General features: G+C 37.8%; 1 non-coding gene and 3 pseudogenes across 1 annotated transcript; 3 read left to right on the forward strand and 1 right to left on the reverse strand.

Annotated features, from left to right (window-relative positions):
- Positions 1–11,698: 11,698 nt before the first annotated feature.
- On the forward strand, positions 11,699–12,082 carry LOC125157832 (uncharacterized protein C12orf31 homolog; annotated as a pseudogene).
- Positions 12,083–15,641: 3,559 nt separating this feature from the next.
- Positions 15,642–89,812, reverse strand: LOC125156979 (nascent polypeptide-associated complex subunit alpha-like; annotated as a pseudogene).
- On the forward strand, positions 67,560–67,710 carry LOC125158063 (U12 minor spliceosomal RNA). Its single transcript, XR_007149175.1, has one exon. It is a non-coding gene; the product is annotated as a U12 minor spliceosomal RNA (small nuclear RNA).
- Positions 89,813–93,050: 3,238 nt separating the features above from the next.
- On the forward strand, positions 93,051–118,192 carry LOC125156980 (T-complex protein 1 subunit zeta-like; annotated as a pseudogene).
- The last annotated feature ends 25,987 nt before the right edge of the window (positions 118,193–144,179 follow it).

Raw genomic sequence — 144,179 nt, forward strand, 5'->3', positions numbered from 1 at the left:
ATCAAAGCTGGAGTAAAGTGTTAGAAGTTTTAAAAGCTAAGCAGAGGCCTTAACCAGACGAGGGTACAATAGTGAGCCAGTGATAAGAGCAGTTTTGTGCAAAGTGTTCATTAAGGGAGAATAAAGATGTGGAAGTGAGAATGATCCTGAAGTATAAGTGTCTGCCTGTGTGCTGAAAGGGTGGAGGAAATAGTGAGAACCCAGACCTGACTTTTTGTGGCCCACACTAAACTACGGGCATTTCATGATCTATTTTATGTTAGATGGACCCAAGTAAAGTCCTCTAAACCATGACAAGTGGTTTTTAAAAGGTGTCTAAAGCAGCTTCAAATGGGAGCGTGAAGACAGGCTGGGCAAGGGAATTGGGGACAGGGATAGGACTACTATCAGGTGGCAGTAGGGTCAATATCCCATTTTGCTTTGGACCACTTAAGAGGTAAGAAGGAATGAGAATAGCTGGATCCAAGCCTCTACCCACAATGCACTGTGGTACCTCAGGAGTCAGCTCAGGGATTGCCCTTATACACACATACCCCTGGGAACCCTTAGGGCTTTCACACACAAGGGAAAACCAATCTTCCCAGTAACCTGTGAAAATGTCAGGCAGCTGAGAAACCCCTAAAGAGAAGATTCAGAAAGTATAAGAGGGTTCATGGAATGGCTGGGCACAGTGACCAGCAAAACTTTTGGACTCCTACTTCAAGTGGGCTTGACCTGGTACTGCCAAACAAGACAGAAAAGGGCTTAGTTTGGTTTTGGCCTGACTTCAGAGTGGGCAATAAGTGCCCACAAACAGTCTTCTATGGAGAAAGAAAAAGTTTTCCTCTGGAAAATAGTGGCCTTTAGCACATTCCCTAAAATGACATCAACCAGGGAACAGTGCCAAAAATGTGACTTTCATGTTTCTGCAGCAACAATTTCCTCTCCCTACTTGCTTTTTTTCTTATATGTATAAATAAGAGAACCATTCAATCGTTCAAAAAATAAGAACATCTTAAATAAACACTTCCAGGCTTTGAAAGTAGTAATTATTATTAGAAGCAGGTGACTATGCCTCTTTAAAATGTTATTTCATGTATCTTTTTTCTGGTTCCTTAAAGGAGATTTATATATGCAGCCATGCTGAACTGAAATAATAAAAGCTGACAAAATGACCACACCAAAATGGATTTTTTTCCTACTTGATTTATTTCACCAACTTTGCACATGAATATTCCATTTGGTCTGCCCAAAGACTCTTAAGCCAAAGGGCAAGGGACTGGAGGTCATCCAGCCCATGGTGACTGAGAATAGAATCAACCAGGGCAAAGAAGGAGTACAGAAACATCAGGGAAGCCCAGTTTTCTGACTGGCCCACTTTTGTTCAGACTTACCCAGAGGTCACCCTAAAGTCTAACAATGAGGGAAAAGTAATATTCATTGTTCAGTATTTGCCCATAACCTCTATTTCCTCACTCTCATTTCCTTACTTAATCTACCTTTCTTCTTGAGCCATAGCATTAACCTAAACTTTGGAAAGTTTGACTTACTCCATAACTACCTGGACTGCTCTTTGTTTCCTCTCCACCAATCACTTGCCTCATCAGCTTTCCCAGTATGACAGAACCTTAAAAAGTGAACCCAGCTACACAGCTCAGGTCTAGTTGCATCATAGGCAACAGGCTTTCACTGTGAGCTTTATAGCTGGGGCTATAAAGAGAACTAAAGTTCAAAAATGTTTCTATCTACTCAGGTGGGAGGGGAGGGTTCTGATTTACCTAGAATAGAATGGGCTACTTACAGGTTCATACTTTATGTAAATAGCCTTCTATGCTGCTAAAAGACTTTTGCCCTGTGGCTATTATGTTTAAGCAGTTATCTAGCTGAGGGAGAGCTTCCTCACTCCAGGAGGTGGCAATAGAGATGCTAAAATAGAAGTCTCTGTAGTATAAGTCTGGAGTGAAATTTTACTTCAGAAAACATGTATCTTCAGTCAGGAGTCAGAGAGCCAAGAAATACCAGCTAAGTGTTTATATCAGTGATTTATTGAAAGTCAAAAACAGGTGAAATTAAGCTGGGGCCAGTTTTTCAGAGTCCTGAGATTCAAGAGCCAACCTAAAAGACCATATATTTTCTTACAGAACTCTGATGACGATATTATCCATGTTCTTTAACATAAGGAGATCCTTCCAAAATCATATGAGAATCAAAAGAAATGTTGGAAGTCCTTGGGCCTTGCCAGCATACCAGCTCTAATATGTATTGACTTTGTCTGGAGCCCATCAAAACAACCCATAGGGAAATAGCAGGTACAAAAACCTCAAATATGGCCTGATTCAATTTGTATTTTACAGATTTAGTTAAAGGTTTGAATTGTCATTAGTTCTCTGGACTTAGCCCCTTAGAATAAATGCTCCAATCAAAAGACATAAGGTATTATAATGGATAAAAAAAAGCAAGACCCATCTATTTGCTGTCTAGAGGAGACCCACTTTAGACCTGAGGACATCTTCAGATTGAAAGTGAGGGGATGGAGAAACATCTATCATGCTACTGGAAGTCAAAAGAAAGTGAGAGTAGCCATACTTAGACAAACAAGATTTTAAACTAAAGGCAGTAGTAAGAGATGAAGAAGGACATTATATAATAATTACAGGGTCCACCCATCAAGAAGAGCTAACAATTATAAATGTTTATGCACCCAGTTAAAAGCACACAAATGCATAAAACAATTAAACACAAAGATAAACCGTCTTATTGGTAAGAATGTGGTAATCACAGGGGACTTTAATACTCCACTTACAACAATGGACAGATCATCTAGACAGAAAATCAATAAAGAAAGAGTGGCCCTGAATGATACACTGGACCAGATGGACTTGACAGATATATGGAGAACTTTTCATCCTAAGGCAGCAGAATAAACATTCTTCTCAAGTGCACATGGAACATTCTCCAAGACATATCACATACTGGGTCACAAAACAGCCCTCAATACATATGAAAGAATTGAGATCATACCATGCACATTTTCAGATCACAATGCTGTGAAACTTGAAATCAACCACAGGAAAAAGTGTGGAAAACTTCCAAATGCATGGAGGTTAAAGAACATCCTACTAAAGAATGAATGGGTCAACCAGGCAATTAAAGAAGAAATTTAAAAATATATGGAAAGAAAACAAGACAAAAATATGGAAACAAATGAAAATGAAAACACAACAGTCCAAACCCTTTGGGATGCAAAAAAAAGGCAGTCTTAAGAGGAAAATACATTGCAATACAGGCCTATCTCAAGAAACAAGAAAAATTCCAAATACAAAATCTAACAGCACACCTAAAGGAACTAGAAGCAGAACAACAAAGAAATGCTAAGGCCTGCAGAAGAACAGAAATAATAAATATCAGAGCAGAAATAAACAATATAGAATCAAAACTTAACAGAAACCCATGGAGGAGGGGAAGGAAAAAAAAAAACAAAGAGGTTAGAGTGGGAGAGAGCCAAAGCATAAGAGACTCTTAAAAACTGAGAACAAACTGAGGGTTTATGGGGGGTGGGAGGGAGGGGAGGATGGGTGATGGGTATTGAGGAGGGCACCTTTTGGGATGAGCACTGGGTGTTGTATAGAAACCAATTTGACAATAAATTTCATATATTGAAAAAAAAAGTAAACATTCCTACCTAAAAAACAAACAAACAAACAAAACAGTAGAACAGATCAATGAAACTAAAAGCTAGTTTTTGAAAAAATAAACAAAGTTGATAAACCCTTAGCCAGACTTGTCAAAAAAAAGAAGAGAGGACCCAAATAGATAAAATCACGAATGAAATTGGACGTATCACCACCAACCCCTCGGAAATACAATTATCAGAGAATACTATGAAAAGTTTTTGCCAACAAACTGTACAACCTGGAAGAAATGGGCAAATTCCTGGACACCCACACACTACCAAGACTCGAAGGGGAAGAAATAGAACATTTGAAAAGACCCATAACTAGTGAAGAAATTGAATCAGTTATCAAAAACTCCCAAGAAATAAGAGTCCTGGACCACATGGCTTCCCAGGGGAATTCTACCAGACATTTAAAGCAGAGGTAATACCTATGCTCCTCAGGCTGTTCCAAAAAATAGAAATGGAAGGAAAATTTCTGGACTCATTCAATGAAGCTAGCATTACCTTGATTCCAAAACCAGACAGAGAACCCACAAAAAAAGGGGAATTACAGACCGATATCTCTGATGCAAATGGATGCAAAAATTCTCAACAAGATACTAGCAAATCAAATTCAACAGCATATAAAAAGAATTATTCACCATGATCAAGTAGGATTCACTCCTGGGCTGCAGGGTTGGTTCGATATTCACAAATCAATCAATGTGATACATCACATTAATAAAAGAAAGGATAAGAACCATATGATTCTGTCAGTAGATGCAGAAAAAGCAATTGACAAAATACAGCATCGTTTCTTAATAAACCCTCGAGAAAGTCAGGATAGAAGGAACATACCTAAACACCATAAAAGCCATTTATAAAAATCCAACAGCTAATATCATCCTCAGTGGGGAAAAAATAAGAACTTTCCCCCTGAGATCAGGAACATGACAGGGATGTCCACTCTCACCACTGTTGTTCAACAGTGTTGGAAGTCCTAGCCTCAGAATCAGACAACAAAATGAAATAAAAGGCATCAAAATTGACAAGAGAATTCAAACTTTCACTTTTAGCGACATGATACTCGACATGGAAAACCCAAAAGACTCCGCTAAAAGTCTGTTGGAACTGATACATGAATTCAGCAAAGTCGCAGGATACATACTCAATGTAAAGAAATCGTTTGTATTTCTATACACCAATAAATTAAGCAACAGAAAGAGAAATAAAGAAACTGATCCCATTCACAATTGCACCAAGAACCATGACATACCTAGGAATAAATCTAACCAAAGATGTAAAAGATCTGTATGCTGAAAACTATAGAAAGCTGTTGAACGAAATTGAAGAAGACACAAAGAAATGGAAAAACATTCCATGCTCATGGATTGGAAGAATAAATATTATTAAACTGTCAATACTACCCAAAGCAAGCTACACATTCAATGCAATCCCAATCAAAATTGCACTGGCATTCTTCTCAAAGCTAGAAAAAAAATCCTAATATTTGTATGGAACCACAAAAGACCCCAAATAGCCAAAGTAATATTGAAAAAGAAAACCCAAGTGGGAGGCATCACAATCCCAGACTTCAGCCTCTACTACAAAGCTGTAATCATCAAGACAGTATGGTACTGGCACAAAAACAGACATATAGACCAATGGGATAAAATAGGGAACCCAGAATTGGATCCACAAATGTATGGCCAACTAATCTTTGACAAAGCAGGAAAGAGTATCCAAAAGAAAAAAGACAGTCTCGAGTTGCGGCAAGATGGCGGCTTAGGAGGACGCTGGGCTCACCGCACGTCCTGCTGATCACTTAGATTCCATCTACACCTGCCTAAATAACCCAGAAAACCGCCAGAGGATTAGCAGAACGGAGTCGCCGGAGCCAAACGCAGACGAGAGGCCCACGGAAGAGGGGCCCCTCCTGAAGTGGATCACCTAAGGAGAAGCGATCTAAGCCTGCCCCTCCTGCCCCCGAGCACCTTGCCTACCCACCCCAGCTAATACGCCAGATCCCCAGCATCACAAGCCTGGCAGGGTGCAAGTAGCCCAGACGAGCCACACCACCCCACAGTGAATCCCGCCCCTAGCAGAAGGGAAGAGAAGGCACACACCAGTCTGACTGTGGCCCCAGCGGTGGGCTGGGGGCAGACATCAGGTCTGACTGCGGCCCCGCCCACCAACTCGAGGTATACACCACAGCACAGGGGAAGTGCCCTGCAGGTCCTCACCACGCCAGGGACTATCCAAAATGACCAAGCGGAAGAACTCCCCTCAGAAGAATCTCCAGGAAATAACAACAGCGAATGAGCTGATCAAAAAGGACTTAAATAACATAACAGAAAGTGAATTTAGAATAATAGTCATAAAATTAATCGCTGGGCTTGAAAACAGTATACAGGACAGCAGAGAATCTCTTGCTACAGAGATCAAGGGACTAAGGAACAGTCACGAGGAGCTGAAAAACGCTTTAAACGAAATGCATAACAAAATGGAAACCACCACAGCTCGGCTTGAAGAGGCAGAGGAGAGAATAGGTGAACTAGAAGATAAAGTTTTGGAAAAAGAGGAAGCTGAGAAAAAGAGAGATAAAAAAATCCAGGAGTATGAGGGGAAAATTAGAGAATTAAGTGATACACTAAAAGGAAATAATATACGCATAATTGGTATCCCAGAGGAGGAAGAGAGAGGGAAAGGTGCTGAAGGGGTACTTGAAGAAATAATAGCTGAGAACTTCCCTGAACTGGGGAAGGAAAAAGGCATTGAAATCCAAGAGGCACAGAGAACTCCCTTCAGACGTAACTTGAATCGATCTTCTGCACGACATATCATAGTGAAACTGGCAAAATACAAGGATAAAGAGAAAATTCTGAAAGCAGCAAGGGGTAAACGTGCCCTCACATATAAAGGGAGACCTATAAGACTCGTGACTGATCTCTCTTTTGAAACTTGGCAGGCCAGAAAGAATTGGCACGAGATTTTCAGGGTGCTAGACAGAAAAAATATGCAGCCAAGAATCCTTTACCCAGCAAGTCTGTCATTTAGAATAGAAGGAGAGATAAAGGTCTTCCCAAACAAACAAAAACTGAAGGAATTTGTCACCACTAAACCAGCCCTACAAGAGATCCTAAGGGGGACCCTGTGAGACAAAGTCCCAGAGACATCACTAGAAGCATAAAACATACAGACATCACAATGACTCTAAACCCGTATCTTTCTATAATAACACTGAATGTAAATGGATTAAATGCGCCAACCAAAAGACATAGGGTATCAGAATGGATAAAAAAACAAGACCCATCTATTTGCTGTCTACAAGAGACTCATTTTAGACCTGAGGACACCTTTAGATTGAGAGTGAGGGGATGGAGAACTATTTATCATGCAACTGGAAGCCAAAAGAAAGCTGGAGTAGTCATACTTATATCAGACAAACTAGACTTTAAATTAAAGGCTGTAACAAGAGATGAAGAAGGACATTATATAATAGTTACAGGGTCTATCCATCAGGAAGAGCTAACAATTATAAATGTCTATGCGCCGAATACCGGAGCCCCCAAATATATAAAACAATTACTCATAAACATAAGCCACCTTATTGATAAGAATGTGGTAATTGCAGGGGACTTTAATACACCACTTACAGAAATGGATAGATCATCTAGACACACGGTCAATAAAGAAACAAGGGCCCTGAATGAGACATTGGATCAGATGGACTTGACAGATATATTTAGAACTCTGCATCCCAAAGCAACAAAATATACTTTCTTCTCGAGTGCACATGGAACATTCTCCAAGATAGATCATATACTGGGTCACAAAACAGCCCTTCATAAGTTTACAAGAATTGAAATTATACCATGCTTACTTTCAGACCACAATGCTATGAAACTTGAAATCAACCACAGGAAAAAGTCTGGAAAACCTCCAAAAGCATGGAGGTTAAAGAACACCCTACTAACGAATGAGTGGGTCAACCAGGCAATTAGAGAAGAAATTAAAAAATATATGGAAACAAACGAAAATGAAAATACAACAATCCAAACGCTTTGGGACGCAGCAAAGGCAGTCCTGAGAGGAAAATACATTGCAATCCAGGCCTATCTCAAGAAACAAGAAAAATCCCAAATACAAAATCTAACAGCACACCTAAAGGAACTAGAAGCAGAACAGCAAAGGCAGCCTAAGCCCAGCAGAAGAAGAGAAATAATAAAGATCAGAGCAGAAATAAACAATATAGAAACTAAAAAAACTGTAGAGCAGATCAACGAAACCAAGAGTTGGTTTTTTGAAAAAATAAACAAAATTGACAAACCTCTAGCCAGGCTTCTCAAAAAGGAAAGGGAGATGACCCAAATAGATAAAATCATGAATGAAAATGGAATTATTACAACCAATCCCTCAGAGATACAAACAATTATCAGGGAATACTATGAAAACTTATATGCCAACAAATTGGACAACCTGGAAGAAATGGACAAATTCCTGAACACCCACACTCTTCCAAAACTCAATCAGGAGGAAATAGAAAGCTTGAACAGACCCATAACCAGCGAAGAAATTGAATCGGTTATCAAAAATCTCCCAACAAATAAGAGTCCAGGACCAGATGGCTTCCCAGGGGAGTTCTACCAGACGTTTAAAGCAGAGATAATACCTATCCTTCTCAAGCTATTCCAAGAAATAGAAAGGGAAGGAAAACTTCCAGACTCATTCTATGAAGCCAGTATTACTTTGATTCCTAAACCAGACAGAGACCCAGTAAAAAAAGAGAACTACAGGCCAATATCCCTGATGAATATGGATGCAAAAATTCTCAGTAAGATACTAGCAAATCGAATTCAACGGCATATAAAAAGAATTATTCACCATGATCAAGTGGGATTCATTCCTGGGATGCAGGGCTGGTTCAACATTCGCAAATCAATCAACGTGATACATCACATTAACAAAAAAAGAGAGAAGAACCATATGATCCTGTCAATCGATGCAGAAAAGGCCTTCGACAAAATCCAGCACCCTTTCTTAATAAAAACCCTTGAGAAAGTCGGGATAGAAGGAACATACTTAAAGATCATAAAAGCCATTTATGAAAAGCCCACAGCTAACATCATCCTCAACGGGGAAAAACTGAAAGCTTTTTCCCTGAGATCAGGAACACGACAAGGATGCCCACTCTCACCGCTGCTGTTTAACATAGTGCTGGAAGTTCTAGCATCAGCAATCAGACAACAAAAGGAAATCAAAGGCATCCAAATTGGCAAAGATGAAGTCAAGCTTTCGCTTTTTGCAGATGACATGATATTATACATGGAAAATCCGATAGACTCCACCAAAAGTCTGCTAGAACTGATACAGGAATTCAGCAAAGTTGCAGGATACAAAATCAATGTACAGAAATCAGTTGCATTCTTATACACTAACAATGAAGCAACAGAAAGACAAATAAAGAAACGGATCCCATTCACAATTGCACCAAGAAGCATAAAATACCTAGGAATAAATCTAACCAAAGATGTAAAGGATCTGTATGCTGAAAACTATAGAAAGCTTCTGAAGGAAATTGAAGAAGATTTAAAGAAATGGAAAGACATTCCCTGCTCATGGATTGGAAAAATAAATATTGTCAAAATGTCAATACTACCCAAAGCTATCTACACATTCAATGCAATCCCAATCAAAATTGCACCAGCATTCTTCTCGAAACTAGAACAAGCAATCCTAAAATTCATATGGAACCACAAAAGGCCCCGAATAGCCAAAGGAATTTTGAAGAAGAAGACCAAAGCAGGAGGCATCACAATCCCTGACTTTAGCCTCTACTACAAAGCTGTCATCATCAAGACAGCATGGTATTGGCACCAAAACAGACACATAGACCAATGGAATAGAATAGAAACCCCAGAACTGGACCCACAAATGTATGGCCAACTCATCTTTGACAAAGCAGGAAAGAACATCCAATGGAAAAAAGACAGTCTCTTTAACAAATGGTGCTGGGAGAACTGGACAGCAACATGCAGAAGGTTGAAACTAGACCACTTTCTCACACCATTCACAAAAATAAACTCAAAATGGATAAAGGACCTAAATGTGAGACAGGAAACCATCAAAACCTTAGAGGAGAAAGCAGGAAAAGACCTCTCTGACCTCAGCCGTAGCAATCTCTTACTCGACACATCCCCAAAGGCAAGGGAATTAAAAGCAAAAGTGAATTACTGGGACTTTATGAAGATAAAAAGCTTCTGCACAGCCAAGGAAACAACCAACAAAACTAAAAGGCAACCAACGGAATGGGAAAAGATATTCGCAAATGACATATCGGACAAAGGGCTAGTATCCAAAATCTATAAAGAGCTCACCAAACTCCACACCCGAAAAACAAATAACCCAGTGAAGAAATGGGCAGAAAACATGAATAGACACTTCTCTAAAGAAGACATCCAGATGGCCAACAGGCACATGAAAAGATGTTCAGCGTCGCTCCTTATCAGGGAAATACAAATCAAAACCACACTCAGGTATCACCTCACGCCAGTCAGAGTGGCCAAAATGAACAATTCAGGAGACTATAGATGCTGGCGAGGATGTGGAGAAACGGGAACCCTCTTGCACTGTTGGTGGGAATGCAAAGTGGTGCAGCCGCTCTGGAAAGCAGTGTGGAGGTTCCTCAGAAAATTAAAAATAAACCTCCCCTATGACCCAGCAATAGCACTGCTAGGAATTTATCCAAGGGATACAGGAGCACTGATGCATAGGGCCACTTGTACCCCAATGTTCATAGCAGCACTCTCAACAATAGCCAAATTATGGAAAGAGCCTAAATGTCCATCAACTGATGAATGGATAAAGAAATTGTGGTTTATATACACAATGGAATATTACATGGCAATGAGAAAAAATGAAATATGGCCTTTTGTAGCAACGTGGATGGAACTGGAGAGTGTGATGCTAAGTGAAATAAGCCATACAGAGAAAGACAGATACCATATGGTTTCACTCTTATGTGGATCCTGAGAAACTTAACGGGAACCCATGGGGGAGGGGAAGGAAAAAAAAAAAAAAGAGGTTAGAATGGGAGAGAGCCAAAGCATAAGAGACTGTTAAAAACTGAGAACAAACTGAGGGTTGATGGGGGGTGGGAGGGAGGAGAGGGTGGGTGATGGGTATTGAGGAGGGCACCTTTTGGGATGAGCACTGGGTGTTGTATGGAAACCAATTTGTCAATAAATTTCAGAAAAAAAAAAAGAAATTAAAGCATATTTAAAGATGAAAAAAAAAAGACAGTCTCTTTAGCAAATGGTGCTGAGAGAACTGGACAGCAACATGCAGAACAATGAAACTAGGCCACTTTCTTACACTATCCACAAAAGTAAACTCAAAATGGATGAAGGACCTGAATGTAAGACAGGAAACCATCAAAACCCTAGAGGAGAAAAGAGGCAACAACCTCTCTGACCTCAGCCACAGCAATTTCTTACTTGACACATCTCCAAAGGCAAGGGAATTAAAAGCAAAAATGAACTATTGGGACCTCATGAAGATAAAAAGCTTCTGCACTGCAAAGGAAACACCAAAAGGAAAAGGCAACTAACGGAATGGGAAAAGATATTTGCAAATGACATATCGGATAAAGGGTTAGTATCCAAAATCTATAAAGAACTTACCAAACCCAACACCTGAAAAACAACCCAGTGAAAAAATGGGAAGAAAACATGAATAGGCACTTTTCCAAAGAAGACATCCAGATTACCAGCAGACACATGAAAAGATGTTCAACATCAATCATCATCAGGGAAATACAAATCAAAATCCCATCTCACATGGGTCAGTGTGGCTAAAATTAACAACGTAGGAAACAACAGATGCTGGTGAGGATGTGGAGAAACGAGAACCCTCTTGCACTGCTGGTGGGAATGCAAACTCGTGCAGCCACTCTGGAAAACAGTGTGGAGGTTCATCAAAAAATTAAAAATAGAGAAGACTTCCGGTCAGCGTGGTCTGCATGCCATCTGCGAGTTTCTGACTTTCCTGCTTTCCAGGTAACATATGGCTAAAACCTTATGGAGTAAGTGGAAAAGGAAGATGCATTCTGAAAAGAGATAAAAGGGTACCCCACAGGAACTCAGCAGACTTAAAAGTATTCTTAAATTAGATAATGATGTTTTAATGAAAGATGTTCGAGAGATAGCAACTGTGGTGGTACCTAAACATTGTCAAGAGAAAACTGAATGTGTGGTACAAGATGAAAAAGATGACATGAAGATGGAGACTGATATTAAGAGAACCAAAAAGAGTCCTCTAGACCAGCATGGACAATACCCCATATGGATGAACCAGAGACAAAGGAAAAGGCTGAAGGCATAGTGAGAAAAAGGGAAGGGGGAAAGCAAAGCAAAAGCAGTAAAGGCAGAAAAGGGTTTGGCCTGGTAGACTCTTTAAAAACTTGAAAAATCCTACATGGGACAGGTCTTCGATTAGAATGTATATGTGGATTTCAACTTTCATCAGATGAAAACTGTGTTCCCAGATTTACCTTGGCCTTTCTCTTCAAACCCAACTTAACTCCTCAAATTTGTTTTGGGAGCTTGATAAGATATTTTCTTTGATAAATGAAAGCGACACTGACATTTTAATTGGATGCTGTCCAATGTCCAGGGGTTCTCAGACATCAAAATTCTGTCAAGTGTTACTGTGGTTGTAGTTGTTTTGGTCTCCATACAGATAAAAAAAGATATTATACTGACACATTTGAGCTAATTCAGGTTTAAAGAAAACTTACACAACTAAAAATATTTCAGGGTATCTTATAAGCACTACTTCTTTAGAATTTTGATTTTGTTTAATTCAGAATAAAAGATATTTTGTCTAAAAAATTTTTTTAAAAAGAACTACCCTACGACCCAGCAATAGCACTACTAGGAATTTACCCAAGGGATACAGGAGTGCTGATGCAGAGGGGCACTTGTACCCCAATGTTTATAGCAGCTCTCTCAACAATAGCCAAATTATGGAAACAGCCTAAATGTCCATCAACTGATGAATGGATAAAGATGTGGTTTATATATACAATGGAATACTACTTGGCAATGAGAAAGAATGAAATCATGCCATTTGCAGCAACGTGGATGGAACTGGAAGGTATTATGCTAAGTGAAATAAGTCGAAGAAAGACAGATGTCATATGTTTTCATTCATATGTGGATATTGAGTAACTTAACAGAAGACCATGGGGGAAGGGAAGGGGAAAAAATAGTTACAAACAGAGAGGGAGGGAGGCAAACAATAAGAGACTCTTAAATATAGAGAAAAAACTGAGGATTGATGGGGGTGGGGGAGAGGTGAAAAGGGTGATGTGCATTGAGGAGGGCACTTGTTGGGATAAGCACTGGGTGTTGTATGTAAGCAATGAACCACAGGAATCTACCCCAAAAACCAAGAGCACACTTTACACACTGTATGTTAGCCAATTTGACAATAAATTATATTTTTTTAAATAAAGAATAATTTAAGCAATATATATCAGTGATTAAGTGCATGACTTTCATAATCACAAACCTAGGCATAAGCTTCCTTGATGTATGATACAGTGTAAGGTACTCAACCTCCCTATACCCCAGTTTCCTAATTTATATTATGATAATAATGATAGTACCAATTTAATAAATTTGTGGCAAGGATTGGGCTCCTGGGTAGCTCAGTTGGTTGAGCGTCTGACTTTGGCTCAGGTCATGACCTCATGGTTTGTGGGTTCGAGCCCCGCATTGGGTTCTGTGCTGACAGCTCGGAATCTGGAGCCTGCTTCAGATTCTGTGTCTCCCCCCCTCTCTTCCCTCCCCTGCCTGCACTGTGTCTCTGTCCCTCAAAAATAAATAAATATTTTAAAAATGTAAAAAAAATTGTGGCAAGAATTAACAAAACTATATACATGTACACACATATACCTGTACATACACACACACACACACACACACACACTCACACACACACCCCAATTCATGAAGTGCTTGGAACATAGTAAGCAACCAATAAATGGTAACTATAATAATCATCTAGATGATTATCTCTTTATTAGGTCACAAAATATATAAAGCTTAACTCACAGACACAATGTAGAACATTATAGATATCAAATGTGATGAATCTATGTCCACAAGGCCTGTATCTCATTTAGCATGCCATCCTACAAGTCCAGCGATAACACTGTTAGCCCCAAAAGAACCAGGTTTGTAAAACTAGAGGTAGTAAAAAGTAGGTTAGGCAAGTCAGGGACACAGATTACATTGCACATCTTACAGATCAGGACTTCCCTATTCTTTATGATGAAAATTACAGTTGTCTAAGTAAGGGAAGTAGAAGAATAAAAGGAATATTTGCAAAGGTTAAATGCAAGAAAGTGCTAACAGGCTTGACCATCGTCTCTTTTTCCCCGTATGCTGTGCCTTTTATTCCTGTGACTTATTCATTCCACATCTGACAGCCAGTATCTCCCTCTTCTCTTCACCAATTTTTCCCAGCCCTCCACTGCCATCCCCTCTGGAAACTATCAGTTTGTTCTCTATATTCAGAGGCCTGCTTCTTCTTTTTAGATTCCACTTATGAGTAGAATCATATGGCATTTGTCTTTCTCAGTCTGACTAACTCCACTTAGCATAATACCTTCTAGGACCATCCATGTGTGTCAAATAGCATTATTTCAACCTTTTTTATGGCATATATATATATACATATATATATATCACATCTTTCTTATCCATTCATCTATTGATGGACACTTACATTGCTTCATATCTTGGCTATTATAAATAATGCTGCAATAAACATAAGGGTGCATATATCTTTTTGAATTAGTGCTTTCATTTTCCTTGAAAATGTCCAATAGTGGAATTATTGGATCATAATGGTATTTCTATTTTAATTTTTTGAGGAACCTCCATATTGTTCACATTGGTTGCACAAATTGACATTTCCACCAATACTATGTGAAGGTTCCTTTTTCTCCACTTCCTCACCAACACTTGTTATTTCTTCTATTTTATTTTGCCATTCTAACAGGTGTAAGGTAACATCTCCTTGTGGTTTTGATTTGCATTTCCCTGATGCTTAATGATTTTGAGCATCTTTTCATGTGTCTGTTGGCCATCCATATGTCTTCTTAAGAAAAGTGTCTATTCAGGTACTCTGCCCATTTTTTAATCAGTTTTTTTTTTGTTTTGGTGCTGAGTTGTATAAGTTCTTTATGTATTTTGGATATTAACTCTTTTTAGATATATCATTTGCAAAAATCTTCACCCACTTAATAGGTTTCCTTTTTGTTTTGTTGATGGTTTCCTTTGCTGCACAGAAGCTTTTTATTTTGGTATATTCCCAATCATTTATTATTGCCTTCATTTCCCTTGCCAGAGAAGATATAGCTAGAAAAATTTTGCTACTGCTGATGTCAAAGAAATCATTGCTTATGTTTCCTCCTAGGAGTTTTATGATTTCAGGTCTTTAATACATTTGAGTTTATATTTGTGTGTGGTGTTAGAAAGTGGCCCAGTTTCATTCTTTTGCATGTAGCTGACCAGTTTTCCAACACCATTTGTTATAGAGACTGTCTTTTTCCCATTGTATATGCTTGCCTTATTTTTGGAAGATTAATAATTAATCATATAATCATGGGTTTATTTCTAGGCTTTCTGCTCTGTTCCATTGAACTATATGTCTATTTTTTGGGCCAGTACCATACTGTCTTGATGACTACAGATTTGTAGTATATCTTGAAATCTGGGATTGTGATACCTCTAGATTTGTTTTTTTGTTGTTCAAAATTGATCTGGATATTTGAGGTCTTTTGTGGTTCCAAACAAATTTTAATATTTGTTCTAGTTTTGTTTAAAATGCTGTTGGTATTTTGATAGGGATTTCTTTTTTTATCCAACAAGAAGCCATAACTTTATTAGTGATAGAAACAGTACAAATTTCAAACCAAGCTTCAGTTATTCTTTTGAAACACCAACAAATGATCCTCATTTTCAGATGGTTATGTTGTTAATTCCATAATAGCATTTACAATGTCATTACTGTTGTTCCACAGGGCTTTGCTCTTGACACATTTGCTAGTGACGTGACAAATTCTATGTCCTTAATCTTTACACCTGTTCTAAAAACCTCATCCTTTTCACTTTCCTCTTGTACAGTTGGAGTCTGTGTGTTTTCCTGAATGTTGAATTCAGCTTCACCTTGAACTTTGAATTTCTCAGCAGCTACTAGTTGTGCCTCCTGACATAAATCCAATTACTTGGCTTCCCCTAAAACTATGTAGATATCAGAAGCTGGGTGTTTGTAGACATCTGGTTTTGTGATGACAAAGAGAATATTCTTAGGTTTCTGGACAGTGACTCGTAACCTGTTGAAGACTCAGTTTGGACATAGCCTTCCATGCCTTCTTTTCTTTCTGGCTCTGTTGTGCTTTTTCTGACTGGTTCTTCATTGATTTCAGCTGCTGCTGCCAGTTGAGCTTATTGCATATTTGCCAGTGTGGAATCCTGTTCCTCTAGCTATGGTAATGATTCATCACTATCAGATTCTTTTTTTTAATTTTTAAAAAATCTTATTTACTTTTGAGAGAGAGAGAGAATGTGAGCAGGGCAGGAGCAGCGAGAGAGACACAGAATTGGAAGCAGGCTCCAGGCTCTGAGCTGTCAGCACAGAGCCCGACGCAGGGCTTGAACTCACAGTGAGATCATGAGCCAAAGTTGGCCGCCCAACCGACTGAGCCACCCAGGTGCCCCATCACTGTCAGATCCTGTTCCAGACCCTGTCTCACAGCCTGGAGCTGTGGAAACTCCTACTCTGTAGAGAGGTTTTAGGGACTTCACCAGGCATTTTGTGCAGGGAATGCAAAACCAAGATTGCGGCAGAGAGTGAGCTAATAAGGACTTCATTGAATATGTAGATTGCTTTGGGTAATGTGGACATTTTAACAATATTAATTCCTCTAATCCATAAAAATGGAATATCTTTCCATTTTTTTGTGTCACTTTAATTTCTTTCATCAAATGTTTTATAGATTTCAGAGTACAGGTGTTTCACATTTTTTGTTATTTCAAGGTATTTATTCTTTGGAGGGCAATTGTAAATAAAGTTGTTTTCTTCATTTTCCTTTCTGCTACTTTGTTATTAATGTATAGTAATACTACAGATTATGGGTATTTATTTCGTATCTTGCAACTTTACTGAATTAATTTATTACTTCTAGTAATGCTGGTGGAGTCCAGGATTTTCTATGTATAATATAATGTCATCTGCAAATAGTGACAGTTTAAATTATTCTTTAACAATATAAACACTTCTGAGGAGCCTGGATGGCTCAGTCAGTTGAGTGTCTGACTCTTGATCTCAGCTCAGGTCTTGATCTCAGGGTCATGAGTTCAAGCTCCATGCTGGGCATGAAGCTTACTTTAAAAAACAATATAGATGCCTCTTATTTCTTTCTCTTGTCTGATTGCTGTGGCTAGGTCTTCCAGTACTATGTCAAATAAAAGCTGTTAGAGTGGACATATTTGTCTCATTCCTGATCTTGGAGGAAAATCTCTCAGGTTTTCACCACTGTGTATGAAGTTAGCTGTGGGTTTTTCATATGTCCGTGGTCTCTCTTTAAGTCTTTAAGTTTTTTCTAGTTCAGGATCTTCTGAAACCTGGACTTACTCTCTTCTACATTATTATCTTATTCTGGTCTAGTGATCATTCCTATCAGCATGCAAATGAGGAAAAAAGAACCCTCTCATTACTCCATGCTCCCTTTCTGCTACTGCCCAAATCCTCTGCTCTTTACGACAGAAAAACATCTTTAAACTATCACCTAGAGTCACTGTATCCACTACTTTACCTAAGTTTCTAAACTCAAACCCACTCCAATTGGAATTAAAAATTAAAATTCCACTGAAATTATTCTTTTCAAGGTCACTAATGGCATCTATATTACTAATCGGTAGAAACTTCTTTGTCCTTATTCAAGCACTGGGAAGCAATCACTCTCTCTTATTCTCGAAATACTTTTTTCTTTTATCTTATTGTCACAATATTCACCTGGGTCTCTTTTTACCTAACTGGCCTCTCCTCATTTCCCTTACTTATTTCTCTTCCTCTGTTCAATCTCTAAATGTTGGTATGTCTCAGTGTTTGAAACCCCTCTTTCCCATCCACACTTTCTCTCTAGAAAATTTTATGCAGCTGCACAACCATATACAAACCATCTATATGGGGATGGAACTCTTTTAACTATATTCCTGAACTCCAGACTTGTATATCCAACTACTTAATTTATCTCACCACTTGTATATTCAATAGGCATCTCAAACTTAACATACCCAAGCAGAAACCTTGATGTCACAAACACACAAAACCTGATCTTCCTCCAGCCTTTCCCACCGCATGAAATGGTACTACTATCCATCAGGTCACTCAAACAAACAAACAAAAAAGGGAATAAACCTTGATTCTCTTCTTTTACTATAGTCCTAAACCAAATTTGCCAGACTTTCCTATGAATTTTTCCTTGAAAGAATATCTCAAATCCATCTACATTCCTCCATATCTATGGCTAATACCTTATCCAATAATTTCTCTTGCCTAGATTGCCACAATAGCCCCCTGACAGGTCTGCATACTTACATTGTTACCTCAGTATGGTCCATTCTACAAGAGCAGTGAAGGTCATCTTTTTCAAATATAAGTTAGATTATTTAATTACCTTCCCTAAAGACCTCCAAAAGCTATCTATTACTGTCATTTAAAAATCAAAATATTTTAACACAAACAACTAGATCCTATTTGATTTGCTTCTACCCCGTTTCATGTCATACCACTACATCTTTATCACTATGCTTCAGCCATACTAGCCTTTCTGTCCCACTGACATGTAACACTCTTAGTTCTTCTTCTGTCTATAAAGATTTTTCCCCAGACTTCACATGGATGGGTTCTTCTAATCATCCAAATTTCAGTTCAATGTCACCTAGTTACTCTATATCATATCACCTTGTTTTCTTTTACCTTAAAACTAATCATTATCCAACATTATCTTCCTTTTTTTATTACCAGTCTACTCCCATATAAAACCATAATATAAGCTACACAAGAATAGGGACTTTGCTATCATGTTCAACATTATACTCTCTACCTCTAGAACAGTGTTTGGCAGTTAATAAGCGCCATGAAGTCAGAATTGTGGCATGTTTATCACTATATCTTCATGGCCTGGAAGAGTTCCTGATGTATAGTAAGTACTCAGTAAATATTTGTTGAGTAAATAAATAAATAGTGGGAATGAAATAAATATTTGCACAATTAATCTCAGTCTAAGGTTAGCCAAGTTTTGATTTAGACCAATTATTTGTCTTAGGCTTGATACTGTACACAGTGTGAGCCTTGAAAATATTCATAAGATACAAAGAGAAAGTAATCCTGTAGATATCACTCATTCCTTGCTTTAATCATCAATCCTCTTCCGTTTAGAGACACAGGTTCCTGTCTCTCTCTAACACCTCTCTTTTCCATCCATTTTCCTAAAAATTTTTACCCACCCACAAAACTCTTACAGACCACTTTTTGAGAATAAGTCCCACATTTTAATTATAATACCAGTTAGCCTTCACATTCAGCTATTACACCTTAGGTGCACAAAATTTCCTAACACCACCCTTGGAGATGAACATTGACCATTTCAGAAGAATCAGTTTAGGATTTTCCTGGGAGTGTCAATGCTTTCAGAATATGCTTGATGCTAAGGAAGATAATACCATTGATGGTTGGATAGAACCAAGGAAATTTTCCACATGCCAAAGAAAGAAAGAAAAAGAAAACACAGAAAAGACAAGAAAATTAGAGGACTGTCATGGAAGCCCAATAACTACATAATATGACTCACAGAAAAATAAAAGAGAAAAAAATGGGGATTAAATAATCAATGAATTTTTTAAATTTTTCCAGAACTGAACAATATGAGTTACTGGAATGCAAGGGTCCACAAATTCCTGGTACAATGGGTAAAAATATACCCGCATTGGTGTATAATCATAAAATTGCATACCACTGGGTACAAAAAGACCACAAACTTCTGCAGACAAAAAAAGGTTTTATCTAGAATCAGTATGGTAATGAACTCATCAATAACAACACTGAGGCTGAAAAACAGTTAAGCAATGCTTTAAAAATTCTAAGGGACATTTATTTCCAACGTGAAACTCTATCTCCTAAAGGACCAATTAAGTGTGAATGCAGAATTTAAAACTTTTTCAGACATTAAAGAATGAAAGTAATTAATAAATGCTTTTCATGTACCTTTTATCAAGAAGCTAATAACAGATAAACCCACTAAAATAAGAGAGGAAACCAAAAACAAAAAAAAGAGGACCCTAAGTTCACTTTGTCCCATCAGGATAACTAACACAGAAAATGACCCCAAAACTGGCAGAACACAATCACCACAGTTAACTGTAGAGGGGTAGAACAAAAAGGGTAGAATGGGCAGAGACACAGTTTGGAACCAAACTCCTGGTAAGACTAACCACAAACAGGAGGGACACTATAAGCTTTGAGAAGGTAGAGGAACAAACCCTACGTCAGGCACCCCAGACCTGGGGTACCTGAAATAAGAAGATGAATCCCCATAACACTTGGCTTCAAAAACCAGTGAGGCTTAACTTTACAGGTTTGAACAGCCAGCAGGGCTTCACTCTGAGTATTTTAAAAATAAGCAGACTTAGGTCTGGGACAGCCAGAGGGTGATAGGGAACTGAGTACATACCCTTAAAGAGACAGTATAATAAACAACCCCTCCAAAATACAGCATGGAATCAGTAGTTTGAAAAGCGCTTGAAATATATGAGGAGATTTATTTACTAAACTCAGGGTGTGCACAGGAAGGGCAGTGATCTTTAGGAGACTTTTCCCAAACGAAAGAGCTGGTGGGCACTATTTCTCTCCCCACCCAGCCTAGATGGCTGGACACCTGTGGGAACTAGCATGACACTCTCCACCTAGCTTGCCAACACCATGTACTCTGCACACTTCATTCTCTTGTGGATCTACCCATATAAACCACCCCATTTGGCAGTAGTCCATCCAAAGTGGTTCCTGATACATCTTATTTTGCAAGTAACCATAACAATGACCAGCACCACTCCAAAGTGACTCCTGCCCAAGAAAGGGAGAAATAACCATACACATGAATTCAACTTCAGCCCCAGCAGTGGGTTGGAGGCAAACATTTGATCTGACTGCTACCCCACCCACCAACAGGGGGAAGCACAAAGATAAAGACCTATAGTTGCAGTCATTGCAACCCCAACAGACAGACATCTGATCTAACTGCAGACCATCCTCTCAGGGAACAATACAGGAGAGCACCCTGTACTTTAGTGGCACCACAGCCCCAGAAAATGAGTTGAAGGCAGGCATCAGCTTTGACCCAAGTACAGGCCCAATGTAGCCCAAGACTGGTCCTTAACAACAAAGGGAACAAACTCTGCCAACAGCAAGCAAAGTGGTCCATTGCAGCTGAATGAAGGGAAATATGGTTCAGCCACAATAGTAGAATGCAGACAACTCACATATAAGACACCCCTGAAGCACCCGGTTCTGGTGAACAGGGGACATAATTCTACAGGGAATTTCAGGAACTTTTCTTGGTAAGGTTACCACTTTCAAAATCAGGAGATATAGCTCACTTTCTTAATACACAGAAACAAACACAGAGAGTTAAACAAATGAGGAAACAGAGGAATATGTCATAAATGAGGGAATAGGATGAAATCCCAGCACTATAGCCAAATGAAACAGATAAGTAATATGACCAATAGAAAATTCAACCTGCTGCTCTTAATATACTTACTGGACTTGAGAAAAGAGTGGAAAATCTCGGTGAGACCTTCAGCAAAGAGATACATCATGTTAAAAAGAACCAATCAGAGATGATGAACTCAATAGATGAAATTAAGAATATTCTGCAGGGAATCAATAGTGGATTAGAGGAAGCATAAGAACAAATCAGTGAGCTGGAAGAAAAAGTGCTAAAAAAGCAACCAAGCTGAAAAACAAAAACAAAAAAAGAATAAAAAGTAAGTATAGGTTAAGGGAAGGGTGCCTAGGTAGCTCAGTCAGTTAAGAGTCCAACTCTTGATTTTGGCTCAGGTCATGGTCTCGTGGTTCATGAGTTCAATCCTTGCATCAGATTCTGTGTTGGCTGTGCAGAGCCTGTTTGGAATTCTCTCTCCCTCTCTCTGTGTCCGTCCCTGCCCCTCTCTTTCTCTCTCTCCCTCTCTCAAAATAAATAAATAAACTTAAAAAATTGGTTAAGGGAACTCAACAACATCATAGAGCATAATAACCTTGCCATTATAGTGACCCCAAAAGAAGAAGAGAGAAAAAAGGTGAAGAAAATTTATTTGAAGAAATAATAGCTGAAAATGTCCCTAATCTGGACAAAGAAACAGACATCCAGATCCAGGAGATACAGAGATTTGCCAACAAGATCAACCCAAATAGGTTCACACAAACATAATTAAAATGGAAAAATAGTAGTGATAAAAAAATAATTTTTAAATCAGGAAGAGAAAAGAAAACAGTTACATACAAGGGAAATCACATAAGGTGATCCACTGATTTTTTATCACAAACTTTGCAGGCCATAAGGGAGTGGCATGATGTATTCAAAGTGCTGAAAGAAAAAAAAATCAACCAAGAATACTGTATCCAGCAAGACTGTCATTCAGAATTTAAGGATAGGTAAACAGTTCCCCACACAAATAAAAGTTACAAGTGTTGATCACCACTAAACCAGCCTTACAAGAAATGTTAAAGGAAATTCTTTGAGTGGAAAAACGCCAAAATCAGAAGTAAGAAAATTAAGAAAGGGGAAAACTTCAGTTAAATCGAAACACAATAAAAGTAGTAGATTAATTACTTATAAAATCAATATGGAGGTTAAAGCACAAAAGTAGTAAAAGCAATTATATCTATAAAACTCACTCAAGGGATTCATGAAATAAAAGGATGTAAATATGACATCATATACATAAAATGTTGGGGGAAAATAAAATTTAATGCTTTCAGAATGGGTTCAAACTTAAGCTACCAACAATTTAATACAGACTGCTATATGCATAGGATGTTGTCCGTCAACCTAATGGCAACCACAAATCTAAACCCTATAATATGTATGCAAAAAAACAAAAAGAAACGAATCCAAGCATATCACTAGAGAATATAATCAAAGCACACGGAAGGAGCAAGAGAAGAAACAGAGAACTACAAAAACAACAAAAGAAAACAAATAACAAAATGTCAATAAATACGTATCTAACAAGAATTACTTTGAATGAAAACGGACTAAACGCTCCAATAAAAAGACATAGGGTGACTGATTGCACAAAAAGAACACACACTATATGATTACATTCATACGTGGAATTTAAGAAAAAAAACAAATCAGCATAGGGGAAAAGAGAGAGAGAGAGAGAAAACAAGAAAAAGACTCTTAACTAAAGAGAACAAATTGATAGTTACCAGAGCGGAGGAGGGTGGGACCATGGGTTAATAGGTTATAGGGATTAAAAGGTTCACTTGCTGTGACGAACACAGTGATGTATGAAATTGTTGAATCACTATATAGCACACCCAAAACTAATATTACACTGTATTCTAACAAACTGGAACTTAAATAGAAATGTTTTTAATAAATAAATAAGACACAATCATATGTTGCCTACAAGAGACTCACTTCAAACCTAAAGAAACATGCAGATTGAAAGTAAAGGGATGGACTTATATTCCACCCACATCTGCCTAAATAACCCAGAAAACAGCCAGAAGACTAGCAGAATGAACTGTCTGGAGCCAAGCGTAGACAAGAGGTGCAAGGAAGAGGGTAGGAAGGGTGCAGAGATTGTGCACACCACATGGACTGGTGGTAGGGAGCCAGGCGGTGGAGGGGAAGCCCAACCAGCAAGGCAGAGCCCCCAAGTCTGACTTGCAAAAGCAGAGGGGCCAGACCCCATGAGTTCTGACAGCCAGCGGCACTTAACATCTGGAATGTTAGAAGTCAACAGCTCTGGTCCAAGAGTGGGAGGAGAGAGGACAACAGGAGAAAGAGTTGTTGAGCTTTGGAAGACAGAGCTTGGCTCCACGGGGAATAAAGGTGCTGGCCAGTACAATCTCCCTCTCTCATTCCCCAGCCAAAATCCCAAAGGGAACCAGTTCCCATCACCAAACTTGCTTGCACCACACAAACACCCGATGCTGTACTTCTGAGGATACATCCCTCTGAAGGCTCTGCCTCCCTCCTGGTGGTGCAGGACCCCTCCCGCAGGGGACCACTGATGGCAAAGCAAGCTAAGCCTGCCCCTCCCACCCCTGTGCACCTTGCAGATACACCCCGGCTAATATGCCAGATCCCATAGAAGCAGCACCACAAGCCTGGCAATGTGCAAGTAGCCCAGACAGGGGCCACACCAGTCCACAGTGAGTCCTTCCCCTGGGAGAGGGGAAGATAAGGTACACACCAGTCTGACTGTGGCCCCAGTGGTGGGCTGGGGACACACATTGGATCTGACTGCGGCCCCGCCCACCAACACAAGTTACTCCATACAGCTCAGGGGAAGTGCCCCACAATTCCTCGCCACTCCAGGGACTATCCAAAATGATGTAACAGAATTCTCCTCAAAAGAAACTCCAGGAGGTAGTGACAGCTAACGAATTGATCAAAAATTATTTCAGCAGTATAACGAACCATGAATTTAGAATAATAGTAATAAAATTAATCACTGGGCTTGAAAAAAGCATAGAGGACAGCAGAGAATCTATTACTACAGAGATCAAGGGACTAAGAAACAGTCATAAGGAGCTAAAATTGCTATACATGAGGTACAAAATAAAATGGAGGCGACCACAGCTCAGATTGAAGAAGCATAGGAGAGAATAGGGGAATTAGAAGATAAAATTATGCAAAAAGAGGAAGCTGAGAAAAACAGAGATTAAAAAAATCCAGAAGTATGAGGGGAGAATTAGAGAACTAAGTGATACACTCAAACGGAACAATATCCGTATAATAGGGATTCCAGTAGAGGAAGAGAGAGAAAGGTGCTGAAGGTGTATTGAACAAACCATAGTTGAGAACTTCACTTATCTGGGGAAGAAAACAGGCATTGAAATCAAAGAGGCACAGAGAACTCCCTTCAGATGTAACTTGAATTGATCTTCTGTGTGACATATCATAGTGAAACTGGCAAAATACAAGGAAAAAGAGAAAATTCTGAAAGCAGCTAGGGATAAACATGCTCTAACATATAAAGGGAGACCTATAAGACTAGTGACGAATCTATCTACTGAAACTTGGCAGGCCAGAAATGAATGGCAGGAAACTTCAATGTGATGAAGAGAAAAAATATGCAGCCGAGAATCCTTTACCCAGCAAGTCTGTCATTCAGAATAGAATGAGAGAGAAAGGTCTTCCCAAACAAACAAAACCTGAAGTAATTCATCACCACTAAACCAACCCTACAAGAAATCCTAAAGGGGATTCTGTGAGTGAAACATTGCAAGGACCACAAAGTAACAGAGACATCACTACAAGCATGAAACCTACAGATATCACAATGATTCTAAACCCATATCTTTCTATAATAACACTGAATGTAAATGGACTACATGCTCCAATCAAAAGACATAGGGTATCAGAATGGATAAAAAAAAACCAAGACCCATCTATTTGCTGTCTACAAGAGACTCATTTTAGACCTGAGGAAACCTTCAGATTGAAAGTGAGGGGATGGAGAACTATCTATCATGCTACTGGAAGTCAAAAGAAAGCTGGAGTAGCCATACTTATATCAAACTAGACTTTAAATTGAAGGCTGTAACAAGAGATGAAGAAGGGCATTATATAATAATTGCAGGGTCTCTCCATGAGGAAGAGCTAACAATTATAAATGCCTATGCACCGAATACGGCAGCCCCCAAATACATAAAACAATTAATCACAAACATAAACAACCTTGTTGATAAGAATGTGGTAATTGCAAGGGACTTTAATACTCCACTTACAGAAATGGATAGATCATCTAGACACAGGATCAATGAAGAAACAAGGGCCCTGGATGATACATTGGACCAGACGGACTTGACAGATATATTTAGCACTCTGCATCCGAAAGCAACAGAATATACTTTCTTCTCGAGTGCACATGGAACATTCTCCAAGATAGATCACATACTGGGTCACAAAACAGCCCTTCATAAGTATGCAAGAATTGAAATCATACCATGCATACTTTCAGACCACAATGCTATGAAACTTGAAATCAACCACAGGAAAAAGTCTGGAATGCAAACTGGTGTAGCCGCTCTGCAAAACAGTGTGGAGGTTCCTCAAAGAACTAAAAATAGATCTACCCTATGACCCAGCAATAGCACTGCTAGGAATTTACCCAAGGGATACAGGAATGCTGATGCATATAGGCACTTGTACCACAATGTTTATAGCAGCACTTTCAACAATAGCCAAATTAGAGAAAGAGCCTAAATATCCATCAACTGATGAATGGATACAGAAATTGTGGTTTATATACACAATGGAATACTACGTGGTAATGAGAAAGAATGAAATCTGGCCTTTTGTAGCAACATGGATGGAACTGGAGACTGTTATGCTAAGTGAAATAAGTCATAGAGAGAAAGACAGATACCATATGTTTTCACTCTTATGTGGATACTGAGAAACTTAACAGAAGACCATGGGGAAGGGAAGGAAAAAAAAAGAGGTTAGAGAGGGAGGGAGCCAAAACATAAGAGACTCTTAAAAACTGAGAACAAACTGAGGGTTGATGGGGGTGGGAGGGAGAGAAGGGTGGGTGATGGGTATTGAGGAGGGCACCTTTTGGAATGAGCACTGGGTGTTGTATGGAAACCAATTTGACAATAAATTTCATATTTAAGAACAAAAAAATTAAAGGGATGGAAAAACATTTATTATACAAATGGAAGTGAAAAGAAACCTAAAGATAACAATACTTATATTAAACAAAACAAACTTTCAAACAAAGATTATAATAAGGGACAAAAAAGGATAACATATAACCATAAAGGGTACAATCCAAGAAGAAAATATACCAATTACAAATACTTATGAACCCAACATGGAAGTATCCAAATATATAAAACAATTAATAACAAGCATAAAGGAACTCACTGATAATAATACAATAATAGGGGACTTTAACACCCCACTTACATTAATGGACAGATCATCTAAACAAAATCATCAAGGAAACCAAACAATTGGCTTTGAATGACACACTGCAACTGATAGGTTTAACAGATGTATTCAGAACATTCCAATCCAAAAGAGCAGAGTACACATTGTTCTCAAGTGCACATGGAACATTCTCCACAATAGATCACATGTTAGGTTACAAAACAAATATCAACAAATTTGAAAAGATTGAAATAACATGCATCTTTTCAAACCACAACACTGTGAAACTAGAAATCAACCACAAGAAAAAAATCTGAAAGGCCACAACTACCTAAGCTAAATAACATATGACTAAACAATAAATGGGTCAATGAATAAATCAAAGAGGAAATTTAAAAATGCATGTATTGTGGTTTTGACTTGTATTTCCCTGATGATGAGTGATATTGAGCATTTTTTCATGTGTTGGTTGGCCATCTGGATGTCTTGTTTGGAGAAGTGTTTATTCATGTCTTTTGCCCATTTATTCACTGGATTATTTTTTGGATGTTGAGTTTGATAATTTCTTTATAGATTTTGGATACTAACCCTTTATCTGATATGTCATTTGCAAATATCTTCTCCCATTCTGTCAGTTGCCTTTTAGTTTTGGGTGTAAATTAAAAAAAAATAGAAAATAAAACAAGTTAAAATTAAAAAATAAAAAATAAATAAAATAAATAAAAAATGCATGCAGACAAGTGAAAATGAAACACAACAGACCAAAATCTTTAGAATGCAGCCAAAACTGTTCTAAGAGGGAAGATTATAGCAATACATACCTACATAAATGAGCAAGAAAAAAGAACAAGCAAAGTCCTAAGCCAGTGAAAGGAAGAAAATAATAAAGATTAGAGCAGAAATAAATAAAATAGAGACTAAAAACACCCAATGTAACAGGTCAATGAAACCAGGACCTGATACTTTTGAAAGGTCAGAAAAATTATAAAACTTTAGACAGACTCATCACAGAAAAAAAGACATAAAGGGGGACTCAAATAAATAAAATTAGGAGGAGAAATAAAATAAATAAAATAAAATGAAGGAGGAAAAATAAAAACCAACACCACCAATATACAAGGGAATATAGGAGAATATTATGAAACAGTATATGCCAACAAATTGAATAACCTATAAGTAATGGATAAATTCTAGAAAGATATAATCTTTCAAAACCAAATCAGGAAATAATAGAAAATTGAAGAGACTGATTACTAGCAATAAAACTGAACCAGTAAGTGAAAAACTGCCAACAAATAGAAGTCCAGGATCAGATGGCTTCACAGGTAAATTCTACCAAACATTCAAAGAGAAGTTAATACCTATTTTCTTGAATTATTCCAAAAAAAAATGGAAGATGGAGGACAGATTTCAAATTCAATCTACAAGGACAGCATTACCCTGATACTAAAAAGAGATAAAGACACCCCCAAAAAAGAAAACTACAGTCCAATACCTCTGATAAACATAGATGCTAAAATTTTTAACAAAATATTACCAAACCAAATCCAAAAATGCATCAAAAAATCATTTAACATGACCAAGTGGGGTTGATTCCCAGGATGCAAGGGTAGATCAGTATTATAAAATCAATGTGATACATGACACTAACAAGAGAAAGACAAAAGCCACATAATCATTTCAGTAGATGCAGAAAAAGCATTTGACAAACTACAACATCCATTCATGATAAAAATTCTCAACAAACTAGAGTTATAGGGAATATACCTCAACATAATAAAAGCCATATATGAAAAACCCACAGCTAACATCATGCTCAATTTTCATCTAAGATCAGGAACAAGGTAAGGGTCTCCACCCTCACCAATTTTAGAAACCCTAGCCACAGCTATCAGACAACAAAAGTATAATAAAATAAAATAAAATAAAATAAAATAAAATAAAATAAAACAATACAATACAATACAATACAGTAAAGAAAAGGCATCCAAACTGGTAAGGAAATTTTAAAACTGTCACTATCTGCAGATGACCTGATACTGTATAGAAAAAAAAAAAAACTAAAAATTCCACCAAAAACTACTAGAACTGAAAAATGAACTCAGTAAAGTCTCAGGATACCAAATTAATATACTGAAATATGTTGCATTTCTATACACTAATGATAAAATAGCAGAAAGAGAAATTAAGAAAGCCATCCCATTTAAAATTGCACCAAAAAGAATAAAATACCTAGAAATAAACTTAAACAAGGAGGTGAAAGACTTGTACTTTAAAAGCTATAGCACACTGATAAAAGAAGTTGAAGATAACAAACAAATGGAAAAAAAAATATTCCATGCTTACGGATGGGGAGAACAACTATTGCTAAAATGTCTATACTACCCAAAGCAATCTACAGGTGTAATGCAATCCCGATCAAAATACCAACAGTATTTTTCACATTACTAAAACAAACACTCCTAAAATGTGTATGGAAACATAAAATACCTTGAATAGCCAAAGCAATCTTGAAAAAGAAAACAAAACTGGAGGCAACACAATTCCAGATTTCCAGATTACACAGTTAGAGTTATCAAAACAGTATGGTACTGACACAAAAATAGACACATAGATCAATGGAAGATAATAGAAAAAAAAACAGAAATAAACCCATAATACTAGAGCCAATTATTCTTTGATAAAGAAGACAAGAATATCCAATGGGAAAAACACAGTCTCTTCAATAAATGATGTTAGGTAAAGTGCACAATTACATTCAAAAGAATGAAACTATAACATCTTCTTACACCATTCACAAAAATAAATTCAAAATGGATTAAGGACCTAAATGTGAGATATGAAACAGTAAAAATCCTAGAAGAGAGCAAGGATGTAGTTTATCTGATATCCCCTGTGGCAACATCTGTAATAATAAAAAAAAAAGATCTATAGATCTGTCTCCTGGGGCAAGGGAAACAAAAGTAAAAATACACTATTGGGATTCCATAAAAATACAGAAGATTTGAACAGCTAAGTAAGCAATCATCAAAACTAAAAAACAACCTACTGGATGGGAGAAAACATTTGCAAATGGCATATCCCATAAAGGGTTAGTATCCAAAATATATAAATAACTGATACAACTCAACACACAAAGAACAAAACAATCCAATTAAAAAATGGACAGTACACATGAGCAGACATTTCTCCAAAGAAGACATACACATGGCTAACAGACACATGAAAAGATGCTCAACGTCACTTTTCATCAGGGAAATGCAAATCAAAACTACAATGTGGTACTACCTTGCACCTGTCAGAATGGCTAAAATCAACAACAGGATAAACAAGAAGTTTTGGCAAAGATGTGGAGAAATAGGAACTCTTTGCACTGTTGATGGGAATGCAAACTGGTGCATCCACTCTTGAAAACAGTATGAGGCCTCCTCAAAAAGTGAAAAATAGAACTATCTTATGATCCAGTAATCACAAGACTAGATATTCACCCAAAGAATACAAAAACACTAATTTTAAGGAACATATGCACCCCTATATTTATAGCAACATCATTTGCAATAGCCAAATTATGGTAGCTCAAGTGTCCATCAATAGATTAATGTATAAAGAAGAGGTTATATATATATATATATATACACACACACACACAATGTATATATATGTGTGTGTGTAATGTATATATACATATAATATATACATATAATATACATAATAATATAATATATAATGTATATATATGTGTGTGTGTAATGTATATATACACAATGTATGTATACATATATATAGTATATAATATATGTGTGTGTGTATATATATATATATATACATACAATGGAGTATTACTCAACCATAAAAAAAAGAACAAAATCAGGATACCTGGGTGGCTCAGTCACTTAGGTATCTGACTCGATTTCGGCTTGGGTCATGATCTCATGGTTCATGAGATCAAGCCCAACTTTGGGGTCTGCGCACTGACAACATGGAGCCTGCTTAAGATTCTCTTTCTCCCCCCCTTCCACTCTCCCCCTACTTTCTCTCTCGCTCTCTCAAAATAAACAAGTAAACTTAAGAAAAAGAATGAAATCTTGCCATTTACTATTACATACATGGAACTAGAGAGTACAATGACAAATAAGTCAGAGAAAGACAAATACCATATGATTTCACTCATATGTGGAATTTAAGAAACAAATGAACAAAGTAAAAGAAAGAAAGCATGGAGAGAGAGAAACAAACCAAGAAACAGACTTAATTATAGAGATCAAACTGATATTTATCAGGAGAGAGGTGGGTGAGGACATAGGTGACATAGGTGAAATAGGTGACGGGAATTAAAATGTACACTTATCATCATGAAGACTGAGTAATGTGTAGAATTGTAGAATCACTGTATTGTACACCTGAAACTAATACAATGTATGTTAACTTTACTGGAGTTAAAATTAAAAGCTTTAAAAAAAGAAATGCATATGTTTTTCCTCATCCTTTGATTGGCACACAAAGCAATAGATTAGTTTCTTCCAGATGAAGATATTCAGCAGATCAGATAGGTGTCTACAGAAGATAACTGGAATCTGGCCTGAGAAATCACACTCTGGGAAGAAGTGGAGTCTAAGGAACTCTACCTAGAGGCAAAGCATGATGAAAATGTACCCCCAACAGGTCTATTTTAAGCCCTCCCAGAAGGCCTTACATGTATGTGTGTGTGTGTGTGTGTGTGTGCTTATTGGCATTGGAGGTAGGAACAGGAAGATCTGAGAATGAAAACACAATCCTTTTGACTGTCAGCAATCCATCTTACCATAAAGAAAAGGCATTTTTTCATCACACACTATCCAATATCAGTCTTCTTTTCCTCACACTTACACAATCCATTTCACTTTTCAGTGCAATGGAATCAAAGAAGAGGAGGTCAGAATAGATAAGAATAACAACAACAAAATATTGCTTCAGGGAGGATTCAGAAAAAAAACTACCTGCTAAGAATATCAGGCAGCATTTTTCCTATTGTTCCTACAGTGGAGAACCTCTGGCTAACTAACATGACCCAGAACTCTAAATGTCATATGGTCCATAGCTTCTTGATACTGAATGCCTAAGCCATAAAAATACAACACAACGCTAAACATAAATCATACTACCATGAAGAACACAAGACATAAGATATCAGGGAAATATATAGTCCTTTTTTGGTAAAGAAAATAAGACCCCTTCATTGCAACCCAAGATTCATAGGAAGAAATAAGGGTTATTTTACCAAAAATTAAAAACAGAAAGGATTTCAATGTTGCATGTGGTTCCGATCCTCAAGTTGGAAATATAACATTGCTTTTTTAATCTAAACATGTTTAGCCTTTACTAAAAATTCAGAGGCGTGCCTGGGTGGCTCAGTTGGTTAAGCATCCAACTTTCGCTCAGATGATGATCTTATAGTTTTTGAGCTTGAGCTCCGCATCAGGCTCTGTGATGACAGCTCGGAGCGTGGAGCCTACTTCAGATTCTGTGTCTCCCTCTCTCTCTGCCACTCCCCCCTCTCTCTAAAAAATAAATAAACATTAAAAAATTCAGAAATGTTTGCCTCCTTTAAAAACTAGAGTTGCTTTTGTCTTGGATGATGGCAGAGGAGTAGGAAGACCCTAGGCCCAGCCCATTCCATGAACACAGCTAGATAACTATCAAATCATTCTAAATACACCAGAAATTGACCTAAAGAGTGGCAGAACAAACTTTACAACTAAAGGCAGAGAAAAGGCCACATCAAAGAAGGGAGGAAGTGTAGAGATACAGTTTAGAAGAGAAACAGATTGTGGCCACTGACACGGAAAGGGAGCTGCAGTCATGTACAAGGAAGAGAGACAAACTAACACACAGGGGAGTGCACAGGAACACTGAATCCCCATAGCAATTGGCTTGGAAAATAAGAGGGGCTGAATTACATGACTTCTGGAAATGAGTGGGGTTTAATGCCTGGAGTCTTAAAGGTCAGTGGGTTTGCCTGGGATAAAGCCCAGAAAGCATTACATTACTTTTGGAAAAGAGGCAGACAAACAACCCATGGACATACAGTATGGAAACATCAATCTGAAGAGCAACTGGGGCTCATGGTGGGTAGGTTACTTGCTGTTTTTGGAGTGCATCCTGGAGAGGCAGCAGTCATAAAGAGAACCCTCCAGAACTGAGGAAATGGCTGTAACCATTTTGCTCCCCCATATCTCAGCATAACCACAGGGCTACCTGTGGGAAACACCACAGTGCCAACACTCACTACCTACCTTTCTTACCCCAATCCCTGCCCCCCATGCTACAGTGCATCTGCCCTTCCCAGTCACTCTTACCCCAGTTCCAGTATGGTGGGCCTTCTCCCCCAGAACACTGGCCCAAACCACTCCCAACACCATATCTCCAAACCTGAGAGTTTTGCAAGGCCTCAGTACTGGTGGCAGTGGTGACAAGCCTCATTTCACAAGTAGACCAGAGCACACCTAGTACCGCATGCAGACCAGGATCTAAACACTGCCCACAACAAATAAAGAGAGCCTCTGCAGACAAATGGCCTGAGAGATAGAGTGGACAGAACAAAAGAAAAAACACATGCAGCAAACATTGGAGACACTCTTAGAATCACCAGGACCAGGGGAACAGGGGACACTACATGGCAGAGCATTACAGGATTTCTTCATAAGACCATTACCCTCAAGAACAGGAGATGTAAATGATTTTCCTAACACACAGTAACAGGCACAGAGACTTACACAAAATGACAAGACAGAGAAATTTATCTCAAATGAAAGAACAGGACAAGGCCAGATATAAGTAACATGTCTGAGTAAATATTTAAAACACTGATCATAAGGATACTCAATGGATTTAAGAAAACACTGAAAGACATGAGTGAGTCCTTTAACACAGAAATAAGGAATAACATAGCAGAGATAAAGGGCTCAATAAATAAAATGGGAAACACGTGATGGAATGAACAGAAGGCTGTAAGAAAAAGGAATGAATTAATGACCTAGAAGACAGAGTAATGGAAAGTAATCAATCTGAACAAAAGAGAGAGAAAAAATTATACAAAATTAGAATAGGTTTAAGGAACTCAGTGACTCTATCAAATGTAATAACATTGGCAATATAGGAGTCCCAAAAGAAGAAGAGAGAGAAAAGGGGGAAGAAAATTTATATGAAGAAATAATAGCAAAAAACTTACCTAATCTGGGGAAGGAAGCATATATCCAAATATAAGAGGCACAGAGACACCCAACAAGATAAACATAAGTGGAGTTACACTAAGATATATTATAATTAAATTGGTAAAATACAGTGATAAAGAAAAAAGTTTTAAAGAAGCAAGTCAAAAGAAAACAGTAACATATAAGGGAAATCCCATAAAGCTAGCAGGCTTCAGCAAAAATTTCCAAGACAGAGGGACTGGCATGACATAATCAAAGTGCAGAATGGAAAACATCTGCAGCCAAGAATATTATAACCAGCAATGTTATTATTCAGAATAGGAGAGATAAAGAATTTTCCAAACAAAATCTAAAGAAGTTCATGTAATTAAACCATCCATACAAGAAATATTAAAAGAGATTCTTTGAGTAGAAAGGAGAGACCAAAACTGACAATATTAAGTTATGAAACACAAAAGCAGTAAAAGTAAATATTTCTGTAACAAAGGAACTCACAAAATAAAATGAGGTAAAGAATGACAACATATACCTAAAACATGAGAAGGAGAGGACGAAATGGGTCCAAACTTAAGGGACCATCAACTTAATATAGACTGCTATATGAAGATGATATATACAAACATAATGGCAACCACAAATCAAAAACCACTAATAGATATTTAAAAAAGGAGAAAGAAATTCAAATATATCAACTAAAGAAAATCAACAAACCATGCCAAAGAAAGAAAGACAAGAAAGGATAAGAGAAAATCATCAGAAACAACCACAAGATGAATACTAAAATGACAATAAATACAAATATATCAATAATTACTTTGAATGTAAATGGACTAAACACTCCAATCAAAAGAAAAAGAGGAGACAAAAAAAGAGGGGCAGCTAGGTGTATCAGTTGATTAATCATCAAACTCTTGATTTTGACTCAGGTCATGATCTCACTGTTCATGAAATCGAGCCCCACAAAGGGCTCTGTGCTGACAGCACAGAGCTTGCTTGGTATTCTCTCTTTTCCTCTCTCTCTGCCCCTACCCCACTTGCTCACGTGCTCCTTCTCTCAAAAGAAATAAACATTAAAAAAAAACAAGACACATCTATATGCTGCCTACAGGAGACTCATTTTAGACCTAAAGACATCTGCAGATTGAAGGTAAAGGGATGGAGAAATATCTATCATACAAAAGTCAAAAGAAAACCATAGTAACAAAACTTCTATAAGACAAACTAGGTGTTAAAGACTGTAACAAGAGACAAAGAAGGACATCACACAACAATAAAGGGGATAATCCAACATGAAGATATAATAATAGTCAATATTTATGTACCCATCATAGAAGACCAATATATATAACATAGTTAATAACAAACATAAAGTAATTGATAATTATACAATAATTGTAGCAGACATTTTTTAAATATGAAATTTATTGTCAAATTGGTTTCCATACAACACCCAGTGCTCATCTGAACAGGTGCCTTCCTCAATACCCATCACCCACCCTCTCTTCCCTCCCACCCCCCATCAACCCTCAGTTTGTTCTCATTTTTCAGAGTTAATTGTAGCAGACTTTAACATGATACTTAATGGACAAATTATCTAAACAGAAAATCAGTAAGGAAACAATGGCTTTGAATGACACACTGGAACAGAGGGAATTAACAGATTCCAAACACACCATCCTAAAGCAGTAGAATACACATTCTTTTCAAGTACACAAGGAACATGTTCCAAAATAGATCACATATTATACCACAAAACAATTCTAAACAAAGTAAAAAGGTCAAAGTCATACCATGTATGCATCTTGTCTTTTTTCAAATATTTTTAATGTTTACTCATTTTTGAGAGAGAGAGAGACAGAACGTGAGTGGGGAGGGTCAGAGAGACAGGGAGACACAGAATTTGAAGCAGGCTCCAGGATCTGAGCAGTCAGCATAGAGCCTGATGTGGGGCTCAAACCCATGGATGCAAGATCATGACCTGAACCAAAGTCGGAGGCTTAACCGACTGAGCCACCCAGGTGCCCCTGTATGCACCTTTTCTGATGACAACACCATGAAACTAGAAGTCAACCAGAAAAACAACCTGGAAAGACCACAAATACATAGACGTTACATAACACGTTACTAAACAATGACTGTGTCGAGCAGAAAATAAATGAAGAGATCCTGGGAAGATGGCGGCATACGAGGATGCTGGGCTCAGCACGCATCCTGCTGATCACTTAGATTGCACCTACACCTGCCTAAATAACCCAGAAAACCACCAGAAGACTAGCAGAACGGAGTCTCCGGAACCAAGCACAGATGAGAAGCCCATGGAAGAGGGTAGGAAGGGCAGGGAGGCGGTGTGCGCTCCACGGACTGTCGGGAGGGAGCCTGGGCAAAGGGGAAGCCCGCCGGCCAAGCAGAGCCCTGGAGTCTGGTTTGCAAAAGTGGAGGGCCTGGACTGAGTGTGTTCTGACAGCAAGCGGGAATTGACATCTGGAAGGTTATAAGCTAACAGCTCTGCTCCGAGAACAGGAGGGTTGGAGGAAACAGGAGGGAGAATTATTGAGCCCCGGATGACAGAGCTCAGTTTGGCGGGGAACAAAGGCCCTCGCCAGCGCCATCTCCCTCGCCCATCCCCCAGCCAAATATCCCAAGGGAACCAGTTCCTGCCAGGGAACTTGCTTGCTCCCGCAAACACCCAACGCTGTGCTTCTGTGCATCCATCACTCCAGCGGCAGGTCTGACTCACTCCCGTTGCTGCAGGGCCCGTCCCGAAGCAGATCTCTGAAGGAAAAGCAAGCTGACCCTGCCCCTCCCGCCCACGTGCATCTTGCCAATCCACCCCAGCTAATATGCCAGATCCCCAGCACCACAAGCCTGGCAGTATGCAAGTAGCCCAGATGGGCCACACCACCCCACACTGAATCCCTCCCCTAGTAGAGGGGAAGAGAAGGCACACACCAGTCTGACTGTGGCCCCGCCAACCAACGCAAGTTATTCAACACAGCACAGGGGAAGTGCCCCGCAGTCCCGCACCACTCCAGGGACTATCCAAAATGATGAAACAGAAGAATTCCCCTCATAAAAACATCCAGGAAATAACAACAGCTAACGAACTCATCAAAAACGATTTAAACAATATAACAGAAAATGAATTTAGAATAATAGTCATAAAATTAATCGCTGGGCTTGAAAACACTGTAAAGGACAGCAGAGAATCTCTTGCTACAGAGATCAAGGGACTAAGAAACATCCAGGAGGAGCTAAAAAATGCTATCAATGAGCTGCAAAATAAAATGGAGACAACCATGGCTCGGATTGAAGAGGCAGAGGAGAGAATAGGTGAACTAGAAGATAAAGTTATGGAAAAAGAGGAAGCTGAGAGAAAGAGAGATAAAAACATCCAGGAGTATGACGGGAAAATGAGAGAACTAAGTAATGCACTAAAGAGAAATAATATACGTATAATTGGTATTCCAGAGGAGGAAGAGACAGGGAAAGGTGCTGAAGGTGTACTTGAAGAAATCATAGCTGAGAACTTCCCTGATCTGGGGAAGGAAAAAGGTATTGAAATCCAAGAGGCATAGAGAACTCCCTTCAGAGGTAACTTGAATCGATCTTCTGCACGACATAGCAGAGTGAAACTGGCAAAATACAAGGATAAAGAGAAAATTCTGAAAGCAGCTACAAATAAACGTGCTCTAACATATAAAGGGAGACCTGTAAGACTCGTGACTGATCTCTCTACTGAATCTTGACAGGCCAGAAAGGAATGGCAGGAAATCTTCAATGTGATGAACAGAAAAAAATATGCAGCCGAGAATCCTTTATCCAGCAAGTCTGTCATTTAGAATAGAAGGAGAGATAAAGGTCTTCCCAAAGAAACAAAAACTGAAGGAATTCATCACCACTACACCAGCCCTACAAGAGATAATAAGGGAGATCCTGTGAGACAAAGTACCAGAGACATGGCTACAAGCATGAAACCTATGGACATCACAATGACTCTAAACCCATATCTTTCTATAATAACACTGAATGTAAATGGATTAAATGTGCCAACCAAAAGACATAGGGTATCAGAATGGAACAAAAACAAGACCCATCTATTTGCTGTCTACAAGAGACTCATTTTAGATCTGAGGACACCTTCAGATTGAAAGTGAGGGGTGGAGAACTATTTATCATGCCACGGGAAGGCAAAAGAAAGCTGGAGTAGCCATACTTATATCAAACTAGACTTTAAATTAAAGGCTGTAACAAGGGATGAAGAAGGGCACTATATAATAATCACAGGGTCTATCCATCAGGAAGAGCTAACAATTATAAATGTCTATGCGTCGAATACAGGAACCCCCAAATATATAAAACAATTACTCACAAACAGAAGCAACCTTATTGATAAGAATGTGGTAATTGCAGGGGACTTTAACACTCCACTTACAGAAATGGATAGATCATCTAGACACACGGTCAGTAAAGAAACAAGGGCCCTGAAAGATACATTGGATCAGATGGACTTGACAGACATATTTAGAACTCTGCATCCCAAAGCAACAGAATATACTTTCTTCTCAAGTGCACATGGAACATTCTCCAAAATAGATCACATACTGGGTCACAAAACAGCATTCAAAAGTATACAAGAATTGAAATCATACCATGCATACTTTCAGACCACAATGCTATGAAACTTGAAATCAACCACAGGAAAAAGTCTGGAAAACCTCCAAAAGAATGGATGTTAAAGAACATCCTACTAAAGAATGAATGAGTCAACCAGGCAATTAGAGAAGAAATTAAAAAGTATATGGAAACAAACGAAAATGAAAATACAACAATCCAAACGCTTTGGGATGCAGCGAAGGCAGTCCTGAGAGGAAAATACATTGCAATCCAGGCCTATCTCAAGAAACAAGAAAAATCCCAAATACAAAATCTAACAGCACACCTAAAGGAACTATAAGCAGAACATCAAAGGCACCCCAAACCCAGCAGAAGAAGAGAAATAATGAAGATCAGAGCATAAATAAACAATATAGAATCTAAAAAAACTGTAGATCAGATCAACGAAACCAAGAGTTGGTTTTTTGAAAAAATAAACAAAATTGACAAACCTCTAGCCAGGCTTCTCCAAAAGAAAAGGGAGAGGACCCAAACAGATAAAATCATGAATGAAAATGGAATTATTACAACCAATCCCTCAGAGATACAAGGAATTATCAGGGAATACTAGGAAAAATTATATGCCAATAAACTGGACAACCTGAAAGCAATGGACAAATTCCTAAACACGCACACGCTTGCAAAACTCAATCAGGAGGAAATAGAAAGCTTGAACAGACCCATAACCATCAAAGAAATTGAATCAGTCATCAAAAATCTCCCAACAAATAAGAGTCCAGGACCAGATGGCTTCCCAGGGGAGTTCTACCAGACGTTTAAAGCAGAGATAATACCTGTCCTTCTCAAGCTATTCCAAGAAATAGAAAGGGAAGGAAAACTTCCAGACTCATTCTGTGAAGGCAGTATTCCTTTGATTCCTAAACCAGACAGAGACCCAGTAAAAAAAGAGAATTACAGGCCAATATCCCAGATGAATATGGATGCAAAAATTCTCAATAAGATACTAGCAAATCAAATTCAACAGCATATAAAAAGAATTATTCACCATGGTCAAGTGGGATTCATTTTGGGATTCAGGGCTGCTTCAACATTCGCAAATTAATCAACGTGACAGATCCCATTAATAAAAGAAAATATAAGAACCATATGATCCTGTCAATCGCATAAAAGGCCTTTGACAAAATTCAGCAACGTTTCTTAATAAAAACCTTCGAGAAAGTTGGGATAGAAGGAACATACTTAAAGATCATCAAAGCCATTTATGAAAAGCCCACAGCGAATATCATCATGGGGAAAAATTGAGAGCTTTTCCCCTGACATCAGAAACACGACAGGGATGCCCACTCTCACCGCTGTTGTTTAACACAGTGTTGGAAGTTCCAGCATCAGCAATCAGACAACAAAAGGAAATTAAAGGCATCAAAATTGGCAAAGATTAAGTTAAGCTTTCACTTTTTGCAGACGACATGATATTATACATGAAAAATCTGATAGACTCCACCAGAAGCCTGCTAGAACTGATACATGAATTTGGCAAAGTCGCAGGATACAAAATCAATATACACAAATCAGTTGCATTCTTATACACTAATAATGAAGCAACAGAAAGACAAATAAAGAAACTGATCCCATTCACAATTGCACCAAGAAGCATAAAATACCTAGGAATAAATCTAACCAAAGATGTACAAGATCTGTATGATGAAAACTATAGAAAGCTTATGAAGGTAATTGAAGAAGATATAAAGAAATGGAAAAAAATTCCGTGCTCATGGATTGGAAGAATAAATATTGTCAAAATGTCAATACTACCCAAAGCTATCTACACATTCAATGCAATCCCAAGCAAAATTGCACCAGCATTCTTCTTAAAGCTAGAACAAGCATTCCCAAAATTCATATGGAACCACAAAAGGCCCCGAATAGCCAAAGTAATTTTGAAGAAGAAGACCAAAGCAGGAGGCATCACAATCCCTGACTTTAGCCTCTACTACAAAAGCTATAATCATCAAGACAGCATGGTATTGGCACAAAAACAGACACATAGACCAATGGAATATAATAGAAACCCCAGAACTAGACCCACAAATGTATGGCCAACTAATCTTTGACAAAGCAAGAAAGACTATCCAATAGAAAAAAGACAGTCTCTTTAACAAATGGTGCTGGGAGACCTGGACAGCAACATGCAGAAGATTGAAACTAAATCACTTTCTCACATCATTCACAAAAATAAATGGATATTTATCAAAAAATTAAATGGATATTACAAAAAATGGATATTTACAAAAAATAAATGGATATTTATCAAAATGGATAAAGGACCTGAATGTGAGACAGGAAACCATCAAAACCCTAGAGGAGAAAGCAGGAAAAGACCTCTCTGACCTCAGCCACAGGAATTTCTTATTTGACACATCCAGAAAGGCAAGGGAATTAAAAGGAAAAATGAACTATTGGGAACTTATGAAGATAAAAAGCTTCTGCACAGCAAAGGAAACAACCAACAAAACTAAAAGGCAACCAACAGAATAGGAAAGATATTTGCAAATGACATATCAAAGGGCTAGTATCCAAAATCTATAAAGAGCTCACCAAACTCCACACCCGAAAAACAAATAACCCAGTGAAGAAATGGGCAGAAAACATGAATAGACACTCCTCTAAAGAAGACATCCGGATGGCCAACAGGCACATGAAGAGATGCTCAACGTCGCTCCTCATCAGGGAAATACAAATCAAAACCACACTCAGATATCACCTCACGCCAGTCAGAGTGGCCAAAATGAACAAATCAGGAGACTATAGATGCTGGAGAGGATGTGGAGAAACGGGAACCCTCTTGCACTGTTGGTGGGAATGCAAATTGGTGCAGCCACTCTGGAAAACAGTGTGGAGGTTCCTCAAAAAATTAAAAATAGACCTACCCTATAACCCAGCAATAGCACTGCTAGGAATTTACCCAAGGGATACAGGAGTACTGATGCATAGGGGCACTTGGACCCCAATGTTTATAGCAGCACTCTCAACAATAGCCAAATTATGGAAACAGCCTAAATGTCCATCAACTGATGAATGGATGAAAAAAATTGTGGTTTATATACACAATGGAGTACTACGTGGCAATGAGAAAGAATGAAATATGGCCTTTTGTAGCAACATGGATGGAACTGGAATGTGTTTTGCTAAGTGAAATAAGCCATACAGAGAAAGACAGATACCATATGGTTTCACTCTTATGTGGATCCTGAGAAAGTTAATAGAAACCCATGTGGGAGGGGAAGGTCAAAAAAGGAGGTTAGAGTGGGAGAGAGCCAAAGCATAAGAGACTGTTAAAAACTGAGAACAAACTGAGGGTTGATGGGGGGTGGGAGGAAGGGGAGGGTGGGTGATGGGTATTGAGGAGGGCAGATTTTGGGATGAGCACTGGGTGTTGTATGGAAACCATTTTGACAATAAAGTTCATATACTGGAAAAAAAAAGAAAATAAATGAAGAAATAAAAAAGGACATGGAAACCAATGAAAATGAAAACAAAATGATCCAAAACCTTTGCGATGTAGCACAAACGGATTTAAGAGGAAAGTTTATAGTAATACAGGCCTACTTCAAAGGAGCAAGAACTATATTAAATAAACAACCTAACCTTGCATCTAAAAGAGTTAAAAGAACAACAAACAAAACCTAAAAACAGCAGAATGAAGTAAATAATAAAGACTGGAACAGATATAAATCACATTGAAGTAAAAAAAAAAACAAACAAAAAAAATAGAAGAGATCAAGGAAACCAGGAATGGGTTGTTTGAAAAAATCAATAAAATTGATAAACCTCTAGCCAGATTTATTGAGAGAGAGAGAGAGAGAGAGAGAGAGAGAGAGAATGACTCAAAAAATAAAATCACAAAGAGGAGAAATGACAACCAACACTACAGAAATACACAAATTTATAAGAGAATATAATAAAAAACTGTATGCCAACAAATGGGACAACCTACAAGAAATGGATAAATTCCTAGAAACATATAAACTAACAAAACTGAATCAGGAAGAAATAGGAAATTTGAAAAGACCAATAAGCAGCAAATACATTTAAGCAGTAATCAAAACACTCCCAAGATAATTCCTGGACCAGATGGCTTCACAGACAAATTCTACCAAACATTTAAGGAAGACCGGCATGAGGTGGTATCTAACTGGTTTTGATTTGTATTTTCCTGATGAGGAGTGACGTTGAGCATCTTTTCATGTGCCTGTTGGCCATCGGGATATCTTCTTTAGAGAAGTGTCTATTCACGTTTTCTGCCCATTTCTTCACTCGATTATTTGTTTTTCAGGTGTGGAGTTGGGTGAGTTCTTTATAGATTTTGGACACTAGCCCTTTGTCTGATATGTCATTTACAAATATCTTTTCCCATTCCATTGGTTGCCTTTTAGTTTGTTTCCTTTTCAGTGCATAAGCTTTTTATCTTCATGAGGTCACAATAGTTCATTTTTGCTTTTAATTCCCTTGCCTTTGGGGATGTGTCAAGTAAGAAATTGCTACGGCTTAGGTAAGAGAGGTTTTTTCCTGCTTTCTCCCCTAGGGTTTTGATGGTTTCCTGTCTCACATTCAGGTACTTCATCCATTTTGAGTTTATTTTTGTAAATGGTGTAAGAAAGTGGTCTAGTTTCATCCTTCTGCATGTTTCTGTCCAGTTCTCCCAGCACCATTTGTGAAAGAGACTGTCTTTTTTCCATTGGATATTCTTTCCTGCTTTGTCAAAGATTATTTGGCCATACCTTTGTGGGTCCAATTCTGGAGTCTCTATTCTCTTCCATTGGTCTATGTGTCTGTTTTTGTGCCAATGCCATGTTGTGTCTTGATGATTACAGCTCTGTAGTAGGGGCTAAAATCTAGGATTGTGATGCCTCCTGCTTGGGTTTTCTTCTTCAATATTGCTTTGGCTATTCAGGTTCTTTTGTGGTTCCATACAAATTTTAGGATTGCTTGTTTTAGCTTTGAGAAGAATGTTGGTGCAATTTTGACTGGGAGAGAAAGGAAAGAAAACATTCCAAGCAGTCTCCCTGCTCTCAGTGCAAGCCTGATGCAGGGGTAGTTCTCACAAATAGTTCATGGTCTGAGCTGAAATCACAAGTTGGAGGTTTAACCGACTGAGCCACCCAAGCACACTGAAACTGGACCACTTTAATTCATTATAAACAAAAATAAATTCAAAATCTATGAAAGACCTAAATGTGAGAACTAAAACCATAAAAATCCTTGAAGAGAGCACAGACAGTGACTTCTCTGACACTGCACAGCAACTTATTTCTAGATACATCCACTGAGGCAAGGGAAACAAAAGCAAAAATAAATGAATGGGAATAAATTAATATAAAAAGTTTCTGCGCAGCAAAGGAAACAGCCAACAAAACTAAAAGGCAACACATGGAATAAGAGATGATGTTTGCAAATGACATATCTGATAAAAGGTTAGCATCAAAACTATATGAAAAAACTGATACAACTCAACAACACCCCCAAAAAACAAATAATCCAATTAAAAATGGGAAGAAAACATGAACAGACATTTCTCCAAAGAAGAAATAACAGATAGTCAACAGACGCATGAAGAGATACTCATCATCAATTATCATCAAATCAAAACTGCAAAGAGATATGTCACACCTGTCAGGAAACAAATAAACAGTAGATATTGGTGAAGATGTGGAAAAGGGAAACCCTCTTGCACTGTTGCACATGTTAATTTTCTATTTCCAAACCAGACAAAGTCAAATACAAGCTGGAAGTTCAAAACAGAATGAGTTTGTGAACAATGAAATGGGGTGAGTGAGCCTCCATTTCCCAAGATGCGTGTATAAGTAGATGTCAAATATTCCCATGGATATGATACCCTGTTTGATACCTGAAAATTTTCCATTTTTCTCCCATCTCTGCAGCCTAATTTCTCAAATATTGCTGAATAATCAGGTGAAAATTAGGCCCTCTGTTGGCTATTCACTGAGCCAGCTGATGGGGCCCTACGCATACAGTCCATCTACAAGGCAATTGGCTTCCCAAGAGGTTTCTTTCCTTTATTAATATCTCACACATTGCCTGGATCAATTTGTGCTGATTGAATTCTAGTTCATTGGATGGAACTAAGGCATACACATGTAAATAACTAGTAAACAAGCTCAATATATGTTGCATTAACTCATTCAACAGGTATTTATGAGCACCTAGAATGTGATCAAATGTGAACAAGAAAATCATAGTTCCCATTGTGTAGTTTACTTCAGTGACTAACCAAGAGAATAATATGGGAGCTACATTAGAGTGTAACCAGAGAAAGACTCTGAGGGAGGTGATAATTGTACTGAGACTCAAAGTATAAGGAAGATTCATGGGCTCCTGGGTGGCCCAGTCGGTTAAGTGTCCGACTTCAGCTCAGGTCATGATCTCACAGTTGGTGGGTTCAAGCCCTCTGTCTGGCTGTGTGCTGACAGCTCGGAGCCTGGACTCTGCTTTGGATGCTGTGTGTCTCCCTCTCTCGCTCTGCCCCTCCGCCATTCACACTCTGCTTCTGTCTGTCTCTCAATTATAAACATTTTTTAAAAAGTAAAAAAGAAGATAAAAAGAAAGAAAGAAAGAAAGAAAGAAAGAAAGATTGATTGATTCAGGCATGGGTAAGGTGGAATGTTGACTAGTCCAGGCAGAGAGAAACTCATGTGCTAAGGCTTTGTGGTAGAAAGTAGCCTGATGGTTTGAGATAAGGCCAATGTGGCTGGAGCATAGTGGGTCCCAAGGAGAGTGGTAAGGCATGAAGCTAGTGAGATAGGCAGGGGCCAGATTACATAGGGGATCTTTTGACTTTATTCCAAGAGGATGGGAAAACACTGGAGGATTTTAAGAAAAAAATAACATGACCTGGCTTACATTTTAAAAAGATAACTGTGGATACTATGTATAAGATGGATACTAGATACAATGGATAGTAGCTACAATGTATATGGATTTCTGTATGCAAATATAAGTAGTAAAGTAAGTGTAGAAGCAAGGATACAGTTTATGAAGCTGTTGCAATAGTTCAGGAGATGAAATAATGGTATCTTGGACCAGAGTACTGGCAGTGAAGGCCAAAAAAAGTCAATGGGTTCAGCATTTTACAGGTAAAATCCAAAAAACTTAAAGAAGGATTAGACATAGAGATTAAGGGAAGAGGAAGGGATCAAGGATGACTCCCAGGTTTCTGGTTTGGGTAACTTTAGCCCAGAATCCCCACCCCCTGAAGCAACATATCTGACCAAGAGAAAGAGCAAGCATTCTCCATAGTCCTCAATAAGAGCCCACAATATTTCTTATTTGTTTTATTTTGCTTTTTCACTATCTGGGTTCTTTTTGAGCTGCTTAGTAACTGCCTACACATAGGACAATCCATTGTCACAATTTTTAGGTCTATAACTTTTCTGTAAGTGTCACCTGTTTACAGGCACTGACAGGGGTCATCTGAAACTAATAACCGATGTTTCATTAGCTCTGGTTCATACCTGCATAATGGAAGACTTCAAGCCCTTGAAAACTTCTCACAAGCATTTCTGGGAGTCCTTGGGGGTATCTCACATGTGTTCACCACCAGTGCTCACATAGTTTAGTATCAAATTCCATAATTAGAGTCATTTTATCCTTTCTGGCTCCAAAATACGAAAAAAAAACCCTGCAATGTGGAAATAAATGCTTAATGTATATGTAAACTTCAATCACCGTTACTTTCAATGTTCATAAAAAGTTGCACTACATTTGAAAACAATTTGTGGGTTTTATTTTCTCACTTCACAAGAATTCCCAAGTATGCATGATGATTACTTACAAATCATAGCCAATTGTAAATTAAAGGAGTTTGTTGTAGCCAAATAATTCCAAAAGCAACATTTAAAAAATTTTTCTAATTTTTATTGCAAAAAATTGTATTTCATGTGTACTATGGATGCATTTTATTATGTTTGATATGATAATTAGTGGAAACTTCAAACTCTAGAGTCCCTAAAGATTTGTAAATGTCCCTACCCACAAGCAATGCCCACAGCTCTTAAAGCTATTTGCAAGTAGCACCTCCCCACTGTCACTGTGGGGAGGTGAGGTTTCTTGCAGGTACTCCAAAGCTGTAAACTTTCTTTTTCCCAAAGCATTTCTGGATTCTCTAGAGTTCTTAGGGCACCAAAATCACACTTTATTGCATACAGGTATAGGGAGAACATCTCTACTTATTGCCACACAGTATTTCTTCTCAGAAACATCTGTACGTTGTGACACAGTGCCTCGCAGACTCCCATGATTAATCTTCCCCTTCTACATATATATTAGAGTCCATAGAGCTATCTGGTTTTCTTCCCAATCCTTCTTCTCATTCTTCTCATTCTTCTCTAAACAGCAAAAATAAAATAAATTTTCTGAAGGCGAGGCCCAGCAGTGAAGACCAGCCTTCATGAATAATGGCTTAGGCTCAAGATGGCTACCACCAAAGATATTTCAAAGGACAAATCATTGCTTTCAACCCACACCAGTATTTCTTTTTCTGCTGCTTCCACAGCAACTAGATTTTTTCCAGATTTCTGAAGAGGTGTTAGAGACTTTAAGAAGTGGTATGAGCCACTCTTATTCTATAAAAGCAAGGTCACTCTGGGTTGAGATTAATTTCATAGAGGTACTAGGCCTAAAGTTGAGAAAAATAAACTATTTGTATAGTCTACTATGTAATCTACATACAGCATTCACATACATTGTCTCATCTAATCATCACAATAGCCCTATGAGGTAGTAATAACATTAGTCCCTTTTTTAAATTTTTTAAAATGTTTATTTATTTTTTGAGAGATGCAAAGTCCAAGCAGGGGAGGGGCAGAGAGAGGAAAACACAGAATCCAAAGTAGGATCCAGGCTCTGAGCTGTCAGAACAGAACCCGACTTAGGGCTCGAACCCACAAACCGTGAGATCATGACCTGAGCCAAAGTTGCATGCTTAACTGACTGAGCTACCCAGGCACTCCCCATTAGTCCCTTTTAACAGATGAAGAAATGGAGACTCAAAAGGTAACCTGTTTCTCAGCTGAGATCAGAAGAAGCTGTAATTTGAGTATACGTCCTCTGACTCTTTTTAGCTGTTTCTATAATATGCTTTGAGCTGGTATAAATGCATTATTAGTGGGTTTAATCCTCTAGTAAGCCCAGTGATTCCCAAATCTGAGTATACATCAGAATCATGTGAAGGACTTTAATGAATATTTAATAAACACAGATTTCTGGGCACCATCCCCAGAGTTATTGATTCAGTATGTCTGGTGTGGGCCTGAGAATCTGCATTGCCAACATTTCCCAGGTGATGCTGATGCTGCTTATCTGGGGACCACACTTTGAGAACCACAAGTCTAAGGCCAGGTGCTCTGGATATAAAACCTATTGCTCTCGGGCGCCTGGGTGGCGCAGTCGGTTGAGCGTCCGACTTCAGCCAGGTCACGATCTCGCGGTCTGTGAGTTCGAGCCCCGCGTCGGGCTCTGGGCTGATGGCTCAGAGCCTGGAACCTGCTTCCGATTCTGTGTCTCCCTCTCTCTCTGCCCCTCCCCCGTTCATGCTCTGTCTCTCTCTGTCCCAAAAAATAAATAAATGTTGAAAAAAAAAAAAACAAAAAAAACAAAAAAAAAAACAAAACCTATTGCTCTCTACACTGCAAGAATGGATACTAATCCATAACCTTACAAAGAAAATATAAGCAGTACTGAAAGCTCAGTGAGTTATTATGCAACCATTAGAAAGGATAATTATGAACACTGTGTAGCAACACAGAAGATGCTTTAAATATGATGTTAAGAGCTGACAATAAAGAGGATAATAGAAGATTGTTAGACTAAGGTAGTGCCTTCTTACAGCATTACCACAATTCCTAAACCATACAAAGACCCTACTAAAAAGGAGAGCTACAGGACAATATCCCTGATGAACATGGAGGCAAAAATTCTCAACAAAATACTACCAAATCAAATCCAATAGTACACTAAAACAATTATTAACCACAATAAAACAGGATTTATTTCTGGGTTGCAATGGTGGTTCAATATTCACAAATCAATCAACATGACACACCACATTAACAAAAGAAAGGATAAGAAACATGATCCTCTCAAGAATTCAGAAAAAGTCTTTAAGACAAAATATAGTATCCATTCTTGATAAAAAAAAAATCCCTCAACAAAGTAGGAACAGAGGCAACATACCTCAACATCACAAACGCCATATGTGAAAGACCCACATATAGTATTATCCTAAATTGGGAAAAACTGAGAGCTTTTCCTCTATGGCCAGGAACAAGACAGGGATGTCCACTCTTACCATTGTTATTTAGCAGAGTATTGGAAATACTAGCCTCAGCAATCACACAACAAAAAGAAATAAAGGTATCCAAATTAGCAAAGAAGTCAAACTTTCATCATTTGCAGATGAAATGATACTGTCTACAGAAAACTCAAAAGACTCAAAACCCTGCTAGAACTCATACATGAATTCAGCAAGGTCACCGTGTATAAAATCAATGTACAGAAATCTGTTGCATTTTTATATATTAATAATAAAGCAACAGAAAATAAATTAAAGAGTCGATCCCATTTACAATTGCACCAAAACCAGTAAGATATCTAGGAATAAACCTAACCAAAGAGGTAAAAGATTTGTACTCTAAAAACTATAGAACACTTATGAAAGAAATTGAAGAGAACACAAAGAAATGGAAAAACATTCCATACTCATGGACTGGAAGAACAAACATTGTTGATATGTCTATATGACCCAAAGTAATCACACAGTTAATGCAATCCCCATAAAAATACCACTAGCATTTTTCACAGAGCTAGAACAATCCTAAAATTTGTATGGAATACAAAAGAACATGAATAGCCAAAGCAATCCTGAAAAAGAAAAGGAGGCATGACGATTCCTGACTTCAAGCCATAATACAAAGCTGTAGTCATCAAGGCAGTATAGTACTGGCATAAAAACAGACACATAGATCAATTGAACTTAATAGAAAAAAAAAAGAAATTGACCCGCTATATAGCAAACTAATCTTTGACAAAGCAGTAAAGAATAGCCAATGGAAAAAAAAGTCTCTAACAAATGGTGTTGGGAAAACTGGACAGGATCATACAGAAGAATAAAATTGGACCATTTTCTTCCACTATACACAAAAATAAATTCAAAATGGTTGAAAGACCTAAATATGAGAAAAGAACCCATGAAAATCCTATAAGAGAACACAGGCACCAACCTCTTTGACCTCGGCCAGAGTAACTTCTCACTAGACATGTCTCTGGTGGAAAGGGAAACAAAATAAAAAATGAACTATTGGGACTTCATCAAAATAAAAATTTCAGCACAGTGAAGGAAACAATCAACAAAACTGAAAGGCACTTATGGAATGAAAGAAGATATTTGCAAATGACCTATCTGATAAAGGGTCAGTATTCAAAATCTATAAAGAACTCTCAAACTCAACACCCAAAAATTGAATAATCCAGTTAAGAAAGGGCAGAAGACATGAATAGATAGTTTTCCAGAGAAGACATCCAGATGGCTAACAGACACATGAACAGATGCTCAATGTCACTCATTATCAGTAAAATACAAATCAAAACCATGATGAGATACCACCTCACACCTGTCAGAAAGACTAATATTAACAACACAGGAAACAACAGATGTTGGTGAGGATGCAGAGAAAGGGGAACCCTCTTACACTGTTGGTGAGAATGCAAACTGGTGCAGCCACTCTGGAGAACAGTATGGAGGTTCCTGAGAAGGTTAAAAATAGAACTACCCTAAAATCCAGTAATTGCCACACTAGGTATTTACCCAAAGGACACAAAGTACTGATTCAAAGAGGGCACATGTACCCCAGTGTTTGGCATTATCAACAATAGCCAAACTAGGGAAAGAGCCCAAATGTCCACTGACTGATGAATGGATAAAGAAGAGTCAGGGAAAGAAAAATACTATGTGAATTCATTAATATGTGGGATTTAAGAAACAAAACAGATGAACATACGTGAAGGGAAAAAAAGAGAGAGAGAGAGGAAAGCAAACCATAAGAGACTCTTAAATACAAAGAAGAAACTGAGGGTTGAAGGAAGGAGGTTGGTGGGAGAAGGGCTAAATAGGTGATGGGCATCAAAGATGACACTTGTTATAATGAGCACTGGGAGTTCCATGTAAGTGATGAATCACTAAATTCTACTCCTGAATCCAATATTACACTGTATGTTAACTAACTAGTATTTAAATAAAAATTTGGAACAAACAAAAATAAATAAATAAGAATAGTGCCTCCTTGGGGCGCCTGGGTGGCGCAGTCGGTTAAGGGTCCGACTTCAGCCAGGTCACGATCTCGCGGTCCGTGAGTTCGAGCCCCGCGTCAGGCTCTGGGCTGATGGCTCAGAGCCTGGAGCCTGTTTCCGATTCTGTGTCTCCCTCTCTCTCTGCCCCTCCCCCGTTCATGCTCTGTCTCTCTCTGTCCCAAAAAAAATAAATAAACATTGAAAAAAAAATTTTTTTTAAAGAATTGACATTTATTGTGCATCTACTATTGGCCAAGAAGAATATGGTGCTTAACATATCTTATCATATTTAATTTAATCCTCAAAACACCACCATGGGATAGATGTTATTGTCACTTCTTTTTTTTTTACGAGTAAAGCTTAAGAGAGGTCAGTGCATTGCCCAAGGCCACAAAACTATCAAGTGATAAAAGTAAGATACAAACTCATATATGTCCAACTCCAAAACTCTTTCTTCTAAAAAATGTATTCATAACTATAATACACAATGGAAAAAGAAAAGTACCTTAAGAGTTTAGAAATAAAGTGAGTCTTGAGAATTAAACCAAAAAAAATTATTTAAAAACAAGTGAGGGGTATCACAAAGGAAGTAACATTTAAGCTGGACCCTAAAGAATGGGTAAGGTTTGTTTATTTAAAAGGGGAAAATAGGGCAGAAGAATAGCCTGAGCCACTAATTATTACCTCTTGTTGTTATTTTAGTCACATTCCTTTGAGAATCTAAAGACCTTCTCCTCGAGAAAAAAAAATCACATATTTCCAGGCTCACAAAGTTTTCCATATAATTTGTATATGTTCGTGGACTGCTTGACCTTCTTCCATTGATGCATAGACTCCATTGACTATAGATTCTAAACAGAAGAAACAACATGAAGCAAGTCACTAAGAAATGAAAGCATACAAAGCATATGGATAAAGCAGTAAATACAGTTTGGCTGAAGTATAGGCTGCTTAAATATAAGTGGTGGAAATGAGGTTATAAAAATAAATAATAGTATTTGAGGGCCTTGAATGCCCTCTTAGTAAAAATGCACCAGAAGTGATGACATCAGTGAAAATGTCAGAGTAAGGAGTTCCAAATGTCCATCCCTCCATAGAAACAAAAAAAAATGAGCAGAAACTCTTAGTATCAATTTTTTCAGAACTCTGAAAAATAATCAAAGGCTTATAGAAAACAAGTAAATGCTGAATCAAGGAAAATGTGATTGGAAAAAGGTAGGAGAGCTTTGAGGCATGTTAACTAAATTTGCCCAACCAGTATTGCCAGTGAAGTAGTTGTATTGAAGATACCAGTCTGCATTCAGGTGTAGACACCTGGTTTCTGGAAGGACAGAGTGGAACATGTTCATAAAAAAATTGAAGCAGCAGAAAGAAATTAATAAAACAATCCCATTTACAACTGCACCAAAAATAGTAAAATACCCAGGAAGAAGCTTAAATAAGGAGGTGAAAGACCCGTACTCTGAAAACTATAAAACACTGGTGAAAGAAATTAAAGACAACAAACAAATAGAAGGACATTCTGTGCTCATGGATTGGAGGAATAAATACTGTTAAAATGGTCACACTACAACCAAAGCAATCTAGAGTTTAATGAAATCCCTATCAACATACCAGTAACACTTTTAACATAAATGGAAAAAAACAATCCTAAAACTTGAATGGGAAGACAAAAGACCCTGAATAGCCAAAGCAATTATGAAAAAGAAATACAAAGCTGAGAGTATCACAGTTCCAGACTTCAAGTTATATTACAGAGTTATAGTAATCAAAATAATATGGCACTGGCACAAAGTAGACACACAGATGAATAGAGAGCCCAGAAATAAACCCACAATTATATGATCAATCTTCAGCAAAGCAAGAAAGAATATCCAATGGGAAAAAGACAGTCTCCAATGACTTATGTTGAGAAAATCGGACAGCAACATGCAAAATAATGGAATTGTTCCACTATCTTACACGATACATAAAAATAAACTCAAACTGGATTAAGGGTCTAACTGTGAGACCTGAAACCAGAAAAATCCTAGAAGGGAGTACAAGCAATAATTTTTCTGACATCTGCCCTTGCAACATCTTTCTAGATATGTCTCCTGAGGCAAGGAAAACAAAAGCAAAACTACACTAGTGGGACTACATCAAAATTAAAACCTTCTGCATGGCAAAGGAAACAACCAACAAAACTGAAAGACAACATACTAAATGAGAGAAGATTTTTGCAAATGACTTATCTGATAGTATACAAAACATATAAAGAACTTATAAAACTCAATACACACACAAATAATCCAGTTTAAATATGTGAAGAAGACATGAACAAATATTTCTCCAAAGAAGACATACAGATGGCCAACAAACACATGAAAAGATGTTCAACATCACTCATCATCAGAGAAATGCAAATCAAAAGCACAATGAGATACCTCACACCTGATCAGAATGGCCAAAATAAAAAACACAAGAAACAAGTGTTAGTAAGGATGTGGAGAAAAAGGAGCCCTCATGTTCTGTTGGTGGGAATGCAAACAAGTGCAGTCACACTGGAAAATGGTATGGAGGTTTCTTTAAAAATTAAAAATACAATTACCAGAGCAGAGGGAAGATGGCGGCATACGAGGACGCTGGGCTCACCGCGCATCCTGCGGATCACTAAGATTCCACCTATACCTGCCTAAATAACCCAGAAAACTGCCAGAAGACAAGCATAACGGAGTCTCCGGAGCCAAGGGCCGACGAGAGGCCCGCAGAAGAGGATAGGAAGGGTGGAGAGGCAGTGCACGCTCCACGGACTGGCGGGAGGGAGCCAGGGCGGAGGGGCGGTGCGCGGCCAAGCAGAGCCCCCGAGTCTGGATTGCAAAAGTGGAGGGGCCAGATGGAGTATGTTCCAACAGCAAGCGGGAATTGACATCTGGAAGGTTATAAGCTAACAGCTCTGCTCCGAGAACGAGAGGGCTGGAGGAAACGGGAGAGAGAGTTGTTGAGCCCTGGACGACAGAGCTCAGTTTGGCGGGGAACAAAGGCGCTCACCAGCCATCTCCCTCGCCCATCCCCCAGCCAAAATCCCAAAGGGAACCAGTTCCTGCCAGGGAACTTGCTTGCACTATGCAAACACTCAACGCTGTGCTTCTGCGGATCCATCCCTCCAGCAGCGGGTGTGACTCCCTCCCGAGACTGCAGGGCCCCTCCCAAAGGGGATCTCCAAAGGAAAAGTGAGGTGAGCCTGACCCTCCTGCCCCCATGCACCTTGCCGATCCACCCCAGCTAATAAGCCAGATCCCCAGCACCACAAGCCTGGCAGTGTGCAAGTAGCCCAGATGGGCAACGCCACCCCAAAGTGAATCCCGCACCTAGGAGAGGGGAAGAAAAGGCACACACCAGTCTGACTGTGGCCCCAGCAGTGGGCTGAGGGCAGACATCAGGTCTGACTGTGGCCCTGCCCACCAGTGCAAGTTATTCAAGACAGCACAGGGGAAGTGCCCCGAAGTCCCACACCACTCCAGGGACTATCCAAAATGACGAAACGGAAGAATTCCCCTCAGAAAAATGTCCAGGAAATAACAACAGCTAACGAACTCATCAAAAACGATTTAAACAATATAACAGAAAGTGAATTTAGAATAATAGTCATAAAATTAATCGCTGGGCTTGAAAACACTGTAAAGGACAGCAGAGAATCTCTTGCTACAGAGATCAAGGGACTAAGAAACATCCAGGAGGAGCTAAAAAATGCTATCAATGAGCTGCAAAATAAAAGGGAGACAACCATGGCTCGGATTGAAGAGGCAGAGGAGAGAATAGGTGAACTAGAAGATAAAGTTATGGAAAAAGAGGAAGCTGAGAGAAAGAGAGATAAAAACATCCAGGAGTATGATGGGAAAATGAGAGAACTAAGTGATGCACTAAAGAGAAATAATATACGTATAATTGGTATTCCAGAGGAGGAAGAGACAGGGAAAGGTGCTGAAGGTGTACTTGAAGAAATCATAGCTGAGAACTTCCCTGATCTGGGGAAGGAAAAAGGTATTGAAATCCAAGAGGCATAGAGAACTCCCTTCAGAGGTAACTTGAATCGATCTTCTGCACGACATAGCAGAGTGAAACTGGCAAAATACAAGGATAAAGAGAAAATTCTGAAAGCAGCTACAAATAAACGTGCTCTAACATATAAAGGGAGACCTGTAAGACTCGTGACTGATCTCTCTACTGAATCTTGACAGGCCAGAAAGGAATGGCAGGAAATCTTCAATGTGATGAACAGAAAAAAATATGCAGCCGAGAATCCTTTATCCAGCAAGTCTGTCATTTAGAATAGAAGGAGAGATAAAGGTCTTCCCAAACAAACAAAACCTGAAGGAATTCGTCACCGCTAAACCAGCCTTACAAGAGATAATAAGGGAGATCCTGTGAGACAAAGTATCAGAGACATGGCTACAAGCATGAAACCTACAGACATCACAATGACTCTAAACCCATATCTTTCTATAATAACACTGAATGTAAATGGACTAAATGTGCCAACCAAAAGACATAGGGTATCAGAATGGAACAAAAACAAGACCCATCTATTTGCTGTCTACAAGAGACTCATTTTAGATCTGAGGACACCTTCAGGTTGAGAGTGAGGGGATGGAGAACTATTTGTCATGCCATGGGAAGGCAAAAGAAAGCTGGAGTAGCCATACTTATATCAGACAAACTAGACTTTAAATTAAAGGCTGTAACAAGGGATGAAGAAGGGCACTATATAATAATCACAGGGTCTATCCATCAGGAAGAGCTAACAATTATAAATGTCTATGCGTCGAATACAGGAACCCCCAAATATATAAAACAATTACTCACAAACAGAAGCAACCTTATTGATAAGAATGTGGTAATTGCAGGGGACGTTAACACTCAACTTACAGAAATGGATAGATCATCTAGACACAGGATCAATGTAGAAACAAGGGCCCTGAATGAGACATTGGATCAGATGGACTTGACAGATATATTTAGAACTCTGCATCCCAAAGCAACAGAATATACTTTCGTCTTGAGTGCACATGGAACATTCTCCAAGATAGATCACATACTGGGTCACAAAACAGCCCTTCCTAAGTGTACAAGAATTGAAATCATACCATGCATACTTTCAGACCACAATTCTATGAAACTTGAAATCAACCACAGGAAAAAGTCTGGAAAACCTCCAAAAGAATGGATGTTAAAGAACACCTTACTAAAGAATGAATGAGTCAACCAGGCAATTAGAGAAGAAATTAAAAAGTATATGGAAACAAACAAAAATGAAAATACAACAACCCAAACGCTTTGGAATGAAGCAAAGGCAGTCCTGAGAGGAAAATACATTGCAATCCAGGCCTATCTCAAGAAACAAGAAAAATCCCAAATATAAAATCTAACAGAACACCTAAAGGAAATAGAAGCAGAACAGCAAAGACACCCCAAACCCAGCAGAAGAAGAGAAATAATAAAGAGCAGTGCAGAAATAGACAATATACAATGGAAAAAAACTGTAGAGCAGATCAACGAAACCAAGAGTTGGTTTTTTGGAAAAATAAACAAAATTGACAAACCTCTAGCCAGGCTTCTCAAAAAGAAAAGGGAGATGACCCAAACAGATAAAATCATGAATGAAAATGGAATTATTACAACCAATCCCTCAGAGATACAAGGAATTATCAGGGAATACTATGAAAAATTATATGCCAATAAACTGGACAAACTGAAAGCAATGGCACAAATTCCTAAACACACACACGCTTGCAAAACTCAATCAGAAGGAAATAGAAAGCTTGAACAGACCCATAACCATCAAAGAAATTGAATCAGTCATCAAAAATCTCCCAACAAATAAGAGTCCAGGACCAGATGGCTTCCCAGGGGAGTTCTACCAGACGTTTAAAGCAGAGATAATACCTATCCTTCTCAAGCTATTCCAAGAAATAGAAAGGGAAGGAAAATTTCCAGACTCATTCTATGAAGCCAGTATTCCTTTGATTCCTAAACCAGACAGAGAGCCAGTAAAAAAAGAGAACTACAGGCCAATATCCCTGATGAATATGGATGCAAAACTTCTCAATAGGATACTAGCAAATCGAATTCAACAGCATATAAAAAGAATTATTCACATGGTCAAGTGGGATTCATTCCTGGGCTACAGGGCTGGTTCAACATTCGCAAATCAATCAACGTGACAGATCCCATTAATAAAAGAAAATATAAGAACCATATGATCCTGTCAATCGATGCATAAAAGGCCTTTGACAAAATTCAGCAACGTTTCTTAATAAAAACCCTCGAGAAAGTTGGGATAGAATGAACATACTTAAAGATCATAAAAGGCATTTATGAAAAGCCCACAGCTAACATCATCCTCAATGGGGAAAAACTGAGAGCTTTCTCCCTGAGATCAGGAACACGACAGGGATATCCACTCTTACCGCTGTTGTTTAACATAGTGTTGGAAGTGCTAGCAACAGCAATCAGGCAACAAAAGGAAATCAAAGGCATCAAAATTGGCAAAGATGAAGTCAAGCTTTCACTTTTTGCAGATGACATGATATTATACATGAAAAATCTGATAGACTCCACCAGCAGTCTGCTAGAACTGATACATGAATTTGGCAAAGTCGCAGGATACAAAATCAATATACACAAATCAGTTGCATTCTTATACACTAATAATGAAGCAACAGAAAGACAAATAAAGAAACTGATCCCATTCACAATTGCACCAAGAAGCATAAAATATCTAGGTATAAATCTAACCAAAGATGTACAAGATCTGTATGCTGAAAACTATAGAAAGCTTATGAAGGTAATTGAAGAAGATATAAAGAAATGGAAAGACGTTCCCTGCTCATGGATTGGAAGAATAAATATTGTCAAAATGTCAATACTACCCAAAGCTATCTACACATTCAATGCAATCCCAATCAAAATTGCACCAGCATTCTTCTCGAAACTAGAACAAGCAATTCTAAAATTCATATGGAACCACAAAAGGCCCCGAATAGCCAAAGTAATTTTGAAGAAGAAGACCAAAGCAGGAGGCATCACAATCCCTGACTTTAGCCTCTACTACAAAAGCTATAATCATCAAGACAGCATGGTATTGGCACAAAAACAGACACATAGACCAATGGAATAGAATAGAAACCCGAGAATCAGACCCACAAAAGTATGGCCAACTAATCTTTGACAAAGTAGGAAAGAATATCCAATGGAAAAAAGACAGTCTCTTTAACAAATGGTGCTGGGAGAACTGGACAGCAACATGCAGAAGATTGAAAATAGACCACTTTCTCACACTATTCACGAAAATAAACTCAAAATGGATAAAGGACCTGAATGTGAGATGGGAAACCATCAAAACCCAGAGGATAAAGCAGGAAAAGACCTCTCTGACCTCAGCCGTAGCAATTTCTTACTTGACACATCCCCAAAGGTAAGGGAACTAAAAGCAAAAATGAATTACTGGGACCTTATGAAGATAAAAAGTTTCTGCACAGCAAAGGAAACAACCAACAAAACTAAAAGGCAACCAACGGAATGGGAAAAGATATTTGCAAATGACATATCGGACAAAGGGCTAGTCTCCAAAATCTATAAAGAGCTCACCAAACTCCACACCCAAAAAACAAATAATCCAGTGAAGAAATGGGCAGAAAACATGAGTAGACACTTCTCTAAAGAAGACATCCGGATGGCCAACAGGCACATGAAAAGATGCTCAACGTCACTCCTTATCAGGGAAATACAAATCAAAACCACACTCGGGTATCACCTCACACCAGTCAGAGTGGCCAAAATGAACAAATCAGGAGACTATAGATGCTGGAGAGGATTTGGAAAAACGCGAACCCTCTTGCACTGTTGGTGGGAAAATTAAAAAATAGAAAATTAAAAATAGACCTACCCTATGACCCAGCAATAGCACTGCTAGGAATTTACCCAAGGGATACAGGAGTACTGATGCATAGGGGCACTTGTACCCCAAGGTTTATAGCAGCACTCTCAACAATAGCCAAATTATGGAAAGAGCCTAAATGTCCGTCAACTGATGAATGGATAAAAAATTGTGGTTTATATACACAATGGAGTACTACGTGACAATGAGAAAGAATGAAATATGGCCCTTTGTAGCAACATGGATGGAACTGGAGAGTGTGATGCTAAGTGAAATAAGCCATACAGAGAAAGACAGCTACCATATGGTTTCACTCTTATGTGGATCCTGAGAAACTTCACAGAAAGCCATGGGGGAGGGGAAGGAAAAAAAAAAGCTAGAGTGGAAGGGAGCCAAAGCATAAGAGACTCTTAAAAGCTGAGAACAAACTGAGGGTTGATGGGGGGTGGGAGGGAGGGGAGGGTGGGTGATGGGTATTGAGGAGGGCACCTTTTGGGATGAGCACTGGGTGTTGTATGGAAACCAATTTGACAATAAACTTCATCTATTGAAAAAATAAATAAATAAATAAATAATAAATAAACAAAATCCTTGGTTCCCAGGATTTCAAAAAAAAAAAAATAGAATATCCATATGATGCAGTAATTGCAGTACCTGTTATTTATTCAAAAAGTATGAAAACACTAATTCAAAAAGATATATGCACCCTTATGCTTATACAGCATTATTACAAGAGTAAATGCAATATATATGTGTATATATATATATGTATATATATATACATATATATGTATCTATATAACAATAATAAACATCCATAAATAATATGAAATCCTGCCATTTGGAACAACATGGATCGAATACAATGCTAAGCAAAATAAGTTACAGAAAGAAAAATAGCATATGATTTCACTCATATGTGGATTTTAAGAAACAAAACACATGAACAAAAGGGGAAATAGAGACAAAACAAAACTACAACAAACCAGACTCTTAAGTATAGAGAACAAACTGATGGTTACCAGAGGGGAAGTGGGTGGGGATATGGGTGAAATAGGTGAAGGGGATTAATAGTACATTTATCTTGATGAGCACTAGTAATTTATGTAATCAATGAATCACTATATTGAATACCTGAAACTAATATAACACTGTGTGTTAACTCCACTGGAAGTAAAATAACAACAACAACAAAAAGAATTATGTTTGTTGATTTTGACTTCTCTAGGGGCTCCTTGAAGGAATCATGCAAGGACACTTTTTTTTTTTCATAATCACTCTTTCAGGCATTAAAGTGGCCATGTGAAGGGCATTCCTTGAAAAGACAGGCAAATGAACAAGCTGCTACCACTGGAGGCAAAAAAGTACAGCTATGCAAATATTAATATTATGAAATCTTGGCAGGAAAAGCTGAAGTTACTTTGGGAAATAAAGATTGTGAAAAAGCTCTTGTGTTCTATAAACCTAAATTTTCTCTAAAAATTAAATTCTATTAATTAAAAATAATAATAAAGGATTAACTAAATGGACTTACCAGCAGATTGAGCATAGTAGAAAAATATGTTACTGAAGTTGAAGATAAATTACTAGCAATTATCTAAACTGAAAGACAAATAAAAATAAAAGCAAAAAACAACAAAACTTCTTCATATTAACAATGAATCTAAGTGCTTTCCCAGTCTAGCACAAGTGTTCAAAAAAGACCCGAGAAAACCCTTAGCTTTCACTCCGGCTGATCTTTATTTAGCCTCAGTGCAAGCAGGAGATGAAAGCTCAAGTAGACTAGTAAGCAGATTGGCTTAGTCTTAAAAGGGTGCCCCAATGGGCATCTGGGTGGCTCAGTTGTTTAAGTGTCCAACTTCAATCAGGTCATGATCTCACAGTTCATGAGTTTAACCCCCACGTCAGGCTCTCTGCTGACAGCTTGGAGCCTGGATCCTGCTTCAGATTCTGTGTCCCCCTCTCTGTCTCTGCCCCTCCCCCATTCATGCTCTGTCTTTCTCAAAAATAAAATAAACATTAAAAAATAATTTAAAGGGTGCCCCAAGACAAAGCCAATATACAAAGACTGAAACAGGGGTTTTTTTTGTTTTTTTAACTTAGGTGTCTGCAAAAATCACACTCAAATCATTATCTAACCACTATCAAAAGGAACAGAGACATCAGAGACCATCCAAAACAAAGAATATTATTTTTTTAAATTAGTTTAAAAAATTGTCAGTCATTAAACAAACAAAACTCATGGTAAACAACAATTGCAGATGGAGAAGAATCTAATTTGCACAGTTATAACATTATAATATTCAAAATGTCCAGTTTTATCCCAAAAAAATGAGGCATGCAAAGGAACAAGAAAGTATGTCCTATTAATAAGAAAATAAATAAATAAACTGACAGAAACTATCCCTGAGGAAGCCCACAGATTGTACTTACTACTGGAGGACTTTAACCCAAGTCTTAAGTATGCTAAAGGAGCTATAAGAAACCAAAGAAAAAGAACTAAAGGAAACCAGGAGAATGATATCCTAAAAATAGAGAATATCAATAAAGAGAAATAATAAAAAGGAACTCAAATAGAAATTCTGGAGCTGAAAACTATAACTGAAATGAAAAATTCACTAGAGGATTTCAACAACAGATTTGAGAAAGCAGAAAAGAATCAGCAGACAGGAAGACAGGGCAATTGAAAATATTCAGTATGAGAAGCTGTAATTAAAAAAAATTAAAAAAAAATGAACAGAGCCTAAGATATCTGTGGGACACCATATAGTGTACCAACATATAATATGATAATGGGAGTCCCAAAAGGAGAGGAAAGGGGAGGAGAGAATACTTGAAGAAATAATGTTTAAAAACTTCCCAAAGCTGTTAGACGTCATGATCTACACATATAAAAAGCTCAATGAACTCTGAATAATATAAAAAAGAAAAAAAGGTCCACACTGAAACACACTATAATCAAAGTGTTTAAAGCAAAAGACAATCTTGAAAGCAGTAGAAGTAATTCATCATGTAAAAGGCATAGTCAACAATATTAGCAGCCGATTTCTTAACAGAAACCAGAGACAACTGAAGGAAGTGGGATGACATATTCAAGAGTGCTGAAAGAAAAAAAAACTGTCAACAAAATATTTGAAATCCAGCAAAGCTATCCTATAAAAAACAATGAGAAATTAAGGCATTCTGAGGCAAAGCTGAGAAAGTTCATTGCCAGCAAACCTACCCTACAAGAATGCTAAAGGGAATCATTCAGGCTGAAATGAAATGTCACTAGACACTAAATTGAAGCCATTTGAAGATACAGTTGACCCTTGAACACCACAAATTTCATTTGTGCAGGTCCACTTATACACATAATTTATTAAAGAGTTGACAGAAAAAGCCACAAGGCATTTATTTACAAGTACCCACCCCAGACTCCATGAAACCAAATTGAAAATGACTGGGGCAGAAGTCACACCTGCTGCCCTCCGAGTACCCAGGGAGGCCTGCTGAGGCCATCAGCGGTGCCGAGGGGCCCTAGACCTGTGAAGGGCTACAGGTAACACCATTTGCCTACGAGGTGGTCACGTTCAACACTCAGTAGTGCCAAATAGGAGGTTGGGCTGAAGTAGAGGAACAGGCCTGGAGGGCAGGAACAGTATTGCACAGGGAGCCCTGTGCCATGGTTGCCCCACCCAACAAGTCCTGTCGAGTGCCTGTAGCCTTCAAGCTCCTCCCAGACCAAGCATACATCCCTTCCTCTGGAAGTATCCTGGGCCAATGGCCTCCCAGAGGCTGGCATATTTATGTGTGCCCACAGCTGCCAATGATCACAGGCTGGTGTTACACCTCCAGGCATATGGGGTAGCTGTACTGCACCTCCAGGCTCTGTCACTTCTCATGGGTATTTTAGGCAGCTACTGATGCTGATCCAAGGCCACCAGGCTATGGAACATCGCCATCCTGGAGCCAGTCCTGATGTTTGCCACACTTGTCTCAGCTGGCTACACATGGATTTTTTCAATAAATTACATACAGTATAATAAATGTATTTTCTCACCCTTATGATTCTCTTAATAACATTTTCTTTTTGTTAGCTTACTTCATCATAATAATGCATTACATAATAAAAATAACATACAAAATATATGTTAATTGACTTGTTTATGTTATTGGTAAAGTTTCCTGTCTCTAGTAGGCTATTGTTAAGCTTTAGGGGAGTCAAAAGATACAGCAGATTTTCAACTGCACAGCAGTTGGTGGCCCAATTCCTATGTTGCTCAAAAGTCAACTGTATAAAGAATCCTGGTAAAAATAAATACTCAGGTCAATATAAATGCTAGTATTACTGCATTTATATTGACCTGAGTATTTATTTACTGTATTTGTCATTTTTGTTTCTATATCATTTAGAAGACAAAAGCATAAAACAATGATTATAAATCAATATTAAGCAGTATAAAGTTGTAATTAGTGACATTGACAACAAAAAGGGTAACAAACCTATATAAAACAGAGATTTTATACAATAATGTAGCAAAGTTTATACTGTTTCAAACTAGATAGTTATAACTTTCAGTTGTTTCTTTTTTATAATGTTTATTTTAATTCCAGTTAGTTAACATGCAGTGTAATATTAGTTTCAGGTGTGCAATTACGTGAATCAAAGCTTCCATACAACACCCAGTGCTCATTATAGCAAGTGTACTCCCTGATCCCTGTAACCTATTTAATCCATGCCCTAACCCACTTCCCCTCTGGCAACTCTAAGCTTGTTCTCTATAGTTTAGTCTGTTTCTTGGTTTGATTCTTTTTTCCCTTTGCTCCTTGGTTTTGTTTCTTAAATGCCACATGTGAATGAAATCATATGTGACTGGCTTTATGTCACTTAGCATAATATTCTCTAGCTCCATCCACGTAATTTTAAATGGCATGATTTCATTCTTCTTATGTCTGAGTAATATTCCATTGAATATATATACCACTTCTTTATCTTGTTGATGGACATTTAGGTTGTTCCCATAATTTGTATATTGTTGATAATGTTGCTATAAACATCAGAGTGCATGTATACCTTTGAATTAGTGTTTTTGCATTCTTTGGATAAATACCTACTACTGCAATTGCTGGACTGTAGGGTAGTTCTATTTTTAACTTTTTGAGGAACCTCCATAGGGTTTTTCAGAGTGGCTGCAACAGTTTTCATTCCCACCAAGAGTGAAAGAGGGTTCCCTTTCTCCACATCCATGCCAATACCTGTTGTTTCCTGTGTTGTTGATTTTAGCCATTCTGACAGGTGTGAGGTGATACCTCATTGTAGTTTTGATTTGTATTTCCCTGGTGATGAGTGATTTTAAGCATCTTTTCATGTTTCTCTCAGCCATCTGTTTGTCTTCTTTGGAAAAATATCTATTCATATCTTCTGCCTATTTTTAATTGGATTATTTGCTTTTTGGGTGTGGATTTGATAAATTCTTTATATGTTTTGGATACAAACCTTTTATCAGATATATTACTTGCAACTATCTTCTCCCATTCCATAGATTGCCTTCTAGTTTTGTTTATTGTTTCTTTTTTTGTGCAGAATCTTTTTAAAAATATTTTTTGCTATTTATTTGTTTTTGCAAGAAAGACAGACAGACACAGTGTGAGCAGGGGAGGGGTAGAGAGAGAGGGAGACACAGAATCTGAAGCAGGCTCCAGGCTCTGAGCTGTCAGCACAGAGCCCAATGCGGCACTTGAGCCCACCAGCTGCAAGATCATGACCTGAGCCAAAGTTGGACACTTAATCAACTGAGCCACTCAGGCACCCCCAGAAGCTTTTTATTTTGATGTAGTCCCAGTAGTTTATTTTTACTTCTGTTTCCCTTGCCTCAAGAGACATATCTAGAAAGAAGTTGCTACAGCCAATATAAAAGAGATTACTGCCACTGTTCTCTAGAGTTTTTATGATTTCAAGTCTCACATTTAGGTCTTTAATCCATTAGCAAATTGAATTTAACAATACAAGAAAAGAATCGTGATTAAGTGGATTTATTCCAGTGATGCAAGGATGGTTCAACACCTGCAAATCAATCAACATGCTGCACCATATTAACAAAATGAAAGGAAACTAATCATACAATCATCTCAATATATGTAGAAAAAGCATTTGGCAAATTCAACATCCATTTATCATAACTCTCAACAAAGTGGGTATAGAGGGAACATACTTCAACATAATAAAGATCAAATATGAAAAACCCACAGCCAAAATCATACTCAATGGTGAAAAAAATGAAAGGTTTTCCTTTAAGATCAGGAACAAGGCAAGGATGTCTGCTATCCACAGTTAACATTTTTATTCAACAATATATTGAAAATCTGAGCCATAGCAATTAGCCAAGAAAAAAATTAAATGCATCCAAAATTGGAAAGGAAGAAATGAAACTTTTAGTATTAGCAGATGACCTGATAGTATATATATAAAGCCCTAGGAACCCCATCAAAAAATGATAGAATGAATAAAAACATTCAGTAAAAATACCAATTAATATAAAGATCTCTTGAATTTTTATACACTTGTAATGGACTATCAGAAAGATTAGTCAAGAAAAAAATACCATTTATGATTGTATCACAAAGAATAAAACATCTAGGAATAAATTTAACCAAGGAGGTGAAAGACATGTTCACTGAAAACTATAAGGCATGGATGAAAAAAAATGAAGAAGATACAAATAAATTAAAAGATTTTTGTGCTCAAGGATGGGAAGAATTAATATCATTAAAATGTCCATATTACCCAAAGATATCTGCAGATATAATGCACCCTTGATGAAAGGTCCAATGCTATTTTTTACATGAATATAATAAACAACCCTAAAATTTGTATGAAAATGTAAGAGACCATGTATAACCAAAGCAATCTTGGGAAAGAAAAAATCAGCTGTCAGCATAGAGCCCAATGTGAGCTCGAACCCACGAACCACAAGATCATGACCTGAGCTGAAGTCAAAAGTTCAACACACTAAGCCACCCAGGCGCCCCTCATGCTCTCTGATTTCTAAGTGCACTATGAAGCTATTGTAATCAAAACAGTATGTTATGGGCAAAAAACAGGCACTGAGTTTATTTTTTTTATATCATTCTTTCTTTTTTTTTTATGAAATTTATTGACAAATTGGTTTCCATACAACACCCAGTGCTCATCCCAAAAGGTGCCCTCCTCAATATCCATCACCCACCCTCTCCTCCCTCCCACCCCCCCATCAACCCTCAGTTTGTTCTCAGTTTTTAAGAGTCTCTTATGCTTTGGCTCTCTCCCATTCTAACCTCTTTTTTTTTCCTTCCCCTCCCCCATGGGTTCCTGTTAAGTTTCTCAGGATCCACATAAGAGTGAAACCATATGGTATCTGTCTTTCTCTATATGGCTTATTTCACTTAGCATCACACTCTCCAGTTCCATCCACGTTGCTACAAAGGGCCATATTTCATTTTTTCTCATTGCCACGTAATATTCCATTGTGTATATAAACCACAATTTCTTTATCCATTCATCAGTTGATGGACATTTAGGCTCTTTCCATAATTTGGCTATTGTTGAGAGTGCTGCTATGAACATTGGGGTACAAGTGGCCCTATGCATCAGTACTCCTGTATCCCTTGGATAAATTCCTAGTAGTGCTATTGCTGGGTCATAGGGTAGGTCTATTTTTAATTTTCTGAGGAACCTCAACACTGCTTTCCAGAGCGGCTGCACCAATTTGCATTCCCACCAACAGTGCAAGAGGGTTCCCGTTTCTCCACATCCTCGCCAGCATCTATAGTCTCCTGATTTGTTCATTTTGGCCACTCTGACTGGCGTGAGGTGGTACCTGAGTGTGGTTTTGATTTGTATTTCCCTGATAAGGAGCGACGCTGAACATCTTTTCATGAAACAGGCACTGAGTTTAATGAAACAGAATAAAAAGCCAAGAAGTAAACCCACACTTATATGGCCAATTAAATTTTGGCAAAGTTAACAAGAATATACAATGGAAAAGAAACAGTCTTTTCAATAAATACTGTTGGGGAACTGGAAAGCTACATATAAAAAAATGAAACTGGAGCACTATCATACACCATATACAAAAATCAGCTCAAATGGATTACAGTCTTTTAATGTAAGACCTGAAACCATACAACTGATATGGGATGCCTGGGTGGCTAAGTTGCTTAAATGTCCAGCTTTGCTCATGTCATGATTTCAAGGTTTATGAGTTTAAGCCCCACATGGGATCTCAGCACAGAGCCTGCTTCACATCCTCTATCCCCCTCTCTCTTTCCCTCCCCCACCTCTCTAAAATAAATAAAAACATTAAAAAAACATACCTGGTAATCTCCTTTACATTTGTCTTAGTGATTTTTTAAAATACGATTTCAAAAGCAAGGAAAACAAAAGCAAAAATAAATGAATAGGACACATCAAAATAAAAAGTATTTGGAGAGCAAATGAAACCATCAGCAAAATGAAAACACAACCCACTGAATGGGAGAATATATCATACATCTGATAAAAGGTTAATCCAAAATATATGAAGAAATACAACTTAGTAACAATAAAATAATAGCTTTAAAAAAGGGGAGAGGATGACATAAACCTATGAGTAAGGAAAATAATAATTCAAGGTGGTGCCCAAATTCTCACTGCTAATGTGAGATTAATTTTTGAGCGGATAATAGCTGCCCCCAAAGGTGACCTGCCTACTTTGCAGGACGCCTGGGAGTCACGATCTGCCCATCTCCCTTTAACACTGAAAGAGTAGAGTGGTACAACAGTAATGAACAAGATTTAGCAGGTGCTTATAATAAAGAGGATTAACCCTCGAGGTTTTACACGCCCAAGGTCGACAACTCCCACAGCAGCCTTGCACTTGCCTTCACTACTCCCTGTGTTACCTGAAACTTCTAAAGAAAAACATGGGCAGAGGATTGAATAGACATTTTTCCAAAGAAGATATACAGATAGCCAAAAGGGACATGAAAAGATGCTCAACATCATTAATCATCAGGGAAATTCAAATTAGAACCATAATGACATATCTTACACAAGTCATAATGGCTATTTACTTTTTTAAATATGAAATTTATTGTCAAATTGGTTTCCATACAACACCCAGTGCTCATCCCAAAAGCTGCCCTCCTCAATACCCATCACCCACCTTCCCCTCCCTCCCACCCCCCATCAACCCTCAGTTTGTTCTCAGTTTTTAAGAGTCTCTTAGGCTTTGGTTCCCTCCCTCTCTAACCTCTTTTTTTTTCCTTCCCCTCCCCCATGGACTTCTGTTAAGTTTCTCAGGATCCACATAAGAGTGAAACATATGGTATCTGTCTTTCTCTGTATGGCTTATTTCACTTAGCATAACACTCTCCAGTTCCATCCATGTTGCTACAAATGGCCAGATTTCATTCTTTTTCATTGCCACATAGTATACTATTGTGTACATAAACCATGATTTCTTTACCCATTCATCAGTTGATGGGCATTTAGGCTCTTTCCATAATTTGGCTATTGTTGAAAGTGCTGCTATAAACATTGGGGTACAAGTGCCCCTATGCATCAGCACTCCTGTATCCCTTGGGTAAATTCCTAGAAGGCTACTGCTGGGTCATAGGGTAGATCTATTTTTAATTTTTTGAGGAACCTCCACACTGTTTTCCAAAGTGGCTGCACCAGTTTGCCTTCCCCCAAATAGTGCAAGAAGGTTCCCGTTTCTCCACATCCATCCTCGCTGGCATCTATAGTCTCCTGATTTGTTCATTTTAGACACTCTGACTGGTGTTAGGTGATATATGAGTGTGGTTTTGATTTGTATTGCCCTGATGAGGAGCAACGTTGAGCATCTTTCCATGTGCCTGTTGGCCATGAAGCAGCATTACTTTGATTCCTAAACCAGACAGAGACCCAGCAAAATAAGAGAACTACAGGCCAATATCCCTGATGAATATGGATGCAAAAATTCTCAATAAGATACTAGCAAATCAAATTCAACAGCATATAAAAAGAATTATACACCATGACCAAGTGGGATTCATTCCCAGGCTGCAGGCCTGATTCAACATTCGCAAATCAATCAATGTGATACATCACATTAATAAAAGAAAAGATAAGTACCATATGATCCTGTAAACCGACGCAGAAAAAGCATTTGACAAAATTCAGCATCCTTTCTTAATAAAAACCCTCGAGACAGTCGGGATAGAAGGAACATACTTAAACATCTTAAAAGCCATTTATGAAAAGCCCACAGCGAATATCATCTTCAATGGGGAAAAACTGAGAGCTTTCCCCCTGAGAACAGGAACACGACAGGGATGTCCACTCTCACAGCTGTTGTTTAACATGGTGTTGGAAGTGCTAGAATCAGCAATCAGACATCAAAAACAAATCAAAGTCATCAAAATTGGCAAATATGAAGTTAAGCTTTCACTTTTTGCAGATGACATGATATTATACATGTGAAACCTGATAGACTCCACCAAAAGTCTGCTAGAACTGATACATGAATTCAGCAAAGTCGCAGGATACAAAATCAATGTACAGAAATCAGTTGCATTCTTATACACTAACAATGAAGCAACAGAAAGACAAAGAAACTGATCCCATTCACAATTGCACCAAGAAGCATAAAATACCTAGGAATAAACCTAACCAAAGATGTAAAAGATCTGTATGCTGAAAAGTATAGAAAGATTATTAAGGCAATGGAAGAAGATATAAAGAAATGGAAAAACATTCCGTGCTCATGGATTGGAAGAATAAATATTGTTAAAATGTCAATACTACCCAAAGCTATCTACACATTCAATGCAATCCCAATCAAAATTGCATCAGCATTCTTCTCGAAGCTAGAACAAGCAATCCTATAATTTGTATGGAACCACAAAAGGCCCCGAATAGCCAAAGGAATTTTGAAGAAGAAGACCAAAGCAGGAGGCATCACAATCCCAGACTTTAGCCTCTACTACAAAGCTGTCATCATCAAGACAGCATGGTATTGGCACAAAAACAGACACAGAGACCAATGGAATAGAATAGAAACCCGAGAATCAGACCCACAAACGTATGGCCAACTCATCTTCGACAAAGCAGGAAAGAACATCCAATGGAAAAAAGACAGTCTCTTTCACAAATGGTGCTGGGAGAACTGGACAGCAACATGCAGAAGGACGAAACTAGACCACTTTCTGACACCATTCACAAAAACAAACTCAAAATGACAAAGGACCTGAATGTGAGACAGGAAACCATAAAAACCCTAGAGGAGAAAGCAGGAAAAAACCTCTCTGATCTCAGCTGCAGCAATTTCTTACTTGACACATCCCCAAAGGCAAGAGAATTATAAGGAAAAATGAACTATTGGGACCTCATGAAGATAAAAAGCTTCTGCACAGCAAAGGAAACAATCAACAAAACTAAAAGGCAACCAATGGAATGAGAAAAGATATTTGCAAGTGACATATCGGACAAAGGGCCAGTATCCAAAATCTATAAAGAGCTCACCAAACTCCACACCCGAAAAACAAATATTCCAGTGAAGAAATGGGCAGAAAACATGAATAGACACTTCTCTAAAGAAGACATAATGGCTACTTAAAAGACAAGATAAAACGAGTGATGGCAATGATGTGGTTAAAAGGCAACACTTATGCGCTGTTGGTGGCAATGGAAATTGACGCAGCTACTATGAAAGCAGGTTTTTCAAGAAATTAACAATAAAGATAGTACTTACGATTGAGCTCTTCCACTACTGGGTATCTATTTAAATAAAACAAAAATATTAATTTGAAAAGATATGTGAAATATATATATATGTATATATATATATAGGATATATATCACAAAAAATGATATCTTGCCATCTGTGATAACATGGATAGACATTGAGGGTTTTATTCTAAGTGAAATAAGTCAGAACAGGACAAATACCACATGATTTCTCTTACATGTTTAATCTAACAAGCAAAACAAAACACAATCCCATTTCATAAAAACAGAGAACAGATTGGTGGTCGCCAGAGGGGAGGGGCATTAGGGACATGAAATGGGTGAAAGGGTTTAAGAAGTACAAATTTCCAGTTATAAAATAAATATAGTTGACCCCTAAATACTGCCAATTTGAACTGCATGGGCCCACTTATATACACATTTTTACAGTAAAATACTGGAAATGTATTTTCTCTCCTTTGTGGTATTTTTAATAACATTTCTTTTCTCTAGCTTACTTTATTATAAGAATACAGTATATAATACTAAGAATAGTACATAATACATGTACAAAATATGTGTTAATCAAAAGTTAATAAACTGTTGATCAACTACCAGTAAGACTTCTTGTCAACAGTAGACTATTAGTAAAGTTTTGGGGGAGTCAAAACCTACATGCAGATTCTTGACTCTGTGGATGTCAGGACCCTTAACCCCAAGTTGTTTAACAGTCATGTACATGTAAGTTGTGGAGATGTAACGTATAGCATGAGGAACATAGTCAATAATACTGTATGAACTTTCTGAGGTGACAGGTAGTAATTGGAAATAGTAGTGACCATTTAGCAAAATATACATATGTACACCTGAGACTAATATAACATTGTATTTCAATTATACCTCAAACAAAAATGTTTGGTAAAACAATCTATAGCTGATGTTTCAGGAGAAAGGAGGCCTTTGATTAACTTATCAATTTCTTTAATACTTATCAGTCTATTAAAATTCTTTAGTTTTACTTAAGTCAGTTTTGGCATTTTATATTTTCCTAGGAATTTATCCATTTCACCTAGGTTTTCAAATTATGGCCATTGCTTTTTCATGATACTCTATTAGTTTTACGTTTCTGTTATGTCAAGATTCATTTCCTATTTTTCATTGTATATGTTTTATGTGCACATTATATTGTAAGTTTCACCAGAGATCCATCTATCGTGTTACTATTTTTAAACAACCATAATTTGGTATTATTTATCTCCATTTTGATTCTCTAATTTATTGTCTCTTGATCATTATAATTTCTTCTTTTCTTTTTTAGACTTGTCCTATTCCTCTTCTTCAACTTCCTAAATTGAATGTTTATATAATTTAGGTACTATATATGATTTATTTATTTAAAGCTGCATACTTTTCTCTAAATACTGCTTGATCTATCTGACGACTATTTTAAGATTTTATTTTTAAGTAATCTCTACACCCAATGTGGGGCTTGAACTCACAACCGTGAAGTCACGAGTTGTGAGCTCCACTGACTGAGCCAGTCAGGCACCCCTGTCTGATAAATTTTTGACATGTACTATTTTAATTATCATACTGTTTTAAATATCTATTTATATCCTTTATGATTTTCTTTAACTTAAGCATTAAAAGTATCAAAGGTATATTTAGTAATATATAATTTAATAAACCAACACATGTGATTTTGTTGCTATTTTTTGTTACAAAATTCTTATTAAATTATTGTCAAAAAGTAATCTGGACGATAGTGACCCTTTGGAGTTTTCTGGGGTTTTATTTATGGCTTAGTACATTATTGCTTTTTATGGATATTCCCTATGTGCAGAAAAAAAGTCTTTACTGGTCGTGTGTGGAACTTTCTAGAAAGATAATCGTTTAAGTGTATTCTATTTATTATTCAAGTCGTCAGTATCTCTACTTTTTATGTTTGTTTTAAATTTTTTTCTATTTGAAACAATTCTAGATTTACAGAAAAGTTCCAAAGGTGATATTACAGAGATTACCCATATACTTTTCACTCAGTTTTTGTTAAGGGTAGCATTTTATAAACAAAACACATTTATCAAAACTAGTAATTGGTATAATGCTACTAACTAAACCACAAACTTTATTCTGTTTTTTTCCACTAAAATCTTTATTGGCCTCATGACCCAATCAGAAACACCATATTGCATTCAGTCGGCATATCTCCTTAATCTTCTCAAATCAGTAACACTTTCTTAGTCTTTCCTTGTCTGTCGAGACCTTGACAATTTTTTAAAAGTACCGTCCAGGTATATTACAGATTGCATGCCAGTTTGGATTTTTCTGATATTTTCTCATTTCTTTGATGTTCCTTTCTCAATACTTCCTATCAGAGGGTAAATGCTAATCTTGGGGCGCCTGGGTGGCTCAGTCAGTGGAGTGTCCGACTTCAGCTCAGGTCATGATCTCATGCTTCGTGAGTTCAAGCCCTGCATTGGGCTCTGTGCTGCCAGCTCAGAGTCTGGAGCTTCCTTCGGATTCTGTGTCTCCTTCTCTCTCTGCCCCTCCCCTACTAATGCTGTGTGTCTCTCTCTAAAAAAAACATAGGTAAACTTTTAAAAAATTATGAAAAGTAATGTTAGTCTTGATGACTTGGTTAAGGTGGAAAAAAATGTTAATCTTGATGACTTGGTTAAGATGATTTCTGCCAGATTTCTCCACTATAAATGTTCTGTTTTTCCCTTGACATTTACTTTTCTTTAAAAGTGTCTAAGTTCAGCTAAGTCTAGCCTACAGTTGAGTAATATGGAATTAAGCTCCATTGTCTGAAGAAAAAAGTATAATAGAGTTTTGAGGAATATGTTAAAACTACCAGAGTAATTAATAGACTTCAGTAAGATATACTTTGAGGCTATGCCGATATATCCAGTTTCTTCCACTAATTTAAGCTTTCATGAGTGAATTTTGCCCTTAGCAATTATTACTGTGATATTATGCTGCTGGTTTTCTATTTGTCTTTTTTCTACATGTATTTATTAGAATTATTTGCTAAGAAACTATTATATATTATTTATTGATGAATTCAATCATTTTTCATATCAGCAAGATATATGGGCATTTTCCATTAGAATATAGCATAATACTCATATTTGTTTATAGCTCAAGTATTTCCAGATTTGGCCATGGCAAGCTTTCATGTTGGATCCTGTGTCCTTTGGACATGTCCCTATCTCTGCTTAGTATTTATCTGCTTGGCCATTAATTTTCTCCCAGTTTTATTGAGACATAATTGACATACAACACTGTATAAGTTCAATTTGTACAGCATAATGACTTGATTTATATTTATTATGAAATGACTACCTCAATAAGTTTAGTTAACATCTATCTTCTCCTAGACATACAAAAAAAGAAGAAAAAGAAAACAATAGTTTTTCCTTTTAATGAAAATTCTCAGATTCTATTCTCTTAACCAATTTCACATATGTCACACAGCAATGTTAACCATAGTAACATACATTACATTCCTAGTACTTATTTCTTTTATAACTGAAATTTGTACTTTTTGACTACCTTCATCCCATTCCCCGTCCCACCACTCCTTGCTTCTGGTAACCATAAATCTTTATTTTTTAATTTGTATTTAAATTCCAGTTAGTTAGCATACAGTATAATGTTAGCTTCAGGTGTACAAATCAGTAATTCAACAGCTACATCAAACACCTTGGACTCATCACAACAAGGGCAATCCTTAAACTCCTCGCCTATTAACCCATCCTTCCAGCCCACTGCCCTTCCCTCTGTTAACCATCAGTTTCTCCTCTATAGTTAAGAGTCTGTTTCTTGGTTTTCCTCTCTTTTTTCCCCTATGATCACTGTATATTTTTCTTAAATTCCACATATGAGTGAAATCATATGGTATTTCTCTGTCTCTGACTGACTTATTTTGCTTAGCATAATAATCTCTAGCTCTATGCACATCATTGCAAATGGCAAGATTTCATTCTTTTTCATGGCTAAATAATAGTCCATTGTAAATATATACTACATCTTTGTCCATTCATCAGTCAATGGACATTTGGGCTGTTTCCATAATTTGGCTATTATAGATAATGCTGCTATAAACATCGGGGTGCATGTTATCCTTTTGAATTAGTATTTTCATGCCCTTTGGATAAATACCTAGTAGTGCAATTTCTAGATAGTAAGGTAGTTTTGTTTTTAACTGAGCTACCTCCACGCTGCTTTCCAGAGAAGCTGCAGGAGTTTGCATAATCACCAGAAGTGTAAGAGGTATTCCCTATTTCCACATTCTCACCAAGAGCTGCTAAAGTGTTGTTAACTTTAGCAATTCTGACAGGTGTGAAGTGATAAATCATTGTAGATTTTATTAGCATTTCCCTGATGATCACTGATATTGAGCATCTTTTCACATGTCCCACTAACAGTGTAATAGAGTTCCCTTTTCTTCACGTCCTTGCCAAACTTTTGTTTCTTTTGTTGTTGATTTTAGCCATTCTGACAGGTGTGAGGTGATATTGTAGTTTTCATTTGTATTTCCCTAATAACGAGTGATGTTGAGCATCTTTTCATGTGTCTGTTGGCCATCTTGTCTTATCTTCTTTGGAAAAATGTCTATTCATGCCTTCTGCCTATTTTTAATTGGATTATTTGTTTTTGAGTGTTGAATTTTATGTGTTTAATATATTTTAGGTACTAACCCTTTATCAAATATTTTAGTTGCAAACATCTTCTCCCATTCTGAATATTGACTTTCAGTTTTGTTGATTGTTTCCTTTGCTGTGTAAAACCTTTTTTTTTATGTAGTCCCAGGGATTTATTTTTGCCTTTGCTTCCTTTGCCTCAGGAGACATATCTAGAAAAAGTTGCCACAGGAGCTCTCAAAAAGTTACTGCCTATCTCCTCCAGGATATTTATGGTTTCAGGTCTCACATTTAGGTCTCTAATCCATTCTAAATTTATTTTTGTATGAGATATTGTATAAAGGGCTAGAATACAAAATATATAAAGAACTCACCAAACTCCACACCCCAAAAAACAAATAATCCAGTGAAGAAATGGAAAGAAGACATGAATAGACACTTTTCTAAAGAAGACATCCAGATGACCAACAGACACATGAAAAGATGTTCAACTTCACTCCTCATCAGGGAAATACAAATCAAAACCACACTCAGATACCACCTCATGACATTCAGAGTGGCTAAAATGAACAAATCAAGAGACTACAGATGCTGGAGAGGATGTGGAGAAGCAGGAACCCTCTTGCATTTTTGGTAGGAATGCAAACTGATGCAGCCGCTCTGGAAAACAGTGTGGATGTTCCTCAAAAAATTAAAAATAGATCTACCTTATGACCCAGCAATAGCACTGCTAGGAATTTGCCCAATTGATACAGGAGTGCTGATGCATAGGGGCACTTGTACCCTAATGTTTATGGCAGCACTTTCAACAATAGCCAAATTATGGAAAGACCCTAAATGTCCATCAACTGACCAATGGATAAAAAATATGTGGTTTATATATACAATGGAATACTACTTGGCAATGAGAAAGAATGAAATCTGGCCATTTGTAGCAACGTGAATGGAACTGGAGAGTATTATGCTAAGTGAAATAAGTCATACAGAAAAAAAATTCCATATGTTTTCACTCTTGTGTGCATCCTGAGAAACTCAGCAGAAGACCATGGGGGAGGGGGAGGGGGAAAAAGTTACAGAGAGGGAGAGATGCAAACCATAAGAGACTCTTAAAAACTGAGAACAAACTGAGGGTTGATGCAGGGTGTGGGAGAGGGGAAAGTGGGTGATGGGCATTGAGGAGGGCACGTGGTGTCTTGAGCACTGGGTGTTGCATGGAAACCAATTTGACAATAAATTATATTTAATATAAAAATAAATGAATAAAAATTACATGGAAAAAAATGAATTTATTTTTGTATATGGTGTGAGAAACTGGTACATTTTCATTATTTTGCACATAGCTATCCAGTTTACCCAAAACCATTTGTTGAAGAGATATTGTTTTTCACATTGGATATTCTTTCCTGCTTTGCCAAAAATTAATTGACTCTAATTGTAGGTTTATTTCTGGATTTTCTATTCTGTTCTATTGATATTTTTGTTTATTTTTGTGCCAGCACCATACTATTTTGATTACTTCAGCTTTGTAATATAACTTGAATTCAGGAATTATGATGCTTACAGACTTTTTTTTTCCTTTGCAAGGTGACTTTGGCTATTCTGGATCTTTTGTGATCCTATAAAATTGGAAGATAGTTTCCACTAACTTTGAAATATGTTGGTATTTCAATGGGGATTGCATTAAATGTGTAGATTGCTCTGGGTAGTATAAACATTTTAACAATATTTATTCTTCTAACCCAGGAGCATGGAATGTTTTTTCCATTTCTTTCTATCATCTTCAATTGCCTTCATCAGTTTTTTACAGTTTTCAGAGTACAGGTCTTTCACCTCTTTGATTAGGTTGATTCTTAGTGTCTTATTGTTTTTGGTGCAGTTGTAAATGGGATTGTTTTCTTAATTTCTCTTTCTTCTGCTTTATTATTGCTCTATAGAAATGCAACAGATTTTTCTATGTTGATTTTGTATCCTGTGACTTTACTAAATTCGTTCATCAGTCTAACAGCTTCTTGGTGCAGTCTTTCAGGTTTTCTACATATAGTATCATGTCATTTGCAAATAGTGAAAGTTTGACTTCTTCCTTGCCGATTTGGATGCTTTTTTTTAATTTTTATTGTCTGATTGCTGTGGCTAGGACTTCAAGTACTATCTTGAATGCAAGTGGTGAGAGTGGACATCCCTGTCTTATTCCTGGCCATAGAGGAAAAGCTCTCAGTCTTTCTGCATTTAGGATGATATAAGCTGTGGGTTTTTAATTTATAGCATGTATTATGTTGAAGTATGTTTCCTCTAAATTGACTTTGTTAAGAGTTTTTATCATGAATGGATGTTGCATTTTGTCAAATGCTTTTTCTGCATCAACTGAAATAATCATATGGTTCTTATCATTTATTTTATTAATGTGATGCATCAAATTGATTTGTGACTTTTGAACTACATTTGCAACCCAGAAATAAATCCCACTTGATACTAACTAATGAATTCTTAAAAACATTTTTTACATTTATTTATTTTTGAGAGACAATGAGAGACAGAGCACAAGTTGTGGAGGGGCAGAGAGAGAATGAGACACAGAATCTGAATCAGGCTCCAGGCTCCGAGCTGTCAGCACAGAGCCCAACGCGGGGCTCAAACTCATAAACCTGAGATCATGACCTGAGCCGAAGTTGGACGCCCAACTGACTGAGCCACCCAGGTACCCCTAGCCAATGATTTCTTTAATGTTTTTTTGGATTTGGTTTGTTAGTACTTTATTGAGAATTTTTTCATCCATGTCCATCAGGGATATTGGCCTGCAGTTCGTTTTTCGTGGTGTCCTTATCTGTTTTTTTTATTTATATATTTAAATTCAAGTTAGTTAACATAGAGTGTAGTATTGGTTTCAGGAGTAGAACCCAGTGATTTATCACTTACATGTAACACCTCATCCTAACAAGGCCCTCCTTAATACCCATCGCCCATTTAACCCATCCCTCCATCCACCTCCCCTCTAGCAACCCTCAGTTTGTTCTATTTAAGAGTCTCTAATGGTTTGCCTCCCTCTCTGTTTTTATCTTATTTTATCTTCCCTTCCCCTATGTTCATCTGTTTTATTTCTTAAATTCCACTGATGAGTGAAATCCTATATTTATATTTCTCTGACTGACTTATTTTGCTTAGCATATTACACTCTAGTTCCATCCACTTGTTGCAAATGGTGAGATTTTATTCATTTTGGTTGCTGAATAATATTCATATATATATATATATATATATATATGCCACTTCTTTATCCATTCATCAGTCGATAAACATTTGGGCTCTTTCCATAATTTGGCTATTGTTGGTAGTGTTGCTATAAACATTGGGGTGCATGTGCCCCTTCAAATCAACATTTTTGTAGCCTTTGGATAAATACCTAGTAATGAAATTGCTGGATCATAGGGTAATTCTTTTTAATTTTTTGATGAACCCCCATACTGTTTTCCAGAGTGTCTGCACAATTTGCATTCCCACCAAAAGTGCAAAAGTGTTCCCCTTTTTCTGCACCCTCACCAACACCTGTTGGTGTTTCCTGAGTTGTTCATTTTCGCCTTTATGATAAGATGTGAGGTGGTATCTCATTGTGGTTTTGACTTGTATTTCTCTGATGATGAGTGATGTTGAGCACCTTTTCATTATCTGGTTTTGGTCTCAGGGTAATGCTGGCATCGCGGACTGAAAGTGGAAGTTTTCTTTCCTTTTACATTTTTTGTAATAGTTTGAGAAGAGTAGGTATTAACTCTTCTTTAAATTTTTCATAGAATTCACTTGTGAAACCATCTGGTCTTGGGCTTTTTCTTTCCTTCTTTCTTTCTTTCTTTCTTTTTTTCTTTCTCTTTTAAATTTTTTAGTGTTTATTTTTCAGAGACAGAGAGCAAATGGGGGAGGGGCAGAGAAATAGAGAGAGAGAGACAGACAGAATCAGAAGCAGGCTCCAGGCTCCAAGCTATCAGCACAGAGCCCAATGCGGAGCTCAAACCCATGAGCTGTGAGATCATGACCTAGGCCAAAGTTGGATGCTCAATGGACTGAGCCACCCAGGCATCCCCCTTTTTTTTATTACTGATTAAGTTTCTCTGCAGGCTATCCATATGTTCAAGTTTTCTATTTCTTCATGTTTCGGTTTGGGGAGGTTACATATTTTTAAGAATTTATTCATTTCTTCCAGGTTGTCCAATTGGTTGGCATATTGGTTTTATTAATAATTGTCTTATAATTATTTGTATTTCTGAGGTGTTAGTATTTCTCCTCTCTCAGTTGTGATTTTATTTATTGGAGTCCTTTGTGTTGTCTTTTTGATAAGTCTGGCTATAGGCTTATCAATTTTAATAATTTTTCCAAGAACCAGCTCTTCGTTTCATTGATCTGTTCTATTGGTTTTTTTTTAGTTTATGTATAATTCATTTCCATTCTAATCTTTATTATTTCCCTTTTCTTCTTCTGGCTTCAGGCTTCATTTGTTGTTCTTTTTCCAACCCCTTTAGGTGTAAGGTTAGGTTGTTTATTTGAGATTTTTCTTGCTTCCTCAGGTTGGCCTGTATTGCTCTATACTTCCTTCTTAGGACCTCTTTTGCTAAAACCCAAAGGATTTGGACTGTTGTTTTCATTTTTGTTTGTTTCCATTTCTTTATTATTTCTTCTTTTATTTTTTGGTTGACCCATTCATTGTTTAGTAGCATGTTGTTTGGCCTTCATGTATTTGTGGTCTTTCCAGAATATTTCTTGTCGTTGCCTTCTAGTTTCATAGTGTTGTTGTCAGAAAAACTGAATTGTATGTCTGCAATCTTTTTTTACTTGTTGATACCTGCCTTTTGACCTAATATGTGATCTATTCTGGAGAATGATCCATGTACACTTGAAAGAATGTGCATTCTGCTGTTTTAGTATGGACCATTCTGAATATAACTATTAAATCCATCTGGTGCAGTGTGTCATTCAAGGCCATTGTTTCCTTCTTCTGTTTAGATGATCTGTCCATTGGTGTAAGTGGGGTGTTAAATTCCCTTATTATTGTATTATCAATTAGTTCTTTTATGCTTGTTCTTAATTATTTTATATATTTGGGTGATTTCATGTTATGTGCAGAAATACTTACAATTGTTTTATCTTCTTGTTGGATTGTCACTCATTATTATATAGTACCCTTTTTTGTCTCTTGTTATGGTCTTCTTTCAAAGTCTAGTGTGTCTGATATAAGTATTGCTACTTTGGCTTTCTTTAACATCCATTTACATGATAAAAGTTTCTGCATCCCCTCACTTTCAATATACAGGTGTCTTTAAAACTAAAATGAGTCTTTTGTAGGCAGCACTTAGATGGGTCTTGTTTTTATACTTTCTGACACACTATGTCTTTTGAGTGGAACGTTTAGTCCATTACATTCAAAGTAATTATTGACAGATATGTATTTATTCCCATTTTATTCGTTTTGTGATGGTTTCTGAAGATTTCTCTGATCCTTTCTTCCTTTTTTCTTTCATGTTTTACTGATTTTATTTAGTGATATATTTGGATTTTGTTCTCTTTATTCTTTGCATGTTTATTAGTGGTTTTAGATATATGGTTAACATTATGTTGGCATATAATCTCTTCTGCAAATAGTCTATATTAAGTTGATGATTATTCACGTTTGAACCCATTGTTTTCTCCTCTCCTCTCCTTGATTTAGGTATATATTATTATATTTTATATCCTTTTTTGTATGAGTTTCTGACTGCATTTTACAGAAATATTTGTTTTTACCACTTTTGTGTTTCCTGTCTTTACACTATCACTTTTGGTCTCCCCTTTTCACTCAGTGATACTCCTTTAATATTTCTTTCAGGCCTGTTCTGGTGGTCATGAACTCCATTAGTTTTTGTTTGCTTTGTTTGGAAAACTCTATCTCTCCTTCTGTTCTGTAGAGTATTCTTGGCTGCATATTTTCCCCTTTCAGCACACTGAATATACCATGCCACTCCCTTTGCCCTGGAAAGTTTTTGCTGAAAAATCCTCTGGTAAATTTATGAGGTTTCCCTCATATGTAACTGTCTTCTTTTGCCTTGCTCTTTTTAAGATTTGTTCTTTGTCACTATATTTTTCCATTTTCATTGTAATATGTCTTGGTGTGGATTTTCTTTTGTAGATTTTGTTGGAGGTTCTATGTGCCTCCTGGAACTAGATATTTGTTTCCTTTGCCAGATTAGGGAAGTTTTCAGTTATTATCTTATCAAATAAATTTTCTTCCCTCTTTCTCTCTTCTTCTTGGACTTTTATAATGCAAATGTTATTATTCTTGATGGAGTTACTGAGTTCCCTAAGCTTATTCCCATGTTCATAATTCTTTTTTCTCTTTTGTTCAGCTAGATTACACTCCATTATTCTGTCTTCTAGGTCACTGATTCGTTCTTCTTCTTCTAGCCTGGTTTTTGTCCCATCAACCATGTTTCTGACATCATTTATTGAGCGCTTTATCTCTGATATGTTATTCCTTACCTCTGTGTTAATGGTCTCACTGCTGCCTTCCATACTTTTCTCAAAACCAGTGAGTAAGTATCTTTATGATCATTACCTTAAATTATCTATTAGGCATGTTACTTATATCTGTTTCACTTAGGTCTCTGACTGTGGCCTTGTTCTATTCTTTCAAATGGGATAAATTTCTGTCTTCTCATTTTGTGTAAGTCCCTTTGCCCACTTCTGTCTGTTAGAAAAGTCAGCTACATCTGCTGCTCTTGAAAGGATGACGTTATGAAGAAGAGAACCTGTAGTGCCCTGCAGTGTAGTGTTCCCTGATCCCCAGCATTTGGTGTTTCATGGAATGTCTCAAATATATGTTGCATTGCATGTGCTCTGCACTTGTGTCCTGGCCACTTTGTCTCTCAGTCCAGTCATTTGCAGTGGCTTTTTCAATGTTGTGGACAGTGTTTTTTCCCTTACCTGAATATGATGAGTTTTAACTACCTGTCTTCTTGTCTGCTTGTGAAATGAGAACTGTTGCCACATCCGCTGGACACTAAGGCCCTGCAAAAGTCCCAGGTTGGGAGATGCAGTTTAGGCTGGGGTTTGGGCCATTATTCAGGGGGAGGGGGCCAGACATGCTAGCTCTGAGGCAAGTATGACTTGGAGAGGTGTTTCCACTGGAGTGCAAGTGGTGTGGCTTGGCGTAATCAAGTTAAGTATCAAGTGTGAACACTCTCCTGGTTCCTGCAGGCAGTCCTGTGCTGCTTATGCTTATGTTTATGCTTATGGACAGGGAGTAAAATAGCCCGTGCCTGTTCCTTTGTTCCTGGAGAGGTCTCTCTAAGATTGTTGCCTTTCTGGGACACTCTCTGAGAAGAGCAAATAACTTCTCCACTGTGTAATCCAGGCACTCTTCATATTCCTTTTTCCATACTGTGTGTCCATGGGCTGTTTCCCTGCATCTCTCCAAGAGTAGTGAAATGCCCTCCAGGCTCTCCCTGAGTCAAGTTTACTGACCATTAAAATTCTACACTTTAAATTTTTCAGTTGGGGCGCCTGGGTGGCGCAGTCGGTTAAGCGTCCGCCTTCAGCCAGGTCACGATCTCGCGGTCCGGGAGTTCGAGCCCCGCGTCAGGCTCTGGGCTGATGGCTCAGAGCCTGGAGCCTGTTTCCGATTCTGTGTCTCCCTCTCTCTCTGCCCCTCTCCCGTTCATGCTCTGTCTCTCTCTGTCCCAAAAATAAATAAACGTTGAAAAAAATTTTTTTAATTTTTCAGAAGATGATGAAGCAGCATGGAGACTCTAGCTTGACTCATCCCTGAAATGCAGCTAGATCACCACCAAACCATTTTGCATGCCTATGAAATTGATCTGAGTATTAACACAACAATTTGCATACCTTGAGCCATAGAACTTGGCATATACATGGTGTGCAGAGGTGAACTGGGGGAGAGAAAAGCTGTGGAGGGTAGGAAGTTGTTTTTGCAGAGAGAGGGCAGAGAAAATCAAGGAGGAGAGTGTGGCAAATCAGGATTGTGAAAGAAAAGCACTCCCCCTGAAAGTAGCTGGAGAGAAAGACCATGAATACTTGGAGATTAAACAACATCCTACTAAATAATGAAAGTGTTAACCAATAAATTAAAAAGTAAATTAAAAAGTACATGGAAGCCAATGAAAATGAAAACTTGATAACCCAAAACCTCTGAGATGCAGCAATGGCAACTATAAGAGTAAAATATATAACAATCCAGGCCTTCCTAAAGAAGGAAGAAAGGTCTCATATACACAACCTAACCATACACCTAAAGGATCTGGGGAAAGAACATTAAATAAAACCCAAAACCAGCAGAAAAAGGAAAATGATAAGGATTGGAGCAGAAATTAATGATATCAAAATTTAAAAAGAACAAATCAATGAAACCAGGAAATTGTTCTTTAAAAGAATTAACAGAATTGATAAACCCCTAAGCAGACTGATCAAAAAGAAAAATGAAAGGACCCAAATAAACAAAATCACGAGGAGGAGAGATCACCACCAACACTGAAGAAATACAAGCATTAATAAGAGAATATTATGAGCAATTATATGCCAACAAATTGGGCAATCTGGAAGAAATGGAAAAATTCTTAGAAACATATAAACTACCAAAACTGAAACAGGAAGAAATAGAAAATTTGAGCACACCCATAACCATTAAGAAAATTGATAATGGTTATGTAATCAAAAATCTCCCAACAAGAGTCCAGGGCTGCATGGACTGAAGCTGTTCCAAAAAAGAGAAGTGGAATGAAAACTTCCAAATTCATTCTAGAGGCCAGCATTACCTTGATGTCAAACCAGACAAAAACCATGCTAAAAAGGAGAATTACAAACCAATATCCCTGATGAAACTCAATGCCAAAATTCTCAACAAGTCACTAGCCAACCGGATCCAATAATACATTAAAAGAATTATTCACCAAGATCAAGTGGGATTTATTCCTGGGATGGAGGACTGGTTCATTATCTGCAAATCAATCAATGTGATGCATCACATTTTAAAAAAACAAATGATAAGAACCACATGGTCCTCTCAATAGATGCAGAGAAAGTATTTGACAAAATACAGCATCCTTTCTTGATAAAAGCCCTCAAGAAAGTAGGGATAGAAGTATCATACCTCGAGATCATAAAAGCCATATATATAAGACCCACCACTAATATCCTCAATGGTGAAAAGCTGAGAGCATTCCCCCTAAGGTCAGGGACAGAACAAGGATATATACTCTCACCACTGCTATTCATCATAGTGTTGGAAGTGCTAGCTTCAGCAATCAGACAACACAAAGAAATAAAAGACATCAAAATCAGCAAGGAGGAAGTCAAACTTTCACTCTTTGCAGACAACATGACATTTTACATGGAAAACCCAAAAGACTCCACCAAAAAGCTTCTAGAACTGATACATGAATTCAGCAAAGTCACAGGATATAAAATCAATGTAAAAAAAATGGTTGCATTTCTATACACCAATAATGAAGCAACAGAAAGAGAAATCAAAGAGTTGATCCCATATATGATTGCACCAAAACCCATAAAATACCTAGTAATAAACCCAACCAAAGAGGTGAAAAATATATACACTGAAAACTATAGAGAGCTTATGAAAGAAATTGAAGAAGACACACACAAAAATGGAAACATTCCATGCTCATGGATTGAAAGAACAAATATTGTTAACATGTTGATACTACCCAAATCAATCTACATATTCAATGCAATACCTATCAAAATAACACCAGCATTCTTCACAGAGATAGAACAAACAATCCTAAAATTTGTATGGAACCAGAAAAGACCCTGAGTAGCCAAAGCAATCCTAAGAAAGAAAATCAAAGCCGGAGGCATCACAAGTCAGACTTCATCTGTATTACAAAGCTGTAATCATCAATACTGTATGGTACTGGCAAAAAATAGACACATAGATAAATAGAACAGCATAGAGAACCCAGAAATGGACCCACAAATGTATGACCAACTCATTTTCAACAAAGAAGGAAAGAATATTCAATGGAAAAATATAGTCTCTTCAGTAAATGGTGTTCAGAAAACGGGAGAGTGACATGCAGAAGAATGAACCTGGACCACTTTCTTACACCATACACAAAAGTGAACCCAAAATGGATTAAAGACCTAAAGGTAAGACAGGAAGCCATCAAAATCTAGAGGAGAAAACAGGCAACAACCTCTTTGACCTCGGCTGCAGCAACTTCTTATTTGACATGTCTCCATAAGCAAGGGAAACAAAAGCAAAAATGAACTACTGGGACCTCATCAAGATAAAAAACTTCTGCCCAGAGAAGGAAACAATCAACAAAACTAAAAGGCAACTGATGGAATGGGAGAAGATATTTGCAAGTGACATATCAGATAAAGGGGTTAGTATCCAAAATCTATAAAGAACTTATCAATATCAACAATGAAAGCACAAATAATCCAGTGAATAAATGGGCAAAATATATGAATAGACACTTGTCCAAAGAAGACATCCAGATGACTAACAGACACATGAAAACATGCTCAACAGCACTAATCATCAGGGAAATACAACCACAATGAAATATCAGCTCACACCTGTCAGAATGGCTAAAATTAACAACGCAGGCAACAACATATGTTGGCAAGGATGTGGAAAAAGAGGAACCCTTTTCCACAGCTGGTGGGAACCCTTTTTGCACAAACTGGTGCAGCCACTCTGGAAAACAATACAGAGGTTCCTCAAAAAATTAAAAATAGAACTACCCTAGGACTCTAGGTATTTATCCAAAGGATACAGGAGTACTGTTTTGAAGAGGCACATGCACCCCAATGTTGTTTTTTAATTTTTTTTAATCTTTATTTTTGAGAGAGAGAGAGACAGAGTGCGAGTGGGGAAGGGGCAGAGACAGAGGGAAATACAGAATCTGAAACAGGCTCCCAGCTCTGAGCTGTCAGCACAAAGCCCGACGTGGGGCTGGAACTCACGAACTGCGAGATCATGACCTGAGCCAAAGTCAGACACTTAACCAACTGAGCCACCCAGGTGCTCCTACACCCCAATGTTTATAGCAGCACATTGACAGTAGCCAATGTGTGGAAAGAGCCCAAATGTTCATCGACTGATGAATGCATAAAGAAAATGTGATATATATATATATATATATATATATATATATATATATAAAATCAACAACGTGGATGGAACTAGAGTGTATTATGCTAAGGTAAATAAGTCAGTCAGAGAATGACAAATATATGACTTCACTCATATGTGGAGTTTAAGATACAAACCAGATGAAAATAAGGGAAGGGAAGCAAATCTAATATAAAAACAAATTGGGAGATAAACCTTAAGAGACTCTTAAACACAGAGAACAGTCACCAGAGGGTTTTGGGTGGGGGAATAGGCTAAATAGGGTATGGGCATTACGGAAGGCACTTGTTGGAATGAGCACTGGGTGTTATACATAAGTGATGAATCACTGAATTCTATTCCTGAAATCATTATTACACTGTATGTTAACTAGGATTTAAATTTTAAAAATATATTAAAAATTATTTACATGATGGCTGGCATACTATAAGTCTGTTAAAATTTTCTATTTCTTCCTGTTTTAGTTTCTAGAAATTAATCCTTTCTTCCAGATTGCCCATTTTGTTGGCATACAATTTTTCATAATATCCTCTTATGATGGTTTGCATTTCTAAGGTGTTGGTTGTGATCTCTTCTCTTTTATTAGTGATTTTATTTATTTGGATCATGTGTCTTTTCTTTTTGATAAGTTTGAGTAGGGGGTTATCAATATTATTAATTCTTTCAACAAACCAGCTCCTAGTTTCATTTATTTGTTCTATTGTTTTTTTCTTTCTATGTCATTTATTTCTGCTCTAATCTTTATTATTTCCTTTCTCCTGCTGAATTTTATTTGCTGTTCCTTTTATAGCTCCTTAAGATGTAAGGTTAGTTTGTGTATTTGAGACTTTTCTTGCTCCTTGGGGTAGACCTGTATTGAAGTACACTTCCCTCTTAAGACTTCCTTTGCTTCATCCCAAAGTTTTTTGTCTGTCATGTTTTCATTTTCAGTTGCTTCCATGTATTTTTTATTTCTTCTTTAGTTTCCTCATTACCCCCATTCATTCTTTAGTCTCTATGTATTTGTGGTCTTTCCAAAATGTTTTTTCTTGTGGTTGACTTCAGGTTTTATAGCATTGTGATCAGAAAATATGCATGGCATGATTTCAGTCTTTTTGTACTGATTGAAGCCTGGTTTGTGACCTATTATGTGATTTGTTCTGGAAAATGTTCCATGTGCACTCAAAAGGAGTGTGTATTCTGCTGCTTTCAGATGAAACGTCTGAATATATGTTTAGTCCATCTGGTCCCGGGTGTCACTCAAAGCCACTGTTTCCTTTTTGATTTTCTGCTTAGATGATTGCCCCATTACTGTAAGTGGGGTGTTAAAGTTCTCTACTATTATTTTATTATTATCTATGAGTTTCTTTTGTTTGTTATTAACCAATTTATATGTGTGGTTTTCCAAGTTGGGGGCATAAACATTTACAACTGTTAGATCCTTTTGATGGATAGACACCTTAGTTATGATATAATGCCTTCTTCATTTCTTGTCAGTCTTTCTTTTAAAATTTAGATTGTCTGATATAAGTATGGCTACTCCAGCTTTCTTTTGGTGTCTGTTAGCATGATAAATTGTTCTCCATGCCCTCACTTTCAATCTGCAGATATCTTTAGGTCTCAAGTGAATCTCTTATAGGAGGCATATAGATGGTTCTTGGTTTTTTTTTTACCCATTCTGATAGTACGTATGTGTTTTGATCTGACCATTTAGTCCATTTACTTTCACAGTTATTATTGAAAGATAAGAAGTTAGTGCCATTGTGTTACCTGTAAAGTTGGTATTTCTGGTGATGTTCTCTTCCTTTCTAGTCTTTATTGCTTTTGGTATTTTTTCCCTCACTCAAAGCGTCTGCTTTAATATTTCTTGCAGGGCTCATTTAGTGGTCATGAACTCCTTTAATTTTTGTTTGTCTGGGAAACTTTGTCTCTTCTTCTATAACAGAAAACCACAAACAAAATGGCAATATTAAATCATTCCCTATGAACAATTACTTTAAATACAAGTGGATTAAACCCCCCAATCCCTGGAAGAAAGGATTAAAAAAGAAGATCCAGGGGCGCCTGGGTGGCGCAGTTGGTTAAGCGTCCGACTTCAGCCAGGTCACGATCTCGCGGTCTGTGAGTTCGAGCCCCGCGTCGGGCTCTGGGCTGATGGCTCAGAGCCTGGAGCTGTTTCCGATTCTGTGTCTCCCTCTCTCTCTGCCCCTCCCCCGTTCATGCTCTGTCTCTCTCTGTCCCAAAAATAAATAAACGTTGAAAAAAAAATTAAAAAAAAAAGAAGATCCAAAAATAGGCTGTTTATAAGAAATTCACTTTAAATTTCAAGATATAGGAGAAGATAATGGTGGCCAAGTAGGATCCTAGGCTTATCTCAGCCCACAAACGCAACTAGATAACTATCAAGTCACACTAAATACCTCATAAATTGACCTGAAGACTGACAGAACAAACCCCAACAAACTAAAGAGAGACAAGAAGCCACATTCAAGAAAGTAAGAAATGTGAACACATATGGTTTAGGGAAGAAATGGATCATGGGTGCTCGGGAGGGGAGGTAGCTGTGGTCATGGAGAAGGGTGTAATAGAAAGGAGCATACAGAGGAGTGCACAAGGAGAATATTTCCCCAAAGCCATTGGTTTGGAAAATGAGAAGGGCTGAATTTCATGAGTTCTTTCAAACAGCAGGGCTTAAAGCCTGGAGACTTAATGGTCAGCAGGCTTGTCTGGGATAAAGCCTGGAAAGCACAGCCTTATTCCTGGAGAGAAGGCAAGAAAACGACTTGGGGGCATAGAGTGTGGAAACAGTGATCTGAAGAATTCCCGGGGACCACAGGAGGGAAATCATTCACTATTCTAGGAGAATTTCAGTTAGCAACAACACTTACAGAGATGCCTTACTGGATACAAGGTGATGGCTGGTGCCATTTCCCTCCCCTGACCTTCAGCATAAGCACAGGGCCACCAGAGGAAAACAGTTCAGCATGGACACTGGCTGCCTAAATTGTTTACACCAATTCTCACCTCGTTGTGCTCTGACGGGACTGTTTTTCTCAGTCAAACTCAGTCTCAGCACAGTGAGCCCCTCCCCTGGAAGACTAGCACAAACTTCATCTCCCATCATGTATCATAACCAGAGAGTTCTGCATGGCCTCAGTTCTAGTGGAAGTAGTTTCAGGTCTCATTTCACAAGCATACCAGAGCACACCTTATCAAAACTTGCCACGTTTGGACCAGGGACAAACTTCCCACAGCAGGCAAAGAGAACTTCTGCAGATGACTGGCCAAAAAGATAGAGCAGCCTGAACACAACAGCAGACCACAAACGGTGCACACCAGAGACACTCTCTGAAGCTCCAGGCCCTGGGCAGTACATGACTTCTTCTTCAAAAGGCCATTACTTTCAGGAGAAAGAGGCATAACTGGCTTTTCTAACACAGAAAAGAAGGGAGAGACTTAGATAAAATGGAAAGCCAGAAGAATTTATCCCAAATGAAAGAACAAGGTAAGACCACGATGAGAAAACTAAGAAAAACAGATGGAAGTAACATGCCTGATGGAGAATTTAAAGGAACAATTATAAGAATATTCACTGGGTTTGAGAAAAGAATAGAAGACATCAGTGAGACACCACAGTGATAAAAGAGTTTAAAAAGAATCAGCCTGATGGAGAATTTAAAGCAACAATTATAGGAATATTCACTGGGTTTGAGAAAAGAATAGAAGACATCAGTGAGACACCAGAGTGATAAAAGACTTTAAAAAGAATCAGTCAGGGGGAGGAGTTAAGATGTCAGAGCATTAGGGGGCCCCTATGCTTGCCCCATTCCTTAAAACAGCTAGATAAATATCAAATCATTCTTAACACCCAAGTAATCTATATGAATGCTGAGAGAAAACATTGCAGTTTGTTCATGGAAGGTAGGAGGTGTAGAGACATGATTCTGGGAAAAAAAGAACCACAGGTTCTGTAGAGTGGTGGGAGCCTTGATCACAGAGAGAGGAAAGAGAAACAGAGAGAAGGCATTGTGCAGGGATTGCACAAGAGAAACACTTCCCCAAAGCCACTGGCTGGGAAAACTATAGCGGTTGATTATTTCAAGATTTTACAACCAATGGAGCTCAAATATGGAAGCTTTAGAAGTCTGAGCCACAGGTGTGTGGAGCCTGGTTGGCATACTGGTGCTCCTCTAGGGAAGGAGGACAGAGACCCTGGGGTGGACAGAGTGATTTGAGGACCCCATTGGTTGCACTGGGAGAGACAGCTCCCCTTCTTAGAGTGCATTTGGGAGATGTGGCATGGCCTCTCGGAAATAAAGAGCTAGTGGGTACCAATGTGCTGCTCCAATCATTGCCATAGGAACAAAAACCCCTGCTGATGGCAGCAAGCTAGGTGCCAGCTTTTTGCTGGGCTTTACCATAAACTCCAAGCCCCTGTGTGATTCTACAACTTTTTGTGGAAAAAACCATCACCAGCTACAGCGTGATGAGACCCTCCCCCAGAGGATCAGTGCATGTTTGTGCCACACAGCGTCCCTAAAATTTGGAATTTTGAAACCCAGCCATTATGCCTGAGATAAAACACAGGAGTACTGTGCCATGTGACAGGCAAACAGCTTGGATACAGACAGGGTAAAGGTAGAGATCTGACAGAAGCTGTGGATACAAGAAGAGACATTGTTCAGAAGGAATAGAAAATATGAACAGATCCATAAACAGAAAAGAAATTCAATAAGTAATCAATAATCTCCCAACAAATAAAACTCCAGTTGGGAAAATTGGACAGACACGTAGAAGAATTAACCTGGGCCACTTTCTTACACCATACACAAAAATAAACTCAAAATGGATGAAAGACCTAAATGTAACAGGAAACCATCAAAATCCTAGAGGAGAAAACGATCAACAACCTCTTTCACCTCAATCACAACAACTCATTAGTGGACATGTCTCCAGAGACAAGGTAAACAAAAGCAAAAATAAACTATGGGGACCTCATCAAGATAAAAAGCTTCTGCACAGTGAAGGAAACAATCAACAAAACTAAAAGGCAACCGATGGAATGGGAGAAGATATTTGCAAATGACATATCTGATAAAGGGTTAGTATCCATGATGAGCAATGATTCAAGAATTCTTAATAAGATACTAGCAAATTGAATCCAACAGTACTTTAAAAGAACTATTCCAGTCGGTTGGGCTTCGACTTCAGCTCAGGTCATGATCTCGCAGTTCGTGGGTTCAAGCCCCACGTCGGGCTCTGTGCTGGCAGCTTGGAGCCTGGAACCTGCTTTGGATTCTGTGTCTCCCTCTCTCTCTCTGTCCCTCCCCCACTTGCGTTCTGCCTCTCTCTCTCAAAAATAAACATTAAAATTTTTTTTTTTAATTATTCCACACAATCTAATGGGATTTATTCCTGGGCTGCAGGGGTGCTTCAATATTCATGAGTCAGTCAAAACGATGCACCATATTAATAAAAGAAAGGGAAAAAAACATATCTTCTCAATAGATGCAGAAAAAGCATTTGACAAAGTACAGCCTCCATTCTTCACAAAAACCTTCAGCAATGTGAGGATAGATGGAACATACCTCATCATCATAAAGGCAATATATGAAAGACCCACAGCTAATATCATCCTCAATGGGGAAAAACTGAGAACTTTTCCCCTAAGGTCAGGAACAAGACAGGGATGTCCACCCTCAGCATTGTTATTTAATACAGTACTGGAAACCCTAACCTCAGCAATCAGACAACAAAAAGAAATAAAAGGCATCCCAATTGTCAAGGAAGAAGTCACATTCCCATCACTCCCACATGACATGAGTGACATGACATGTTGAAAACCCAAAAGACTCCACCAAAAAATTACTAGAACTGATAAACAAATTGAGAAAAATCAGTGTACCAAAACCTGTTGCCTTTTCTAGACACCAATAATGAAGCAGCAGAAAAAGAAATCAAGGAATAGATCCCATTTGTAATTGCACCAAAAACAATGATACCTAAGAATAAACCTAACCAATGTGGTAAAAGATCTATATTCTGAAAACTACAGAACACTAATGAAAGAATGGCACAATGGCACTAATTGATGATGGCACAATGAAATGTAAAAACATTCCATACTCAATGATTGGAAGACAAATATTGTTAAAATGTCAATATTACCTAGAGCAAGCTACACATTTAATCAAATCCCTATCAAATTACCACCAGCATTTTTCCCAGAGCTAGAACAAACCATCCTAAACTTTTTATGGAACCACAAAAGACACTTAATAGACAAATAAATCTGAAAAAGAAAACTAAAGCTGGAAGCATCATGATTTGGGACTTCAAACTATATTACAAAGTTACAGTCATCAAGACAGTATGGTACTGGCACAAAAACAAACATAGATCAATGAAACAGAATAGAAAACCCAGAAATGGGCCAACAACTATATGGTCAACTAATTTTTGACAAAGCAGGAAAGAATATCCAATGGGGAAAAAAAGACAGTCTCTTCAACAAATGGTTCTGGGAAAATTGGACAGCAACATGCAGAAAAAATGGGCTGAGCCAGCTTGCACGCCACACACTGGGTATTCTCTTCTTCCTGTGCTGGTTAGCTATGGCGGCGGTGAAGACTCTGAACCCCAAGGCCGAGGTGGCCAGAGCTCAGGCGGCACTGGCAGTCAACAGTAGCACAACCCCGGGGGCTGCACTACATGCTGAGGACCAACTTGAGGACAAGGACACCATGAAGATGCTTGTTTCTGGTGCTGGAGACATCAAGCTTACTAAAGATGGCGATGTGCTGCTTTATGAAATGCAAATTCGACACACAGCAGCCTCCTTAATAGCCAAAGTAGCAATAGCCCAGGAGGACATAACTGGTGACATAACATTCAATGTCCTAATCATTGGAGAACTACTGAAACAAGCAGATCTCTACATTTCTGAAGGTCTTCATCTTAGAATAATAACAGAAGAATTTGAAGATGCACTGTAAAGGGCACTTCAGTTTTTGGAACTAGTCAAAGTAAGCAAAGAAATGGACATAGAACACTTCTAAATGTGGCCAGAACATCTCTATGTACTAAAATGCATGCTGAACTTGCTGGTATCTTAACAGAGGCTGTGATGTGTTCCATTTTGTCCATTAAAAAACAAGATGAATCGGGGCGCCTGGGTGGCGCAGTCGGTTAAGCGTCCGACTTCAGCCAGGTCACGATCTCGCGGTCCGTGAGTTCAAGCCCCGTGTCAGGCTCTGGGCTGATGGCTCAGAGCCTGGAGCCTGTTTCCGATTCTGTGTCTCCCTCTCTCTCTCTGCCCCTCCCCCGTTCATGCTCTGTCTCTCTCTGTCCCAAAAATAAATAAACGTTAAAAAAAATTTTTTTTAAATAAAAATAAAAATAAAAATAAATAATAAAAATTAAAAAAAACCAAGATGAATCTATTGACCTCTTCATGGTTGAGATCATGGAGATGAAACATAAATCTGAAACTAATACAAGCTTAATCAGAGGTCTTGTTTTGGACCACACGGCACGGCAATCTGATATGAAAAAAAAAGAGCAGAAGATGCATACATCCTCATGCATGCATACATCCTCATGCAATGTGCCATTAAAATATGAAAAACAGAAGTGAATTGTGGGTTTTTTACAAGAGTACAGAAGAGAGAGAAAAACTCGTAAAAGCAGAAAGAAAACTCATTGAAGATAGAGTTTAAAAAATGCTAGAACTGAAAAATAAAGTTTGTGGTGATTCAGATAAGGAATTTGTTGTTAATAGTCAAAAAGGAATTGACCCCTTATCCTTAGATGCTCTTGCAAAACAAGGCATAGTAGCTCTGTGTAGAGCTAAAACAAGAAATACGGAAAGGCTGATTTTTGCTTGTGGTGGAGTAGCTCTAAAAATTCTTTTGTTGACCTAAATCCTGATTGTTTGGGACATTCAAGCTTGTCTATGAGTTTACATTGTGAAAAGAGAAATTCACCTTTATTGAGAAATGTAACAATCCTTGCTCTGTCACATTATTAGTCAAAGGACCAAAAAAGCATACATCATTCAAATCAAAGATGCAAAAGAGATGGCTTGAGGGCTGTTAAAAATGTTACTCATGATGGCTGTGTAGTTCCAGATGCTGGTGCAACGGAAGTAGCAGTGGCAGAATCCTTGATTAAATATAATCCCAGTGTAAAGGGCAGGGTCAAACTTGGAGTGCAAGCACTTGCTGATGTATTGCTCATTATTCCCAAGGTTCTTGCTCAGAACTCTGGTTTTGACCTTCAGGAAACACTAGTTAAAGTTCAAGCAGAACAATAAGAATCAGGTCAACTTGTGGATGTGGACTTGAACACAAGTAAGCCAATGGTAGCAGCTGAAATAGACATATGGGATAACTATTGTGTAAAGAAACAGATTCTTCATTCCTGCACTGTGATTGCCACCAACATTCTCCTGGTTGATGAGATCATGCAGCTGGAATGTCTTCTCTAAATGGTTGGATTGAAGCTTTCCTTGTGTCATCGGTATCATTAAGACTACAGGGTGATCCTAAGAATATAGCTATGGAATTTTCGTCCAAGCTTCAAATGATTTTCAAAAGCATTTTCTTTTTCCATATGAAAAAGAAAACATTGGCACTCAAGTTCTGAAATTCTGAAATTATAATTACAGTATTTTTTAAAATTTCACTGCAGTGCACACACATTAAGCAGGCTGTTTTCACCCAATGAACAGGATGTTTTGCTTTAGCTTCAGTGATCTAAAAGTATTACGTTAGACAAGTGTACATTATCTACCTTGTTATTAAATGTTCCTTGAAAAAAAACTTTAGTGGTTTAATAATTTCTTCTAATGGATGATTTTAAATTTATCCAATAGCTCCCTACTGTCACACTAGTAAGTTTTTATGCAAATATAAATAATACTTAAAGTAACTTAAGATTTTGAAAGCATCCATGTTTCTTTAGTATAAATTCCTATGAGTAAAACTATTGGATCATTTGTTTGGACTTTTAATGCTTTTGAAGTACCTTTGCTAAAATGCTCCCCAGAAAAGTTGTACTGGGCAGAAAAATGGGTGAAGTATAGGCAAGGGTGTTGAATAAACTGAAAGTATGAAGACAGAAAACTATAAATAGAGGAGACAGAGGTAAAAACACCATTAAAGGCATGGGGGTTAGAGGATAGGAGATTTTCACGTAGAATGTGTTTTCACACTCCTGCACCCGTGCTTATCCTGAAATACCCATCCATCCCAAACTCTCCAGTGCCATCTTTCTGTCACCCAAGTTATTGATCTTTCCCATCTGTTTCCATAAAATTGTTTTTATAGTTGCCATAGCCCTTGACAGTGAAGTTGTGTGCTGCAAAGCTTTGTATTTTTGAGGCTTGGCAGTTGCCTACAATGAATGTGCAATAAATGTTAAAACGAAACCTTTAAAAAAATGCAGAAAAATGAAACTGAACCACTTTCTTCCACCATACACCAAAATAAATTCAAAATGGATGAAATACCTAAATGTGAGACAGGAAACCATCCAAATCCTAGAGAACATAGGCACCAACATCTCTGACCTTGACTGTAGCAACTTCTTACTAGATATGTTGCCAGAGTCAAGGGAAACAAAAGCAAAAATGAACTATTTGGATTTCATCAAGATAAAAATATTCTGTACAGCAAAAGAAACTATCAACACGACTAAAAGACAGCCTATGAAATGACATATATGATAAATGGTTAGTGTCCAAAATCTATAAAGAACTTATAAAACTCAACACCCCAAAAAACAAATAATCCAGTGAATAAATGGGCAAGAGACATGAATGGACACTTTTCCAAAGAAGTCACCCAGATGGCTAACATACACATGAAAAGATGCTCAACATCACTCATCATCAGAGAAATACAAATCAAAACCACAATGAGATACCACCTCATGTCTGTCAGAATAGCTAAAATTAACAACTCAGGAAACACCAGATGTTGGCAAGGATGTGGAGAAAGAGGAACTCTTTTGCACTGTTGGTGGGAATGCAAACTGCTACAACCTCTTTGGAAAACAGTATGGTGGTTCCTCAAAAATTTAAAATAGAGCCTCCCTACAACCCAGCAATTGCATAACTAGTTATTTATCCATAGGATAAAAAATGCTGATTTGAAAGAGTGTGTGCACCCCAATGTTTATAGCAGCACTACAAACAATAACAAAAGTATGGAAAGAGCCCAAATGTCCATCAACTGATGAATGGAGAAAGAATATATATATATATAATCACTCAGCCATCAAAAAGAAATCTTGCCATTTGCAATGACATGGAGGGAGCTAGAGTGTACTATGCTCAGCAAAGTAAGCCAAAGACAAATACCATATGACTTCACTCATGTGTGGAACTTAAGTACCAAAACATATGAACATAGGGGAAGGGAAAAAAGAGACAGAAGGAAGCAACCATGAGACTCTTAACTATAGAGAACAAACTGAGAGTTGATGGATGGAGGCGGGAGGGATATGGGCTAAATGGGCAATGGGCACTAAGGAGGGCACCTTAATTGTTGTGATGAGCCCTGGTGTACTCATCCCAATGAGTGTCCTCCTTAATACCCATTACCCATTTACCCCATTCCCCCACCCAAGACCCCTCCAGGAATCCTGAGTTTGTTCTCTATATTTAAGAGTCTCCTGTGTTTTGTCCTCCTCCCTGTATTTATGTTGTTTTTGCTTCCATTCCTTTATGTTCATGTTTTGTACCTTAAATTCCATATATTCATGAATTCATATGATATTTGTCTTTCTCTGACTAATTTCACTTAGCATAATAAACTTTAGTTCCATCCATGTTGTTCCAAATGGCAGGATTTCATTCTTTTTGATTACCCAGTAATATTCCATTATATATATATATATATATATATATATCTCACATCTTCTTATATGTATAATATATAATATATATTTATAATATATATAATTTATAATATTAATATAATTATAATAAATTATAATTTTATATAATATATAATACATTATATATAATGTATAATACATTATAATTATATAATACATTATAATTATAATATAATTAATATAATTATAATGTATAATTTATATAATATATATAATTATATAATATATAATCATATGTATATGTATATATCACATCTTCTTTATCCAGTCATCTGTCAATGGACACTTGGGTTCTTTCCATGCTTTGGCCATTGCTGATAGTGCTGCTATAAATATTGGGGTACATGTGCTGCTTCAAAACAGCACACCTGTATCCTTTGGATAAATACTTAGTAGTGCAATTTCTGGGTTGTAGGGTAGTTCTCCTTTCAATTTTTTGAGGAACCTCCATACTGTTTTCCAGAGTGGCTACATCAGTTTGCATTCCCACCAGCAAGGCAAAAGGGTTCCTCTTTCTCTGCATCCTCGTCAACATCTGTCATTGCCTGAGTTGTTAATTTTAACCATTCTTACAGGTGTAAGGTGGTATCTCATTGTGGTTTTGATTTGTATTTCCCTGATGATGACTGATGTTGAGCCTCTCTTCATATGTATGTTAGCCATCTGGATGACTTCTTTGGAAAAGTGTCTATTCATGTATATTTGCCCATTTCTTCACTGGATGATTTGTTTTTTGGGTGTTGAGTTTGATAACTTCTTTATAGATTTTGGATACTAACTCTTTATCTGATATGTCATTTGCAAATATCTTCTTCCATTCCGTCAGTTGCATTTTAGTTTTATTGATTGTTTCCTTCACCGTGCAGATTTTTATCTTCATGAGGTCCCAATAGTTCATTTTTGCTTTTGTTTTCCTTGCCTCCAGAGACGTGTTGAATAAATAATTGCTGCTGCCAAAGTCAAAGAGGTGTTTTCCTACTTTCTCTTCTAGGACGTTAATGGCTTCCTGTCTTACTTTTAGGTCTTTAATCCATTTTGAGTTTATTTTTGTGTATGGTATAAGAACGTGGTTCAGGTTCATTTTTCTGCATGTCCAGTTTTTTCAACACCGTTTGCTGAAGAGACTGTCTTTATTCCATTGGATATTCTTTCCTGCTTTGTCTAAGATTAGTTGGCCTTATGTTTGTGGGTTTATTTCTGGGTTTTCTATTCTGTTCTATTGATATGCGTGTCTGTTTTTGTGCCAATAACATACTGTCATAATGATTACACTTTCATAATACAGCTTGAAGTCTGGAATTGTGAGGCCTCCAGCATTGGTTTTCTTTTTCAACATTATATTAGCTATGCAGTCTTTTTTCTGGTTCCATACAAATTTTAGGATTGTTTATTCTACCTCTGTGAAGAATGCTGGTGTTATTTTGATAGGGATTGCATTGAATATGTAGATTGCTTTGGGTACTATTGACATTTTAACAATATTTGTTATTCCAATCCATGAGAATGGAATATTTTTCCATTTTTTGTGTCTTCTACAATTTCTTTCATGAGGTTTCTATAGTTTTCAGTGTATAGATTTTTCACCACTTTGGTTAGGTTTATTCCTAGGTATTTTACGGTTTTGGCACAATTGTGAATGGGATCAATTGCTTGTTTTTTCTTTCTGTTGCTTCATTATTGGTGTATAGAAATGCAACTGTTTTCTGTGCACTGATTTTATACTCTGTGACTTTGCTGAATAGGTCAGTTCTAGCCATTTTTGGTTGAGTCTTTGAGTTTCCCATGTAGAGTAGCCTGTCATCTTAGAAAAGTAAAAGTTTGACTTCTTTGACTATTTGGATGTCTTTTATTTCACTTTGTTGTCCAATTGCTGAGGCTAGGACTATGTTGAATAACGATAGTGAGAGTGGACATCTCTGTGGTGTTACCCTTAGGGGGAAGCTCTCAGTTTTTCCCATTTGAGGATGACATTAGTGGTGGGTCTTTCACATATGGCTTTTATGATCTTGTGGTATGATCCTTCCATCCCTACTTTCTTGAGGGTTTTTATCAAGAAAGGTATACTTTGTCAAATGATTTCTCTGCATCTATTGAGAGAATCGTGTAGTTCTTATTCTTTCTTTTATTAATGTGATGTATCACATTGATTTGGAGATATTGAACCAGCCGTGCATCCAAGGTATAAATCCCACTTGGTCATGGTGAATAATTTTTTTAATGTATTATTGAATCCAGTTGGCTAATATCTTGTTGAGGATTTTTGCATCCATGTTCATCAGGGAAATTGGTCTATAGTTCTCCTTTTTAGTGGGGTCTTTGGTTTTGGAATCAAGGTAATGCTGGCTTCATAGAAAGAGTTTGGAAGTTTTCCTTCCATTTCTATTTTTTTGGAACAGCTTCAAGAGAATAGGTGTTAACTCTTCCTTAAATGCTTGGTAGAATTCCCCTGGAAAGCCATCTAGCCCTGGACTCTTGCTTTCTGGCAGATTTTTGATTACTAATTAAATTTCCTTACTGGTTATGGGTCTGTTCAAATTTTCTATTTCTTCCTGTTTCAGATTTGGTACTGTATATGTTTCTAGGAATTTGTCCATTTCTTCCAGATTACTCATTTTATTGGCATATAATTACTCATAATATTCTCTTATTAATGTTTTTATTTATGTTGTGTTGGTTGTGATCTCTCCTCTTTTATTCTTGATTTTATTTATTTGGGTCCTTTCCTTTTCCTTTTTGATCAAACTGGCTATTGGTTTATCAATTTTGTTAATTCTTTCAAAGAACCAGATTCTGGTTTCATTGATCTGTTTTACTGCCTTTTTGGTTTTGATAGCATTAATTTCTGCTCTAGTCTTTATTATTTCCTGTCTTCTGCTGGTTTTGAGTTTTATTTGCTGTTCTTTTTCCAATTCCTTAAGGCATAAGGTTAGAATGTATATCTGAGATCTTTCTTCCTTCTTTAGGAAGGCCTGGATTGTTATATACTTTCCTCTTATGACCATCTTTGCTTCATCCCAGAGGTTTTGGGTTATGCTGTTATCATTTTCATTGACTTCCATATACTTTTTAATTTCTTCTTAAACTGCTTTGTTAGCCCATTCATTCTTTAGTAGGATGTTCTTCAGTCTCCAAGTGCTTGTTACCTTTCCAAATTTTTTCTTATGGTTGATTTCGAGTTTCATAGCATTGTGGTCTGAATCTGCATGGTATGATCTCAATCTTATTTTACTTATTTAGGTGTGACGATTTGTGTCCCAGTATATGGTCTATTCTGGAGAACGTTCCATGTGGATCAGAATGTACTGGAGAAGAATGTATATTCTGCTGCTTTAGGATGAAATGTTCTGAACGTATCTAAGTCCATCAGGTCCAGTGTGTCATTCAAAGCCATTGTTTCCTTGTTGGTTTTTTTTATTAGATTGTCTGTCCATTGCTGTGAGTGGGGTGTTGAAGTCTCCTACTATTATGGTATTTCTATCGATGAGTTTCTTGATGTTTGTGATTAATTGATTTATATATTTGGGTTCTTCCACATTTGGCACATAAATGTTTACAATTGTTAGGTCTTTTTGGTGGATAGACACTTTGATTATGATATAATGCCCTTCTGCATCTCTTGATACAGTCTTTATTTTAAAGCGTGGATTGTGTGATATGAGTATGGCTACTCCGGCTTTCTTTTGCTGACCATTAACACAATAGATTGTTCTCCATCCCCTTATTTTCAATCTGAAGGTATCCTGGGTCTAAAGTGGGTCTCTTGTAAACAGCATATAGATGGATCTTGTTTTCTTATCCATTCTGTTTACCTTATGTCTTTTGATTGGAGCATTGAGTCCATTGACATTTAGAGTGAGTACTGAAAGATATGAATTTATTGCCATTATGATGGTTGTAGAGATGGAGTTTCTGGTGGTGTTCTCTGGTCCTTTCTAATCTTTGTGGCTTTTGATATATATAATATATATATATAATATATATATTATATATATTGATCTGTATATATATATATATATATATATGATCTGTGTATGTGTGTGTATATATATATATATATATATATATATATCTTTTCTCCCCTCAGAGAGTCCCCCTTAAATTCTTGCAGGGCTGGTTTAGTGGTCACAAACTTCTTTAATTTTTGTTTGTCTGGGAAACTTTTAATCTCTCCTTCTATTTTGAATGACAGCCTTGCTGGATAAAGAATTTTTGGCTTCATATTTTTCTGATTCAGCACACTGAATATATCCTGCCACTCCTTTCTGGCCTGCCAAGTTTCTGTGGATAGGTCTGCTGCAAACCTGATCTGTCTTCCCTTGTAGGTTAGTGACTTTTTTCCCTTGCTGCTTTCATGATTCTCTCCTTGCCTGAGAATTTTGTGAATTTGACTATGATATGCCTTGTTGATGGTTGGTTTTTGTTGAATCTAATGGGGGTCTTCTGTACTTCCTGGATTTGGATGTTTGTGTATTTCCCCAGGTTAGGAAAGTTTTCTGCTTTGATTTGCTCACATAACTCTTCTACCCTTATTTCTCTCTCTTCCTCTTTTGGGACCACTATGATTCTGATGTTGTTCCTTATTAATGAGCCACTGATTTCTCTAATTCTTAAATCGTGCTCTTTTGCCTTAATCTACCTCTTTTTTTCTGCTTCATTATTCTCCATAAGTTTGTCCTCTATATAGCTGATTCTCTGTTCTGCCTCATCTATCCTTGCTGCCGTGGCATCCATCCATGATTGCAGCTCAGTTATAGCATTTTTTATTTCATCTTGACTAGTTTTAACTTCTTTTATCTCTGCAGAAAGGGATTCTAATCTATTTTTGACTCCAGCTAGTATTCTTATTATCCTGATTCTAAATTCCAGTTCAGACATCTTGCTTGTCTCTGTGTTGGTTAAATCCCTGGCTGTCATTTCTTCATGCTCTTTCTTTTGGGGTGAATTCCTTCATTTTGTCATTTTGAAGGGAGAAAATGAATTAATGAGGTAGAAAAATTGAAATTTATAAAATTAAAATTACAAAATATTAAAATTAAAAATTAAACACACACCAAAATCGAATAGATGATGCTAGATCTTGGGTGTGTTTTGGTCTGGGTGTCGAAAATCGTTTGACAGATTAGAGAAAAAAAGGAAAGGGGAGAAAAGAAAAAAAGAGAAAATCGTTTGAGAATTTGAAAAAATGAATACCCTGAAGTAAACTAAATGAGATGATGGGGGTAAATTAGAATTTGAAAGAATATACACAAAAGTAAAGAATATAGTAGAAAAAAATTAAAGAAAAATATTTTTAATAAAAATTAAAAATAAATATGAATGCTTTCTTTTTCTGTATTCAAGAAAAAAGAAAAGAAATGAAAAAGAGAGAAAAGATTTAAAAAAAAAGAAAAAACAAGGAAATCGTTTGAAAATTTGAGAAAGTGAATACACTGTAGTAGATTAAAATAAAATGATGAAAGTAAAATATAATTTGAAAAAAATTACATAAAAGCCAAAATACAGTAAAAAATTAAATTAAAATATTTTAATAGAAGTTTAATGTAAAAAATGAATTTTTTCTCTTTCTGCATTCAAGAAAAAGAAAAGAAACAAAAAAAGAAAAAAGAAAAAGAAAGAAAAAAGAAAAAGGAAATTGAAAATTTTAAAAGGTGAATACACTGAAGTAGACTAAAATAAAATGATGGAAGTAAAATAGAATTTTAAAAAGTTTACACAGAAGTAAGAAAATAATAATAAATATTAAAGAAAATATTTTTAATAAAAATTGAAAATAAAAATGAATTTTTTCCCTTTCTGTATTCAAGAAAAAGAAGTGTAAAAGAGAAAAAGAAAGAAAGAAAGAAAGAAAGAAAATAGAATAGATGAACCTTCTAACAGATTGAAGTAGGATTGAAATTACTTCATTTTCCTCTAGAAGTCAGTTTCTGTAGTGCTTTATAGTCCATAAACTAAGCCAGCGGTGAGACTTGTGTTCTTGAGAGTGAAGTTGGTCCATTTGGGCAGGACTCAGTGTAACAGCTCCGTTCTCCACTAGATGGCACTGCTAACCTACTGGGGTGGATTGTTGTGGCACTCGTAGGTGCGTATTCGCATGCACAGGAGTGGTTAAAATGGCACCACCCAGCTACCCAGTCTGTTGTCCCAAATCATCAATCGCACACCCATCCTCTGTCTTCAGCTCTCATCCACTCCCTGCTTTTTCACTCTCCATGACCAGGCCCCAGGCAGTACCTCTGTCCCAAGTTTTGTCTCAGATGTGGCTATTTTCCCCGGCCCCTTACTTCTGAAGGACTGCGGCTTTGAACCATTCCACCCCTCTGTGGGAGGGTCTCACCAAGCAATGGCCCAATGAGCAATGGCCAAATGTCAGCTGCACCCAGGGTCTTGCTGGACCCTGTTGCTGCCGGTGCCCCGAGACTACGGCCAGGTGCTGGCCCGCCCAAGAAAAAGTTCGTGAGATAGTGTAGCAGCAGTGTTTCAAGGATTATGGAAGATCACAACACACATCTGGCACCAGGCTTCACCCTTAATGACCTTGCTCCAGCACCAGCGAATGTGGCCATTTTCTGGGGTCTGCTGGGATCAGTTGGCTTCAACTGTCTCTACCAAATGTCCTCCCAGCAGTGGAACCACTTTCCCCGTGTGGCCCGAGACCCCCTCCCCCCCAGACCCCACTCAGCTCCTGAGGATTCACCCTTCCCACCAGAGCACCACCAGGTATCAATCTGTGGAGTTGCAGCCTTTGCACTCCCCTTGTTTACAGTCTTAATGGAATTTAAACCCTCTCGTTTATCCTTTCTCCCTTTTTATTTTAGTCCCTGCAGCTGTTTCCAATTTTCCACTTTCTTTCCAGCTGCTCTTGGGGAGGGGTGCTTTTCCCATATTCTACCCCCCCTCACCAGTCTCCATCCTCTCTCCACCCGCAAAAGCGTTCCTTATCCTCAGCGGCATCTCGCTCCCCAAATTCACCTCTCCATGTTGTGTACCTGCTGAATTCTGTGGTTCAGGTTGTACAGATTGTTGTGTTAATCTTCAAATCAGTTTTCTAGGTGTGTAGGATGGTTTAGTGTTGGTCTAGCTGTATTTCATGGACACAAGACAGACAAAAAACTTCCATGCTGTTCCACCATCTTGGCTCCTCCCTCTGTTTAGATGTTCTATCCATTGCTGTAGGTGGAGTGTTGAAGTCCCCTACCACTATGGTATTATCATCAATGAGTTTCTTTATATTTGTGATTAATTTATTTGTATATTTGCAACCTTACACATTGGGGTCATAAATATTTATAATTGTTAGGTCCTTATGGTGGAAAGACCCCTTAATTACGATATAATGCCCTTCTTCATCTCTTTTCACAGTCTTTATTTTAATTTTTTTAATGTTTATTTATTTTTAATAGATGGAGAGACAGAGTGCAAGTGGGGAAGGGGCAGAGAGAGAAAGAGAGAGATACAGAATCCAAAGCAGGATCCAGGCTCTGAGCTGTCAGCACAAACCCTGATGCAGGGCTTGAACCCACCAACTGTGAGATCATGACCTGGGCCAAAGTCAGACGCTTAACCACCTGAGTCACCCAGTCTTTATATTAAAATCTATATTGTCTGATATAAGTATGACTACTCTGGCTTTCTTTTGGTGACCATTACTAGCATGATAAATGGTTCTCCTTCCCCTTATTTTCAATCTGCACGTGTCTTTAGGTCTAAAATGGGTCTCTTACAAACAGCATATAGATGAATCTTGTTTTCTTATCCATTGTTACCTTATGCCTTTTGATTGGAGCCTTTAGTCCATTGAAATTTAGAATGAGTACTGAAAGATATGAATTTATTACCATTGTGTTGCCTGTAGAGTTGGAGTTTCTGGTGGTGTTCTCTGGTCCTTTCCAGTCTTTGTTGCTTTTGGTCTTTTTTTTCTTTTGTTCCATCTTTTCTCCCTTCAGAGTCCTCCTTAAAATTTCATGCAGGGCTGGTTTAGTGGTCATGAAATCCTTTAGTTTTTGTTTGTCTGGGAAACTCTTTATCTCTCCTTCTATTTTGAATGACAGCCTTGCTGGATAAGGAATTTTTGGTTACATATTTTTCCAATTCAGCACGTTGAATCTACCCTGCCACTTTCTGTCCTGCCAAGTTTCTGTGGATAGGCCTGATTCAAACCTGATCTGTCTTCCCTTATAGGTTAAGGACTTTCCCCCCTTGCTGCTTTCATAGTTCTTTCCTTGTGTATTTTGTGAATTAGACTATTTTATGCCTTGTTGGTGGTCAGTTTTTGTTTAATCTAATGGGAGTTGTCTGTGCTTCTTGGATTTTGATGTCTGTGTCTATCCCCAGGTTAGGAAAGTTTTCTGCTATGATTTGTTCACATAAACCTTCTACCCCCTTTTCTCTCTCTTCATTTTCTGGGACTCCTATGATTCAAATGTTATTCCTTTTTAATGAGTCACTGAGATCTCCAATTCTTATATTGTGCTCTTTTGCTTAGCTTCTCTCTTTTTTTTCTGTTTCATTATTCTCCCTAATTTTGTCTTCTGTATAACTGATTCGCTGCTCTGCTTCATCCATCCTTGCCTCCATGGCATCTCAGTTATAGCATTAATTTCATCTGGATTAGATTTTACTTCTTTTATCTTCACAGAAAGGGATTCTATGCTTTTTTTCAACCCCAGCTGGTATTCTTACTATCGTGGTTATAAATTCTAGTTCAGACATCTTGCTCTTATCCGTGTTGATTAAGTCCCTGACTGTCATTTCTTCCTGTTCTTTCTTTTGGGGTAAATTCCTTCATTTTGTCATTTTGGAGGAAGAAAAAGAATTAATAAAACAGAAAATAAAAATTAAAAATTAAAAACAACATGAAAACATTAAATAAAGGAAGCTAGATCCTAGGTGTGTTTTGGTCTGATTGTTGGAAGAAGTTTTATAGAATAGAGGAAAAAGGAAAAGAAAGGAAAAAGAAAAAAAGTAAGAAGTTTAAAAATTTAAAAAGATGTATATAATAAAATAGAAGAAAATTAAATGATGGAAGTAAAATAAAATTTTAAAATTTACAAAAAGTAAAAATATTGCAAAATAATTTTTAATTACAAAAAATAATTTTTTCTTTCTGTATCCAAGAATAAGAAAAGAAAAAGAAATGGGAAAAAAATGGACCAGCAAGCAGAATGAAATCTGAATGAAATTACATACAATTTCCCTTAGAAGTCTATCTAGGAAGCACACTATAGTCTGTACTAAGTACTAAGTACTAAGTACTAGTACTAGTACTAAGTACTAAATAGTACTAAGAAATAGTCTGTACTAAGCCTGTACTAAGCAGGAGAGACTTGTGGTGGTCCTCTAAGTCTTGAGCTTGGTTGGTGCATTTGGGCAGGGCTTGGTGTAATGGCTCCATTCTCCACTAAGTGGCGCTGCTTAGCTTACTAGTGTGTATTGGTGTAGCACACATGTGCATGTAGTGTTTGTGCATGTGCAGGAGAGGTGAAAATGGTATTACCAAGCTTACCAGTCTCCGATATCAGAACTCTGCACTCTCACCGACCAGCAACCAAGCAACCAAAGACAGAGAGGGAGATACAGAATCCAAAGTAGGCTCCAGGCTCTGAGTTGTCAGCACAGAGCCTGATGCGGGGCTTGAACCCACCAGCCATGAGATCATGATCTGAGCAGAAGTCAGACACTTACCCAACTGAGCCATCCAGTCTTTATTTTAAAATCTAGATTTTCCCCACTTCTACTCTGTTCACGTCCAAGCTGTCAGCCCACCAGCCGACACTTCCTTCCTGAATTATATCTCAGGTGGGGCTGTGTTTCCAAACCATTCACCTCTGAGAGCCCTGTGGCTTGGACCCGCTCTGACTCTCTGGGGGAGGGTCTCATTGAGCAATGACCAGCTGCCTTCTTGCCCCACAGAAAGTTTGTGGTATGGCAATGCAGCAGAGGTTTAGAGATGATAAAACACAACACACATCTGGTACCAAGAATCACCGCCCCCTGGCATTTTTGTTACAATACCAGCAAACATGGCTGTTCTCTGGGCTCTGCTGGGACCTTTGCCTGTGGGGAGGCCATATGGCCTCTACCAAATGCCCTCCTTGCAGAGAAATTGCCTCTCCCTGTGTGGCCCATGGACCCCTCAGACCTCACTGCCTGTTCCTGATGAGTCGTTCTTCCCACCAGAGCACTGTGAAGTACTGAGCTCCAGAATTTCTGACACTGTCTTCCCCTGTTTATAGAGTCCTAATGGTATTGAAACCCTCTTCTTTCTCCTTTCCTGTTCAGTCACTTGTGGGTTTTCCCACTCTTTCTCTTTCTCTACAGCTACTTTCAGGGAGAATGCTTTTCCTGGATGCTCCTCCTTTTCTCTGTCATGTGTCCAAAAATACAGCCCCCTCTCCTCCTCTCTCACCCAGTTTGCCTATCTGTGCCACATACCTGCCAAGGTCTGTGGCTCAAGTTATGAAGATTGTTGGGTTAATCCTCAGGTCAATTTTCTAAGTGTGCAAAATGGTTTGGTGCCAATTTACCTGCATTTCAGCGACGAGAGAAGCTAAGAACTTCCATGCTGCTCTGCCATCTTGGCCCCTCCCTTACCTGTTGTTCTCTTTTTTAAGGAAGTCTTTATCTGGTTTTGGTATCAGGATAATGCTGGCCTCTTTGAATTAATTTGGAAGTTTTCCTTCCTTATTTATATTTTGGAATAGTTTGAGAAGAATAAGGATTAATTCTTCTTTAAAGAATTAATTCAACTGTAGAATTCAACTGTAAAAGCATCTTGCCCTGGACTTGTGTTGGTATATATGTTTCCTGGGGCAAGGGCAACAAAGGTACAAATAAAGTATTGGGACTACGTCAAAAGAAAAAGCCTCTGCACAGTGAAGGGAACAGTCAACAAAACTAAAAGGCAACCTACAGAATGGGAAAATATATTTGCAAATGACATATCGAATAAAAGGTTAGTATCCAAAATACATAAAGAATTTTTAAAACTCAACACCCCCCCAAAAATGAATAATCCAGTTAAAAATGGGCAGAAAATATGAATAGACATTTTTCCAAGGAAGACATACAGATGGCCAACAGACACATGAAAAGATGCTCAATATCACTCATCGTGAGGGAAAAATAAATCAAAACTACAACAAGATATCATTTCACACCTGTCAGAATAGCTAAAATCAACAACACAAGAAGCAACAAGTGTTGGAGAGGGTGTGGAGAAACAGGAAACATGGTGCACTGTTGGTGGGAATGTAAACTGGTGCAGCCACTGTGAAAAACAGTGTGGGAATTCTTCAAAATTTAAAAATAGAATTACTCCATGATCCAATAATTTCAAAAACACTAATTTGAAGTGATACATGCACCCTTATGTTTATTGTAACATTATTTACAACAGCCAAATTATGGAAGCAGCCCAAATGTGTACTGATAGATGAATGGATAGAGAAGATGTGAGATATATATACATATGTGTGTGTGTGTGTGTGTGTGTGTGTAATTCAGCCATAAAAAATGAAATCTGTCCATTTGCAACAACATGGGTGAAGGTAGAGAGTATAATGCTAAGTGAAAGACACCAGTCAAAGACAAATACCACATGATTTCACTCATATGTAGAATTTATAGAGTAAAACAAAGGAACAAAGGAAAAAAGAGAGAGAGAGACAGAGAGAGTGAAACCAAGAAACAAGTTATTAACTATAAAGAACAAATTGATGGTTACTAGTGAGTGGGAGGGGATGGGGATGGGTAAAATTGGTGATAAGTATTAAATAGTACACTTATCATAATGATCACTGAGTAACATATCAAATCCCTATATTGTACACCTGAAACTAATATAACACTGTATGTTAACTACTGGAATTTTAAAACCTTATTTAAAATTATGCTAAATAGGCTGAGGGCAAGATGGCGGCTTAGGAGGACGCTGGGCTCACCGCACGTCCTGCTGATCACTTAGATTCCATCTACACCTGCCTAAATAACCCAGAAAACCGCCAGAGGATTAGCAGAACAGAGTCGCCGGAGCCAAACGCAGACGAGAGGCCCACGGAAGAGGGTAGGAAGGGCGGCGAGGCGGTGCCGGCTCCACGGACTGGCGGGAGGGAGCCGGGGCGGAGGGGCGGCTCGCCGGCCAAGCAGAGCCCCCGAGTCGGGCTTGCAAAAGCGGAGGGGCCGGGCGGACTGTGTTCCGACAGCAAGCGCGACTTAGCGTCTGGGAGGTCAGAAATTAACAGCTCTGCTCGGAAAGCGGGAAGGCTGGAGGACAAAGGGAGGGAGAGCTGCTGAGCCCCCTGACAACAGAGCTCAGTTTGGTGGGGAACAAAGGCGCTCGCCAGCGCCATTTCCCCCGCCCATCCCCCAGGCGAAATCCCAAAGGGAACCGGTTCCTGCCAGGGAACTTGCTCGCTCCGCGCAAACACCCAACTCTGCGCTTCTGCGGAGCCAAACCTCCGGCAGCGGATCTGACTCCCTCCCGCTGCCACAGGGCCCCTCCTGAAGTGGATCACCTAAGGAGAAGCGATCTAAGCCTGCCCCTCCTGCCCCCGAGCACCTTGCCTACCCACCCCAGCTAATACGCCAGATCCCCAGCATCACAAGCCTGGCAGGGTGCAAGTAGCCCAGACGAGCCACACCACCCCACAGTGAATCCCGCCCCTAGGAGAGGGGAAGAGAAGGCACACACCAGTCTGACTGTGGCCCCAGCGGTGGGCTGGGGGCAGACATCAGGTCTGACTGCGGCCCCGCCCACCAACTCCAGGTATACACCACAGCACAGGGGAAGTGCCCTGCAGGTCCTCACCATGCCAGGGACTATCCAAAATGACCAAGCGGAAGAACTCCCCTCAGAAGAATCTCCAGGAAATAACAACAGCTAATGAGCTGATCAAAAAGGATTTAAATAATATAACAGAAAGTGAATTTAGAATAATAGTCATAAAATTAATCGCTGGGCTTGAAAACAGTATACAGGACAGCAGAGAATCTCTTGCTACAGAGATCAAGGGACTAAGGAACAGTCACGAGGAGCTGAAAAACGCTTTAAACGAAATGCATAACAAAATGGAAACCACCACAGCTCGGCTTGAAGAGGCAGAGGAGAGAATAGGTGAACTAGAAGATAAAGTTATGGAAAAAGAGGAAGCTGAGAAAAAGAGAGATAAAAAAATCCAGGAGTATGAGGGGAAAATTAGAGAACTAAGTGATACACTAAAAAGAAATAATATACGCATAATTGGTATCCCAGAGGAGGAAGAGAGAGGGAAAGGGGCTGAAGGGGTACTTGAAGAAATCATAGCTGAGAACTTCCCTGAACTGGGGAAGGAAAAAGGCATTGAAATCCAAGAGGCACAGAGAACTCCCTTCAGACGTAACTTGAATCGATCTTCTGCACGACATATCATAGTGAAACTGGCAAAATACAAGGATAAAGAGAAAATTCTGAAAGCAGCAAGGGGTAAACGTGCCCTCACATATAAAGGGAGACCTATAAGACTCGTGACTGATCTCTCTTTTGAAACTTGGCAGGCCAGAAAGAATTGGCAAGAGATTTTCAGGGTCCTAGACAGAAAAAATATGCAGCCAAGAATCCTCTATCCAGCAAGTCTGTCATTTAGAATAGAAGGAGAGATAAAGGTCTTCCCAAACAAACAAAAACTGAAGGAATTTGTCACCACTAAACCAGCCCTACAAGAGATCCTAAGGGGGACCCTGTGAGACAAAGTCCCAGAGACATCACTATAAGCATAAAACATACAGACATCACAATGACTCTAAACCCGTATCTTTCTATAATAACACTGAATGTAAATGGATTAAATGCGCCAACCAAAAGACATAGGGTATCAGAATGGATAAAAAAACAAGACCCATCTATTTGCTGTCTACAAGAGACTCATTTTAGACCTGAGGACACCTTTAGATTGAGAGTGAGGGGATGGAGAACTATTTATCATGCGACTGGAAGCCAAAAGAAAGCTGGAGTAGCCATACTTATATCAGACAAACTAGACTTTAAATTAAAGGCTGTAACAAGAGATGAAGAAGGACATTATATAATAGTTACAGGGTCTATCCATCAGGAAGAGCTAACAATTATCAATGTCTATGCACCGAATACCGGAGCCCCCAAATATATAAAACAATTACTCATAAACATAAGCAACCTTATTGATAAGAATGTGGTAATTGCAGGGGACTTTAATACACCACTTACAGAAATGGATAGATCAACTAGACACACGGTCAATAAAGAAACAAGGGCCCTGAATGAGACATTGGATGAGATGGACTTGACAGATATATTTAGAACTCTGCATCCCAAAGCAACAGAATATACTTTCTTCTCGAGTGCACATGGAACATTCTCCAAGATAGATCATATACTGGGTCACAAAACAGCCCTTCATAAGTTTACAAGAATTGAAATTATACCATGCTTACTTTCAGACCACAATGCCATGAAGCTTGAAATCAACCACAGGAAAAAGTCTGGAAAACCTCCAAAGGCATGGAGGTTAAAGAACACCCTACTAACGAATGAGTGGGTCAACCAGGCAATTAGAGAAGAAATTAAAAAATATATGGAAACAAACGAAAATGAAAATACAACAATCCAAACGCTTTGGGACGCAGCAAAGGCAGTCCTGAGAGGAAAATACATTGCAATCCAGGCCTATCTCAAGAAACAAGAAAAATCCCAAATACAAAATCTAACAGCACACCTAAAGGAACTAGAAGCAGAACAGCAAAGGCAGCCTAAACCCAGCAGAAGAAGAGAAATAATAAAGATCAGAGCAGAAATAAACAATATAGAATCTAAAAAAACTGTAGAGCAGATCAACGAAACCAAGAGTTGGTTTTTTGAAAAAATAAACAAAATTGACAAACCTCTAGCCAGGCTTCTCAAAAAGAAAAGGGAGATGACCCAAATAGATAAAATCATGAATGAAAATGGAACTATTACAACCAATCCCTCAGAGATACAAACAATTATCAGGGAATACTATGAAAAATTATATGCCAACAAATTGGACAACCTGGAAGAAATGGACAAATTCCTGAACACCCACACTCTTCCAAAACTCAATCAAGAGGAAATAGGAAGCTTGAACAGACCCATAACCAGCGAAGAAATTGAATCGGTTATCAAAAATCTCCCAACAAATAAGAGTCCAGGACCAGATGGCTTCCCAGGGGAGTTCTACCAGACGTTTAAAGCAGAGATAATACCTATCCTTCTCAAGCTATTCCAAGAAATAGAAAGGGAAGGAAAACTTCCAGACTCATTCTATGAAGCCAGTATTACTTTGATTCCTAAACCAGACAGAGACCCAGTAAAAAAAGAGAACTACAGGCCAATATCCCTGATGAATATGGATGCAAAAATTCTCAATAAGATACTAGCAAATCGAATTCAACGGCATATAAAAAGAATTATTCACCATGATCAAGTGGGATTCATTCCTGGGATGCAGGGCTGGTTCAACATTCGCAAATCAATCAACGTGATACATCACATTAACAAAAAAAGAGAGAAGAACCATATGATCCTGTCAATCGATGCAGAAAAGGCCTTCGACAAAATCCAGCACCCTTTCTTAATAAAAACCCTTGAGAAAGTCGGGATAGAAGGAACATACTTAAACATCATCAAAGCCATTTATGAAAAGCCCACAGCTAACATCATCCTCAACGGGGAAAAACTGAAAGCTTTTTCCCTGAGATCAGGAACACGACAAGGATGCCCACTCTCACCGCTGCTGTTTAACATAGTGCTGGAAGTTCTAGCATCAGCAATCAGACAACAAAAGGAAATCAAAGGCATCAAAATTGGCAAAGATGAAGTCAAGCTTTCGCTTTTTGCAGATGACATGATATTATACATGGAAAATCCGATAGACTCCACCAAAAGTCTGCTAGAACTGATACAGGAATTCAGCAAAGTTGCAGGCTACAAAATCAATGTACAGAAATCAGTTGCATTCTTATACACTAACAATGAAGCAACAGAAAGACAAATAAAGAAACTGATCCCATTCACAGTTGCACCAAGAAGCATAAAATACCTAGGAATAAATCTAACCAAAGATGTAAAGGATCTGTATGCTGAAAACTATAGAAAGCTTCTGAAGGAAATTGAAGAAGATTTAAAGAAATGGAAAGACATTCCCTGCTCATGGATTGGAAAAATAAATATTGTCAAAATGTCAATACTACCCAAAGCTATCTACACATTCAATGCAATCCCAATCAAAAGTGCACCAGCATTCTTCTCGAAACTAGAACAAGCAATCCTAAAATTCATATGGAACCACAAAAGGCCCCGAATAGCCAAAGGAATTTTGAAGAAGAAGACCAAAGCAGGAGGCATCACAATCCCAGACTTTAGCCTCTACTACAAAGCTGTCATCATCAAGACAGCATGGTATTGGCACCAAAACAGACACATAGACCAATGGAATAGAATAGAAACCCCAGAACTAGACCCACAAACGTATGGCCAACTCATCTTTGACAAAGCAGGAAAGAACATCCAATGGAAAAAAGACAGCCTCTTTAACAAATGGTGCTGGGAGAACTGGACAGCAACATGCAGAAGGTTGAAACTAGACCACTTTCTCACACCATTCACAAAAATAAACTCAAAATGGATAAAGGACCTAAATGTGAGACAGGAAACCATCAAAACCTTAGAGGAGAAAGCAGGAAAAGACCTCTCTGACCTCAGCCGTAGCAATCTCTTACTCGACACATCCCCAAAGGCAAGGGAATTAAAAGCAAAAGTGAATTCCTGGGACCTTATGAAGATAAAAAGCTTCTGCACAGCAAAGGAAACAACCAACAAAACTAAAAGGCAACCAACGGAATGGGAAAAGATATTTGCAAATGACATATCGGACAAAGGGCTAGTATCCAAAATCTATAAAGAGCTCACCAAACTCCACACCCGAAAAACAAATAACCCAGGGAAGAAATGGGCAGAAAACATGAATAGACACTTCTCTAAAGAAGACATCCGGATGGCCAACAGACACATGAAAAGATGTTCAGCGTCGCTCCTTATCAGGGAAATACAAATCAAAACCACACTCAGGTATCACCTCACACCAGTCAGAGTGGCCAAAATGAACAAATCAGGAGACTATAGATGCTGGAGAGGATGTGGAGAAACGGGAACCCTCTTGCACTGTTGGTGGGAATGCAAATTGGTGCAGCCGCTCTGGAAAGCAGTGTGGAGGTTCCTCAGAAAATTAAAAATAGACCTACCCTATGACCCAGCAATAGCACTGCTAGGAATTTATCCAAGGGATACAGGAGCACTGATGCATAGGGCCACTTGTACCCCAATGTTCATAGCAGCACTCTCAACAATAGCCAAATTATGGAAAGAGCCTAAATGTCCATCAACTGATGAATGGATAAAGAAATTGTGGTTTATATACACAATGGAATATTATATGGCAATGAGAAAAAATGAAATATGGCCTTTTGTAGCAACGTGGATGGAACTGGAGAGTGTGATGCTAAGTGAAATAAGCCATACAGAGAAAGACAGATACCATATGGTCTCACTCTTATGTGGATCCTGAGAAACTTAACAGGAACCCATGGGGGAGGGGAAGGAAAAAAAAAAAAAAAGAGGTTAGAAAGGGAGAGAGCCAAAGCATAAGAGACTGTTAAAAACTGAGAACAAACTGAGGGTTGATGGGGGGTGGGAGGGAGGAGAGGGTGGGTGATGGGTATTGAGGAGGGCACCTTTTGGGATGAGCACTGGGTGTTGTATGGAAACCAATTTGTCAATAAATTTCAGAAAAAAAAAAAATTATGCTAAATAAAAGAAGGCGTATACAGAAGGTCACATATTGTTTGATTTCATTTACATGAAATATATGGCATAGGTAAATCCTTTGACACAAAGAGAATTAGTTGTTGCCAGGAGCTGAAGGGATGGGAGAATGAAAAATTGTTATTTAATGGGTATGGATTTTCTTTATATCGTGATGAAAATATTTTGGTACTAGATAGAAGTTATGTTTGCACAACATTGCAAGTTTACTAAATATCACTGAATTGTATACTTTAAAATGGTTAACTTTATATTATCTTAATTTTACTTTCATTTAAAAAAGTAAAGCATCAGAAAAACAGAGTGTTAGAGAGACTCAGTCATCCTAAGGACCTCTGATTTATCCAAACATTGAAAGATCATGATTTATAAACAGCAGAAATGTGGTGGGAGATTTCAGGATCAAAAATCTAGAAATCAGGATTCTGACTCCACTATTAATTAGCTTCATGAACTAAGGCAGGTCTTATAACATCTATGAATATCAGTTTTTGTGTTTTCAAAATAAGAAGTTTCAAATTTGCTTCTCTTATCATAAAAACATTTCAGAAGTGTCACCCACAAAAAAAAGAGTTCTATAAAAGATGCTTACACACAAACATACCCATACAACCTTATGGTCTTGTTGGGAGAAACAGAATGAGTCAATGGGCGGGAAAAGCACTTGATGTTAAACGGATAGCTGAATTTAAAATAACCAAATTTGATTCATTCAGAAAGCAATTATTTAGCACCTATTATATGTCAATGTGATAGACACTGAGGATATACAGATAACTAAGCACTATCTTTTCAAAAGCCATCTAATCTAGTGGGGGAGACAGGTAAACAGATAGTTACAGTACGACTAAGAGAAATGATATAGAAATTGATAGGATGCTCTGTAATCACACAGGTGTACCACCTCACTCATTCTGAAAAGATTTATCTTTCCATATGAAATAATAGAAAAGCAAGTCCAGGGGCATCTGGCTGGCTCAGTCAGAAGAATGAGTGACTCTTGAATCTGGGTCATGAGCTCGAGCTCCACGTTGGATATAGATATTACTTAAAAATATTATTTTTGTTTCCCTTCCCTTATGTTCATCTGTTTTGTCTCTTAAAGTCCTCAGGGAGGGGGGATAGGCTAAATGGGTAATGGGCACTAAGGAATCTACTCCTGAAATCACTGTTGCACTATATGCTAACTAATTTGGATGTAAATTTAAAAAAATAAAAAATTAAAATTAAAAAGATAAATACATAAAAGTAAAATATCAAAAAATAAAATAAAATATTTTTATTAAAAAAAATTAGCCAGCCAAAATAATGAGTAGGGAATGTCTGATCCAAGAAGATTAAGACAAAACAAATAGACTTACAAATACTTTAAACAAAATAGTGTCTGTAGGGAACTTTAAGCAGTTCAGTGTTACTGGAACATGAACAACACAAGGAATGGCAACAAACAAGGCTTATGAAATAAGCAGGACCAACATCATGAAGAGCCTTGTGGGTCTTCAAAGGAGTTTAACTTTATCTTAAGGGCAATAAGTAGCCATTGGAGGGTTTCATGTACCCAGAATGCCATAATCAGGATTATATTTTAACATTATTTTGGCAGTATGGAGGATCAAGTGGAGGGGCCCAGTTTAGAAGCAGGAACATTGTTAGGAGATTACCACAGTAGTTCAGATATGAAGTGATGAGTGTTTGAATTAAGGCAGTGAAAATAGAAAAAAGTGGATGAGTTTGAAATATTAGGAGATCAAAACCAGTAGGACTTGCCAGTCGACTTGGATCTGACAAGAAAGAAAAGGAAGTGATTCAAGGATGACTGTAGTTTCTAGGTTGAGTGACTGGATAGATAATGGTGCTACCAAGTGAAACTGAAAACTCAAGAGTACAATCTTTTTTTAGAGATAATATGATGAGTTCCACCTTGGACATGTTAACATTATGGTGCCTATGATGCACATCCAGGTGACAGCTTGGAAATTGTAGCTTAGAGATGACGTGGGGTACATAGATTTGGGGATATCCAGAATATAAGTGGTAGTTGAAACTTAAAGAGTGGGTGCCTCAGGAGGATATACCAGATGTTCTTTGTAGAATCTTCTGTATACAAGATTAAGAATCCTTTATGATTCCTCTTCTATTGTCGTTACTTTGAAGGAAACCTCCTATAGAAGTGGAAGTGATAAGTTTTAAGAAAGAACTGAACTGAGTGAAAATAACCACCTAATGAATCATAAATGGAAGACTGTTCTAGATAGGAAGGAAATATAGGCAAGAAAAAAGTAAGTGTAAGATCTGGCAAAACTGGTCTATAGAGTTGGTCAGCTATTGGAACCAGTATACAAAACTCAAACCAAGCCATTTAGGTCTTGATGTTGATACAGACAATACTTCTCCTACCATTGGCCTGCTGTGTTGACACCAGATGCTTCTACCTTGTGGTTCATGACTGCAACTATCAGTGCAGTGACCTAGAAACTATATTTTAGAAGGCCATGTGCAAATTTCTCTGCCATTCCTTCACATGGAGGAAATTCACTTGGTTTATTTTTTGAAAGTCTAGACGGAGTGTGAAGTAGGTTTCTAATTTTGCTCTGCATAAATTAAGCATAAATTAAGATCTTGTTTGGTCAGAATGACTAGTGCCCCATTTTTCCAGAAGCTCCACTCTATTCTCTGGGGTGTTTAACCTTTACTTATTAGGTTATTTTGTTAGCCAGGGGCTCACACTGTGCTTTGCTCTCATTACTCTGCCACTCCCATGGACTAGCTGCTTAAAAAACCAGACAGTGATCTCTGATTCACTCTTCCACCAATTCTATTCATATCTCTTCATTGACTTTAGGTAACATGACCAAGCACCCCAAAACAGATGTCAAAAGCCATGTGTACTACTCTGGAATAACAAGTTCCTCCCAGGCCCTGGAGACAGGAAATCCAGCTGTAAGACCTCTCCTTCTGGCCTCACCCAGCAATGGCAGTATAGTTGGGGATATAAAGCCCTAAAATACTGGCTCTCATGGAGTACTTTGAGCATCAGCAAGGCTGGCCCTATTTGAAGGCAGAGCAGAAAACTACATACAAGTGATTTTCATAGGAACCAAAAGGCCTCACTCTCCCACAACATCTCTATTCACCTACCTACACTCTAGTATGCTTGGATTCACTCCTTTTGGTTAACAAACTGTGCCTCCAAAAATGTCCCAGAGGTAAATTGATATAGGAAAGGGGCTCACAACTAAGTATTACATTACCTAGATTCTATCCCCATTTCTGCCATATGAACTTGAGCAAGTCTCTTCCCTTTTCTGGGCCTCGGTTTCCTCAATCTACTTCATAAGTAGAGAACAGATGAGATGATGTCTAAGGGTACTTCTGACCACAAAATTCTATATTAATTGACCAAAGTTCAAACATAAATATCACCTTGCAGGGGCTACCATTTAATTTTTTAGTATTCATTAATCCATTTGTTTGAATTGACTATATATGTCACTGGGAAAAGAGCCAGGGACATGGATAGGTCACATAAGGGGTCCCAAAAACACAGATACCCCTCATGGAAACAAATCCTGAAAGGGCAACCGGAGATTAAAAAGGTCTCATCTTCCTTTTTCTCTGGTTGTCTTATTCCCATCTCACCATCCTCTATTCCCCACCATTGATCATCTCAGCTGGAAGAAGGTAAAAACCAGGTAGAGGGTATAGAGACACATTTGGGAAGATAGGTATGACCATCCAGGTTGAGGCAGCAAGACAAAATCCTAGATTATTTTCTAAAGAGGTCCAGATTGAGGACTTATATACAGCAACCCCAGGGTGCGCTACCTTCGAGAATCAGATGGTGGTTTTCCCAAAGGGAAGTGGTGGTGTTTTCAGAGGCTTAGGAAAGCAACCACTATGTGGTCTCTTTTTTTAGAGAGGAATGAAAGATGAGAGCTTAAAATCCCAGATACTCTACCCTGGATGACAGAGGCAAGGGGTCCTATAATGATAAGTGAGGCTAACATTTATAAGCACTTACTATGTGTCAAGTAATATTCTAAGTGCTTCATACAAATTGAAACAATCCTTGTAACAATACTAAAAAGCAAGTGCTATTATTATTCCCATTTTATAGATGAGGACACTGAAGCACAGAGAGGCTAAGTAATTTCCTTAAATTTACACAGCAAGGAAAGTGTAGGTCCTGGATATAAACTCGGACAGTCTGGCTTCAGGTCTTATGTTCTTAACCAAACTATAGAATGTAAGTATATTTTCTAATGTTACAGGTCAGAGCTGGTAAGATCCTTAGGGACAATTAAATACCATCCCTTTATTTTATACATGAGGGAACTGAGCCTGAGAGAAAAAGAAACTTGTTGAATGTCAAACAGTGAACAAGTGAAAATATAGGAGAGATAGAGCCAGAGACCTGATCTGCTGACTCCCAACCAGTGTTCTTTCTACTATTGCATCTGATCCTTTGTTTGATCTCTCACTTGAACTGCCTCCCAGCTGACATTGCCGACTTGGTCATTCCTACACTTTATCTGACAAGAGTAGAGGGGCAAACATTTTTGTAGTACTTTTTTTTTAAATATAAATGAAACTAGATCTGGCTCCAATCAAGCATTTTCCAAATGATTAGGTCCCTAAATTCCAATGTCACCTCTGTGGGAGTTACTGATAGAATATAAAACTAATAATTTCCATCCATAAAGACATCAACACCCTACCATGCCAAGGCTCAAACCTTCTAAGCAGATGAGTGTTCAATGATGTATGAGGCCTGCTTTGTGCTCATACAGATCCATGGATTAAAATCTGAACTTTATAAGGGTCATTTGTGAAAACCAATACTGAGCCAAACTGGAAAAATTTTAGCTGATTCATTGAGAAGTGATGAGTAGAGCTTGTGAAAGTGGAAAATACTGTTGGGCAGTGGGCTCTGGATGTAGTGAGGTTAGACTGGCTTATAATGCCAACAATGTGAGCTGGCCAGTGGCAAAGAGATAGACAGCCTAAGTTCTCCAAAGGCCCAAGCTACTCTTCTTTTGGTATGGAATTGTTAATGACTCACTGACTCAAGTGTTGAATTTCACAAAGCCATCCTCCCCACCCAATTCCTCACTCCAACCTTCCAATGGATGTGGGAAACAAAAGTCTCCAGTATAGATGGAAAGTTTTAAATGCCTCTTGTGAGTTGAGCCTTCAACCCACATTAGGCAGTCTGTCCATTACCCCATTCTTTTATAGGTCACTGGGCTAAGCACACAACACTGAGTCTAGTGAAGCAGGGCACCCTCCCTGAGGGTGTGAGATCGGGGTCCAAGAGCTTTGGAAAGTCACAAGAGTCAAAGAGAAACCTTTTTCATACAGGGGAGGACAGTGATATCAAGAAGTTGATTGATGTCCCAAAGCAGTATTAGAACCACTTTCTATCTCATTCAGATTTTTACTGTATAGGCTTGGCACAAATCCTTCCTACAATAAAGGTGGAAGAAGTGGCTGATTGTGAAACATGTGTGAAGAGAAATACAAATAATGCTCACTGCATTCACTCACTCATTTATTCATTCATTTAACCAGGCAACCACTATTATTTACCTACTATGTGTAAAGTATCATGTAAAATAGATATATATAAAGCAAAGGCTCATTCTTTCAAACTTACAAGCTTACATTCACAAGGATACATGGCGTATACACATCCCCAAACACTACTGAGTTGCACATAGAAAAGGCTTTTAAATTGTATAAAGGAGATAAGGAAGGTAGGAAGATGGTGGAGTGAGAGAACCCTAGAGAAAGCAGTGAAGATGTCAGAAGAGTAGAGTGACCCTAAGCTTGGTTCATATCTTAAAAACAGCTAGACAAATATCAAATAATTCTCCAAGAAATTGATCTGGAGACTGAGAGAAAAAGCTACACAGTTACATGTAGAAAAAAAGACCACTTTATGAAAGGTAGGAGTTGCGGGAAGTTGATTTGGGGAAGAAAAGAACCATAGGTGCTGTGGAGGGGATGGAGCCCTGAGCAAGGAGAGAGGAGTTAGAGAGAAATAGAGAAAATGTGAAAAAAAAGGATGAAAACATGCACAGGAAAACTATTCCCCAAAACCACTGACTGGGAAAACAAGAGGGGTTCAATACTGCAAGTTTTTTATAAGTAGCTAAGGACTAAAGTCTGAAGTTTTAGAGGTCCATGCAATCCGTACGGTTGTACCTGACATGCTTAGTGGTGCTCAAGTGAGGAAGGAAGACAGACACCCAGGAGCAGGCAAGATGGTCTAAGGATCCCTTGGGTTGTATGGGGAGAACAAGTTCCCCTTGTGGAGTGCATTTGGGAGAGGGAGCACTGTTCCTCTGAAGACAAAAGACCTTGAAAGCACCACTGAGCTGCCTCATTCACCAGCATAGGAATAAATACGCTGGCTGAGGGCAGCAAGCCTTGGTGCCAGGTTTCTGCTGTGATTTACATAGACTCCAAGCTGCAGCATGGTCACACAACCATTTTCTTGGACAAACTGGCACCCAGACACAGTGAAACAAGACTTTCTCCCAAAATATCAGCACTGACCCCAGCTGCAGGGGTCTATGAAATTTGGAGTTTTGAAACCCAGCTGAACCGGAGGTAAAATACAGGAGTACAGTGCTGCCTGGCAGGCAGACAGCTCTGACAGACAGGGTGAAGGTAGAGGTCTGACAGAAGCCAGGGACATGGGGGTGGAGGATTTTTTGTGCTTCTATGAAGGCTCGCTGAGGAATTGCAGACGTAAGCTCCCCAGTCCAGCGATAAGAGAGCAAGGCGATGCCATTTTCCCCTCTACCCATCATTACCGATGGACTTCAGTGAGCAAAACAGCACCAACAGGAGGATGCTGGAGCCAGGATCACAAAGCTCTTTATCCCTGAGTCTCGCAGGTGCATCTCCACTAGGGCAAGTCAGCCAGATAATCAGTGCAAAAGGCCCTACCCCCAGAAGAACAGCATCAAGTCTGCTGATCATAGAATGCTGCGGAGGTTCAGCTCTACAGGAAACAATATCTAGCTTCTTTGTGGTTTTTTTTAAGAGATTAAAGCAAATTTTATTTTATTTTATTCTTTATTTTTCTTTATTTGATTTTTTAATATGAAATATATTGTCAAATTTATTTCCATACAACACCAGTGCTCATTCCAACAGGTGCCCTCCTCAAAACCCATCACCCACCCTCCCTTCTCTTCCACCCCCCATCAACCCTCAGTTTGTTCTCAGTTTTTAAGAGTCTCTTATGTTTTGGCTCCCTCCCTCTCTAACCTCTTTTTTTTTCTTCCCCTCCCCCATGGTCTTCTGTTAAGTTTCTCAGTATCCACATAAGAGTGAAAACATATGGTATCTGTCTTTCTCTCAATGACTTATTTCACTTAGCATAACACTCTCCAATTTCATCCATGTTGCTACAAAAGGCCATATTTCATTCTTTCTCATTGCCACGTAGTATTCCATTGTGTATATATGCCACAATTTCTTTATCCATTCATCAGTTAATGGATATTTAGGCTCTTTCCATAATTTGGCTATTGTTGAGAATGCTGCTATAAACATTGGGGTACAAGTGCCCCTATGCATCAGCACTCCTGTATCTTTTGGGTAAATTCCTAGCAGTGCCACTGCTGGGTCATAGGGTAGGTCTATTTTTAATTTTTTGAGGAACCTACACACTCTTTTTCAGAGCGGCTGCACCAGTTTGCATTCCCACCAACAGTGCAAGAGGGTTCCCGTATCTCCACATCTTCACCAGCATCGATAGTCTCCTGATTTCTTCATTTTAGCCACTCTGACTGGCGCGAGTTGGTATCTCAGTGTGGTTTTGATTTGTATTTCCCTAAGGAGGAGTGACGTTGAACATCTTCTCATGTGCCTGTTGGCCACCTGGATGTCTTCTTTAGAGAAGTGTCTATTCATGTTTTCTGCCCATTTCTTCACTGGATTATTTGTTTTTCGGGTGTGGAGTTTGGTGAGCTCTTTATAGATTTTGGATACTAGCCCTTTGCCCTATATGTCATTTGCAAATATCTTTTCCCATTCCTTTGGTTGCCTTTTAGCTTTGTTGATTGTTTCCTTGGCAGCGCAGAAGCTTTTTGTCTTCATGAGGTCCCAGTAGCTCATTTTTCCTTTTAATTCCCTTGCCTTTGGGGATCTGTCAAGTAAGAAATTGCTGCTCCTGAGGTCAGAGAGGTTTTATCCTGCTTTCTTCTCTAGGGTTTGGATGGTTTCCTGTCTCACATTCAGGTCCTTTGCCATTTTGAGTTTGTTTTTGTGAATGGTGTCAGAAAGTGGTCTAGTTTCATCCTTCTACATGTTGCTGTCCAGTTCTCCCTGCACTATTTGTGAAAGAGACTGTCTTTTTTCCATTGGATTCTCCTTACTGGTTTGTCAAAGATTAGTTGACATACTTTTGTGGGTCCAATTCTGGGGTTTCTATTCTATTCCATTGGTCTATGTGTCTGTTTTTGTGCCAATACCATGCTGTTTTGATGATGACAGCTTTGGAGTAGAGGCTAAAGTCTGGGATTGAGATGCCTCCTGCTTTGGTCTTCTTCTTCAAAATTACATTGGCTATTTGGGTCTTTTGTGGTTCCATACAAATTTTAGGATTGCTTGTTCTAGCTTCGAGAAGAATGCTGGTGCAATTTTTATTGGGATTGCATTGAATGTGTAGATAGCTTTGGGTAGTATTGACTTTTTAACAATATTGATTCTTCCAATCCATGAGCATGGAATGTTTTTCCATTTCTTGGTATCTTCTTCAATTACCTTCATAAGCTTTCTATAGTTTTCAGCATACAGATATTGTATATCTTTGGTTAGGTTTATTCCTAGGTATTTTATACTTCTTGGTGCAATTGTGAATGGGATCAGTTTATTTGTCTTTCTGTTGCTTCATTATCAGTGTATAAGAATACAACTGATGTCTGTACATTGATTTTGTATCTGCTGACCTTGCTGAATTCATGTATCAGTTCTAGCAGACTTTTGGTGGAGTCTGTCGGATTTTCCATGTATAATATCATGTCATCTGCAAAAAGTGAAAGCTTGACTACATCTTTGCCAATTTTGATGCCTTTGATTTCCATTTGTTGTCTGATTGCTGATGTGAGCACTTCCAATACTATGTTAAACAACAGCGGTGAGAGTGGACATCCCTGTCGTGTTCCTCATCTCATGGGGAAAGCTCTCAGTTTTTCCCCATTGAGGAAGATATTAGCTGTGGGCTTTTCATAAATGGCATTGATGATCCTTAAGTATGTTCCTTCTATCCCGACTTTCTCGAGGGTTTTTATTAAGAAACGATGCTGAATTTTGTCAAATGCTTTTTCTGCATTGATTGACAGGATCATATGGTTTTTTTCTTCTCTTTTATTAATGTGATGTATCACATGGATTGATTTGTGTATGTTGAACGAACCCTGCAGCCCACGAATGAATCCCACTTGATCATTCTTTTTATTTTTTTTTAATTTTTTTTAACGTTTATTTATTTTTGAGACAGAGAGAGACAGAGCATGAATGGGGGAGGGTCAGAGAGAGAGGGAGACACAGAATCTGAAACAGGGTCCAGGCTCTGAGCTGTCAGCACAGAGCCTGACACGGGGTTTGAACTCATGGACCGCGAGATCATGACCTGAGCCGAAGTCGGACGCTTAACAGACTGAGCCACCCAGGCGCCCCTGTATGATTCTTTTTATATGCTGTTGAATTCAATTTGTTAGTATCTTATTGAGAATTTTTGCATCTATATCCATCAGGACATTGGCCTGTAGTTCTCTTTTTTTTTTTTTTTTTGCTCGGCCTCTGTCTGGTTTGGGAATCAAGGTGATTCTGGCTTCATAGAATAAGTCTAGAAGTTTTCCTTCCCTTTCTGTTTTTTGGAACAGCTTGAGAAGGATAGGTATTATCTCTGCTTTAAATGTCTGGTAAAATTCCCCAGGGAAGCCATCTGGTCCTGGACTCTTATTTGTTGGGAGATTTTTGATAACTGATTCAATTTCTTCATGGTTATGGGTCTGTTCAAGTTTTCTATTTCTTCTTGTTTGAGTTTTGGAAGTGCGTGGGTGCTGAGGAATTTGTCCATTTATTCCAGGTTATCCATGTTTTGGCATATAATTTTTCATACTATTCCCTAATAATTGTTTGTATTTCTGAGCAACTGGTTGTCATAATTCCATTTTCATTCATGATTTTAACTATTCGGGTCATCTCCCTTTTCTTTTTGAGAAGCCTGGCTAGAGGTTTATCCATTTGGTTTATTTTTTCAAAAAACCAACTCTTGGTTTCATTGATCTTCTCTACTGGTTTTTTAGATTCTATATTGTTTATTTCTGCTCTGATCTTTATTATTTTTCTTCTGCTGCTGGGTTTGGGTTGTCTTTGCTGTTCTGCTTCCATTTCCTTGAGGTGTGCTGTTAGATTTTGTATGTGGGATTTCTTGTTTCTTGAGATAGGCCTGGATTGCAATGTATTTTCCTCTCAGGACTGCCTTCACTGCACCCCAAAGCGTTTGGATTGTTGTCTTTTCATTTTCATTTGTTTCCATATATCTTTATATTTCTTCTCTAATTGCCTGGTTGACCCATTCATTCTTTAGTAGGGTGTTCTTTAATCTCCATGCTTTTGGAGGTTTTCCAGACTTTTTCCTGTGGTTGATTTCAAGTTTCATAGCATTGTGGTCTGAAAGTATGCATGGTATGATCTCAATTCTTGTATACTTAGGAAGGGCTGTTTTGTGACCCAGTATGTGATCTATCTTGGAGAATGTTCCATGTGCACTCGAGAAGAAAGTATATTCTGTTGCTCTGTGATGCAGTTCTAAATATATCTGTCAAGTCCATGTGATCCAATGTATTATTCAGGGCCCTTGTTTCTTTATTGACCATGTGTCTAGATGATCTATCCATTGTTGTAAGTGGAGTATTAAAGTCCCTTGTAATTACCACATTCTTATCAATAAGGTTGCTTATGTTTGTGATTAATTGTTTTATGTATTTGGGGGCTTCCGTGTTTGGTGCATAGACATTTATAATTGTTAGCTCTTCCTCATGGACAAACCCTGTAATTATTATATAATTCCTTTTTTCACCTTTTGTTACAGCCTTTAATTTAAAGTCTAGTTTGTCTGATATAAGTATGGCTACTCCAGCTTTCTTTAGACTTCCAGTAGCATGATAGGTAGTTCTCCATCCCCTCACTTTCAATCTGAAAGTGTCCTCAGGTCTAAAATGATTCTCTTGTAGACAGCAAATAGATGGATATTGTTATTTATCCATTCTGATACCCTATGTCTCTTGGTGGGAGCATTTAGTCCATTTACTTTCAGTGTTATTATAGAAAGATATGAGTTTAGAGTCATTGTGATGTCTGTAGGTTTCATGCTTGTAGTGATGTCTCTGGTACTTTGTGGTCCTTGCAACATTTCACTCACAGAATCCCCCTTAGGATCTCTTGTAAGGCTGGTTTAGTGGTGATGAATTCCTTCAGTTTATGTTTGTTTGGGAAGACCTTTATCTCTCCTTCTTTTCTGAATGACAGACTTGCTGGATAAAGGATTCTCTGCTGAATATTTTTCTGTTCATCACATTGAAGATTTCCTGCCATTCCTTTCTGGCCTTCCAAGTTTCAGTGGATAGATCTGTCACTAGTCTTATCAGTCTCCCTTTATATGTTAGAGTGTGTTTATCCCTAGCTGCTTTCAGAATTTTCTCTTTATCCTTGTATTTTGCCAGTTTCAGTATTATATATCATGCAGAGGATCGATTCAAGTTACGTCTGAAGGGAGTTCTCTGTGCCTCTTGGATTTCAATGCCTATTTCCTTCCCCAGATCAGGGAAGTTTTTAACTATGATTTGTTCAAGTACACCTTCAGCCCCTTTCTTTCTCTTTTCCTCTTCTGGAATTCCTATTATACGATTATTGTTGCACTTAATTGCATCACTTAGTTATCTAATTCCCCCCCGCATACTCCCGGATTTTTTTAATCTCTCTTTTTCTCAGCTTCCTCTTTTTCCATAATTTTATCTTCTAATTCACCTATTCTCTCCTCTGCCTATTAATTTCTGAGCTGCGGTCATCTCCATTTTTTTTGTGCCTCATTTATAGCATTTTTTAGCTCCTCATGACTGTTTCTTAGTCCCTTGATCTCTGTAGTAATAGATTCTCTGCTGTTTTCTATATTTTTTTCAAGCCCAGCGATTAATTTTATGACTATTATTCTAAATTCATGGTCCGTTATATTGCTTAAACCGTTTTTGATCAATTTGTTAGCGGTAGTTACTTCCTGGAGTTTCTTTTGAGAAGAATTCTTCCGTTTCATCATTTTGGATAGTCCCTGGAGTTGTGTGGAACTGCGGGGCACTTCCCCTGGGCTGTCTGGTGTAACTTGTGTTGGTGGGCAGGGCCACAGGCAGACCCGATGTTTGTCCCCAGCCCACCTCTGGGGCCACAGACTGGTGTGTACCTTATCTTGCCCTCTCCCAGGGGCAGGGCTCACTGTGGAGTGGTGTGGCCCATCTCTGGGCTACTTGCACACTACCAGACTTGTGGTGTTGCTTTGATGGGATCTGGCTTATTAGCCAGGGTGGATCCGCAAGGTGCAAAGGGGTGGGAGGGAAAGGCTTAGCTCACTTTGCCATCAGTGGTCCCCTGTGGGAGGGGCCCCGCAGCACCAGAAGGCAGGCAGACCCATTGGAGGGATGGATCTACAGAAGCACAGTGTTGGGTGTTTGCACGGTGCAAGCAAGTTCTGTGACAGGAAGTGGTTCCCTTTGGGATTTTGGTGGGGGGATGGGAGAGGGAGATGGCACTGGCCAGTGCCTTTCTTTCCCACTGAGCTGAGCTCTGTCATCCAGGGCTCAACAACTCTCCCTCCCGGTGTCCTCTCGCCCTCCCATTCTCCGAGCAGAGCTGCTTTTAACATTCCAGATGTTAAGTCCTGCTGGATGTCAGAACTCATGCAGTTGGGCCCCTCTGCTTTTGCAAGTCAGACTCGGAGGCTCTGCCTTACCAGGCGGGTTGCCCCTACACTGCCCCGGCTCCCTCCCACCAGTCCGTGTAGCGTGCACCACCTCTCCGCCCTTCCTACCCTCTTCTGTGGGTCTCTTGTCTATGCTTGGCTCTGGAGAGTCCGTTCTACTAATCTTCTGGCAGTTGTCTGCGTTATTTAGGCAGATGTGGGTGGAATCTAAGTGCTCAACAAGACATGGTGAGCCCAGCGTCTTCCTATGCCACCATCTTCTCCAGTCCTTTGTGTGTTTTTTTAGACAAAAAAGTAATTTTTTCTTTTCTTCTTTTATTATTATTTTTATTACTATTTTTTTAGATCAAGCTTCTCCTAACGAGCAGAACAAAATACACCTAAGATCTAGCTTCCCCCTTCCTTTTTTATTGGCCTCCAAAATGACAAGATGGAGAAAATCACTTTAAAGAAAGAAAAGGAAGAAGTCATGGCCAATGATTTAATCAATACAGATATAAGTAAGATATCTCAGCTATAATTTAAAACAACAATTATAAGAATACTAGCTGGGCTTGAAAAAAAGCACAGAAGGCACTAGAGAATCCCTAACTGCAGAGATAAAAGAACCAAAAACTAGTCGGGCTGAAATTAAAAATACAATAACCAAGATGCAGCCCTAATAAATACCATGACAAAGCGTATGGACAAAATAGAGCAATGAATCAGTGATATACAAGATTAAAAAATATGGAATATAATGATGCTGAATAAAAGGGGAAAGAAACGCATTGGACCATGAATGTAGACTTAGAGCATTCAATAACTCCATAAAGTGAAATAACATTCATATCATAGGAGTCCCAGAAGAAGAGAGGGGAAAAGGAGAAGAGTGTATATTTGAGCAAATTATTCGGGGAAATTTCCCTAGTTTGCCAGCCAACACCAAGACATATCATAATAAAATTTGCAAAATACAGAGATAAGGAAAGAATCCTGAAAGCAGCAAGGAAAAAAGTCTTTAAATTACAAGGGAATACAGATCAGGTTTGCAACAGATCTTTCCACAGAAACTTGGCAGGTCAGAAGGGAGGTGGCATTATATATTCAATGTGCTAAAGGAGAAAATATGCAGCCAAGAATACTTTATCCACCAAGGCTGTCATTCAGAATATAAAGAGAGATAAAGAGCTTTCCAACAAACAAAAACTAACAGAGTTTATGACCATTAAATGAGTCCTGCAAGAAATATTAAAAGGGAATCCTTGAATGAGGAAAAAAAGACCAAAAGCAACAAAAACTAGAAAGGAGAAGAGAACACCACCAGAAATACCAACTTTACAGGTAACACAATGGCACTAAATTCATATCTATCAATAAATACTCTGAATGTAAATGAACCAAATGGTCCAATAAAAAATATAAGATATCAGAATGGATATAAAAATGAGACCTACATATGCTGCATACAAGAGACCCATTTTAGACATAAAGACACATGAAAATTGAAAGCGAAGGGATGTAGAAACATCTATCATGTTAATGGATGTCCAAAAAAAAGCTACAGTAGTCATACTTATATCAGACAAAATCTATTTGAAACCAAAGACTGTAACAAAACATGAAGATGGGCACTATATCATACTAAAGGGACCTATGAATCAAGAATATCTAACAAGTGTAAATATTTATACCAAACTTGAAAGCACCCAAATATATAAATCAATTGTTAACAAATATAAAGACATTGATAATAATACAAAAATAGTAGGAGGCTTTAACAGCTCATAACAATGGACATATCATGTAAGCAGAAAATCCACAAGGAAACAATGGCTTTGAATGACACACTGCATAAGGTGGATGTAACAGATATATTCAATACATTTTATCCTAAAGCAGCAGAAAACACATTCTTCTCAAGTGAACATGGACACTGTCCAGAATAGATCACATACTAAGTCATAAATCAGTCCTCAAGTACAAAAATATTGAAATCATACCATGCATATTTTCAGACCACAGCACTATGAAACTTGAAATCAACCACAAGAAAAAAATTGGAAAGCCCTCAAATACATGTAGATTAAAGAAAATCTTACTAAAGAATGAATGGGTTAACCAGGAAATTAAAGAAAAAATTTAAAGAGTACATGGAAGTAAATGAAAATGAAAACAAGACAGTCGAAAAATTTTGGGGATGCAACAAAAGTTGTCATAAGAGGAAAGTATATTGTAAAACAGGCCTATTTCAAGAAACGAGAAAGGTCTCAAATATACAACTTAACCTTACACCTAAAGGAGCTAGAAAAGGATCAGCAAATAAAGGATAAAGCCAGAAGAAAAAGGGAAATGATAAAGATTAGAAAAGAAATAAATGGTATAGAAACAACAACAACAGTATAACATATCAATGAAACTAAGAGCTATTTCTTTGAAAGAATTTTAAAAATGGTTAAACCCATATCCAGACATTAAAAAGAAAATAGAAAGGACCCAAATAGATAAAATTACAAATGAAACAAGAGATATCACAAAAAGCACCATACAAATACAATTATAAGAGAACACTATGAATTTTTATATGCAAAAAATAAGGCGATCTGGAAGAAATGGATGAATTCCGAGGAATTTACAAACTACCAAAACTGGAATAGGAAGAAATAGAAAATTTGGAAAGACCCATAACCAGCAAAGAAATCGAAGCAATAATCAAAAATCTTCCAACAAATAAGAGCTCTGGGCCAGATGGCTTCCCAGGGGAATTCTACCAGACATTTAAAGAAGAGTTAATATGTGTGCTTCTCGAACTGTTCCAAAAAATATAAATGGAAGAGAAATTTCCAAACTGATTATACAAAGCCAGCATTATGAGAATTTCCAAACCAGACAAAGACCCCACTAAAAATGACAATTACTGGACAATATCCCTGATAAAAATGGATGCAAAATTTCTCAATTAAAAAAAATTGAATTCAACAGTACATTAAAAAATTCTTCACCATGATCAACTGGGAATTATTCCTGGATTTCAGGGGTAGTTCAGTATTCAGAAATCAATCAATATGATACATTACATTAATAAAAGAAAGGATAAGAACCATATGATCCTGTCAATAGATGCAGAAAAAGAAGTTGACAAAATACAGCATCCATGCTTGATAAAAACCTTCAACAAAGTAGGGATAGATGGAGCATACCTCAACATCATAAAGATTATATACAAAAGACCCACAGATAATATCATACTCAATGGGGGAAAACTGAGAGCTATCCCCCATGGTCAGGAACAAGATAAGGATGTCCACTCTTACCATTACTTTTTAACATGGTACTAGAAAACTTAGCCACAGCAATCATACAAGAAAAATAAATAAAAGGCATCCAAATCAGCAAGGAGGAAGTCAAACTTTCGCAATTTGCAGACACGTTACTCTATGTAAAACCCCAAAAGACTCCACCAAAAATTACTAGAATTTATACATGAATTCAGCAAAGTTGCAGGATACAAAATCAACATGCATAAATCTTTATATTTCTATATATCAATAATGAAGGAACAGAAAAAGAAATAAAAAAATAGATTTCATTTAAAATTGTACCAAAAACCATAAGATACCTAGGAATAAACTTAACCAAAAATGTAAAATATTTGTACTTTGAAAAGCATAAAACATTTATGAAAGTAATTGAAGAAGACACAAAGAAATGGAAATGAATTCCATACTCATGGATTGGAAGAAAAAAAATCATTGTTAAAATTTCTATACTACCCAAATCAATCTACATATTTAATGCAATCTCTATCAAAATGCCACCAGCACTTTTCATAGAACTGCAACAAATAATCCTAAAATTTGTATACAACCACTTTGTATACAACCATATAGCCAAAGCAATTCTGAAAAAGGAAAACAAAACTAGAGGCATCACGATTGATTATTTAAAGCTATATTACAAAACTGTAGTCATCAAGACAGTATAATACTAGTATAAAATAGATACAATGAACCATGGAACAAAATAGAAAACCCAAAAATGGACTCACAACTATATAATCCACCAATCTGTGACAAAACAGGAAACAATATCCATTGTAAAAAAAAAAGACAGTCTCTTCAACAAATTGTGTTGGGTAAACTGGACAGGAACAGACAGAAGAATGAAACTGGGCCACTTTCTTACACCATACACACACATGCACAAACACACACACACGCACACACACAAATTCAAAATGGATGAAAGACCTACCGGTGAGACAGGAAAGCATCAAAGTCCTAAAGGAGAACACAGGCAGCAACCTCTTTGACCTCAGACAGAGCAACTTCATACTAGGCACATTGCTGGAGGCAAGGGAAATGAAATAAAAATGAACTAATGGGATTTTATCAATATAAACAGCTTCTACACAGCAAAGGTGCAACAAAACTAAAAAGCAACATATGAAACTGGAAAAGATATTTGCAAAAGACATATATAATAATGGATTAGTATCCAAAATCTATAAAGAACTTCTCAATCTCAACACCCAAAAAAACACATAAGCCACTGAAGAAATGGGCAGAAGATATGAATAGACACTTTTCCAAAGAAGACATCCAGACGCTTAACAGACATAAAAAGATGCTCAACATCACTCATCATCAGGAAGATACAAATCAAAACCACGTTGAGATATCACCTCACACCTGTCAGAATGGCTAAAATTAACAACACAAGAAACAAGTGTTGGTAAGGATGCTTAGAAAGGGAAACCTCTTACACTGTTGGTGTGAATGCAAACTGGTGCACCTACACTGAAGAACAGCATGGAGTTTCCTCAAAAAACTAAAAATATAACTAACCTATGATCCATTAATTGCACTACTAGGCATTTACCCAAAGATCACAAAAGTACAGATTCAAAGGGGTACATGCATCCCAATGTTCATAGCAGCATTATCAACAATAACCAAACTATGAAGAGAGCCCAAATGTCCATCTACTAATGAATGGAGAAAGAAGATATATATATATACACACAATGGAATATTACTCAGCCATCAAAGAGAATGATATCTTGCCATTTGCAATGATGTGGATGGAGCTAGATCCACATCATTAGCATAATGTATTATGCTAAGCAAAATTAGTCAATCAGAGAAAGATAAATACTATATGATTTAATTCTTAAGTGGAATTTAAGAAACAAAACAGATGAAGATATGGGATGGGGTAAAAGAAGAGAAGAGAGGGAAACAAAAAATAGTCTCTTAACAATAGAAAACAAATTGAGGGTTGATGGAGGGAGGTGAGTGGGAGATGGTTTTAGATGTGTGGTTGGTATTAAAGAGGGTAATTGTGATGAGCACTGGGTGTTATATGTAAGTGATGAATCACTGAATTCTACTCCTGAAACCAATATTGCACTGTATGTTAACAAACTAAAATCTAAATACAAATTAAATTAAATTTACTTTAAATTGAAAATGTCAGTAAGTGCATATTTATCAATAATTACTCTGAATGTAAATGGACCAAATGCTCCAATCAAAAGACATAATGGGATAGAGTGGATAAAAAACAAGACCCATTTATATGCTGCCTGCAAGAGACTCATTTCAGAACTAAACACAGTTGCAGATTGAAAGTGAGGGAATGTAGAAACATTTATCATGAAAATGGATGTCAAAAAGAAGCTGAGGTAGCAATACTTATGTCAGATAAAATAGACTTTAAAACAAATACTGTAACAAGAGACAAAGAAGGACACTATATAATAGTAAAGGGAAAAATCCAACAAGAAGATACAATTTTAAATATTTATGCACCCAACATGTGGCACCCAAATACATGAAACTTAAAAACAAAAATATAGGAACTAATCAATAATAGTAGGGAACTTTAACACCACACTTACATCAAAAGACAGATGATCTCATCAAAATCAACAAGGAAACAGTGGCTTTAAATGACTCGTTAAACCAGATAGATTTAACAGATATATTTGAGATCATTCCACCCTTAAAGAGCAGAATGCACATTTCTTTCAAGTGCACATGGAACATTCTCCAAAACAGATCATATGTTAGGCCACAAAACAAGTCTCAACAAATTCAAAAATATCAAAGTCAAACTATGCATTTTTTTTACCACAACGCTATGAAACTAAAAATCAACCACAAGGAAAAATATGGAAACCACAAATATATGGAGGTTGAATAACATGCTACTAAACAATGAATGGTTCAAACTATAAATCAAGGAAGAAATCCTTGCAGAGATTTGAAGATGCAGAGATTTGTACATGCAGAGAAATGAAGATGAAAACACAATGGTCCAATATCTTTAGGATGCAGCAAAAACAGTTCTAAGAGAGAAATTTATAGCAATACAGGCCTACCTCAAGAAGCAAGAAAATGTCAAATAAACAACCTAACCTTATGCTTAAAGGAGTTAGAAAAAGAAAAACAAGCAAAACCAGAAACCAGCAGAAGGAAGGAAATAATAAGGATTATAGCAGAAATAAATGATACAGAAACTTAAAAAAACAATAGAACAGATCAATGAGACCAGAATATGTTTGTTTGGAAAAAATAAACAAAATTAATAAACATTAGCCAGACTCATTAAAAAAAAGAGTGAAATGACTCAAATAAACAAAATCAGAAATGAATCAGGGGAAATAACAACCAACACCAAAGAAATACAAAGGATTATAGGAAAATATTATGAGAAATTATATGCCTATCATAGGACAACCTAGAAGAAATGGATAAGTGCCTAAAAACACAAAACCATTCCGAAGTGAATCAGGAAGAAATAGGATATTTGAACACACCAATTACAAGCAATGAAATTGAATCACTAATGAAAAATCTCCCAGCAAACAAGTCTAGGATCAGATTTGCTTCAAAGGAGAATTCTTCCAAACATTTAAAGAAGAATTAGTATGTATTCTTCTCAAAATATTCAAAAAATAGAAGATGAAAGAAAACTTCCAAATTGGTGATATATGGCCAGTATCACCCTGATACAAAAATCAGATAAAGACACAACCCACAAAAAAATAGAATGACAGGCCCAAATCTCTGATGAACTAAATGCAAACATCCTCAACAAAATACTGGCAAAGTGACTCCAAAAATACATTTTAAAAAACTATACACCACAATCAAGTGGCATTTACTCATGGATTAGAAGGGTTGTTCAATATTTGCAAAACAATTAACGTTGCATATCACATGAATAAGAGAAAGGGTAAAAAAACATATGACAATTTCAATAGATGCAGAAAAAGCATTTTACAAAGTAAAATATCCATTAATGATAAAAACCCTCAACAAAGTATGCAGAAGGAACATACCTCAACATAATAAAGACCTTATATGAAAAGCATATAGGTAACATCATACTCAGTGGTGAAAAAGTGAAAGCTTTCCCCCTAAAATCAGGAACAAGACAAAGAAGTCAGTCCACTATCACCACTTTTATTCAACATAGTAAAAGAAGTCCTAGCCACAGCAATCAGACCACAGAAAGGAATAAAATGCATCCAAATTGGGAAGGAAGAAATAAAACTTTCACCATTTGCAGATGACATAATGCTTTATATAGAAAATCAAAAAAAGTCCACCAAAAAATTACTATAACTGATAAATTAATTCAGTAATGTTGCTGGATACACAATGTACATAAACCTATTGCATTTCTATATGCTAATAATGAATCATCAAAAAGAGAAATTAAGAAAACAATTCCATTTACAATTGGACCAAAAATAATAAAATACCTAGGAATAGACTTAACCAAGAAAGTGAAAGACCTTTCTTTACCCTGAAAACTATAAAACACTGAAGAAATTCATGACGACACAGAGGAATTGAAAGAAATTCCATGTTCATGGATTTGAAGAACAAATATTATTAAAATGTCTATACTACCCAAAGCAATCTACACATTTAATGCAATCCTTATAAAATTCCAACTGCATTTTTAACAGAACTGGGAAAAACATTCCTAAAATTTGTATGGAAACATGAAAGTCTCTGAATAGCCAAAACAGTCTTGAAAAAGAAAAACAAAACCAGAGGTATCATAATTCCAGACTTCAAGTTATATTACAAAGCTATAGTAATCACAACAGTATGGTACTTGCACAAAAACAGACACATAGATTAATGAAACAGGATTTTAAAATCCCAGAAACAAACCCATAATTATATGTTCAGTTGATCTTCAACAAAAGAGGCAAGAATATGCAGTGGGAAAAAGACAGTCTCTTCCACAAATGGTGCTTGGATAATTGTACAACTGCATGTAAATGAATAAGACTGTACCACTTTCTTACACCATACACAAAAATAAACAAAATGTATTAAGGACTTAACTGTGAGTTCTGAAATCGTAAAAGTCCTAGAAAAGAATACAGTCAGGAATTTCCCTGACATTGGTTGTGGCAATATCCTTCTAGATGTGTCTCTTCAGGTAAGGGAAATAAAGGTAAAAATAAACTATTGGTACTACATCAAAATAAAAAGCTTCTGCACAGTGAAGGATACAATCAGTAAAACTAAAAGGCAAGTACAGAATGGGGGAGATATTTGCAAATGACATATATGATATATGGTTAGTATCCAAGATATATAAAAACTTATACAACTCAACACCCAAAAACTAATTAACCCAATTAAACAACTGGAGTAAGACATGAAGATGTATCTCTCCAAAGAAGACATCCAGATGGCCAACAAACTCATGAAAAAATGCTCAACACACTCAACATCAGGGAAATGCAATTCAAAATCACAATGAGATATCACCTCACACCTGTCAGAATGGCTAAAGTCAAAAACTTGGGGAAAACCGGGGCCAACATGGCAGAGAAGTAGGGGGAATTCATACTTCCCATGTCTCTCAAACAAAGAAGTGTAGAAGCCAAAGGACTTTGAACACCAGAGCCAGGGAGGAAAAGAGACTGAATCTACTAGGAAGAAAATGGGAAAACTGGAAAAAAAGATAGGTGGATAACTGCAAACTGGGGGAGATATAAAAAATGCCACATCGGCACGGAGGGGAGAGACCCCCTTCTGTGGAGAGACAAAGGGAAGAGAAAGAGTGGCTAGGGAAGTACAGGACTGTATCTGGACAGGAGAATGACCTTGGACTGAGACTGAGCGGGATCTGATCTCTAACTACAGGGCTTTCTTCAGACTGGGGCCGGCTCCTTGTTTGAGCACCTGAGGAGGAGGGGAGCCAGCCCTGGGTGCAGTGGTAGGTCAGAGGCTCAGTCCACAGCTGAAGAAAGGGTTTCCCTCCCTGGAGGGGTGTACAATAGAACAGAACCTGCCTGCACAGCCACTCCCAGGCGCAGGAGCTGGGCCAAGGGCTCAGTCTGTGGGAGGATAAGGCCATCATTTCCCTGGAGCGCTGTGAGAAAAGACAAAGTCTGCCTGCATCCACCACCCTGGGGGCTTGCAGCGAGGGTGGCAGCTCAGTCTGCAGTAAGAGAAGGCGGTCCTCCCTGAAGAGCTGTGGCACAGACAAACCCAGCCAGGACACATATCACAACAATGAGAGGCGCTTCCCCAGTGCCAGAGCACACGGAACAGGACTTTGAATCCTAGCCAAGTGCAGGGTCAGGGAAGGTGGCAGAGTGAGAAGGACTACCCGGTCTGCACCTGTGGCACAGTGAGGACATTCAAAGACACTCAAACTGAGTCCACCCGGTCCGGCTCCATGGAGAAGAGACTGGAGTATAACCATTACCCCCTACCACCACCACCAAGGTGGGGCCTCAGGGATCACTCCCGGGGGCCCATGGTCGAGGTGGGTTCAAATTATGCCAAACCACACACCCTTGAACTGGGTAACTGCATATCCACCAGAGCAGCACAGACCCTGCAGACAGCTACTACCTACAAGCAATGCAGAATTTCCCAGATTAACTGTAGGTCAATTCTGAATATATAGATATATTCTCCCTCCACCATTCCTCCTCCTTATCTCTTCCCTCCCCTAGGCTGGTTATTCTGGTTATTGGTCTGTCTAAACAGACATATTTAATCCATTGTCTTGATACATGTTCTACACCTCCTTCTTTACACTCCTTTCTCTCTCTCTGAAATAATCAAGCCATATAGTTTCTCTGTCTGTGTAAATTTATCTTGTTTTTGTTTTCCCTGCTTCCTTTGTTATTTTCCTTTCTCTCTCTCTGGATTAAGCCTTTTAACCTCTCTGCCTAATCAATGATTATTTTTTCTCCCCCCCCCCCGCCCTGTTCCTGTCATTTCTCTCTTTGTATGCGCTCTACCACCAGCACTGCCTCCACCCTCTTCTTTACTTGTAGTTGGTGTTTTGGGGTTTTTTGTTTTAACTCATTAGGTTTTTGTTTTTGTTTATTTGTTTGTGTTATTTGTGTGTTTGTGTGTTATTGTCTCCTGTGTGTCTATCTGTTTTCCTTTACAGGGCTACTCCAAGGAACAAATCAATGCACATCTGGTACAGGGTCCAAAATATTACTACAAGTAGGGTAATAAAATAAACAAAGTCACAACAGAGAGCAAGTAACAATCCCCCAAAAAAGACCTCCTGAAGGGCCAGGCCCTAGACAGTGTATAACCCTCATTTAATATAGCAATGCAAGCAGGTGCAGAGCATACAACAAGCTTTTAAAATGCATAAGGGACAGAAAACTAGCCAAAATGACAAAACAAAAGAATTCTCCTCAAAAGAAACTCCAGGAAATAACTACAGCTAACGAATTGATCAAAAATGATTTAAGCAATATAATGGAACAAGAATTTAGAATGATAGTCATAAAATTAATCACTGGGCTTGAAAAAGGCATAGAGGACAGCAGAGAATCTATTGCTACACAGATCAAAGGACTAAGAAATAGTCAGGAGGAGCTAAAAATGCTATAAATGAGGTATAAAATAAAATGGAGGTGACTACAGCTCGGATTGAAGAGGCAGAGGAGAGAATAGGTGAATTAGAAGATAAAATTATGGAAAAAGAGGAAGCTGAGAAAAAGAGAGATAAAAAAAAATCCAGGAGTATGAGGGGAGAATTAGAGAACTAAGTGATGCAATCAAACAGAACAATATCCATATCATAGGAATTCCAGAAGAAGAATTTTCTTCATCAATTGACAGGATCATATGGTTCTTACCTTTTCTTTTATTAAGGTGATATGTCACATTGATTTGTGAATAGTGAACCAGCCATGCATCCCAGGAATTAATACCACCTGATCTTGGTGAATAATTCTTTTTCTATGCTGTTCAATTTGATTTGCTAGTATCTTGTTGAGAATCTTTGCATCCATATTAATCAGGAATATTGGACTGTGGTTCTCTTTTTTTGCTGGGTCTCTGTATGGTTTGGGAGTCAAAGGAATCCTGGCTTCATAGAATGAGTCTGGAAGTTTTCTTTCCCTTTCTATTTTTCAGAACAGTTTGAGAAGGATAGGTATTATCTCTGCTTTAAACATCTGGTAGAATTTCCCAGGGAAGCCATCTGGTCCTGGACTCTTATTTGTTGGGAGATTTTTGATAACTGATTCAATTTCTTCACTAGTTATGGGTCTGTTCAAATTTTCTATTTCTTACCATTTGAGTTTTGGAAGTGGGTGAGTGCTTAGGAATTTGTCCATTTCTTCCAGGTTGTCCAGTTTGTTGACATATAACTTTTCATAGTATTCTCTGATAATTGTATTTCTGAGGGAGTGGTTGTAATAATTCCACTTTCATTCCTGATTTTATCTATTTGGGTCCTCTCCCTTTTCTTTTTGAGAAGCCTGGTTAGAGGTTTATCAATTCTGTTTATTTTTTCAAAAAACCAACTCTTGCTTTCATTGATCTGCTCTACTGTTTTTTTTTTTTGGATTTTGTATTATTTATTTCTGCTCTGATCTTTATTATTTCTCTTCTTCTGCTGGGTTTGGGGTGTCTTTGCAATTGTGCTTCTATTTCCTTTAGGTGTGCTGTTAGATTTTGTATGTGGGATTTTTCTTGTTTCTTGAGATAGGTCTGGATTGCAGTGTATTTTCCTCTTAGTACTGCCTTTGCTACATCCCAAAGGGTTTGGATTGTTGTTTTCATTTTCATCTTTTTTCATATATTTTTAAATTTTTTCTCTAATTAGAGATTGACCCATTCATTCTTTAGTAGGGTGTTCTTTAACCTCCATGCTTTTGGAGGTTTTCCAGACTTTTTCCTGTGGTTGTTTTCAAGTTTCATAGCATTGAGATCTGAAAGTGTTATATATATGTGTGTGTATATATATACATATATATATATACATATATATATTAAGTCCATCTGGTCCAGTGTGTTATTCAAAGCCACTGGTTTCTTGTTGAATTTCTACTAAGATGATCTGTCCATTAGTGTAAGTATGGTGTTGTATTATTATTATTGTATTATTATTAATTAATCACTTTATGTTTGTTATTTGTTTTATGTATTTGGGTGTTCCACGATGGGAACATAAATAATTACAATTGTTAGATCTTCTTGTTGGATAGACCCCTTTATTATTATATAGTGTCTTCTTCATTTGTTGTTACAGTCTTCGGTTTAAAATCTAGTTTGTCTGAATAAACACTTTTCCAAAGAAGACATCCAGATGGCTAACAGACCCATGAAAAGATGCTCCACATGGCTCATCATCAGGGAAATACAAATCAAAACCACAATGAGATACCACATCACACCTGTCAGAATGGCTACAATTAACAACACAGGCAACAACAGATGTTGGCAAGGATGCAGAGAAAGAGGAAAACTTTTGTATTGCTAGTGGGAATGCAAACTGGTACACTCTAGAAAACAGTATGGAGGTTCCTCAAAAAATTAACAGTAGAACTACCCTATTCTATCACTGTTCTATTGCACTACTAGGTTATCCAAAGGATACAAAAATGCAGATTTGAAGGGGCACATGCACCCCAATGTGAATAGCAGCACTATCAACAATAGCCAAAGTATGGAAAGAGCCCAAATGTCTATCGACTGGTGAATGATAAAGAAGATGTGGTATATATATACAATGGAATATTACTCAGGGATCAAAAAGAATGACATCTTGCTATTTGCAACAACATGGATGGAACTAGAGTGTATTATGCTAAGTGAAATAAGTCAGTCAAAGAAAGACAAATGTCATATGATTTCAGTCATATGTGGAATTTAAGAAACAAACAGATGAACATAGAAGAAGGAGAGCAAAATAAGATAAAAACAGAGAGGGAGACAAACCCTAAGAGACTCTTAAATACAGAGAACAAACTGAGGGTTGCTAGAGGAGTATTGGGTGAGGGGTAGGCTAAATGGGGAATGAGCATTAAGGAGGACACTTGTTGGGATGAGCACTAGGTGTTATATGTAAGTGATGAATCACTAAATTCTATTCCTGAAATCATTATTTCACCATACGTTAACTAACATGGATTTAAATTTAAAAAAGAGAAAAATAAAATAAAAATAAATAATGTACATAAGTCACCAAGAACATAGTACATACTGAATGTTCAAGATCTCTACCTGTCTTTTGTGATATGACAATAAATCTAATTAATTGGTTTATTAAAAAATCTAGTTTGTCTGATATAAGTATCACCTCTTCAGCTTTCTTTTGATATCCATTAGCATGACAGATGGTTCTCCATCCCCTCACTTTCAATCTGATGGTGTCTTTAGTTCTAAAATGAGCCTTGTCTAAGCAGCATATAGATGGGACTCTTTTCCATCCTCACACCCTATGTCTTTTGATTGGAGCATTTAGTCCACTTACATTCAGAATAATTATTGATAGGTATGAATATAGTGTCATTGTATTACTTGTTTAACCACTGTTTCTGGACATTTTCTCTGTTCCTCTCTAGTCTTTGTATCTTTTGGCCTTTCTTTCCCACCTAAATAATCCCCCTAAATATTTCTTGCAGAGATAATTAGTGGCCACTAACTCCTTTATTTTTTGTTTGGGAAACTCTATATCTATCCTTCTATTCTAATTGACAACCTATCTGGATAGAATATTCTTGTCTGCATATTTTTCCCATTCAGCATGTTGAGTGGCATACCACTCCCTTCTGGCCAGCCAAGTTTCTGTGGAGAGATATGCTGCTAACCTTATTTGTCTTAACTTGCAATTTAGGGACTTCTTTTGCTGCTCTTAGGATATTTTCTTTATCTGTATATTTTGTAAATTTAACTATGGTATGACTTGGTGTTGGCCGGCTTTTGTTCATTTGATGGGAGTTCTTTGTGTGTCCCAGATTTGGATGCCTGTTTAGTTCCCCAGATTAGGGATGTTTTCAGCTATAATTTCCTCAAATAAGTCTTCTGCCCCCTTTTCCCTCTCTTCTTTGGGACTCTTATAATATGAATGTGATTATGTTTATGGAGTCATAAGTTCCCTAAGTCTACATTCATGGTGTGATATTTTTCTTTCCCTCTTCTTTTCATCTCCATTATTTTCCATAATTTTATCTTCTATATCACTTATTCATTCCTAAACTTCTTCCATCTTTGTGGTCATTACATCCAGTCAGCTTTGAATCTCATTGCATTTTTTTCATTTCAGCATGACTAGTGTTTAGGTCTTTTATCCCCTTTATAGGTTACCACCCAGAGATAACCACACACACACACAAAAAAAAAACAGTAGGAATTTGATAGATGAAGACTACAGTAATCTGTAAAAAGTAGAAAATGAAGGTATGAAGCAAACATATAAAAAACTTGTCTGAAGTAAACATTGTGTGTAACAATGGTAAGAACTAGCATTTGTTGAGCACTATTTGCATGACACTGTGCTACTTATATCAATTAACTCAATTTTAATCTTTACAACAAATCTATAAAGTAGGTACTATTAGTACCTTATTTTACAAATGAGACAAATGAACCATAGAGAATGTGCCATACTGCCTAAGATAGGAATACAAAGAAAAAATAAATAATGGTGATCTGGACCCTGATCATAGAAGATGTGGAATATCAGAGTAAAGAATTTAGTCTATCCTCAAGGTCAAGGGAAACAAAGAGTTTTTTGTTTTGTTTTGTTTTATGTTTTTTGTATTGCAAAAGAAATGTGTTTTTTTTCATTTTTATTAAGTGTATATTTTCATTCCCATATACTTAACACACAGTGTTATATTAGTTTCAGGTGTACAATATAGTGATTCAACAATTCCATATGTTACTTAGTGCTCATCATGATTAAGTGTACTCTTTAATCCCTATTATCTATTTCACCCATCCCCCTACCCACCTCCCCTCTGGTAACCATCAGGTTGTTCTCTATTGTTAAGCATAAGTTTCTTGGTTTGTCTCTCTTTTTTCCTTTGTTCATTTGTTGTTGTTGTTGTTTGTTTGTTTCTTAAATTCCACATATGAGTGAAATCATATGCTTTTTAACTTTCTCTGACTGTTTTTTTTCACTTAGCACTATAATCTCTAGCTCCATCCATGTTGTCCAAATGGCTAGATTTCATTATTTGGGGGGCTGAGTAATATTCCTTTACACACACACACACACACACACACACACACACCACCTCTTCTTTATCCATTCATCTACCAATGGACACTTGGGCTGCTTCCATAATTTGGCTTTTATAAATAATGTTGCTGTAAACATCAGGGTGCTGGTATTCCTTTGAATTAGTGTTTTTGTATTTTGAGGGTGGATATCCAGTAATGCAATCATAGGATCATAAGATAGTTCTATTTTTAATTTTCTGAGGAAACTCCATACTGTCTTCCACAGTGACTGCATTCCTCCAACACTTCGGGAGGATTCCTTTATTGTCTACATACTTTCAAACACTCGTTGATTCTTGTGTTTTTTACTTTGGCCATTCTGACAGGTGTGAAGTGATATCTCATTGTATTTTTATTTGCATTTACCTGATGTTGATTGATGTTCATCATCTTTTCATATGTCTATTGACAATTTGTATATCTTTTTTGGACTAATGTCTGTTCACGTGTTCTCCCCATTTTTTTAAATTGGATTATTTGGTTT

Source organism: Prionailurus viverrinus, chromosome X (genome assembly GCF_022837055.1).
Source record: "Prionailurus viverrinus isolate Anna chromosome X, UM_Priviv_1.0, whole genome shotgun sequence".
Taxonomy (NCBI): domain Eukaryota; kingdom Metazoa; phylum Chordata; class Mammalia; order Carnivora; family Felidae; genus Prionailurus; species Prionailurus viverrinus.